Raw genomic sequence first — 118,711 nt, 5'->3', positions numbered from 1 at the left:
CTTAGGAGAGCTCTTAAGCCTCCTCCAACAGGGTGTAGGGTGAGAGCGGAATGTCAGAGCAGAGTGGGCCTTTGGCTTCAAGGATGCCAGGGAAAAGATTCTTGTCAGCATATGGTTGTCTCTAAACACATCGATAAACCATTGACCAATGAGAGTCATTTGGCCTCACTGATGCTGCTGTTAATTGCTAAAAGCTGCTAATGACCCACTCCTCCAGTGGTACCTTCCACTTGTCAGCATCGACCTGATCTCTCCCAGAGAGGGTTCCAGCCATGGCTTTCAGCTGTAAGCAGAAAGGGGGGGGGGGGTCTTTCCCAGCCTCGTGCATTTTTCTGATTTTTGTTCCCCTTGCCCCACAGCTTCCCTGAGTAAAGGCTTGAATCACCTCACTCTGCTCCCACAACCAAAGGGGTCCTGAAAAACACACAGCTGGGTGGTCAGGAAGGGGTTGCCTTGTTCCCAAAGGGCTACTGGGGAGAGAAAGCAACTTTGCTCTTCAGAGATGCCATTTAGCATCAAATTCATCCCTCCTGGGCCTCAGAAAGACAATGCTGAGACTGGGGAGCAATGGGATGGGCTGGAGATGACACTGCAGCCAACAGGGCAGCTCGGAGCTGGAAACTGCTCCAGCACAGCTTGGTTGGATTCAAGGGCTCTGGCCTGCACTTGTTAGCACACTCACTTCTCCTACGCTTTTATGAGAAGACATATCCTGAAATGACGTCCTGCATTGTACAGAAGGGCTTGTGGGATTGAGGCTTTGAAAAAGCGTGAGAATGATGCGTTCTTCAGACAAATAGCTCTTGTTATTCCAGCTGCCTTCATCCCCATCCCTCAGTGGGATGAATAAACCAGCAACTGTTGTAGAAATGGTTGTATCTGTTTTAAAGACATTTTCGACCCTATCAACAAGGAGTATAAGAACCTCTAAAGCCTGCCTTCATATCTATAACTGCAGTGCTCTTTTGTTTGATAGGGTCTACCTGTGATGACCCAAAGAGCCACAAAGGGATAGAACAAGGACACAAGCTCTGCCTGAGCTTCCCCAGAAGGACCTGTCCATGCTCAGATGCCCTCACAGCATCCTGCCCACTGCAGGTTAACACCAGCACATCCTTATTGAAACCAGGATGTGCCAGAACATTTCCTTGCCTCTTCCTTACTCACAAGTCCCAAAGTCCACCTACACTGAGCATGAGGCAATGGTTGAATGGTTGTGACTCAAACAAGGGCTAACCTGGCCTTAGCACTGCAGGAAATTGTTTTGGTTTTGATAAGCCAAGTCCCAGATCAAGCTCCTCAGGTTTTGCCATTTGTTAGAGGACTCCCACTCAGGCTCCAACATTTAATAATCCAGCCTAACCATGCTGAGGCTGTTTAGCAATTAAATAACATAAATCCAGAAGCTAGATTAATAAACAGTCTGGTCTGTCTAGAGCAGTCTACAGGGTGGAGAGATAAAACTATAAAATATTTATTACCAGCTTGGGGATGAAGTCATTAATTTAATAACTACCCATTGCTTTGCTTCTTACAGTTGTTAGGAGTCTGAAGGTTGCAGAAGATTAGGTGGGAAACTTACTGCTTCCCTGCTGAGTGGAGCCTTTCCCATGAAAGCCAGGGCCCAGCTCCCATCTGTCACCCCATTACATTCGGAGGTGGTGAATCTATTACTGTGCTGCTTCCCAAAATAAAACAAAACAAAATTTCTGCTGGCCACATGGCAACCCTCCGCAGGATTTAATGAGGACACTGCCCTTTGTGCACGAGGCCACTTCCAACAGCTGTAGAGATGAAGGCAGGGGGATCTCTGACCATGCTCATGACGTGGCTCCCATGGTGAGCACGGCCCTGGCAGCACTGCCAGTGCAGGAGCCTTTGGGGACAAAAGCTTTGGCTGCCTCTTGTCCTGACAGGTCAGGAGCACTGTCTGAGCCTCCCTCATCAAGGATTTCTCAGTGGGTCTTCACGTTTTCAGGAGAGGGAACAAGGGTATTAGTTGTGTCCCTGCTGTGATTTGATATTGGGGAGCATCCAGGACTTAGATCCACGCATCAGCTTTGCAGTGATTATGGCTGGAGTCCCCTGATGAGTGTGCTCCCCTGCTGACAGCTACAATTTACAGTGATGCTGTAGCAAAAGTCGTGGGGGGAGAGGGAGGGAGGGTGGCCGTGTGCCCTCGGCATGTTTTGTCATTGGTTTCATCCAGGGACAGCGAAGGGGTGCAGCTGAGGAGTGGGGTCTGAGCAGGAGCAGTGTGTGATGTGGGACATCACTGCTGATGAGGGGCTGAAACACTGCTGATCCTCCCCATGACTGCACTGACAGCAAAAGCAACCAAATTCCCCAAATAATTAAGTTGAATCGTTAGCCTGTTTGTAAAATAAATAAACTAAAAAATAAAGGCTCAGCCTGTGAACACCAACCACAGCATGGATGAACAGGGGGGTGCAGCCACCCTGCCCTGCCTGGCCTGTGGCTGCTGACTTGCCAGCAGCACTTAGTGTCCACCCCTGCTCCTGGGAAGGGCAGGGAAAACAGCTCAGGGAGTCCTGAAGGGTGCTGGGGGCTCCTGTTGGGACAGAGCTCAGCCACCAGCCCCGTTGTCCATGGGCATCCATCCCAATCCTCCTCCAGTCCTGGCGAGCTGCAGAGCCACAGGACTGGTCCCAGGCAAAGCAGCAATGAGTGGGAATCCTAAGAGGGTGCCTTGAGGAAGTAGGAAAGTTCAACAGGAGAGATGGTGGCCAGGGATGGAGAAATGCCTCTGTGCTGTTCAGGTGAGAAAGGAAAACAACAGCTGTAAAATAATGCTCTGGCTTCTGAGGGTCCCACAAAAGAGATTATGGTATGAAGTTTGTGGGCAGCTCAAAACAGACAAGTCCAAACCTGGGTGTCCAGGTTCTGGAGATGAGAAGCTCTGGGTGAATGGAGCAACTGCAATATCTTGGCCAGGACTTTGTACCACAAACAGAGTGAGATTTTAGCGGTACTTTTAGCAGGGTAGGGAGGAGAGGGAAAGAGAGAGAGAAAATTCTTGTGAATCACAACAGACCTGAAAGATTCCATTGTCACCCCAAAAGTAACAGGAAGGTTTCTGCAGAGCATTCACCTCAATTTTTTCTGTCACAACAGACTAATTTGAAACTGTCAGCACAAGCATCTTTGTCCTGACCATCCTGCACTGCAGTGCACATCCAGCACAGGCAGGGCTAACTGCAGAGGCCCCACTCCTGTATCATGTCATCGCATTACCCTTTCATTTCTCTTATCAATCCTGCCATTCAGTTCCACTCCTTATTCCCAGCCCTTATCACAACGAGCCAAAAAAGTACAGAACATCAGTCAGGAGGGAAAAAAAAATAGAACAGGTGAAATTCTGATTTTGTCAGCTAAACTAGATGAGCTCTGCCCACCAAAAAGCTGAATCTTGGTGATTTTGTTCCCAAATTTTATGTATGCTTCCTCTCCCCATCTCTCCTCTCAGCTCTTAGCTCAAAGTGGAGTCCTGACATTGCAAAGTGTTAATAGAATTAGTCTCCTGCTATAAACTGTTCACTGGGGCTTGTTAGCTCAATTGTTGATGCTAAATTCTTATCAGCAGAGCCACCTAAAAGAGCATTAATCAAGAAAGGCTGAACTCCCTGCCTGGGTCACAGAAATTTAATTAAACCCTGAGTAAAACTGGAAAATCATTTTGAAAAGAGAAGAGACGAATGCAAAAGGTTTTTCATCATTTGACTTTGCATCTCTGCAGTCAGCCGTGATTTCAAAGGGTGTTTTGCCACAGCAAAGGCTGAGGGAAACACAGAAAAGACTTTCCTCGGTGCCTCCTTTTATACAAGGTCCTGGTGCTTATCCAGGCTAAATGAAATATGGAAACTCACTGGCTGAGGCCTGTAAAGGACCTGCACCCACAAATGCAAAGGAGCAGAATGCAAGTCCAAGTAACACAGCGATCTCCTTGAGCAAGGTTCTGTTATGTTTAAGGTTGTGTTGTGGTTATTAATTTATGGATTTGCATCTATTTTCCATTTGTTCTGCAGAAAGTCTCATGCAACAAACCATTTATTTGGCAGACACAGAGAAATATCAGTAATGCTACGACCTCGTGTGGGATATTGTGTGTAGTTCTGGGATCTCTTTGGAAAAAGAAAAGATTAATTTATCCTTGAACAGGTGCAGAGAAGGACTGGCAGAGTGATTAGCAGAACTGAGATCCTATCTTAGGAGAGGAGATTAAAAGAGCTTGGCTTGTTTAGCCTAGAAAAACAAAGGTTAAGAGAGGATATGATTACTTTTCATAAATACATTCAGGTTGGGAGGAAGGGGAATGATTTATGTTAGAAGATAATACAGGTGGGAGATCAAATAAGGCACATCTTGGCCAGGAATAAATTTCCACAGGAAATTTGAAGATGTTTTCCTGTTGCTGGAGGAGGGAGGTTTTGGAAGGGCTTTCTGAGCAGGATGGATGAGCCCTTGTGGTCTTTGAGGGGACAAATGTGGCTGGCTCAGCCCCACCAGTGAGTCTGCAGGTGGGACATGAAGGACTGCCAAAGGCAAAGGAGGGAAGGGTGATATGGCTGCCATCTGATGGCATTTTTATTATTTATAAATCCATAAAACCATTGATTTTATTTAATCCATTAATCACTTGAAAGATCCAGGAATGGTTTTCTTCCTCCATCAATATGAAAAGCATGATTTCTGAGATTTTTATTTGGGAGCTGCCTCCTAAATCATGGCAGAAGGGCCACAACAAGGCAGCAGAGGGACAGGACAGAGAGCTGGGCTCGCTGGTGCTCCTGGCAGTACCAAGAAGAGATGAAACACCTCTCTGCTCCATGTCCCCACTGTCAGGGATGTCTGGTGACACCTCCTCCCACTCTCAGCCAGGCTGCAGCATCTCCTGGCTGCCTTCCTTCGATAACACACTTAAGTGAGATGAATCCAGGGCTTTAGGAGTCCTCTTTCCATGTGGCACTGGTTACGTGCGGTGCAATCCAGTGGAAATCAAGACATATGTTCTTCCTCTTGCTTCAGCAATTACTCACAGAGCCCTGAGATGAAGTGAAGCAAGAGGAAACACACACACACACACATATATATATATGTAAATATAGAAATCCTCTGCATGGGCAAGAGGATCTCAAGCGATTTGCTGTCAGTGTGTTAATATTAATTCTAGTGTAAATGCATATGTCTGCATGTATTTGCATATATGCATGTGTGTGCATATGCATATATAGAATATTTGCATATGAAAGTGGTATAGAGCCAAACTGACCACAGAAAAGGCAACACAGCATATTTTACAAAATGAAAAAAAAAATATGGTGAAAATATACCCCTATGATTTAATGCTCCCCCAGCTCTTAATTTATGTGAGTCCTCCTGTCACTCACTAATTACCCTGCTGACTTAACCAGCCATCTGTATCGCCAGGCTGCAGGTCAGCTCAGTCTGCTGGGCCCTGCTTTGGGGGCTAAAATGCATTTCTGCTGTTTGATCTTCCGAATAAATGAAAACATCTCATTTTAACTCAGCATCACTAAGAGATCAGAAGTTAATTCATGCTGACTGTTGTTTTGAAAATATTTATTAAAGAAATTGGTTTTAAAAAAATGGAGTTGGAAACTGTAAAACAGGGGGAAATAAAGACAGGGAAAATCTTGGCTTCAGCTTGGCCTTGTGAAAATTGCTTGCTCCAGCAATTATCCATTATTTGAAGGATGGAGACTGATTCTCCCTGGTGAGACTGTGGTTGCTGAGATCAGGGGCTTGTGCCTGTGAGGGACCCTGCCCCAGCCCGGGAGATGCTGAGGTGCCACCTCCGAACCCCGAGGCGATGCCTGTACTGCTGGGGACACCTTGTGGTGCAGGGCTGGGACAGAAACGCTGCCACTGAAGTGCCACCAGGCCCTGCTTTCCTCATCCTGCTCTGCTTTAACACTCCCAGGGTGCTGGGGCTCTCCAGGCCAGGGGCAGCTGCCCACAGGCGTCTGTAGGCAGGGGAGAGTCACTGATTATTGCTGAATGTAATTCCTGGCTCACAAAGCCCCAGCAAGGAGGAAAGGAAGGACTTTGTAAAGAGCAGGGGAAGAAGAAACACAGAGAATCAGCAGCTGGAGACCCGTGGAATGATGAAACGCCCAACTGTTCTTTTTTTCCTAAATGTGGGGATTTTTGCAATATGATCAGGCAATTTTTGGTATCCCTCAGAGCTGGAGCCCCAGAGCTCTGACACCCATGGAGGTGTTTTTAGTCACAGCAACATTCTCAAAGAAAAGAGATGCGAAAAAGCTGCCGGGGAGGAGAACCAGTGGGCAGCTGGGGGTGAGCCCATGGAGCAGTGACAGTGGGGCTGTCTGGGCACAGTGTGACACCAGAGATTTGGGCCACGTGCAGCAGAGATGGGCAGGAGTCAGAGGTGCAGAAAACAGCCTGTCCCTTGGGGAAGATGTGTCCTGCCAGCTGCTCCCTCCCCATGGCTGTGCTCCTGACAGGTTTGGGGTGCAGAAATGAGGTGGGGACCTGCAGTGGGTAAATATCCTCCTTGTGTGTGTTTCTCCTGGCTAATCCCTGTAATTCTCTGGCTGGAAACAGAAGCTGCAAGCCTCACTGATTTTGGCAGTTTAAGGTTGCTAGGAGTTGTGGATACACCTGGGAGGGGACAGTGGATTTGGAAATCCCTAAAACACCCCTCAGGTTCTTACTGGGCTTCTGAGGACTCATTGCTGCCAGAAAGAAGCACAAGCACTGCTCTCCTCTGCCCCTGTGAGCTCTCTGCTGGCAGCACAGCTGCTTTAGCAACAACTGCAATTTTTTTAATAACCCAGCTTTTATTTTAACAACTTTTGAACTTAAAAAAAACCCAAAAAACCCAAACCCAACTGCTATTTTTCAAGTGATTCCAGCAGCAAAGGGAGCAGATGCTGAATGGAATCACACGTGCAAGGAGTTTGTGTGTCCTGCGTTTGCAGTTTCCAGCGTGCTGCCATTATCCCTGAGCATTCTCCGTGTGAAAGACGAGGAGAGTGCAATCACCACGGCCTGTTTCGCTTGAATCAGCAAGGAGGAGTTTCAGAGCTGGCTCTCCACGAATAATCCCATTCTCCCAGGCAGCTGTCTTCTGCAAAATGAAAGTGCAGACATCTACAGTATTACCCTGCGCCTGTTTGCAGAGTCTGCTGTTATCACGTTAATGAAGGGAGCTGAGATAATCACCTTAAAGCATAAATAAATCTCGGATGCTGATTCACTTTCTCCTATTTGAGTCTCATTTACCAGGGTAATTCTTTTTTTTTTTTGCCGCTGCAGGCTTGTTGTGTCTGCCAAGACAGCTTTTTTTTTCACAATTCATCTCCAGAGGACTTGAATTAAGAGGCCTCTTGTCTTGTTGCAGTTATTCCTTCTCATTTTGCAGCCATATGAAGTCCTAGATCCAAGGCCAGGCCAGACAATTTTATTAAATCTGCAGCATCAGCCAATGCTGGGTGGGTCACTAATGCATAAAAACAAACACACACTTTTAAAGGATAATTTCTCTCGGTCTTAGACAGGTGACAGGAGACACCATTTCCCCAGGTCACTGAAGGAGCTCGCACAGGTGTGGAAAATTTAAATTCATGGCCTAACACGCAGTTATGGGACAGAGATCCCACACGAAATGAATGGCATGGCAGATGTTGTGAAGTTTCACAATATTCCGTGTTTCCTTCAAGCCCCTGGAATCAGGTGACTCTGCATCTCATTTATCCCTCAGTAAATTCTCATCTGGCATTTATGCTTGCAGGGAAAAAAAAAATAATCTCACATGTGACTAAATTTGGATGTTCATCAGTTCAAAATCAAGAATATCAACCAGTTCCCACCACAATTTTTTTCCCCCTAAGTTCCCATGATTTTTTCCCAAGCCTGACTAATGATACCAGAACATCTGGTGCTGGCCAGGCTTCACTGAGGAGCTTTGGCTCCTGTGTGTGTGCCAGCAGCTCACTGGCATCCCCACTCCTGCATCCCTCCTGCATCCCGGGATGCCTTGGGAAGGCTGATGAGAGCAGAGGCTGGATGGAGGTAAAGAATAAAGCAGGGATTTATTAGCAGGCGTCAATGGATGCACCTTGGGCAGCACAAGAGCCCAGCCAGGGCTGCACTCAAGATGAACCAAAATGGTCCCAAAATGCACAACCACACACAGGGCCTCTCACTTTTATAAGTTCTGCTCCATTTGCATCTTGGAGTTAATTGTCCTTAGGTTATGAAGTCCCATCCTGCTTGTTATTTTATCTTCCTTCCACGGTGTTTGTGCTCTCAGGCCTGAGATTTGGATCATTTGTCCTTGGTCCTCAGCTGGAGAAGGAATTGTTTTGTCTCCCTAATCTGTGAAGAGAGCTTACTACTCCTAATATGAAGCTCAGACCTACCCACTAAAGGTAGGAATTTTCAGATTCAGTAAGGAATCTGAAAACATCTGCTTGTTATTTTATCTTCCTTCCACGGTGTTTGTGCTCTCAGGCCTGAGATTTGGATCATTTGTCCTTGGTCCTCAGCTGGAGAAGGAATTGTTTTGTCTCCCTAATCTGTGAAGAGAGCTTACTACTCCTAATATGAAGCTCAGACCCACCCACTAAAGCAGTAAGGAATCTGAAAACACAAACGCTAAATCCTGAGGCACCACAGGGATGCCCCGGTGCCACGAGGTGCTGCCACAGCGCCATGGCAGGCCACCAGGACTGGCACAGCTGGGAGATGTGCTGGGAGAAGGTGTGGAGATGAAGCCTCGTGCTGGGAACAAGAACTTTGGGAAGGGCAGAGGGTCCGGGAATGGGAAAAGGCATCCACACTGCGATGGGGAGATGAGCCCAGGAGCTTTGCGATGGGAAAAACCAGAGTCACAGCCTGTGTCTGGTCCTGGCACGTTACCCTGAGTGTGCATGGCAAGGTTTGGCAGTGGGGTGGCTTTTGGGAGAAGCTGCTGGAAGTTTTCTGGGATCTAATGGAGCCAATTCCAGCCGGCCCCATCCCCGGGACTCCCCTCACGGAGCCAGCCGTGGTACAGTCCTGCACCCCCCGCGCCGGCTCTGCATGGTACGGCCCAGATTGCGCCCCCCACCGGCAAGCAGTGGTGTGCTCCCTTCCCCCCTCGCCCGCGGCTGTGGTGCGCTCCGCGCATGCGCAGTGTCGCGAACGGAGCTCAGCTGGGCAGTGTTTACAGCCCGAGCGCTGGCCTGGGCTGAGCCGAGCGGAGCCGAGAGGAGCCGAATCGAGCCGAGGCCAGCCGAACCGAACCGAACGGAGCCGAGGCGAACCGAAACGGGACGAACCTGTCGGAGCCGAGCCGAACGGAGCCGAACCATCCGTTGAGGTACCGCTTTTGTGTGAAATCACCGAATAACCTCCCCTTTCCCACTCCCGTGCCGGGGCAGGGACTGCCCTGCAGACCTGCCGGGGGTGAGCAGCCGCGTTTGGTGCCTCGAGCACTGTTTGGAGCCCTGCCCGAGCGGTGCTGCTGTGCCTGGGCAGGAGCCGCGGCTGCCCGTGCTGGGCTCAGGCGCCGGGCCGGGCGCTGCCTTCGCCTTCGGTTTGCTTTCCTGAGGGGAACATGGCAGCGAGGGGGTGTTTCAACACAGAGACACCTTCTCTGGCTCTGTTTTGCCTCCTTTGCCGGCCCTGTTTTGCCTCCTTCGCTGCCTGTGTTTTGGGCAGCGGTCCGGATTTCTGCCTGTGGACTTTGTCCCTGCTCAGATCTGGGGAAATCTCTGCTTTGCCTCAGAAGCGTGGAAAAGGGGTGTGCTGCGGAGGGAGGGGGTTTTGTTTTGAAGAGTTGAATAAAAATCAGCCCTACTGGGTTCCCATTTCCCTACTGGGTTCCCATTTCCCACCAAGTGAGGCGAAGGTGTGGAATCACATGAGGAGAGGAGTTTGAATGTCAGAGTTTGAAGTTGTGCCTATCAAACATGCATTCTGCTGGAAGTGTGTTCATGTCCAGGGAAAGTGATGATCTCAGAGGTGACTGACACCTGTCACAGGGCGGATATTCCCTGCTCCAGTGATGAAAATGTCTCAGCCAGCTGTGTCTGTTGTTGTTTTCCACGGTGTAGAACATGGAAGAACATTGTTGTCCATGGAGCTGAGCTGAAACCAGGTCAGACCAGTTGTCCCAGTGGGGCTTGCGTACATCAGCAGGAATTTGTTTGGGATCCAAAGTGGAGCGCTGTTAAAGGCACAACTTCGTGCTTTAAATCTAAAAATGTAGATTTTTATTTATTTATTTTTCAATAGCAAACAGAGTGGAAGAATGAAGGAAGCCTAAGAACAAAAATATATAAAAGAAAGTCAAGGGAATCAAGACCCTTGGTGAAGAGAGTATTTTAATGTGGAATGTTAAATAAAAGACTAAAGATACAGGCAGCCTTGTGTTGCAAATGCAGTGAGGTTTTGTGGATGTTAGAGGAGGGGGAAAAAATAATTGGTACATTAATCCACCTGGACCTTTGACTTGATGCGTTCCCACTGTGAAATAATAAAACAGAGTCATTTTTTGTAGAGAAAATGAAGGAGTAACTGTGGAAAGGGGAGGGGTGATGTTTTATTTCAAGTGTTATTAATGGTCTTGAACTGGATTGATGTGTTTGAGGCATGAATGGATTAAGAACTGGCTCGAGTTCCCTGCCTAAGTATATCCTGTTTTGTGTGCCTCTACAGGTGATCAGAATGCTGTGTTATTTGAACAACTGTGAAATCTCCTTGGAGCCCTGTAGCTTTGCTTTGTTTCCTCAGAAAATGAAAGTTTGTAATTTGCTCTGGCTGAACGTAACAAACAAACCCCAACAATTTCGCTGTAGGCAGATCTTCTGATCCCAGGAATGAACTCCAAAGCTGCTGCTTCATGGTTATTACTGTGAGCAGGGAAAGGCATTGTAAACAAACACATCTTAAATCATGTTGTGCTTTCTGGAAAGGTTTTTTTTTCCCCCTTAATATATGAGAAGGGGAGAAGAAGCCAGGTTAATTTTGAGTGGTTTTGTTCCCCTGTACGTTTTCCTTAAAAACCTGTAGGCTGCAGTGGGAATTCTCTCTGGAGCTGCTGTCTGTGTCATTAAGTGCTTTACTAATGGTGGTGGCTCAGGCTCTGGAGATGAGCTGTGTGGAAGTGCATTTGCTGAAGTGCATTTACCAAAGCAAGCAAGGCTGACAGGTCAGAGTTCTGTTGGGTTTCTTGAACCTCTGTGCAGTCAACATCCTGATGCACGTTCAAAGGAAATACAATTTGAGATTTTTGTGGATTTTCTGCCTGTGTCTTGGTCCCGTCAGGTGCTGTTAGAGGTGGACAGTCTGTGTGTGACAGGAGCTCTGACAGGCAGCCCAGACTTGCCCTGTTGTTTGGGCTTGCAGTGAAAAATGACCCCTAAGCGCCGGAGCTGGAATAATCCTTTCTATAAAAGGGTTCAGTGGAAAAGCTGATGTGCTGGTAAAACGGTGGGAGGGTTTGAAGACAGGCCTTGCACATTGAAATTGCCTATTGTGATTTTATTTTTCCCCACTGGTGTCAGGCACTGGATGCCAGATCTGCTGCATTTTGTTTTCCATTGTTGGGATGGAGATGAGAGTGCTGGGGTGAGGTTTTTCTGGCCCTTGGAGTAGGTAAAGATCTCTCTCAAAGCACTCCATGTACAGCAGCATAATTTAGTGTTGGCAGTGTGTGTTCTGTACCTCACCTTTGTTGTTATTTCCCTTTCAGTGTTTATAGGAGGCTGCTGAAGATGGGAGGCGCCGTGAGCGCGGGCGAAGACAACGATGAATTAATTGATAACCTGAAGGAGGCCCAGTACATCAGGACAGAGCTGGTGGAGCAGGCATTCCGAGCCATTGATCGGGCAGATTACTACCTGGAAGAGTTCAAAGACAATGCCTACAAGGATTTGGCTTGGAAGCATGGAAATATTCATCTCTCAGCACCGTGCATTTACTCAGAGGTGATGGAAGCTTTGGACCTGCAACCTGGGCTGTCATTTCTGAACCTTGGCAGTGGCACTGGTTATCTGAGTTCCATGGTTGGACTCATCCTGGGTAAATATCTCTTCAGTCACATTAACTGATTGTGTTAGAGCTTTAAAACCAGGTTTTGAAATCGGGGATGAGGTATTCCTCCACTAATGGAGCTAAAAAGGTAGCTGGGAAAGTAAAGAATGCATTAATGCAGCTCGTCAATTTATCAGGATTCTCACAGCCTTCTCTGGAACTGGATGGGATCCAGATTTCTGTGGCAGATCAGAACAGGCAGCAATGTAGTTCCAAAGGTGGATGTAGTGGATTCCTGCAGGTCTGGACACAAACCTGGGTTTGTTTCCCCTTAAGCAAGACCCCAGGTCAGGATCAGGAGTACAGAGTTGAAACTGGGACTGAGCAAGTCCAGAAAAAGCTGTGACTGTATCTTCTCCATGCCTGGTTTGTGTTCACAGCCCTGTCTGAGACAGGTTTGAGATCCACTTTTGACTCTTAACTCCACAACATGGGAATATTCTCTGGAAAACACTTTAATGCAGCAGAACTGATTTTGTGACCACATCTATAGTGGCACAAAGCAAATTATCCAAGTGGAATTGGACATTTAAATTCTCCCTGCAGTGTGTTTTAGTCAGAGTTGTGCTGCCAGGATAGATAGCAAGTGGCTATAGGGTAAAATTTGAGAGAGTGTCCAGAATTTTAACTGCTGGGATGTTTATTCTCAGGGTAAAGTCTCATTTCCCATTTCTGATTTTCTCCTGGCTTTGTTGACATTACTTAGAATACCAATACGTAACTCCAGGGCTTTTATTTTCTCTTTGCAAAAGTAACCCTGTCAGTTCTGAACAAAAAGCATGAGTGCTGAACAACTTTTGTTTTTTCCTGTTTGTTTTTGCTGTTAATTGAGCTACAGTGTATGATGACTGTTCCTGATTAATTGCAGAGACTTTTAGCATAAAAATAAGATGTATGTGCTAAAACATGCAGGACATTGGGATTTTTTTCCAGGTGGTCACTTTCACAGCAATGGCATCAGTGTTTCCCTCCTATAGAGAAGTTTCCTGCATAGTTAATAGCAAATGATTCAGAATGAGCTGTGCACAAGAGGCTCAGTTGCTGCCAGAAATTGCAGGTATAGGGTTGCAAATCCCATTGTGGCAGTGAGAGAGCTGACCCCACACAAACACCGACTGTGACACTCGTGGAACAATCTGCTGGAGGAAGGAACCCAAAGTGTGTTAATCCTGCAGGATTTGGTGTTGTTGCTGTTGCCATTCCCTGGTGTTCTGCACTTGCAGGTCCTTTTGGGGTGAACCACGGTGTGGAGCTTCACTCCGACGTCATCGAGTACGCGAAGCAGAAATTGGACTTTTTCATTAAAACAAGCGACAGCTTTGACAAGTAAGAATTCAAAATGCCTGTTGGGATTAATTTTGTGCTTTTGGCTTTGCTCAGGGCAGTTCTTGCTCCCATGTGGCCCCTCTGGATTCAGGGTAATCTGAGGATTCAGGCTCCTTAGGCTCGCTGAGCTGCAGTGTGTGACCTTCGAAGCCTGAGCGTGTCGTGGGGGTTTCAGAAATGTTTGCAGAGTTTTTAATAGCAGTGCTGATGCTGCAGGGTGTAGAGGGAGCTAGGGAAGTTTGTTTATTTTTAAATGCACTTGCAGTAACACCTCAAAACTTGCAAGTAGCAACACTTGGTTGTACCTGTGATCTGAGAGCCTGCATAGTGATGAGATTATGAACTGGTTTTTGTAGTGGCCTAATATGTTTTATCTGAGAAGAAGGAAAATGGCATTTTAAAATATGAAGGTAGTTTTATGATGATTAAGTTGGTACTAAAACTGCCTGGGATTTGATTTATGTTCTTCCTTAGACCCTCTATTCTGGTGCTGTCACAAGTAATAACTTCCCAGCTAGATAACCATTGCCGATAGTAACCTCAGCAATAAAAGTTCTGGCTGTCACATTTTTGGATCTGTTTCATAGTTTGTTCAAACAGAGAAGCAAAGCATCTCTGAATACCTGATATCCTCCTCTCCTGGGGGAAGAAAATAAAAATCATGGCATGCAGAATTTTAGGCTACTCAGTCTTTTGCTGTTCCTGCTGCCCTGGGAAGCTGCTGAGGAGGGGGTTGTATTTTCTGCATGTTGGCAGAAGACTGAAAGTTTCTGGTGCTCAATGGGGTTTTTTTCAGTCATGTTGCTGTTGTTTGAGGAGATGTTTTAAGGAAGACTTTCTTCTCTCTCCAAATACAGCTATGGAGCAAAGGCAAGCTGAATTCAGAAATTAACATGCCTGGAAAATTGGCTTTGCTGAGTGATGTCTGCTGGGTTGTGCTCCTGGAACAGCGTGTGCAGGAACTGTTCTCTGGCTGCTCTGAATGTCCAGCCTTCATTGCAAACCCAGAAAGCTCCAGGAAGCATTAGGAATAAATAGGTGCTATGTTGAGCTGCCACTCAAGATAGCAGTAAAAGAATGGATGTGTTGAACAACTTCTACCAAAGTCAGCCCTTAAACATAGGGCTTAAAACTTAGGGAGTTTTGGAGCTTGTAAGAAAACCAGAGGCATCAGAGAATCATTCATTTTTCTTTCAAACCAAGTCAGAAATACTGTAGGCAAAAAGTCTTTTTTATGAAGGGTGAAATCACAGTTCTTTTGAAGCTGATGGCAAAACTTCCATTGGCTTCAGCACAGCTTACTTCTGTATCATCAGGTGGTAATTCCCCACATCTGAAAACCAGTTAAAAGCTTTTGAAAATGCAAAAATAAACCCAGGTGCAGTCCTTAAAAGACTTTGACATTTAGAATCTCAGGTCTAGTATTTGTATTTTATAACTGAGTCAGCATCAGGTGACTAAAAATAGCTTGTTCTGAAGAGTTACCTGCAGCTCAAGTATGAAATTATGCATCCTTATGCTCTGGAGATTTTAATCCATGAATTCTGACCTTGTTTTTCTGTGGTTTTGAGACTTCTAGCTGTAGTCTGTTACAATAATGTCTAGAATACATGGGTTTTGGAGGAGAAATCCTGTAAAACTGGGGGTGTTTTTCAGGTGTTTTCCAATTTTTCCAGAATTATGAAAATAATTTATTTTGCTAAATCATTGCATTCTTGTCTAACACAAGTCTTTTTCACTTTCAGGTTTGAGTTTTGTGAGCCATCCTTTGTCATTGGCAATTGTTTAGAGATTTCTCCAGACTGCACTCAGTATGACCGTGTTTACTGTGGTGCTGGAGTCCAGAAGGAGCACGAGGACTACATGAAGAACCTGTTGAAAGTTGGGGGAATTCTTGTCATGCCTCTAGAAGAAAAGGTTGAGTGCCTTTTTACTCATATTTCAGTTATTCTTAATTCTGATCATGGTTTAGTCAGTAGCTGTTCTTTTGTCTGGTTTTCGTGATGACTGAAAGCTGAACTCTGCACATTCCTAATATTTAAGAGATTTGTAGTTTTGCAGTCTTCCATATATTACAATCAGTTGTTAATTGCAATTTTTCTTCCTCACTGCAGAAAATGTGAGCAAAGCTTTGTTTAATGATATAATTTAGTGTTGTGCTTAGTGGCAAAACACAACTTTTTGCTCCCTGACTGGCTCTTGAGAGAGTGTGCAGGATGTCTCTATTTACAAGTGTCAGTGGATTCTTTTAGTAAAAAGTGGGTCAAGTGCCTGACCTTTTCCCACTGTCAGGGAATGTGAGAGGAGCAGGTGCAGGGTTTCTTCCCAGTAAGAGGCTGTGCAGTGGGTTGGGGTAGGAGATTTGATCTGTGACCTTTTCAGGAGCAAGTGCTCGTGGTGACTCAGGAATTTTCCCAGAGGTCAGACACAGCTGCTCTGTCCAGTCTGCAGGAAGGTCTGGGCATGCAGAGTGACCCAAATTACCAGTGCCCATGCTCTGTTGCAGTAGATGAAGTTACTTGGGGCTAGTCCTGCAAGGAGTTCCCAATTTTTTTTCAAAAAACCAATGTTGTTTCTCACACCTTTTACTGTTGCAGCTTCCAGTACTTCAACTTGTCCAGGCAGAAAAGTCATTTGTTCATTTTTTTGTTCCAAAATCTCACTGTAGTTCCCACAATGGACAGTAATCTTCTTGTTTTGCTTCAGTTGACTAAGATAACTCGGACTGGTCCTTCTGCCTGGGAGACCAAGAAGATTCTTGCTGTTTCCTTTGCTCCTTTGATTCAACCAAACCACACAGATTCAGGAAAATCAAGGCTCGTTCACTTGCGTGAGTACAGACATTCCTGAGCTTGGGGAAATTCCTTCTGCTGCTTGGCTGTGAGCTGTAACATCCCTGGGAATCCTTTCCAGGAAAATTACTCCAAATCCTTCCTTTTTTTGAACAGCTGTCTGTCTTGTGCAAGCATTGGAGTTGAATGAAATAGATTCTAAATCACAGACTCACAGAATGGCCTGGATTGGAAGGGACCTTAAAGATCACCTAATTCCAGTATCCCTGCTGTGGGCTGGACCCCTTCCACTGGGCCATCATTCTAAACACAAATGATTTCTTGTGATGTTGCACCTGAACTTTGCAGGGTGTTTCATCCTAGTTTTTGCACATTCTGTTCCAGTCCTGAATGACTGAATCCTGTCATGGTTCTGAGGCACTGTGCCACAAGGAGAGGGGAATAAACAAGCATTCCCTGTGAACAAATGTTGTATCTACTCAAAGAGTCTCACCCCCAGCAATCCAGAATTATCCTGAACCTGGAATGCTTGAGGGATACAAGTTGTGCAGTTCTTGGTTAGCTGTTTGAAATGCAGGTCATATCAGTGGCCCCAATCTTTAGATTAAGACTTCAGTGTCAAGAGGCCTCTTAAGAACACATGAAGACAGAGGTACTTTCATAAAGAGATTAGTCAGGCTTTGGTCTTAACCTGGAAAGGTGTCTGCATGACAGAAAGGAGCTCAGGAAACAATCCACAGCATGACAGAAAGTCCAATAAAAGTGCCTGTTTCAGCATGTTCTCACTTTGTGGTGAGACCTGCCCATAAATTCTATGTAGTTATTTTCTCCTTTTTTCATTCAGCTCCCAGGAGAGCTCACTTGTTGGCAGAGGACAGGGACTTTTTGTGTCAGTTTTAGTTCATTTTAGTTCGTGGATCTGTGTGCATTTATACATTTTTAAATTTTTTTCTGCATTTCTAAACTGGCAGCAAAGAAGACAGAATAGCCTTCCAAGCCTTTAATGTGGGAGGCATTTTAATACAGTAACTTAGTGTGATGTTGCTATAATTACTTCCACAAAATGGTTTTCAGCCTGTCTTCACCCACTAAGTCTGAAGCAGTTTTTGAAGAGCATAAATAGTACTTGTGTTTTATAAGTGCAGAACTTGGCAAAGCTGAAGGAACTGTACAATAGAAAAATCATTTTGTGGAAGAATTAAACAGACTTCAGGTCTAGTTATCTACCACAGGAAAATACCTGATTCTAAGCCAATGAAACAATCACAGCTTCCCTCACTAAGTCTGCATTCACACAATCTTTAAGATGTGCGTCTTAGAATAACTGAGAACTTGAAATCAAGGCAGGACATTTTTTAATGAGAGAAACGCACAATTAAATTTCATTTGGAAACTTGCAACACAGTTTATCCGAGTTGACAGGAGCTGAATAGAGCTGTTTGTGTAATCCCAGCAGGGAATTCGAATGGCCTGATTTAATCTGAGCAAACAGAACTTTTCCTGGGAGTACCTCTGGGGGAAGTTTGTCCCTCTGTGCTCACAGGTTTGGTTGGCTTGCAGCGCCCGTGGCCGTTCGCAGCCTGCAGGACCTGGCTCGCATCGCCATCCGAGGCACCCTGAAGAAGCTCATCCACGAGGAGGCCCTGAGTGGAGCTGGGAATGGCCTGAGGAGCCCGCCCAGGTTCAAGCGGCGGCGGCTGCGGCGCCGGCGCATGGAGACCATCGTGTTCCTGGACAAGGAGGTGTTCGCCAGCCGCATCTCCAGCCCCTCGGACGACAACAACAACAGCGAGGACATGGAGGAGGACAGGCTGGAGGAGGAGGAATCCAAACCCTCTGAACTAAAGCCAGACCCTCCTGTAAACTTTTTGAGAGAAAAGGTCTTGAGCCTGCCGTTGCCCGATCCCTTGAAGTATTACTTGCTTTATTACAGGGAAAAGTAGTTTTTCTTCTTTTAGAAAGTGGGAAGTAGGCAGAGAATAAAGTATTCCTTAGGGCTTGACAAATGTGTCCCACTTGCTTGCCTGCCAACGTGACACCCGAGGCAGTAGGCTGGCTGGGGAATGTGGCTGCTGTAAACTTTGACATTATAGCTTTTTTGAGTTTTTTCTTTCTTCTCAGTTGTGTGCTATAGTTTAATTCTACAGCAGGGATTCCTTAGGAAGCAAGTTGGTGAAGTGCTCAGCTGCTTATGGAAAGGAGGATTTAATTCCCTCAAAACTAACTGCAGGAGATATTTCTAAAAATCTCATGGCTGCTCTACCGAATATCAGTTGGGGAAAAAACTCCTGAGCAGATCCCCAAAGACCCTTCCTGTCTGTGCTGTGTCCCACTAAACCTGCCATGTATTTGCCATGGTGTATGTTTAATGGAGGATGAAGATAATTAGTTAAAACCTGACCTGGCAAATCATGTTTCTTCCAGTAATCTGAAAAGCACAACTTTCACAGAAAGGAATTTTTGGCACTACCCTTGTGGCATCCAGGTTTTGAATGAGAAGGAAAGCATCAGCTCCCCTTTGGTTGGTCTGCTTTGCTTGTAAATTATATATAATTTTTCACTAAAAATGTTTTTACAAAACACTGGGGTTTTTTAATGGAAAACCCCTGTTCTAGAGAACGAGTTGTTAGGTTTCTGTGGTTCTTTCAAAGCTATGGAGGCAAGTGAGGAATTGCAAAGCTGTTTAACTTTGACAGGATGCAAGGTAGTCAGGGTTGGGACTGCTGTCTCTGAAAATGTTTACAGAGTAATTCTGAGTGGGAAAAAGGGTAGAGAAAAGCTGCAGAGCAGTGAGTTTGTGCAAGCTGAAAGCAGTGTCAGTGGGTTTTGCTGTCATGTGAGATAGCTCAGATCACCTGGGCTGAGCAGAGTGAGGTGCAGAGCGCCAGCCTGAGCAGTAAATCAGCCAAACAGAGTTTTGTGGGGGGTCTGCAGAACCTGAGAGCAGCCTAGAGAGCCAAACTGATGCAGTTCTCAGGTGTTCCTGAGTGTGCCCCTGCTGTGGCAAGGTGGCCAGAATACACCTTGCTCGCAAGTGTTCCACAGTGGACTGGAGCTGCTCAGCTGGGTAGGTGATTTTATTCCTGCAGCAACAAAGCAGAAATTTTAACAGCTTCATGTGGAAAGCTTTGTCACTCTGCAGTTCTGTGGATGTGAGCTGTAAATTTTATTTCTAAAGCACTCTGTCATGGTGATGGAAGGGGATGCCATGGAGTCATAGGATCACAGAATGGTTGGGTTGGAAGGGACCCTAAAGACCATCTTGTTCCAACCCCCTGCCATGTAGAGGGGCACCTTCCACCAGGCCAGGCTGCTCCCAGCCCCATCCAGCCTGGCCTTGGGCAGTTTCAGGAATGGGGAGTCCACAATGTCTGTGGATGATAAAATACTGTGTTTAGAACAGGTTTACTTGGTTCAGCCTGTTTGGGAAATGTACCTGAACTGATAAAGGCTGGAAAAAAAAGCCTGGAGTTTGTGTTGATGTGAAATAGTCCTAAAGCTGGGGGGAATGAAAAGCTCTCTTTCAGCAGGTAATGAATTTGTGTTAAGGCATTGCCCCATCAGAAGCACTTGAGTTGGTATCATTTTGATATCTTTTGTTTTTTTTTAAATTTGTACTGTCTCCTCATTTTTTGAGGAGGAATGAGTGAAGACTGTATTGCCAAATGGTCCCGAGTTGCACAACTTGCTTCATGAAAAATGGTTTCAAAGTTCTGTGTGGCTTTGAAAATAAATGAATAACATGTATGTCTAAGCCTGAAGTGGAGAACTTTTCCTTGCTTAAGAGGATTTTTGTGTCTCTTTGGGAATATCATCTGATAATCCTATATAATGTGGCTGCTGGCATGTAACACAGTCATAGGCTGGGTTTTGCCTCTGGTTTCCTGTTTCCACTTCTGGTCTCAATGGTACCCCAAGCTGTCTTGCTCCCTTGGATTTTGATTTCTTTATTTGCAGTGGGGCAGTTCTGTGGCCACTGAGCTGATGTTTCCTGTAAAGGTGCACGTCCCATCACTGGGTTCTGGCAACTCCCATGCATTTCTTTCTACAAATGCAAGTCCTGAATGTGGTGGTAAATAGAGGGTTAATAGAAACTGTGTGTAATTATTCTCACTGCTTCCCAACATGCTGTGGCCTGTTATTTGTTGGAATAGTCTGTTTAATGGGTGTCATGCCAGGTATGTGCCTTTCTGGATTGTGGCACAATTTCCACACCCCTCCATAGTCCAGGGTGCCTCCTGCTTTTGGCTGCCAGGTCATCCTTCAGTTTAATCACAACACTTTTAAAGAAATCCCTCTAAAAATGACATTAAACTTCATGTTCCTGTTAGTAAGCCTTGCAGAGATTCTGTTAAAGCTGACTAGTTGAGGGAGGATTATCTTTCATTTATCCCTTGTTTGGTTATTATCCCCATCTCAGCCCCAGTTGTAAAAGGTATTTTATCAGATTTTTCACCAGATTTGCCTTTTTTATTACACTTGCTAGATTTTTGTAGCTTTCTATAAGATGCATAAATATTGCTATTTTTTCCTGGATAAGGTTGAATAAATAAATAAATATATATACAGGAAATTTATGTTCTAGGTTGTCAAATTGTCCTCTTGTCCAAAAAACCCCCACAGATCTAAACAGAAAGTAGAAATTCTTTGTATAATATAACTGTGAAATAGTATTGCTTATAGCCTGTAAATCAAGGGGAGTTGTAAATACATTTTCCCCGTGCACAAGCACTTGCACTGTAGTTTTTTAGGCATTTCTAGCAGAGGGATGGAGGCAGAGCTGGGTTTGTTTGGATCTGTGAGCTGTCCAGGAATTGTACCTGCTTTGTTTCCTTCTGTGTTCTCAGTAGTTGTCACATTTTTTTGTATGTGACTCCTTTCAGGTTTCAATCCTGCAGCAAATTTGCAAAGAGAGCTGAACTTCAAGCTGCTTTAGTCATGAGTGTGTAAGCTGAAAAATCTGTATAGAAACTAGAGTTCAGTTGGCCTGAGGCATGCAGAAGTGTTATGCAATTTCAACTTCATTAATAAGTGCTTATCAATAAATTTAGTAAAGACTTTTTAGCCTTCTTAACATGGCTTTGTTGTGGTTGGAATACTTTGTAGGTGAGTGCTTATTTCCATAATGGGAGCTCAAGACACAAACAGCAGAAAAATGCTTAACAATATGGTGCAGGTGCATAGTTTTAGATGAACTCCTCAGAATGTGTTCTCTCAAACCTGCCCAGATGTTGAGTTGCAAGCCTTGAGGTAATGCAGCTGTGCAGATGAATTTTGGGATCAGCAGACACAGCACTGATGTAGATTTAATGTGGCAGAGTGGTTAAAGAGTGGGCTTTGTTCCCTGGCTGTTTGACCTGTAAATAACAGATATCAAAAGATGTTTCATCCATTTCTGTGCTTCACGGATTGCCTGAACCAGCGTGTCAGGAGTTTGTTCTGTGCATTCTGAACTGCAGCTCCCCTCTTGTCCCCTGGGCTCTGAGTGTTTAATCAACGTGGATTTTTAAGAGCGAATGTTCAAGGCTTTCATTTCTCCAGTATTGAGAACAATATTTTGGTTTCAGCTGTGCTAGGAGTCTGATCATAATAGCAAATACAGCTGCTGCTAATTAAATGAATCTGTTAACCTTTATTCCATAGGATAATTGCCTGTCTGTGTGTTTCTTCCTGTCAACTGTGTGTATGATAAATGTCCTTTTCCCAGCTATAACAGGAGATTAGTTCAACGTTAATGTTTTCCTTCACGTGATATGTGCTGAAAGAAAATCCTTTTCTGCTTTGGAAAGCCGTGGGTGTGTCATACAAATGGCATTGAGGAAATTAAACTTGTCAGATGATGTTTATGTTCACTTCATTGTAAAACATAGAACATCACAGTTCCCTGGGGTATAGAGGGGGCTGGTCCCCTGAGGGAAATCTTTCTGCTGAAGAAAAAGGGACAGAAGGGAGAGTTAAAAATAAAAAAACCAAAGGGTGAAGGGGGAAAAAAATATCTGAGCGAACCCACCCCAACTTGCTTACTACAGGTGTGAAAAGCCTGTGTAGCAGAGGCTGGAAATGCTGGAGCATGGGACGCAAGGGTTGACATCATTCCTGGTGTTCAGGAGACAAGTTTTGGTTCTTGCTCACAGATGCACACTCCTTTTTAAAGAATTTGTCATGTTGATGGAAAATAAGACAAATTAATATGAGAGTAAGGGGCCTGGGATTGCTGGTGTTCCTTAACCCTCACCAACATCCTATTTATCATGAGGGGAGATGAGCAAGGCAGGAGAGAAGTGGTGAAGAACTGCTGCCCAGAAAATGTGTGGGTTGCAGAACTTGCCTTGCACTGAAACGATTCCCCATGCTCTGTTAACTCTGCTGGCTTGGCTCAAGATCCCATTCCTACAGAGCAGTGGGCAAATGCCCCTCAATCCATCCCAAAGCTGCTCCCCACAGCACAGCTGGACTTGAAATGCAATTCCACAGACAGGACTCATCCCACAGAAATGGGACTGAGCCCTGGCCCAGCTCTCCTCTTTGCAATACAAATAAAAAGGGATTTCTGTTGTTGTTGTTGCAGAGGGTTGGTTTCCAACTCAGTTTATGCAGCACAGAGGCAGAAAGCAAAAGCCTTCTATTTGCAGAGTGGCCAGGTGTGCCAGGGGAAGGGATGGCTCCAGAATAACTGACACATCGTTTGGAGAGAGGGATTTTTATTTCCCAGCTTTGCAGAACAGCTCCTAGCAGCCATGCTATGCTGTCCTAGCTTTGGAAGGCTAGTGGGCTTTGGAAGGAGCTGATGTGGGAGCAGTGAGGCTGGAAGAACACAGAACTTCAGTCAGGAAGATTTTCACATAACATGCATTGCCTGATGCACATGGAGGATGTGCTTCTAAAGCACGCAACGCCTCAGGAATTAAAAGGTGTCCTATTCACCAGAGCAGTCTGGTTTCAGCTGCCAGTTGTTGTATGAAGGCTGAAGATGATAATTTGGCTTTTTACAACCCGTTTTTGTGAGCAGGGTTGGCCTGGGTTGGGTTGGGTGGCCACTAGAGGACACTCTGCCCAAAACCATGAGTTCAGTGAACTTGCTGGGATTTCCAAGTGATGCCAGGGCAAACAAACAGCCGACTGCCTGAGGGCTAACTGCAGAAAGCCTGCAGGATAATTCTCTTTTATAGCTGGACAAACGAGTTCATGTTTTACCTTCCATAGCATGAAATTTTAGGTGAAACCCCAAACCCAAGGCTCTCCCCAAATGCTCAAGTGACAGAGAATCTGAACCAGGAAGGTTTAAGTGTCACTCTTGTCTCCTTTGCCACATTAATTATTTTGTAATGTACAGGACAAAGCAGATGTGCAGGTTGGTGGGAAGCTTTCATTTGACCTGCCAGGTTATGTGGGATGGTGCTGTATTAGGAACTCCTCAATATAAATCCTAATGTGTGTTAATGCCTCCCTTGTGCTCAACCCATACATTTAGGATATTGTGTAGTAATAGACTGAAACCTAAAGATAAGCTGTTTTTACTGTTGCTTCTTCATAAAGATAATTTATTCAACTGGAAACAAATCCTGCCTTTTGCATCTCAAATTTATCTTCCAGTGGGGGGAAACAAATGGAGGATTGCATTCCCTACAATTCTAGCTCAGCTGATTTAATATTTTTTACCCCTCTTCACCCCTCAGTTGCCTTGAATTTCTCAAAAACATTTTTCTAATTGACGTCCCTGTTGAAAGAAATTGCACTTGGTCAAAGACCTTTGAAATGAATCAGCTTTTACTCTGCCTGAGAAACTTTACAGACTCCAGGGTGGGGTTTTGTCTTTATTTGCAGGTTATTTATCTCTGTTAGTGATCTCCCTTTTAAAATCCCTTATCTGTTACATCCCATGCCCACTCAATGGTTGGAGGCATATTTTTGCTTGATGTTGTAACTACATGTAATAGGAGACAGCCTCTATCCTGAAAGTCTTACAGCACCATGCATTTGACAGGCTGTTAGATAAATCTCTCTCTTTAGTTTGCAGACTGTGCTAGGGGAAAAAAAAAAAAAAAAAAAAATTGACATAAAAATGTTGGCCCTGCATCTTTTGCATCCCAGCTTAGCCCTGGACCACGAGGTCATTTTTTGGTTGCTGTCCATGGAGGTGCACTGTGCTTTCAGACAGATGCCTGAGGAGAAGGTGAGGAGTTAACTTGCTGTTTAAAAGAAGCAACAAGGCGAAAATAGATCCAAAGGAAGAGTTTGTATTTCAGCGCCACAATTAGAGAGGGGTGGGGACAGTGTGATCTCCAGTGATGTGCAGAATGGCAGAGAGGGTGGGCGGTTGGACTGTCAAACTGCCTTAATTTAATTGCAAACACATGCTGATGAGTCCCCTCCTCCTGGACCTCAGGGCTGGGAAACTTTTTTTGTCAGCTCCCTGCAGCTCAGAATTGAGGCAAATACGCTCCAGCAAACACCATGCTGATCAAACCTTCAGTTCTTGGAGGCTTTTTGTATTTTCTCCTCCTGCCCGGTTTCTCCTGCTCCTGCCCCAGCCGCTGCCTGTGCTTCAGGACTACAGTGAGATGCATGCATCTGATGTTGGAAACCATCCCCGAGATCCCGCCCCAGACAAACATTCTGTGAGTAACCACTTCATTTTCCTGCCTTTCTTACCTGCGTGGTCTTTAAAAAGAAGGAAAAAAAAGGCAAAAAGGCCAAAGGCATACTTTATATCCTCTTTGCCCCCCACAGAATTATCAGCCTCAAGCCCAGACAAACATTCTGTGAGTAACCACTTCATTTTCCTGCCTTTCTTACCTGCGTGGTCTTTAGAAAGAAGGGAAAAAAAAAGGCCAAAGGCGTATTTTATATCCTTTTTGACCCCCACAGAATTAACAGCCACAACTGTTTTGTGCTTTTAAAACATGAAACAGAAACTGCTGCTTCTGGCATCAGTTAATTGCTGATGGGACAATCAAGGGAATTGAAAAATTTAATGAGAGTAATTCCAAGCAAGCACTGGAAGACAGTTTTGGGGAATCAAAGGTCAGAAATGTTAAACTGAGCTTATGGAAAGGAACACAGTTTGCATTTTAGTAGGCTTTGTGTATGGGTGTAGGGGAGAGAGGAAATAGAGCAGCTCAGGCTTTTGTCTCCAGTGACACGAACACTTTCCTTATATATACAACACCATTTCAGTACTGAATTTCTAAGTACTGTTTTTCCACTTTCTACTTGAACTGTTCAAACCAAAGCTGAGGCTTATTTGGAAAGTAACAGCTGTGGTAACTCACAGACTACTTGAGAAATAAGAAAGTGAGGGAGCTGGTGGCTGAATCCATTCAAACAGAAGAGGGGAGGAAAAGGACATTGAATTTTTGGAGACTCCTGAAGAGCTCTTACTGATAGGTGCAGAAGAGCACTTCCCTGTGGTTCTAGACTAATCCTAAATTTAAAGGTGGCTTTAAGATGCAATGACACTTGACAAAATCCTTCCCTTCGTGCTACTCTTATCTGATCCCTTGTCTTGGATGACCATTTTTTGTTAGTAGTTGGAAAGACTTGTCAAAAATGAATCTTCATGCTCATCCTCCCTAAACTGCTGCCTGTTGCAAAACCTTTCCAACTCGAGTTTGAGCAGCTTTTTGCTTATAACAAGCTGACTTTTATCTCAGCTGGCACATCCATACCAGCATTCTCCCATGAACATCTCACTGATATTGCTAATGCACTTTCTCTGCTGGCAGCCAGAGGAACATGCTGTGGCCAGGATGCTGGCATTCCACTGCTGCCATCCAGGTCTGCTTTGGTGGGTGGAGACCACAGAGGTTCTTGCATTGGTGGCCCACAGGATGAGCTCTACGCTTGCTGCAGCTGCCAAAGCTTTCTCACTGCCTGGGCTGGTGCTGGAGTGATTATTTGCAGTGTGACCCTGCTCAGTACTCGCTCACTGGGCAGTGCTTATGTGCCCTTACCCTGACTTGCAGCATCTGATTCTTCACACTCTTACCAACCTTTATCTCCCCCTTATTCCCCTGCATCTTGAAATATTAAAATATTTAAAGTACCCTGACACTGATTTTAGCAAAGTGTCTTGTTCCTCCTAGTTTAAACCCAGATTTTATTCAGGGAAAGGTTTGTTCCATTGGCTGAACTGAGGTATTTCTGAGATCATTGAAGCTCAATTCCTGTTCTCTGTTTGAATGAGGCAACATTTGCTGTCACAGTGAAGCCTGAGTGAGTTTCTGCTAGAGATCCTTTGAGTGCAGAGGGAGGGAAGTTTACTGAGTCACCAACTCTTTCCCAGTTCTGCAATGGTGTGTTCCCTCTGGCAGCAGCACACTTCATTTTCTGCACCACCTTGAATGGAAAACTGGCTTTTAAAACATTAAAGTAGTATAGGTGGGAGATATAAAACCTGCAATATTGCAGAGGATGACGACTCTTCATGAACCAGTACTTTTTAAGGTGATTTAACCATTTTATCCTCTTTTACTACTGTCTGCATAATTATAAGCAAACTACATATTGTTGATCATAGACATAAAGACAGATGAGCCTGGTGAGTGCTCTCTGTTGGCAGATCATGAGCCTTTGTGTGGCAAGGAAAAATCCTGACTGTCTGGCTATCTTGAAGATCTAATATATGCAAATGCATTTCCCAGCCAGCATCCCATTTGTATCTGTTATAAATAGCATTTCAGTAATTAGACTTTTCTTGAATTGTGGAAGATCAAGGAATGCTTCTTAACCAAGCCCTGACTCCTCCAGCTTTCTGGTATGTTAGTGTTTCTCCTGGGAGAACCCTTGTGTCAGACTGCACAGTTGGAATTATAGCAAGAATAGTCTTGATCACGGAGTTATTCTGAGCAGAAAATGTGGGATTGGGATATTTTCCACAGTTAATCTTTGGTGTGAACAGGGCTGAGTCTGTGACTGCAGCTCCAAACACCGATCCCAGGCTCCAGCTTGGTTCCCTCGAAGAACAGCTGCAGCTTCCAGATGGAGTTTGCTTTGAAGTTGGGAGTTTGGGACTTTCTGACCTCCATGACTCCATGCCATCCTCTCTAAGAATCCTGGAAGAGTGGGGAGGTCTCCTAGCTGGCACAGGCTGTGCTTCACCATTGGCAGATGGCCCCTGGGGCTGCAGCCAGCTGGCGGCACTCGGAGCCGCCCATCGCCCTCTCTGAGCGATGCTGGGATTGGCATGGGACCAGCTCCAGGATTGATGAGCTGTTACTGGCTCCTCTTGGGTCGCCATTTCCCTCCTCCCTTCCCAATCCCAGCTGGGTACAGCTGAGGATCTGGCCCCAAGTCTGGTTTTAGCAGTAGACTATTTATCTTTGGTAATGGAGGCTGCTTGCTTTATCCCGAGCAGAGAATGGGATGGCAGGAATGACTACACGTGTACAGATAAGCCATAAAAATTCATGGTGTAGAACTGCAAACGTATTTTGGCTGGTGTCTGTTCAATTGGAACATGATTATCCAGATGTGATCTGCTGGTTACTGCTGGGATTCAGGCAGTTCTTCCAGCCAGCAGCCAAGGAAGGGAACAGCTGTGGAACATACACTCTGAAAATTTCAATAGGTCTTTAACCTTAGCAGCCATTTGTTCTGCAGTGTGACATTTAAAACAATAAACTTTGAAACGTGTGGACATGAGTAGAAGAAATCCATGGAAAGAAGTTCCCCTCTGGCTGGCAGCTAATGGATTGCAATCCAATTATCCATGGGTTATTCTTCTTTCTGCATTATGCAGGGCACATAATGAATGAGTACTGCTGGAGAAACATAGCTGAGGGCACAGGGCAGGATCTGGGATCTGAGCACATGGCTGGCTTGAACTGAAGGTGACCCAGTTGTTCACAGACCTGGTTGCTAATTGGGCAGTGTAAGCATGGCCAGCTGGACAAGTTTTCTTTCCCTTCCTCGTTGTGCTGCTTTTGGTGCCTGCTCAGCTCCTTTCTTCCTCCTGCAGGAGGAAGGCTGGAGTAGGACAGGGTGTAGCTCTCTTAGTCTATTAATAAGCACATTTTGAGAAAGAATTTTATACATTTGTTGGGGAAAGGTTTACTGAGCAAATGAGTTCTTGGAAATGCTGCTCTGTTTGTGGTCTCTGTCGTGTGTTTTGGGTTGAAGAAGGGATTACTCATTTCCTCTGTGTGTGATAATCTTATATACAGCCATTAAATGCACACCCACACATTCTGCATGTGCCAGGTAGAATCTCTTTCTGACTTCTTTCACTGCAGTATTTAATCCTTTTTAAATCTTCTAGAGGTGACCAAGAATATTATGTTCTGTTTTTAGAAGTCTCTTCATTGGCAGGAAAATGAGGAGGGAAGGTGTTTCAAATATATTTTCCTTCTAGAAACATTCCAGCATCTTTTGATGGAAGCATCCTAAGTCTTGTGATTGTAGCTACCTTAACTGTTTAAAAAAATCCTGTTTTCACTGAACTTCCCAGTGGTTCAGCATCTGGTTCCCACTTGAGTATTTGTATTTTTGTTGCCCTCACCACATCCCTCTCCCTGTAGGACACCAGGACTCTTTCCTGTTCTCTTTAAGGAGAAGTCAGTATTTTTTTTGGTGAAAGAATGTGTGTATTCTGGGTAAAAACTTTAATGATCATGCTCTTAAAAAAGTGGAAGACTGACACTTAAGCTACAGGAGATTCAGTATTAAAGTGTTTATTTTACTTTCTCTGAATCAGGGTCAGAACATACTTCAGGAGGAGGGAAAGTTTTCTTCCTTTGATGTGGCTTGGATAAATGGTGCAAAAGAATGATGCATTAGGTTGAGAGAGTCGTGCTGCCAGGAATGCCCAAGAATAGACTCAGCTGCTTTGGGTAGGATCAGACCCTACTCTTCATCCCACTGCTAATAAATAATAGCTCAAATTATCTAGCATCGATGAATTCAGCATCTTTTTATATAAACTTCCTACTTGAATATGTGTTCAGGACCAAAACTATGTTTTGGAGGCACTCTTGTCCCTACCCTTCCTGGAAAGAGCTAAAGGTATGCCAGGTGGTATTTGAAATGATCCCGCCAGGAATAAGGCACCAGCAGAGCCCTCCTGCCCTGGGACTGCCTTTCAGGCACAGCATTCCCAGCATGGGCAGAAAAAGTGACATCAAACCAGCTTGGTACACTGGCTGCAGGATTATGGTCCAGTTCCTGCCCCAGCTGATGCAGAGGGAGCCCTTTGGAAAACCTGGCTTCTGTTTGTGGGAGCTGGAATCTTAAAAAGCTGGGTTCAGGAATGCCTGTGGTAATTTTCTTAATTAAAATGTAGTGTTCCTGAATCTTTAAAATAAGTGATGTGGCAGTGCAGCAGGGAACCACAGCCTGTTCTGCAGAGTGAGGCTCCCTGCAGCTGCTCGCTCTCCACTGCTTCAGCCATGATCCCATCATTTCATTTCCTTGTATCTCCATGCTCAACATATTTTCTTTCCTCTTCACTCTTTGAACAGTCAAATCTTGATGTTTTAAGCTGGTAAGGCCCAAAATAGCCAGGACCTGGAAAATCCCCAGCCCTGAGCCTCCCCATGGTCTCCTCATCTGCCTCGCAGATCTGGCAGGGCTCAGCTGTCCATGTAAGGGGTTCTGGGATGAAGGCTGTCATTTATTAAAGCCATTTGGGGACTCGTGTGGGACAGGAACATTCCTGAGTTGGGGAGCTGATGACAGTGAGTCTGGAAGACTTCATTTCCATCTCAGCAAGGCGGTTTTCCCTTCCTGCCAGGACTGGAGTGGTTTGGCAGGACTGAGGAACCTGCAGAGCTGACTCTGATGTTGTGCAGATAAATGTGAGGAACGAGCATCTTTCTGATAAATGTCCTGGCTCTTCTTGTATGGTGGAAAATAGTCTTATAGGATATTTTTATAGGATATCTTTCACGCCCTCCCTTCCTCTGGAGACACTGGGAGGAACTTCAACATCTTATCTCTGTAAAAGCACCTTTGCTCTCTGTGTCATTGTTGGTGGTGATTATGTGGCTGCCACTTTCCAACCAGTTCTGGGCAGAGCCCTCAGCTTCACTGCTGTGCACAGCATTGGGAGCACAAAGGATTCTTCAATGACACAAACCCAGTAATTTCCACAGAACTGCAGTAAAATGCCTCTTGTAGCTAATTATCTGCTTAGTTAACATAGTAATACATGAGTCTGTGAAAGCCTAAATAGATTAAACAGAAGTGGAAGTTTCTTGTAAAAGCCATTGATTGCTTTATGTGCTAATCACTGATAATTATTTAACAGAAGGCTTGCAGGGATGATTGTTCTGATAGCAGCTGAGAGGCTCAGACAGTGTAATTCTGTAAAGATCCATTTCCCCATCCATGTGCAAATTCTGGCATTCTTTGTAGTCTCTGTCAATAATCCCCAAATTCAGAAAAGGTGACTGATTTCTACAGCACATCCTGGATTATCCACATATTCCAGGTCATTTTCCTGTCAAAGCATGAGGGCTTGGTGAGATTTTAAACTGAGACAGTCAAACTGGTGTTGTCCAGAGGGATCTGTGTTGGGTGATGCTGCTGTCCCAGGCCTCCACTCTGTGTGAAGGCAGAAGGGGATCCAGAATCCTTTAGCAGCAGCTGTTCCTTGTGGGAAGGTCATTTGTAATCCCAGACTGCCACCCTTGAGATCGTGGGGGAGAGTTAAATCACGAGGGATTATTTTTCCCCCCATTTTTCAAATTCCCAGGTGGAAAGAAGTGGGCAGGAGGGAGGGAGCCCAGCTGCTGTGGCGTGGGGCAGCTGGGGGCAGCTGCCCTGGGAGAGGCTCCGTGGTGAGTTCCTGTAAAAACCACTTTTGTTCCTGAACAGGAACGTGAATTTCCAGAGTGAGTGCCCTGGGAATAGAGAGGAACAAGTGTTTCAGTGTGAGAGGAGACAAACTCTGTGGGGAATGTTCTCAATCAAACACTTGCAAGCCAGGGATTCCCAGTGCAGCCCTTCCCTGCCGGCGATGCTTCGGGCTAAGGCAAGATCTGCAGTGAAAAAGCCAAGGATGAGCCAAAGTATTGGGGTTTATATGGTAAAGAGGAATATGTTGGTTCCCCTGCATGCCCAGGGACATTCTTTGCTGTGCAGGGACATCAGCACTGGTACCTTTTATTGCTGCCTGGTCCATGCTCCAGGGCAGGATCCATCTACCTAAACCATGTGTGGATAATGCCTGTCTCACCTGAAGTGCACTGGGTGTTTCATGAGCCTTGCTAATTGAGATATTTAAAAAAACCTCTGAATCTGCAGTTTCAGTCAGTGGCTATTTGCCCTTTCTATTTGTAGCAATTTCCTGCCATAGTTATTTTATCTATGGTTAAATAAGCAATTTCAGTTCTTTTCATTGTCATGTTTTCTAGACTTCATATCATTCCCATTGCTTTATTTTGGATTCTCTCCAGTTATTTCACATCATTCCTTGAAATGAAGTGCTCAGAGAAGGGATGCAGTGTTTCTGTTCCATTTTTGTCTGTGGGGAAAGCTGTTGCCCTTGTGATGGAGAGCAAACCAAAAAGAACTTTCCAAAGGACTGAAAGATAGCGGGGGTCCAGAGAATGATCTAAAGGCCTTACCTGGAATAGAACACAGAAGAAAAATTAAAATATTTCATTAAAATAATGAGCTAAGCTTTATTACCTGCTCCTTGGGGGTGGTGTAGTTTAAAAAGAACTCTAGTTCTGTGTAGTTTAAAGGGCTGCAGTTGTCTTCATTCATTAAAACACTCAGAGCTTCTTGTCCCTACCTGCAGCCTGTGACCTGAAGTTGGATTTTACATTTCACTCCCTGCCCCTGGTGCCTTCCCTGAGCACGGCCAGCCCCAGCCCTGACCCCTGTGTGCTCCTCCCATGTATTTGTAATGTTCCCCATTACCTGCAGCCAGCTGCCTGCACTAATTACAGGGCCCTGTACAACCCCCCAGGGCAGCAGGGCTGGTGTTTGTGCACTGCAGGCCATAAATCAAGTTTTAATTTCTTCACCTTTTTTCCTGGTCTGGCCTTTCCTGGTTTCCTTTTAACTGTGCTGTCACTGCTGCCAGGGTTTGATTGTGTTTGGCTTTATAGTGGCAGCCATTGCCTGGAAAAATCCATAAAGATGTCCTCAAATTCACATTGCCAGGGAAGAAAGATACAGAAGTCCCTCCGAGAAGAAGGGCAAGAAATGCACATTTGAAGCAATGCAAGTTAAACCAAAAAAAAAAACCTGAAAATGTCAGAGGTGATCCTTTGGGATCTGCAGCTTGCAATGGACAAACAGAGAAGGTGAATTGCAATTAGAAATATTGGGGGTTTTAAATATTCTGAAGCTGTATTTGTTTCTGCTCTCTAATTCTTCTCTGTGCAATATTTACCACTAAGAGAGGTGGAAGATTTCTTTCTACATTAGACTTTTGAATCCTTTGGTCGAAGTGGAAAAGTTAAAGGAAAAAAACACAACAGAAAAACAACTTCTGCTGACCTACGTGCTATTGCATCCAGTGATAATAAAGGGGTAACAAGGCAGAGATTTGATATTTCAGTATAATTTAATTAAAACTGCCTTGCATTTTCTGCCTAAAAAGTAAGAAAATTTATGATGAAATTTTTAGCATAGAATGCCTACATTTTGCAAACTGTTAAAGAAATGTTACATGTTGGGGTAATGGTTTTAAACTGAAATAAATCAGGTTTACATTAGATATTAGGCAGAAAGTTTTTACTCAGAGGGTGTTGAGGCCCTGGCACAGGGTGCCCAGAGCAGCTGTGGCTGCCCCATCCCTGGAAGTGTCCAAGGCCTGGTTGTATGGGGCTCTGAGCAACCTGGTACAGTGGAAGGTGTCCCTGCCCATGGCAGGGGGGGCAGAATGAGATGAACTTTAAAGTCCCTTCCAACCCAAACCAATCTGTGATTCTATGATTCCATGATCTTAAAATAAAATCAGCTTTACCCATTGTAAAGTACATTTTACATTTACGTTTACTGAGTACTTGCTCCAAGCTGTTTCATCCCCCTTGGGTCCTCCCTGTCAGTTTGGGGCTACCTACAATGACAGCACCTCTTTCTAATTTGAATTTTATAAATGCCACAATTCTTCTTGATGCCTCTCTCAAAACAAGTTGAATTTGCAACTATTTGTAGAATCCTTGTTTTAAACTCTGCCTCCAAGTGGGACTTCACCACCAGAACGGGCAACTCGTGCTTTTTCCCTCTTAAAGAAAATGCCCTTAAAAGGCTGCCTTAGCATGAATAAATAGCTGTGTATTCCCCAAATGTGATACATCAAGCAGTGCAGGAGAAAAAAATCCACTTCAGTGTGTGCTTTGGACAGAAACTTGCAGCAATCCCAATTTGTCAGCTTTTGTGATTTGTTATAATACACTGGGCCACGCAAGGTGCCAAACCAATGCACATTCCCTATAGATGTGTTTATCCTTGGTTAACCAGGTTAAACCACTTAGCTCTTATTTCATTATCCCATTAGCAATCCAAACCCCATGGTTTTGGGTTCCAAGCTGATGTAGTTCCATGGGCAGCCCTTGAAATTTGCCAGAATCCCCTGGACTCCAGTAATTCTAATTGCAGTTGGCACACATCTGAAATGCAGGCAGAGATAAGCTGTTGTAAGTCTTGGAGCATTGCAGAGCAAAATGGGAAATTCTTATTGTGTGAGGTTATTTGAGCAGATTTAACCATTGTAGGGCAAACATAGTTTTAGTAGGGAGCTAAATTATGGGTCCACGTGATGATGTGTGTTCCTCTACAAATCAGGATGGGATGCAAGAGTAATTTGATGTGAACTTGGGGTGTTTTGCTGCAGACTCTTTTCTGGTGCTCATGGGAACAATCCCTTGAGTCCTTTTAGTGTCTGGTTTTCTGTGGAATTAGAATAAAGAATTTTATAACTATGGCTTGTCCCAGATTTTGCCTGACTTTGCAGACAAGAGCAGACCCCAGCCATTGTCCCCACTCCTTCTCCACTCCCTTTCCTGGTCTAATGACTTGTTTATACCCTCTGCTTGTAGAGATTTACGCTTCAACCACATCAAGGAGATACGACCTGGAGCCTTCAGAAGACTCAAGAACCTCAACACACTGTAAGTTGCACTCCAAGGATATCCATTTATTGCTAGTACTTTCCCCTAAAATGGCTTAAAGTTGGCCTTGGGCTTTTATTTATTTCAGTCAAGTTGTGCATATCCAGACAAAGTTTTATAATTTCCTCTGTTCCACCCTGTGTCATGTTTCTTTTTTTAAAAAATGTGGTGTTTAATAATTTTCATTTTTCACAATTAAACTCTCTGTTTAACAATAAAATATGATGAGCTCTAGCACTGAGGATGTTTGTGCACGTGTGCTTTTACAGTAGCCCATAAAAGAAGTTCTCACTGGGATCAAGACAGTGGAGGGGTGGGTTAAAATCATCTTCCTTTCCATGGTCTCCTCTAACTCATGAACCACATCAGTTGCCCTGTGTGAGTTCCACTGAGCATCCTTCAAATGCCATCTTTCCCCGTGCCTTGCCCTAGAAGAGGTGCCTACACCTACCCTACTCCAGGTAGGAATGGGGGTAGAAGGTTGCCCCTCCCTCCTTGTATCACACTCCCATCACTGCACACACTGCTGCACTAACCAGCTTCTCACCCTTCCCCAAGGAAATCCTGGGAGCTCTGCTGCTGCTGGCTGCTGCAGGGCTGAGGGCTTGGAGACAGATCTGAGTGCATCTGCACCCCACAGGCAAGGAGCTGCAAGCACAGCAGCTCCCAAATCACAACCAGGAGCTGTGTCAGCACAGCTCTGTGCTGGATGCACTTGGGCTGTTGAGACTCAGATGTAATTACTTGAGCTGTGACATGGTGCTAACAGCCATAGGATTTCCAGGTCCAAGCTGAAATTCCTCAGTGAGGCAAAGCAGCTCCTTTGGGAACCTGGCAGATGTTCATACAGTCATGATCCCAAATGGTAACAGAAATTCAGGTTGTTTTTTTTCCTCTGGCCTTGAGCGATCTGAAGTCCCTGATCCTGTGGAGGAAGAGCTGAAGGAAGGCAAACCTGGGCAGTAAGGCATTCAGTCAGCACTAAGCAGTTGTAGGAAAAGTGGATTTACAGCAGGACTCTATTATTGAGACCTGCTGAAGCGTTATCTTGGAAAAATCAGCGTTTGCCAAAGATCCTTCCACTCTGTGTGTGGGGCTGAGTGGCCAAGCCATGAGTGCAGGATGCTCCAGAGCACCCTGGCTGTGGCCCAGGACAGGTGGCCATCAAATGGACCGGTCAAAAACTTTACTGCCACTGATCTGTTCATCCAGAACAGCCCAGGTTAGTCTCTCAAACAGCACTGTGTGCTACTTAGTTGCCAAAAATAATAGGGGAAAAAGGTTGCTTTGGATGGATTTCTGTCATTTGAGATAGGGTCAGATACAGTGGGAAATGAGAAAAAAAAACTATCTAGAGAGATAACAGAGTCCAAATCTGTAGGGTTTTGTCTTATCACAAAGCTCTGCTGAGTTCTCTTGATCTCCAGCCCTGCTCCTGCACCCCTGGAGCTCTCCTGAGTGAGGAAACAAAGGGTTCCAGATGATGTCATCTCAGAGTGCTGCAGGCAGATGTTTGGCAGCAGCTCCCAGGACCACCAGGAGAGCTCCAGCAGAGCCCTGGGGAAAACGAGGATGCTGGCAGGGCTTCACTGGGACAGAGGCTCCACCCAGCCTGCTGAGCTTTGTGAGGGGTCCCAATTCCTGCCCTGCCAGCTCCTTGGACCAGGCAAGTCTCTGACCCCTGCAGGACTTTTTCTTCTGACTCCTCCACTCTGTGCAGAGTAGGTTCAGATAGAGCCTGGCTGAGGGAGAAAGAAGGACCTGTCTCTCTCCAACACCTGTTTGTGCTCCACAAAATTCTCCAGCTCTTTTTCCTTTCTGTCTCCACACTCTCCTGGGCAGAGACCTCAAGGCCAGCAAGTCCATGAGCAGATATTAGAGGGAATAGGCAGGAAGGCAGTCCTGGCACCCCTGAGCTCATGATTTGGGATGCCAGGGCAGGAAGGGCAGTGTGTTTTCACAGATGGTGGGGAGACACTCCTGCTTTCCCTAAAGAGTGTCCCATGGCCATTGTCAGAGCTGGAATGCTGGACCAGGTGAAACACTGCTCTAACAAAATACTGCATTTTTATATTTGGATTCTGAAAATCAACCTGATTTGCCACGGAAACCTTTCCATTTAGATAGATACTTTTAATACTCAGTTGTATTTCCTGGTCTGGCCAGCAGACTGGAACATTCAGTTTTTCTCACTCTTGCAGTAGTTAACTCCCACGGCTCAAGAGTTTGATAACTGACTGAGAGAACATTGGACCACACACTCCTGAAGGAAATTTCTCTCCAGGAACTTTGGTTTGTCCAATTCCCACATCAAAACTGACAAGAGCTGAAGAATTTTCTGGTGTTTCTTAGATGGTAAATTTTGCCTGAGGACTTAGATAGCTTTTCAAGTGATAAAGAGAATAAATCCTTTAAAATGCTTGACAGATTTCCCGGGAAAATTTGTACAGAAAATTTGAAGTGAGAGGTTTGGAGGATAGAATAGCTCAGGTTCCATGTGCAAAGCTCTGAGCTTGCAGCTTTCTGCTATTGAATTTAAATAAATCTTCCATAAGCAAATAAATGTTTTTAAAAGAGCTTTTCCCACTAATGGCAGAGGAAAGTGACAGATTCTGGTGAAGCTTCTGTTCTCTATCTCCTTTAGGGCAGGATAGCTGTTCTGTGTCCAAGTTTGACAGTTTATAAACCACCCTGAAAAGGAAACCTTTGTAGCCTGTGTTGGATGCAGGGAAATGGGTTGAGAGCCTGTCAGGAGCCTGATCACAGTGTGGATGTCCAGTGGGGCTGTTCAGCAGTTCAAACCCTCACTGGCTCCTCTCTGCTTTCCCCTGGTGAGGGAGATTTGATAAATCACAGAGCACTACTTCAGCATTAAAAACAGGAGCTTTGTTTGTGGAAGAGACACAGTCACTGTTTGCTTCCAGCTGGGCACTCCTGGTGCAGCACCACAGGTAATGAGCAGTAATCCTAAATCCTGCACCACTGGGACCTTCCTGGGGCTGTGTGCAGGTGGAGAAGCTCTCTTGGGCTGAACATCTCAGAGAGTTGTAAGATTTCCTTGTCCCCTCCTATTGGCTCTGCCCCGTTCCCATCTGTGCAGATGGTGCTGAGTATTTTTAAACTCTTAATATTGCCCCTTGGTACCAAAAAAAAAAAAAATAAAAGAAAAGTAGAAGGCAAAACCCCTCTTGTATGCCATCCACAGCTCCCCCAGCTCCAGGACAGCTGTTATGCTGCAGTTTGCCATCACTTGCTGCATGGCTGAAGCCAACATTAGCTCAGAGCAGGTGCTGGGCTGTGGGAGAGAGAGGAAACGCTGGGAGCCCGTGGTGAGGCTCAGCCTCTCCCTGCTTCCCAGTTTTTGCTCCTTTAGGTCATTTCTGGGAGGGGATGGATGATGACACCCCTGTGATTCCCACAGGAGTCACTGCCCTGTCAATCCCTTTGGTTTTTCAAACCACAGCCAAGGGTTGCTGCTCCCTGGATCTCTCCAGCACCATCCATAGAAATGTCCAAGCCAGGGACCAAAGTTCCTTTACATCCCCAGTGTGTATTTTGGGATTCCTGAGGCAAGAGCACCCGAGAGAACAGGGGCTCAGTGGAGGCCACAGTGCTTGTGCCTCTGCCTGGCCTTCTGCCCTGTCACTGCTCACATCTTATTTCTCTTTCTGCTCAGGTTTCTCTCTTTCTGAGAGCAAAACACTTCTGGTGAGCCCTGCAGCTCTGCTTTAGGTGCTGCTGGTGAAGAGTCTCAGAGTGAACAGAGCAGCAGTGTGGAGTTTCTGTCTTTTACTCTCTGGTAACTCCTGAGAGAATGTGTTCCTGCCAGCAAGGAGGGGATGTCAGAGCCTGCTTGGATCTCAGAATAAAAGTTTCTCCCTTAAATATGGGAAATAACTATTCCAGATCATTCTGTCAACAAGGGGGAATGTGTGGTTGAACATAAAATCCATTTTTTCTCCCCCTCTAAGTACACTACGTGATGATTTCTATTAATGGTGTGAGGAAAAAAGTTGCTGTTTTGTCACAATGACTGTAGCATGTGGATTGTCAAATGAAAAGAGGAAAGAGAACGTGGTTTGAGTCTGAATTCTGTCCTGTCACATCATTTAATACATTCTTCGATACAGAAAACCACTCATTTAATGGAACATAAGCCTGTGCCTGGCAACCTAGAGAGAGGGTGGGGAAGGGGAAAGGAGAGGCAGTCAGCACATAAAACCTAGAGGAAACTGAATGTAAAATGTTCTCTTGGTGAATCTGGGCCAGATCTCATGCTGCTTGTATATCTCAAACATCCCAGAAGAGTTTGGCAGGAATAAAGGAATAAAACCTGTGTGATTGAGTTCTCTTACTCATGTGGAGTCCAGTTCATGGGGCATGAAGGGCAATGCCCCATCCTACTGTGCTTCTGATACTTTTAATTTAGCCAGTTTTGCTACAGGGTGTGGTTAAGATAATGAGAGAGATAATGATCTTCCCAACCTCTGTCTGCCAGAGCATTTATTCCCAGCACATCTGGGCTCCCAGCTTTCAGCCCTCTAAGGGTAGCAGGAATTTGGGCATTTTTGCTGTGGATGGCAGCTGGGACCAATAGCCGGGCCATGCCAGGATTTTGCACACTTTTGGGTGTTTTGCACACTTTTCTGCCTGGGTGAATTGCACAGGAGCAAAGGAGCAGACAGCTGTGCAGGAGCCACCCAAACTCTTTCTAGGAGCCAGCTGTGCTGCCTTGTCCGTGGTTTTCTCTGAAAGCAGCATTTTGGAATAAGTGGGCTATTATGGACTCCATCATTATCTCACTTTCGAGTGTCTTCCAGGGCTTATCCTTCCATTACAATGGGGAATCCTGAGACAGGAAGCAGAGATGGCTTCTTCCATGCACTTTTTATTCTTAAATCAGGCAATGAACAAATTTTTAAGTATCAGACGATGAGATAAGAGCCCTGTGTGCTGCTTGCCATCTCAACTTCCAGGATTCATCTTATTTGGCTGGGTCAGTGATTACACTCCCTTGAACTGTACAAAATAGCCAAGACAACAAAACAGACTGGGATAATGCTTTTAAATAGCCCCAAAACACAGCCAGACAACATAATGGAATTTGAAATCCCGGTGGAGATCAGTCCTGGTCTGAACTCTGAGCATTAAAGATAATAATCAGCAAAAGGCTCCAGACCCTGCTGCTGCATGGGGCTGCTCAGGCTGTTGGTGTGACCCTGCTCACCAGGTCATTGTCACTGTCCCCTGGGAAGCAAATGGCCAATGCCAGGTGTGTGCCAGGTGCTCACATCCATGGGAATGACAGAGGGGTGCTGGCATCCCTCTGTCAGCCCACTGTGTGCTCAGAAGTGGGGCCAGGGCCCAGATAACAGAGAAGGAGCTGCCTTGTCCTGCTGGGGCCAGAGATGAAAGCTGATGGGGCAGGGAGGGAAGCACGGCTGGTGCCTGGGCTGTCTCTGTCCTGTGGGCAAACAGACAAAAGCCCTCTCCCACACTGCCCTCAGGCAGTCATTTCCAGCCCTGGGGTGTTCAGTCATCAAATAAACTTTTGGGTTGGTGCTCAGGGACTGTATTTCCACTCAGCATAGCTGGCTGTCAAAGCGGGATCGTGTGTTCCAAGGACTTGACATCATTTTTGCATCCTTAAGAGTGAGCCTGGGCTGTTTGACCTCAGCTGTGTGTGTGGTGCCATTGCTGCCAGCTGGGCAGGAGCTTTCCAGCCTTCTCTGCCTTAACCTCTTCAGGCTGCCTGTGCCCAGCCCTGGCATGTGCAGCCTGGCAGTGGCACCCACACCTGTGGTGCCAGGGCAGCTAGTCCAGGGAGGATGGTCAAATCCAGGGTAATGAGGTTTTCTCAACCCCTCATTGCCTGACTTACAAATCTGTTTGCTCTTGAGTTTCTCACATGCTTTTTCTGACTCTGAATGTAATTCTCCACCTGAAAAACAGCTGGTGGAAAGCTGGTGTGGCTCAGCTGCCTGGAGAGAACTTGTGAAGCTGCCATCACACGTGTGTGTGCTTCTGACATATTTTATCTCTTCTGTCATCCATGAGGTGTTTGATTTCACCTTCATCTTCTTTTCCCACAAGTTTTTTTACCCTTTCTCCCCATCTCTTTGTCTTTGCTCTCCATCCTTTACCTGCACAAACTGGTTTTGGCCAGGAAAGACCTTGGCTTGTAATGACAGAGGCTGGATGCTCTTTTTTGTCCAGAAAAGTGGGGCAGAAAATTGGGTTTTGCTGCAGGGAAAGTGCTGAACTATCTGCTCACCTGTGGCAGATCCTTCCTGAGGAGCAGAGCTATGGCAAAAATCAACTTGTAAAATGCACATGCAGTACATGTATTTAATGTGACCCAACATAGTAAGGTTTGGCTGCTTGCAGAGGGAATTGCTGTTTTTCCTACAACACCTGAAAAAGAAATCTTTGCAGTACAGAGCCACAGATTCCTTCTCTGCCCAGAGCTCCATTTAGGAATTTTAAAAATTAGTGGTGGCTGGTGAAATCCTTGCTCTGGGCTGTTCAGCTCCACCAGCTGTGAGCTTTGCCAGACCTGAGCATCAGTGGGACCCACAGCCACGAGGAACAGCTCAGCTTTGTGTATCAGGGAGCAATTTATAAGTGATTTATTGGGTTTTCTCCGTGTTGGGCTTGGCAGGGGCTGCAGCAGAGCCCTGCAGGGCTCAGCTCTGTGGTTACACTGCTGCACAGCGTGGCTCTTGCAGAGCTGGGCTGTTTCTGGTCACTGGCACTGGCCATCAATTGCACACACAGCCATGGCAACTGCACACACAAGTGTCACACGGCTTTGCAGTGCCACGTGGCCCAGAGGTTTTGGATTAAAATCTGGCACAAAGCTCCTGAGGTTGAAAGAGGTTGTCTCTGAGCAGCCTCAGGAGTCAAAGTTGAATTTATTTCTTTCTCATTTGCGGGTATCGGTTACAAAGTGATTAGAGCAAAGCTATTAGCATTTCGTGGCTCCTATAACTCCACTGGGAACTGTTTTAGGCTGCATTTGTACTTCTGAAAACTGGATCTGCACTCCTCTGCTCACTTGTTGAACACAACCAGGCACCTCCAAAACCCATCATGGTTGTACAAGAGTGGCAGCAATGATGTAATATCTTACTCCCCACTGCTTCTTTCTGCCTGTCTCCCATCCCCTCATCCCTTTTCTGGACAAAATCGTCACTTTGGGATGAAAACTGTGGCAAAAGATAAGGAAAATACTTTGAACACTGCAATATGGAAAGTACTTGGCCCCTCTGGGTGAGAAACCTTCTCACTGCCTTGGCTGGTGTGAGGACTCAAACTTTGACTTTCTAACCCCATTAAGTCTTAAATTCTGTGACACCTTGACCCACAATTTTTCAGTGGGCACCCAAGAACAGAAATGCCACAAATCTCACATGTGCTGACTTCACCAGCTGTGTTTTTCTTTCTTGATTTGAACAGGCTGCTGAACAATAACCAGATAAAACAAATCGTGAGAAGATCCTTTGAAGATCTGGAGAACCTGAAATACCTGTGAGTTTGTAGCTCAGTAATTTCTTGACCTCTTCAAAATCTAACAACCCGCTTTTAATATTTGCCAGTCAAGGATGCACTGTGTGTGTTTGGAGCTGAATGTCAGAGGTATAAAACTTTGCCCTTGAATCCAGGCAGCAAGTTCTGCTTGGGTTGAGGCTCATTGCTGTTTCCTGTGACTTTTTAGAACACAACTGCTGATCAGTTCCCCTAATGCTGTTTCCTTTCTCTCCTTTTGAAAGCTACCTTTACAAAAATGAAATCCAGAGCATCCAGCAGCATGCCTTCCACGGGCTCCGCTCCCTGGAGCAGCTGTAAGTACAGATGAGCCTTGTTTGCATGCTGTGCTGCCAGGCCTGGGGAGCAGCAGGCACTTAGCGAGGGCGAGGATGAAGCTTCTGCTCTTTTCTCATCCAGATTTGCCAGACTACACTGGGTTCATTTGGAAACAGCTGTTCTGAGTATTGGTTTTGGTTAGTTAGTGCTGAGGTCTCTTCCTGCTGGTGCTCCATGTGTTTTCTCCTGCCCCCAAACCTCTGGAGCATTGGAAGAACCCAGCTGTGCTTCCCAAGGCCTTTATTTCCAAGGACCTTATGAGGGAGGAGAGAGGGGTCTGCAGGAGGGCTGGGAGCAGAAGGCTCTGCTGGGTTTGTGTCTGGGGATTCCTCGAGCAGAGAGTCAGATCTGGTCCTTTACTTAAATTGAGCATGCTGGTTGAGTTTCTCATCCTAAGCTCTGCTGGGAATGAAAGGATGAAGTGCAAGCTGGGAGCTGGGGCAGCCAAGTTTTCCTGGGAGCTACCAGGGTGGTGGTGCTCCCGTGCTGCAAAGCATCTGGAAATTGCAGTGGGGGAAGATGATGGATCCAAACAAACACAGTCATGAACTTCCCTCGAGCTGCGTGGCACTCTGTGCTGAATCTGGGCTGGAGGGAGCCTTGTGTGTTTTCCTGGCAGCTGGAGTCCATCACTCCAACAGTCCCCATTTGCTCCCCTTCTGTGCAGGGCAAAACTCTGCTGTTTATTCAAAGTTTTGGTTTTTGACTCTTAGTGCACTGCTCTTGAGGTGAGATGGGCAGACTGAGGTCTGACTCCTCTGAAGTGCCTTCCTAAACTGGGACTGGATTTTTCTTATTGGGACTGGTGGAGAGAGTGTGAGCTTGGATATTTGAATCACAGACACATGGAATGATTTGGTTTGGAAGGGATCTTAGAGCTCATTTCATCTCACCCCCTGCCATGGGCAGGGACACCTTCCACTGTCCCAGGTTGTTCCCAGTCCCATCCAATCCCTTGGAAACATCCAGGGCTGGGGCAGCCACAGCTTCTCTGGGCACCCTGTGCCAGGGCCCCTCCACCCTCACAGGGAACAATTCCTTCCTAATGATTTATGCTTCCTAAATAATTGAAGTACAAGAATTACTTGTGTCATTGGAGAGCAGGGACCAAAGGTGAAACTGGTCTAATTCCTGAATTGTTCCCAGCTGCAGCATTTATAGGGCTGGAATGAAACCAAGGACTTTGCTGTAAAAGGAATAGGATCCAGCTTGTTCTCCAGGTTGACAGCACAAGAGGACAGAGCATAATTGGAAATTTCAGGCAATCCTAACAATAGGTGTGCCACCAAGCTTGTGTACAATGTGGTTTTTCATCAGCCAACTCAGCAAGGATGCCTGGGAGAAAATTTAGGAAGCTGAAACTGGCTCTAAGCTGAGCTCAGAGAGCTGATGCTGCCCACAGGGATATTTCAGCAGTGAGCCTTCCAGACTTGATGTCACGAATAAAAGAAAAAAACAAAACCAACAAACCCACAAAACCAACAAACAACCCGCTGAAAGTCCCATCTGTTTTCAATCCCAGGCAGGCTTAACTCCAGAAGAAATAGCTTTGCTCAAATCCTACCCCGTTTTCCTGTCCCCACCAGCCAGCTTTTCAAGAAAAAGAATAACCCAAGTGATGGACAGGATCAGATGCTTTCCTCAAGGTCCAAAGCAATCTCAGCAGGCATCTGAGAGTGATTAGAGCACATCCCTGTCTTCCCCACTGTGACCCTCCAGTGCAGAATCTGAGTCACCCTCTCTGATACTGGACCATTTATCATGAATCCTTCCATTACAAATCAAGCAGCCATGTGGAGGCTTAGGCAGTTATTTCTCAATGCAGTCAGCTACAATAGCAGAATGAGTATTTGTAGATCTGTGATTAATCTGTGTCTGCTCTGAAATTTATGCCTGTGTAAAATAAAGGGGAACGGTTTAGGCAATTTGGGGACTGTAAAAAATCCATCTGAAGGTCAGGAATGTGTCAGTTGTGCTGGTGAATGTCACAGCTCTTGGCAACAGGGAGGCTCAGGTATTGTGGTGAGTTGCTCTGCAGGCACATTTCTTTTCTTGATGGCAAGGGGTGACCTGGGGCAGGCAGGAGGTTCCCTTGGCCTCTGGAGTGGCAGGCCACACTTTGGATTTTAGTGGAAATAAAAATATTAGTCTGTATTAGCAGAAAAGCCATGTTGGCTACTGTGTTTGCATGTGGTAACTGGGGACACTAACATGGATTCTGGCTTCTCCACACCTGCCCTGAGATGGTGACCAGCTGGGGGGCACTGGTGGGTTGATCTGGGAACATTTTCTGTCTCTTAAATTCAATCTGTGTGTGATTTCTGTCATAGGTACCTGCATTTCAACAACCTGGAAAGTCTGGAGCTGGAGACTTTTAGTGACCTTCCTAAACTTGAAAGGCTGTGAGTAAAGATGGGATATTTCTTGGGACTAAGAGGGTGAGGAGAATGGGGAAAAGCCCTTTATTTAGTGTAGCAGTTTTGGTAGCATGGAGTGTGGTCTCCAAAATGCAAAAAGAAACTTCTTTAAAGAAAGAAATTTTACATAATTGCCGAGGGGGAGGGTGACTGGGGATGTGAAGGGAATTTCCCATTTTATGTTATGTTCAGGTTTCCATCTAAATAGGAGTAAATCTGCAGAAAGTCCTACAGCTGGTCAAGCCAAGTGAAATTTTACTCTGAGTATAAGGTCAGCAACATTAGTCACTGTTGGGCAGAGCGAGCTAAAAAAAGGGGGTGGAAAAGGGATAAAGTCAGAAGAAAGTCTAACAAGAAAAACACACATCCTTCTTGAAAGCAGTGAGGAAATGGAGTCTCCTGCTCCCCAGGATTGCTTCTAGCAGTAATGGAGCCACCAGCACAACAGCCCATGTGTGGTTCCCACTCCATGGAGAAACCAGCAGACTTTCCTGGGCTGTGTGGAAATGTGCCTTATATCCATACATGCCAAAGAAATAAAATTGTGGGATCCCACACCCTTAGGAAAATTCAGACCTGGATCAGTACATGGCTGATCTCAGTCACTGTATTGGATCCAACAAAAATTCTGGATTTAAATTTTAAAGGAAGGTTTTTCAGCCTCCAAGCTGGGCAACCAGGCTGGACTCTGGTGCACATGTGTGTGTGCAGACATTTGCACTCGAGCTGTGCTGCTTTTGTGTTCTCTCCTGTTCCACCAGGTACTAAAATTGCTTCATCTCTTTCATCAATGGTCTCTTATGAGTTTTAGATGTAACCAACACAAGTGAATTCCCCCATCATTATGGGAATGGGGAGTTAATTATCCCCTCTTAGTCCCCACTAATATTGTGCATTTTAGTGCAGTCAGGATTTCTCCTTAAGAACTGGAGAGTTTTATGTGTGTGCTAAGACTCTGGAAGTGAGAATTTGCCTCAGTTTTCTTCAGAGATGAGCCCAGTTGAGGTGGCTGTTTTCTGAATTGGATTTGCTCATGGATTTGGGTTAATAACTACACGGAGTCTAAGGCAGGGGTTGTCTAACACCAATGGCTGCCCTTGTAGAATTGTCACGTCATCTGCACCGGGGAAGGAAAAGGTCCCTTCTAAACTGGAGCTGACCCAGGCCCAGAAAACAGAAGGTGGGTCCAATCTGAGGGGATTTTGTGCCCTTTCTCCTCCCTGTGCAGAGAGACTGAAGGGGTCCAGTTCAAACCTGTTCCATCCCATCCTGAGTCACCATTTCCAGCCCACACCCGCTCTCGGCTCTGGCAAATTACGTCACACCCACCAAGGGATGAAATCCCTCCAGCTCATGGAAACAAACATGGAATTTAAACACTGAGCTCCATTTTGATGCGTGGCCTTTGCATTTAAACTGAGTTGTGACCTGAGGTGTCATCATCCTCACAGTGCAAATACTGAATAATGTTTTGGCATGGTTTCTCCCACTGCAGATTCTTGCACAACAACAAGATTTCCAGGATTCATCCAGGGACATTCTCTCAACTGGAATCCCTCAAACGCCTGTAAGTAAAAAATATTGCCTACAAAGAGGACTTGTTTATCTTCAATCAGATGGGCAGGACCTGAGGAAGAATGTGCCTGGTTGGCAAAGCTTTTAGTTGTTGCACTTCTAAGGCCACTGCTAAGTTTATAAAACAGTTTTGATTGGACCTGAAAGCTTATTTAAGCAGTTAGAAGTTTCTTTATACTAGTGTCTAATTATAATCAGCTTACAGCTTAATAATGTCACAGGAATGAACGTTCCTGGAAAGTCTTCACAAGGGTTTGAACCCATAAAACATCCTTGAAAAATGTAGAAAGTCCAGGTCACGGATACGACCTTGAACATGTCTGTAGATCAGTATCTACCATGGTTAGAAAAATCATAGTCATAAAAGAAAAGGCTTGTTTTCTAGATTGAAATTAGTCAGAGGAGTGCCAAGGGGCATGATTCCCTTTCCATGCAGGAATTCCCCAGGGTGCCATTCCCACATAACCTGTCTGTCTCTTAAGCTCACTTCTTTCTTGCTTTGGTTTTATGATCTCTGGAAATGAGTTCTATGATGTGTTTGGGAGGAAAAAAAAATGCAAAAGGTAAAGAATTTTGGTATTCTGCCATGATTTTCAAGTGCAATAAAATAATGTATTTCTCACTGCTGCCCTCAGTGATTTCTGCAAGCAGGTAAAATGCTTCTCTTCTCTTTAGCAGGGAATATCTTGTGAAATGCTGTCTGTAGGTGCCAGAGAAAAAGATGGGATGTCTATAAAATATTCGGTCATGGCCCTGTATGAAATCTCACATTCTCAATTATGTGACCCTGAAAGTGTTAGATTTGTCTTCCTTTTTTGCTTGTTTGTTTGTTTAGGGTTTTTTTTTTTGTTTTGTTTTGTTTTGTTTTGGTTTTTTTTTGGATGGCTGTGCTGGTTTTGAAAACCATGACAATGGCCCAGACCCACCGACTGTAAAACTTTCAGTGGGGAAGGAGGCACAAACTAATCCCCTGTAGTCGTCCTTTATCCTCATGGATAGCACTGCTTGTAGGAATGAGGTCAGTGCAGGGAAGAGGCTGAGGGCGCTGGGAGGTCACTGCAGCTCCATTTGCTGTGGTTCAGGCTTGTGTTGCTGTAGTAAAAGTTCTTCCAGTTGTGTAGAAATGCTGCAACCTCTCACAGCTGGTTATAGGAAGGGTCTGATCCCACCCGCATAAATAAAGGGGAGGGTTTTTTGGAGCTAAAGGAGAAAAGCTAAAAGAGAATTACAGAATTCAGTAAAGGTTGAAACCTCCATCCCAGGGTAAAACACAACATTTCAGTGTCTCAAGTAGCCCAAAACTGCATAATCCAGTTTAACTGAATTATTTCTATTTGAAACTGGAATGGTTGATATTAGTTTTTTGATTAAATCTTTCTAATTGGTCAGGCATCCTAGCTAACCATCGTGGCAATGAAACACCTCAGATTTTCACCTGGGATATAATCAAATGCAGGGCAAACCACCCGGGTGACCCTGGGAAGGAGGCAGTGCTGCAGCCTGGGCGCTCAGCTGCCTTCTGCTGGCTGTTGCAGGCGGCTGGACTCCAACTCGCTGCTGTGTGACTGCGACCTGCTGTGGCTGGCAGAGCTGCTGAAGCAGCACGCGGAGCAGGGCAGCATCCAGAGCGCTGCCACCTGCGAGGCTCCGCGGGACCTGCACGGCCGCTCCATCGCCTCCCTGACCGCCCGCGAGCTCAACTGCGGTGAGCCAGCTCACAGCCCTCCCCGGGCCACCCTCAGCCCCTGGGCTGCCCTTTGGGCTGGGAACTGCTTCCTCCGGCCCTTTTCCTCCCTCTTCCCTCTGCTGGCGTCCTGATTTCTCCCCCCTTCACTGCTGAAATGGGAAAATCCCAATGGGGCTGCAGGAGGAAGCTGATATTCCCAGAGGGGTTGGAGGCAGCGCTGTTTTGGCATGTAGGTGTTGGCTTCTTGCACAGAGTAGGGATGGTAGAGGATCTGCTGCACCAGTGGCTAAACCAGGAACTAGAGGAAATACCCCACATCAGGCTGAGCAGAAGGGGAATACTGGGAGAGCTGCAGTGGCAGAAAACACAACTGGAAACCGGAGGGAGAGCATCATAGATATGGAGCTGTGTTTGACTGTGGCATAACTGATGGCTTTTGTTAGGCTGTTACTCTTTAAACTTAGAGTTTTAAATTAGGTTTTATTCTTAAAAATTCATTATTTCATATAGAAAAACACAGATCTCTGATTTTTAAGTGGAGGTAAGACAAAACTCTGGTTTTTAAATGGAGGTTGGCACAAACATTAGCTGTAGTTCCATGGTGCTTTGCTGCTGGTAGAGTCAGTTTGAGAAATTCCCACCCACATGGGCTGGCTGTTAGCATCCCCCCTGGATATGCCAGTCCAGCTGTGCACGGCCCTGCTCTGAGCCAAATCTGTGAGCTCAGCTGGATTTTGAAGAGCTCTCCATTGAATTCAGCTTTTCTCTTATGATTCCATTATTTTGTTAAAAAAAAATTTGACCATTTCACAGATTAATTTGGGGCACAGCCATGGAAAGAGTTGAGTTGGCACAAACAGGTCTGTGACCTCCAGGGAGGGGGGATAGGAAGGGTCTAGGGAAAGCAGCTGGGGACACATGGAGTGGCTGTGCCACACAGCAAGCTGTCCCCAACACACTCCCAGTGCCACAGTACAGCTGTTAGTGCAAATTTGTTCTGGTTTAGGCATGGAAACACAGTGGGGTGTCTGTCAAATTACCAGAGCACCTGGTGGGAAGATTTTGCTGGCATTTAGCTTTCACCCTGGTGGTGTGCCAGCTGGGAAGACAAATGATACAGAGTTCAGCAGAGAGCTCTGCCCATGCAGGTGGCTGATATCTGAGTCAGTCTGAAAGCTGCTGGTACCATTAACCCATGGCTTTGAGCAGCTGTGAGCCACAGGGGCAAATCTGCCCTGGGTCAGTGTTTTGTACTGTGGGGCTGTGCTGGGCTTGGGCTGTACTGGGTTTGGGCTGTACTGGGTTTGTCTTTGGGGATTTTTTCTGAGTCATTAATTTGTGGTCTGAGGAGTGAAGGCGCTGACCTTCCCTTGGAGGAGGTGACAGGCTCTCAATTTTAGGAATAACCCAGCTGGTTTTACTGGATTGCTGATGAACATGCAGATTGTGAAATGGGTAAGCTTTTTGAATCAAGCTCAAGCACTCCAGGGCTTGTTCATAAATTCCTCCCTATTTTAGCACATCCTTTCAATGTTTAACTTGCTTGGTGCTTGAGTACATTCAAAGTGAAGAACACAGTGAAAGGCTTGGCTGGATAGGGATAGGATGATGAATTAGGCCATAATGAATGAAATCCTGTTGGGAAGGAAGTGGTGTGGTTTGCAGGGAGCTGGCTCTGTGTTCAGGTGGAGCAGAAAGCTGCAGGCTGCCAAGGGAAGAAAAACAACCCAAGTGAGGATGCTACTGACTTATTTGCTTCTTTGGGGAGCTCTTTAATGAACCCCTGTACAGTCAGGTCTGTGGGACCTGATCCACTGCCCAACTACTGGGAATAGGAGCAGCAGCAATTCCCCAAGGCCTTTACAGGTGGATGATGCTATTCCTTCATGATGTTTGCAGGTGTTAGTGAGTTTTGGGGTGGCTCTGAGTGGGTGCTGCTGTGCCTGGGGCTGTGCCTGTTTCCTGGGGCATTGCAGGATGGGTGTTGTGTGCCCCACCATACCCCAGCTGGGCTGCAGGTGGTTTTGTGCTGCTTTGGACTGGGTTGTGTTCAAATGGTGTTTTGCAGAGAGGCCTCGAATAACCTCAGAACCCCACGACGTCGATGTGCTCCTGGGAAACACAGTTTATTTCACCTGCAGGGCAGAAGGAAACCCAAAGCCTGCCATCATTTGGCTGCACAACAAGTAAGTCACATGCAAGGAGCCCTGGGGTGGCAAAGGTTTTCAGGCACTGAGCTCTTCAGTGCCTGCCTGTAATTACAAAAGTTGTTTCACACAACATTAAAAAAAATTAAAAATAAGAAAAAAGAGATGGTTATTTCATGGGTTATATTTACCTTCCTTTTAACAGCATTCTCTGGTGACCATGTAATCCAAATGGTGTTTTCATCTGCATTTGAAATATTTCATCTGTGTTTGTAATGGATTCCAAGAGCTTATAACTTTCCTATAAACATACTCTGCAGGCTGAAAGCAGTTGTCTTTTGATCAGGAAAAAAATAAAATTAGAGTTTCATGTTGCTCTCAGCCACCATGCTTGCCATTTGTTAACTGCTGAAATGCTTCTCACTAAAGGCTGATCGTGCTAGGTATGAGGTTTCTTTCCAAAGGGAAAAATTGCTGTGCTCCACTGAAGGACAGAATTTGCAAATTTGCATATAGGTTATGTGCTAGATGCCAAAGTGTTCTGGGAAATTCTGCACAATAAAATATTCTGTGCCCACTGTGGAAGTGAAGCTGCCTTGCTGCTTTATGAGCTTCTTGTCTGGTGAAGCCTGAGCAGGGCTCGGTTATTAATAAAAAATGATCAATGTGTGCTTCTTCAGCAATCCCCCCACCAGGCAGAGTTTCAGCCCAGAGCAAAAGTTTATGGCTGAGTTAAGTCCCTTTGGAAGGAAGGTTTTGTTAGGGAAATGCTGGCAGGCTCCCAAAGACAGCATTGTAAGAAGGATAATGATAATAAATGCTCAACAAACGAGATATGGCTGGAGAGAGGAGACACCAGGGGAATTAAATAAATGCCCAGCAAGCAGATTAGATTGCATAGTGGGTTCAGCCTTTGTCCTGGGGGGAGAGAGGTCCCTTCTTCCCTTTCCATCATCTGCAACCATCCAAGATTCCTTCGTGCTGGGACAAATGGGCTGCAGCACTGGGACCTTCTGCCACGGGCTGGGATCCAGGAGTCGCAGGTCATTGCAGAAAGAAGGAAGATGTTTCACAGCTCTCGGGCTGGGTTGGACTCCAAGCTGTGTTGGGGTCCCATGGTGACTTCTCAGAGCTTTTTGCTCCTCTCAGGCCTTTGAGTCTGGAGTTTGAATAGCACTGGCTGCACACAAGAGCAATATTAATTCATTGTTAAATTTGCACTTAGTGAGTAAGGAGAACAGGCTTTCCGGGCCAGGGCGCCCTGACAATGCAGCAATGCTGTGACATGGGAACAGAGTGCTCTCCTGATGGGCTGTAAATGTCCTGTGTAATCAGTGGGGAGAGAAAAAGCAGCTCACCCAGGGAGTAAATCAGAACTGGAGCTGCACTTCAGTGCTGTGAATCAGAACTCTTGCTGCACATTTCATGAAATCTCAGAATAGCTCCAAGAAACACCAACTTACAGCCATGCAAAGCCCCCACATCCCCCCGGGGGGGACCACCAGTCTTTATTCCTTTCAGATTTTGCCTGTTTGTGGCTGTTTTTTCAGTAATAAGATTGACATGAAAGATGACAACCGCCTGAACCTGTTGCAAGATGGTACCTTGATGATCCAGAACACCAAGGAGTCGGACAAAGGCGTCTACCAGTGCATGGCCAAGAACATTGCTGGGGAGGTCAAGACACAGGAAGTCGTGCTGCGCTATTTTGGCACCCCATGTAATTGAGCTTTGTGCACCCCTTTATGACCCAGGGGGTTGGGGATGGGAATGGAGCTAAATCAGAGTCAGTCCCAGCTTTGTATGTGCCAAGAAGTTCTTGGTGTGCTGGGGGAGAGAGTGAAGGCAGCCAAGCAAGACCTGAGCTTCAGGGGCTCCTACTGGAATGGGAAAAGGGGTATTTAGGGATTGAAGGTAATTTGGGACTGGGGAGGGAGTTTGAAGTCTGGGATGAATTCTGCAGCACAAGGGTGAAGGGGACATGGGAGTGGGGATGCTCCAGCACTGCGTGAGTGGGTGTGAGGAGGTGGTAGGAAGATGCTGGGGACATTGCTCACAGTGAGGGTTTGGATGTCAGGGAAGAACCAGGGTGGGTTGCTGGGTTGCAGAGGAATCTGAGCAACTTCTGCCCATCAGTGAGCAGGCAGCAGAGCTGGTTCCCAAAGCTCTCCTTTCCTTGCAGCCAAGCCCACTTTTGTGATCCAGCCACAGAACACTGAAGTACTGGTTGGGGAAAGTGTCACCCTGGAGTGTGGGGTCTCTGGGCACCCCCACCCTCGCATCAGCTGGACCCTTGGCACGGGCTCTCCTCTGCCACAGGATTCCCGTTTCACCATCACCAGCTCTGGAGGGCTCTTCATCCAGAATGTCACCTTCTCGGACCAGGGGCAGTACAACTGCAATGCCAGCAACTCCGAGGGATCCATCCAGGCCACAGCAAGGATCATCGTGCAAGGTGAGGGCTCCCACGCTGATCCTCTGAGGGTTCTGGGACATTTCTGGGACACGGTCTTTGGTCAGTGGGGTGTATTTGAGTCTTGTGACTGGTTCTACTCCCATGAACTCCCGGAGTTTGCTGCCTGAGTGTTTCCTGCTGCTCAGTCATTGCTCTCCCTTCCAGATTCTCCCAGGTTTCTCGTCATTCCCACGGATCAGACAGTAACTGAGGGACAAAGTGTGGATTTCCCCTGCTCTGCTGAGGGTCACCCTCCCCCAGTGATTACCTGGACAAGGGCAGGTACTGCCTCACTTGACTTGTGGCTTCTCTCTCCATGCCATCATCCACAGGGTGTAGGTGGGAACAGCTGAGCAGCTGGCCCAGGGTGGTGGCTTGCAGTGGTGGCACAGGACAAGTTGTGACCAGAACAGACCAGTCCCACGAGGAGATGTGATGTAGATCACCAAGGGTGGTGTTAAGCACTGAGGAAAGAGCATCTTGGGTCTCTGTCACAAGGAAGGAGTGTGATGGTTTTCATCAGCATGAAACCCATGGAAAGCATCAGACTTCTTCCTGCAGTGGCTTCCCACCTCCTCCGAAAAGGCAAGCTCTGGAACCTCCAAATCAGTGGATATCAATCACAGAATTGTTTGAGTGGGAAAAGACCTCTAAGATCACGAATTCCAGTCCTTAACCCAACACTGCCATGTTCACTACTAAACCGTGTCCCTAAATGCCAAATCTACACTTTTTTTTAACATTTCTGGGGATGATGATTCCACCACTTCCTTCTGCAGTACCACCATGTGCCAGGTCTGTGTCATTGTCCTTGATTTGCTGCCCTTGTGCAGCACGTTGCAGAAGGACACCTTTCACTGGCACACCTCAGAGTTTTCTCATAGCTTAAGAAAGAAGATTTTGGGACAACAGGTGGTGGTGAACTTTTAAAGTCTCAAATAATTGTTAATGCTGGCTCCACTGAGCTGATCTCATCCAACACTTTCTGGGACAGAAGCCAATAATGCTTGGCCCAGAGGTCCTCCAACTTTTCCTTATGCTTCACAAGCCATAATTAATGGTTTAGGGCTGTGGAGATTTTGTGGGTATTGTGTTCCAGCTTCCACAGCAAAGGCCCTGACGCGGAGTTAAGAAGGACCAGCTGAAATTCTGCTCTGCCAGCATGTTCTCCATCTCCTTTACCCTGTTTTCCTCCAATTCTCAGAAAATATATCTTAGGCACATGGAAAGAAGCACGGTGACAAGAAGTGAGGTTCATAACTGCTTTGTAACCAGGTTTGCACTCAGCACTCCATAAATAAAAAACCAATGAAGATTTACAGTGCTTTCACATGCTGAAGGCAAGACAAGAGGAGGGGAGCATTGAGATGAGCTTTGAGAGTATGGAGCGTTTTGGTATTTGGGATGAATATGGAGAGGATGAATAAATGGAAAATTGAGTATATTAAAAAAAAAATTGCTAGCCTGAAAAATTTGGATAATTTTATTTAGATTTGTTAAAGCAGTTTAGTTTTCAGCTTTTCTTCTGAAATAGGGAAGATATTGAAACAACTGTTTCCAAACTAAAAAAATCAGACCAACAAATTTAGAATGATAATGCCAAATGTTCCCATTGATTTGATGAAACAGAGACTTTTGATAATTGAAGAGTGATTTACTATCCATCAAGGGTCAAAAAAAATCTGCAGGTTGCACTAAGAAAATACTTAGGAGGAAAGAAAAAGGGTTCCAGCTCTTCTCAGCTGATCAGACAAGACAACTCAGTGTGTAAAGGTGGTATTTCAGGGTGATTGATGCTGGGAAGGAAATTAAATGTGTGACTATCACACAGACCCCTCCAGTGGTGGTGATGCCTTCAAAATCTAGTAACAGCACAAAACACTTTTGTGACAATAGGAAATAATATAAAGGCAGGTCTTTAATTGGACGTGTCCAGGTGCAAATATGGCAAATTACATGCTGAAAATGTGCTGAAAATGCACACATGTCAAAGCACATGTGACACAGGGCAAGTACAGTTATATAAATTCAGCAAATTTGCATAATTGACAAGAATGCCCAGTTAGAAACACAGGCAATGAAGTCATTCTCCCTCTTGGTTCAACCCCTTGTGAAGCCTCCCTCCCTGCTAGTTGTCCATGTCTAATACACGAGAAAGTGTCTTGGGAAGGTGTCTTGTCCTTGATTCCCGTAAAAAGCAAGATCAGAAACAGCCTTCAGGAACTTGTTTGTCTGACAGGAAAAGCTCTGGAGTTAGGAAACTTTATAACTATCCAACAACAGCCCAGAGCCACAGATACGAAGAACACACAAAAACCGCAAGATACGAAGAACACGCAAAAACCCTTTTGGCATCAATGGGATGAGGGAATTAACGAGCTGCTTGATCACCCAGGTGGGCCCTTGCCGAGTGACCGGAGGCACAGCGTGCTGGCCACGGGCACCCTGCGGGTGGGACGGGTGGCCCTGCACGACCACGGGCAGTACGAGTGCCACGCCATCAGCGCCATCGGCGTCAGGACGCTCCCGGTGCAGCTCTCCGTGACCCCGCGAGGTGAGCTGGGCTGGCAGAGGCGTGGTGTTGGTTTGGTTTTGTGGGAAATTGTTGGAGCCCTGAGAATTTTAAACTTTCTGTGGTTAAAGGCACAGACCCGCAAGAGAACACTGCATTTGGCCTGAGGCAGTGGAGAAGGCTTCCAAAATTGATTGATAGCACTGGGTTATGGTTGTGGAGTTGGTTAGAAGTGTGTAATATCACAGGGTGGAAAACTCAGAGTTTGGAGTTGTAGAAATAAATATGAAGCAAGATGGAGGTTTTAAGGCAGAGACAGGCTGTTCTTCTTCACCTTCGTCTTCCTTCTTCTTCGTGGCTTTGGGTGATGTTTTGTAATTGGACAGAAAAGTCCGCATTGCAGGCTTGGAGGGATCAGTTATTGGGTTAAAAGGGAAAATAATCTAGGTGTCACTTCTTAATTGGATAGTTTAATCTTAAAAGACCTTGTAACAAGGCATAGTTAGCCATTCTGTGCCTTCTAATGAAGGGCTGCAGAACTCATGGTTGTGAGGCTGTTTCACTGGTAAGAAATAATAAACACCTGAGTCTGAACATGAAATACTGTCTCACGTGCCTTCAATCCCAACCTCAAGAAACAGATAGTAAATAACCATCTGAGCAGGCAGGGAGCTGCCCCCTTTCCATTAGGGTGGGATTTTGCTCTTCCCTGGGAGCAGACATCCGAACACAAGGGCTCCATCAGCTGGTGGGAAATGTGGGAGAGGTTTCCCGAGTGCTGAGGTTTGTAAATTGGAATAAACTGCTGCAGTCTGGGAGTTGTCATCAAGAAAATCACTTTGGTAAAGGAAAAACTGGATAATTAGCAAAAAAAGTGTATGAATTAAATTCTTACTAATATATATATATTTTACAATTTTAAAATTTTGTGTTTCCTATAGAATTAATTCCAAAATTATTTTTCTAACAAAACATTCTGTAAAACATAATGCTTCCTTCTAGCAAACATTAAACTCCGGCTCTTGATACATTTGTCTTAAACATTCCCTACCAGGTCATAGGTTCAATCTAAATTTAGGTTTTCTAAAATCAAGACTCTGTAAAACACAAGTCACACATGGATGCTTTTGCTTAATTTCTTTTTTCTTTTTTTTTCAATCCCAACCTCAAGAAACAGATAGTAAATAACCATCTGAGCAGGCAGGGAGCTGCCCCCTTTCCATTAGGGTGGGATTTTGCTCTTCCCTGGGAGCAGACATCCGAACACAAGGGCTCCATCAGCTGGTGGGAAATGTGGGAGAGGTTTCCCGAGTGCTGAGGTTTGTAAATTGGAATAAACTGCTGCAGTCTGGGAGTTGTCATCAAGAAAATCACTTTGGTAAAGGAAAAACTGGATAATTAGCAAAAAAAGTGTATGAATTAAATTCTTACTAATATATATATATTTTACAATTTTAAAATTTTGTGTTTCCTATAGAATTAATTCCAAAATTATTTTTCTAACAAAACATTCTGTAAAACATAATGCTTCCTTCTAGCAAACATTAAACTCCGGCTCTTGATACATTTGTCTTAAACATTCCCTACCAGGTCATAGGTTCAATCTAAATTTAGGTTTTCTAAAATCAAGACTCTGTAAAACACAAGTCATACAGGGATGCTTTTGCTTAATTTCTTTTTTTCTTTTTTTTTTTAAAGCTTTTGCTTAATTTTCTGATTTTTTTTTCCTTATAAATTATTCTTCTAAATAAGCAAACTTCCCTTCTTGTTCACGAACAGGGCAGTGTTTTACTAATGGCAGACTGGAGGGAAGGAAACTCTCTAGAAGCATGAAATTAGTGAAGCTTCAAGCAGAGAACACACAATTATATTGGTTTTAAGACCAGCAAGATCAATATAATTAACTAATCTGGCCTGACTAACTCTTCGAGAGACCCTCATCTGATAATTCCTGAAGCAAGTCATGATCCCTGTTTCAGCTGGAGCATCTTTTCAAGAAAGCCTTTGAATTAAGGATTTTTAATGGTGCAGCACATTCCTGTGTAATTGCCCCAAGTAGAGATGCAGAGGAGCAGAAAATAATGAACATAAATTACATAAATTTATGAACAGAGAGCTTGGTAGCGAGACAGAGAGCACAGGGTGAGCTGCTGCTACCCATGTGCTGAGCCCTTGCAAGAACAGCAGCTCTGCATTCCCCATGCTGAGATGTTTATTTACACACAGATTTCTCTATTTTCCTTGGTGCATTTTTCACCCCAGTGACTTTTTTTCCCTGTGTTGCACAGTGATCCCCGTGTTCCTCCATCCCCCCCAAGACCTGGTGGCAGAGACAGGCCAGGACGTTTCCATTTCCTGCACTGCCCAGGGAGACCCTCGGCCCACCATCACCTGGGTCAAGGTACGTGGTGATTTCACATCACTGGAGAGAGGGACAGCTCCTCTGGGGGAGAATCAAATAATTTACTCCTTCAACACCTCTTCCAGTTTCATTAGTTTTGCAATACAGATGGATAAAAACCAATGTATCCACTGATTTGGGGTTTTTAAGAGAGCATTGCAGTTTCTCAGGCTCAAAGCCTTGCAGCAAATATTCTCCTGTTCTTCCTTCCAAAAGAGTTACTTGAAGCCAGTGACATTCCAAGATGTTATAAATACTTGATTGACCATCCCTGGAAGAAAAAAAAAAAAAACCAACCCTGAAAACTGATTTTTTTCCTAAGTAGTTTTTCCTTATATCCAGGATTCCTGCTGATGGTATTGGATGATCCTTGTTGGCTCCAGTTGAGGGATTATGGAGCAAAGCCTTGATCCCTCAAAACCACACAGCAGCCTGGTGGCTCTTTCCAAAAATTTATTAGCTTAAGTTCTTCTCACTTTTTTCCTGCTATTTTGTAGTACAACACATGGGACTTTCCTTGTTACCTGCCCTGCCTTTGAGCACAGTCAGGCACAGAAAATGCTTGAGCCACACTTACCCCACAAAATTCCGGTGGGAGGTGAACCAGCTTTCTTTCTTTGCAGCTTTCTGTGGGCTCAACCAGCAGTGGGAGCAGAAGGAAAGGCCCTGAGAGGGCAGCAGAGCAAGCTTTAGGTTGTGGCAGGGCAGTAGAAAGATGTTAAGAAGAAGGAGAACAAAAAAACTAAAACCTAAAGTTACATCTGCCATCAGCCAGGCTGAGAGTTTGGGTTTGAGTGATGCTGTTAGAGCCAGCAAAAACTGGGATTTGCAGGTCGAGGCCAGCAAAAATCCATCAGTTTCAGGCTGGCAAAAAAACCCAAAAAAAAAAAAAAAAAACAAAAAAAAAAACCCCAAAAAAAAAAAAAAAAAAAAAAAAACCCAAAAAAAAAAAAAAAAAACAAAAAAAAAAACCCCAAAAAAAAAAAAAAAAAAAAAAAAACCCAAAAAAAAAAAAAAAAAACAAAAAAAAAAACCCCAAAAAAAAAAAAAAAAAAAAAAAAACCCAAAAAAAAAAAAAAAAAACAAAAAAAAAAACCCCAAAAAAAAAAAAAAAAAAAAAAAAAACACAACCAAAAAAACAAAAAAAACCAACTGAAAACATTTCAGCTTAATTCTGTGCCATGAAACTTCTGTGGGAACATCAGGGCCTGGGAATAGTTCCAGCCAGCCTGTCTTTGTGGGGTGTCCTGTGGGGTATCCTGTGGGGATGACCTGGGCCAGGCCAGGGGACGGAGCTCAGCAGGGACCCATCAGGAACAGGTGTCTTTGGACTCCTCTCTGGTTTCTCTGGAAGAGCAATGCTAACATCTGGTGGCCACATTTGTTCATCACATCCATCCCTGGGTTTGCTGAGCAGGCTGAGGGCTGGGCTGGTGGGAAGCTCTCCGTGCTCTGACACAGCTTCTGTCTTTTGATGGTGCAACAGGAGGGCATCCAGATCACAGAGAGTGGCAAGTTCCACATCAGCCAGGATGGGACCCTCTCCATTCAGGACCTGGGTGTGGCAGACCAGGGCAGATACGAGTGCATAGCAAGGAACCCCTTTGGCTTCACCTCGAGCGCCATGCAGCTCACCATCACCGGTACCGTATCTCCCCCCCAGGCCTTCTCTGGCCCCCTTGCAAGGACCTGCTGAGCTCTGTTGACAGCTACGCTTTGAGCAGATGATTATGTAAGAAATTGTTTCTTCAGCTTCTTTGCAGACAGGTCCTTTAGATCAGAGTCACCTTTTTGTGAAAGCCCACGCACCTCCCAGCTGCCCCTCGCTGTTTGCTCAGCTGAGCTGAAGTTGCTCCCTGCAAAGCTAAAGGTGTTGTTTTAAACCTCCTCCTGCAAGCCCAGCTGTCAGTGTCCGTGTAGTTATTGCCTCTGCTGGGAGGGAGAAACTTATTAAGATGTGCCAATGTGCTCACAAATCATTATCTGACCAAAACCTCGCACGCAGGGGAAGGGAGGAGCAGAACAACATTGTCACTGCAAATACAGGGCTGTAAATGTCTGCTCACACACAGAATCATATGCTCATCACAGAATCAGTAAGGCTGGAAAAGACCTTCGGGATCATCAAGTCCAACCTTAGACTGTGCACCACTCTTGGGAATGGGAACTAGGTCTGGTTTTCAATCTCCTGCTCTGTGCCTTAGGGAAGCTGTAATGAACAAGGAGGAGTAGCTCTCCTCTGCTGGTCAAACCAGAGGTCAGGAGTGGAAATTGTACCTCTTAGAGGGTAAGAAAACTGGCGAAGGAGAAAAGAAATCAAAGGCAAACAAAAAATTTTAAAATATAAGTAAAGAGCTGTTCCAGCAATAACCACAGTAGATAGTGAGTCGCTTATTAGATGAATTTAGTAACATTTTCCATACAGGGGCTGTAAGCAAGGAGCTGAAAATGGTCAGAAATGTCTTTGTTGTTTCAAATAATTCCTGAGATAATTTCTGTGGTTTTCTTGATTGATGCCTCATTCACCAGCTGGCTGTAGCATACACCAGTAGCCAACTGGGAACTGGTTTGTTCAGCTGTGACAAAGGCCCTGGCTTAAAAATGCATCCTGGAGTAAGTTTAAAGAAGTGATGTCTTTGCTTCTGAAGGTAGTCCAACAACGGTATTTTTATCTAAAATGATGTAGCAAATGTGTTAACACTAAGTTTGAACTATTATTACAATAAATAATCTATTAAATACTAACAATAATTAATAAAGTCTTCCACAAACAGAAAATTAATATAAGAGCAATATATTTAAATTCATTTCATTAATTTGAGAAGTACCTATGTGGGAAGCAAATATATTATTTTGGATTAACCCACTGTGATTTTTACTTTTTCTTTTTGCAGTTTAGCTACTAACCAAAACAGGCCTTATTTTTTCCAAAACTGTATGTGAGAAAGCTCTGAATGTGTGCCCACAGATATCTCCTGAAAATGTCACCTCCTTTTGCAGGCAGTTCGCATTCTTCAGAATATCTCTCTTATAAAAAAAAAAATTCAGGGTGTTTATATTAGAAACGGAAACGCGGTTTGTTCTGCAGTGAGGTGACTGGAGCTGGAGCTGGTGCTGCTGTGCAGATTTTCATGAGTGGGAGGGCTAATTAATATTGAAGCATTTATTAAGCTATTAATATTGAGGGTGTTTTGCTGTTTGTTTGTGCTTTGGGCAGCCACGGACGTGGGTCGGAGCGGGGACACGTTTGTGGCCACGTCGCTGCGCGAGGCCATCAGCAGCGTGGACCACGCCATCAACTCCACACGTACCGAGCTCTTCAGCAAGTAAGTGTGAAGGGAAGGGCCTGGAGCTGAGGCCTGAGGCAGAAAAGTGATAAAATCCCTCAAAAAATGAAGCTTTCTCAAAGCTCATTTTAGCACTGGCAGTCCGCAGAGGAAAGCTGCAGGATTGTTCGAGTGCTGGAGGTTGAAGCTGCACCATGTAGGATGTGACAGAGCTTCCCAACAGATTTGGGATTCTGGAAAAGTGAGATACATGAGCATCATCTCTTATGTCACTTATATCTGCGTTTTGTCAGCTGGAGTTGGTTGTGGAGATAGTGAATCAAAAGGAAAATAATCAAAGTAGTAATTTTATGGATGCAACTGACTTTGTGGAGGGTGTACAGAAACAATAATATAAAAATTCCAACCATTTCCTCAATAAAAAATAAATTCTTGAGTGAATATGATTCAGTCCTTTTCTACCCCAATATATGTTTTTATTGGAAGGATGGATAGTTTGTATTAAGCCAGAAACCCTCTGGGTTTCAGCTGTTGAAAAGTGAAAAAATAAATTGCTATAGCAGAAAAAAGCCCAGAGAAACTGAGGGAATTAAATATGTGCATTTTCCTGGGGAAAAATATCCTTTCTTTAATCATCTGCAATGTGCGGGCATGCCACGTTGGTCTTATGCACTAATTTGGGGGCCAAGCACTAGACCAGCTTAGAGCCTGACTCTTGCTGCTTGTAGGGTCTCACTGCCCTGGGCAGAGTTGGTTAATTTTAATGATCCTGCATCACTTTTAATTCCTGGAAATAGGCGCCCCAAGACTCCCAATGACCTCCTGGCTCTGTTCCGCTACCCGAGGGACCCCTACACCATCGAGACAGCCAGGGCAGGGGAGATCTTTGAAAGGACCCTGCAGCTGATTCAGGAGCACGTGCAGCAAGGGCTGATTGTGGACATGAATGTCACAGGTAGGAGAGATTTCATTTCCCTTCTTAATTTTGTGCACAGCATGAAATGAAAACAATGATGTGTATACATCCAGGAAGTTTAAACTGTGCAGTGGTATATCAAAAATCCAGATAAATGTTGGACATGTCAAGAAATGTGTTGTCTGGGTAGCAATTCTTTATCTCATGTTTCTTTAAAGAGCTGAAGGACTGGTCTTACATTCAGTGAACCAATTTGATACGCAGGAAAATATTTTAATTCCCTATTTTGGTAAAGGTTTCTTAGAGGGTTATAAAAGCCCTATTCCTTACAAATATATTAGCCATCTAACTGATAAAGGAGTATCCTTGTGGATCTGAAGTTCAGACCCTCAACAGCGTGGTCTGAGATGTTTCCTGCCCTCCAGACAGCAATGAGAACAGTGCTGTGAACTCTGAGGTATTTGGGTGCTGTTACAGAGGAAGTGGGATATCCCTTTTCTGTGTCTGCTACTTTGACCTCTTAGCTACAAACTCGGTAAGTCCCAGCAACTCAGGTTCCTTCTGTTGGGGGAAGATAGCAAACAACAAAGCAGTGTAACACTAAAAATACCTAATGAGATTGAGTCATGCAGCAGCTGGACCCCAAAACTTCCTACCCAGCACTTCCTTGATATACAATAAACATTCCTGTACACTGTGTGCTTCTACCTATATGTGTGATTCATCATATAGCAGGCATGTGTGTTTGGAGCCTGTAAATATTTTTTCCTGCCTGGATGTATTCCAGGTTGCGAGGAGTCTCTCTCCAGGCGGCAGGTCTGGTCTGGGCTGGTTGGACTGCCAGCCTTTCCTCCTCATTGCCCTGTCAGCATCCACACAATGCAGCATCATTCAGCGCTTTCACACGGCCCAGCAGTGCCCTGGCAGTCACCCACGGCTTCCTGCTGCTCGTCACGTAGAGCTTGGGTGGGTGATGGAGCTCGTGGTGGCAGCAATAACCCAGGGAGCCATAAAATAAACCTAGAATAGGGACCAAGACCACCCCCACAGTTTGCTCTGCCAGTCACAACATTTCTGGTCTCCAGCTCTGTGCAGTTAAACTCTTTTCCCTTTCTTTTTTGCTTTGTGGGGCTGATGTGATCCTGTGCTTCCTTTGCTTCCCATAAATTCCACAGCAACACCACGCTCAGAGACGCGGCCGTCCCATGCCCATCCCGACAGGGGTTCTCACACAGAGCTGTTCCATGGGACAGTGGGAATCAGGAGGCTGCAGGTGGTGCCTGACCTGGTGCTGTGCCCTTCCCTCTGCAGGCTATCGCTACAATGACCTGGTGTCCCCTCACTACCTGACCATGATTGCCAACCTGTCGGGCTGCTCCGCGCACCGCCGCACGCCCAACTGCTCCGACATCTGCTTCCACAAGAAGTACAGAACCCACGACGGCTCTTGTAACAACCTCCAGCACCCCATGTGGGGTGCATCCCTCACAGCCTTCCAGAGGCTCCTCAAACCTGCCTACCAGAATGGATTTAACCTGCCCCGAGGGTTTTCCTTGGCGGAAGATGCCAGGGATCTGCCCCTTCCTCTACCTCGCCTTGTGTCCACTGCCATGATCGGGACCGAGACCATCACCCCCGATGACCAGTTCACACACATGCTCATGCAGTGGGGCCAGTTCCTGGACCACGACATGGACCAGACGGTGGCAGCCATCAGCATGTCCCGTTTCTCAGACGGAGCCCCTTGCAGCGAGGTGTGCACCAACGACCCTCCCTGCTTCTCCATCACTGTCCCTGCCAACGACCCCCGCGTGCGGAACGGGCGCTGCATGTTCTTTGTGCGCTCCAGCCCCGTGTGTGGCAGCGGGATGACCTCCCTGCTGATGAACTCTGTCTATGCCAGGGAGCAGATCAACCACCTGACATCCTACATCGACGCCTCCAACGTTTACGGCAGCACGGAGCAGGAATCGCGGGAGCTGCGGGATCTGAGCGGCCAGAAAGGGCTGCTGAAGCGAGGGCAAGTTGTGCCCAGCTCGGGGAAGCACCTCCTTCCCTTTGCCGTGGGGCCACCCACGGAGTGCATGAGGGATGAGAATGAGAGCCCCGTGCCCTGCTTCCTGGCAGGAGACCACCGTGCCAACGAGCAGCTGGGGCTCACGGCCATGCACACGCTGTGGTTCAGGGAGCACAACCGCGTTGCCACCGAGCTGGCCGCCCTCAACCCGCACTGGGACGGGGACCTCCTGTACCACGAGGCACGGAAGATTGTGGGTGCCCAGATGCAGCACATCACCTACGCCCAGTGGCTGCCCAAGGTCCTCGGGGAGGCGGGGATGAAGATGCTGGGTGAGTACAAAGGCTACAACCCCAACGTCAACGCGGGGATTCTCAACGCCTTTGCCACGGCCGCTTTCCGCTTTGGGCACACCTTGATCAACCCCATCCTGTACCGGCTGAACGAGACCTTCCAGCCCATCCGACAAGGCCACGTCCCCCTGCACAAGGCCTTCTTCTCCCCTTTCAGGATCATGCAGGAAGGGGGAATTGACCCTCTCCTCCGTGGGCTGTTTGGGGTTCCTGGGAAAATGCGGGTGCCCTCTGAACTCCTCAACATGGAGCTGACAGAGAAGCTGTTCTCCATGGCACACTCTGTGTCACTGGACTTGGCTGCTATCAACATCCAGAGAGGGCGAGACCATGGCATCCCACCCTACAACGACTTCAGGGTCTTCTGCAACCTCTCCTCAGCACAGGAGTTTGAGGACCTCCGAAATGAGATAAAGAACTTGGAGATCAGAGAAAAGCTCAGGAGGTATTGTAGCCTGGATGTGGAAGGATCAAAATTACTGGAGACAAGTCAGTGAAAAGTTCCTGCTTCTTCCAGTACACCCATGGAATAACCTTCCCAGATACTGCCCCCCCCAGATGTTAAGATAGGGTAATTACTATGGTTTAACAATGAGGTTAGACAAATGAAGTTTCTCCAAGTGATCAGTCTGGTTTTGGGTGGAATGTTGTCAGGCACTGCTGTGGTGTAGTTTGGGAGCAGATTGAGCCTTGGAGCTATTTTCCAGTCAGATTAAACTGCGTCCTATCTGCCCTGTCTGCCTCTTCCAAGGCAGGTCTTTATCCTATTGTCTTTTAGATAAAACCATTAAAAACATTGTCCAGATGAGTTCCTGACATACAAATTTCTATGTTGGTATCAGATTTATATTACCACCACTCTTTGAGAGCCTCTTAATTATTTTTTTTTTAATATCTGTTATCCTGCAGTTTATATGGAACTACCAAAAATATTGACCTGTTTCCAGCACTTATGGTGGAGGATCTTGTCCCTGGGACCAGAGTGGGACCAACACTGATGTGCCTGTTAACAACTCAGTTCAGAAGGCTGAGGGATGGAGACAGGTATTGCCATCAGAATCATCCCAAATGCTTTGGTATTCTCTTTGGGAGGTTTTTGCCTTACAGGAAGAAGCAGAATCTGTAATTTTTTCTTATTTATTGTCTTATGATATGAGGAACAGTGTTCTCTGTCCAGTGTATTTGCAAGAACACCTATCACAGTTACTGTCAAGGTGTCCTTTCTTGATTTAATGATTCTCATTTCACTGCAGAGCACTGGGAATCATTGAGGATGTTCCCAATATCTCATGAAAATCCTAGAAAATGTCCACAGGAACTTATTTCTAATCCCTGTTTGCTGCTTGTGTGAACAAGACTCTTTTGCCTGGTGATGCACTTAGGGCAGGAGCGCGGGGATTTGTGGGTTCAGAAAAAGCCATCTGTGTTTGCAGCCACCTGACACCAGAGCAGACGCTCATTTTGAGGGGTGTGGGTGCTGCCACACAGATGTCAGAGAGCTCATCTTCCTCTCCCAGCCTCACTCACTCACTCACTCACTCACTCACTCACTCCCTCCCTCCCTCCCTCCTCTCCCACTCCTGAGTCATGCTGTGATTACACCCCACTGCAGATTTTGGTATGAGAACCCCGGAGTGTTCACGCCGGCGCAGCTGACTCAGATCAGACAGGCGTCCCTGGCTCGTGTCATCTGTGACAACAGTGACCACATCCAGCAGCTGCAGAGAGATGTGTTCCAGGTGGCATCATACCTGCAGGGCATGGTCAGCTGTGAGGAGATTCCTGCCGTGGACCTCCGCCTGTGGCAGGACTGTTGTGAGGGTAAGGAGAGGGATGCTCTGGCTCTGACTGGTGTTGGTGCCCTCTGGGTGGTATTTGTCACATGCCACAGCAGCTTTTATGGAACTATAGCTGATTTCTGGCTGTACCATGAGACCCCTGTGTCAGCAAATGGGTGCAAAGAGAACTGAAAATAGAATAGAATAGAATAGAATAGAATAGAATAGAATAGAATAGAATAGAATATTTCAGCTCTAAAGGACCTGCAGCAATCATCCTGTCCAATCTCCTGACCAATTCAGGATTTTGTTAAAGCAAATTATTAATTCTGTCCTAATTATCTTATATCCAAATGCTTCTTAAACCCTGAGAGGTTTGGGACATTGGCCATCTCTCTAGGAAGCCTGTTAACTCCGATAGAATAGAATAGAATAGAATAGAATAGAATAGAATAGAATAGAATAGAATAGAATAGAATAGAATAGAATATTTCAGCTCTAAAGGACCTGCAGCAATCATCCTGTCCAATCTCCTGACCAATTCAGGATTTTGTTAAAGCAAATTATTAATTCTGTCCTAATTATCATTATATCCAAATGCTTCTTAAACCTTGAGAGGTTTGGGACATTGGGCACCTCTCTAGGAAGCCTGTTAACTCCATTAGCTTCATTTAATCTGTCTGAAAACCCACCTCACTGAGGGCTTTGGTCTCTGGCTGAGGAAGAGACTGAAACAGGACATGATCCCCACCACGTGTCACTTCACAGATTCCTTTGAGAGCCTAAATCTCTGCCATTAAACCTCAGATCCTGCCATGGTCCCCTTGGGCTGCATTCTGGTTCAGATGTCCATTTGAGGCATGGTAATCCACGAGTGATGCACATCCTTTTCCACACCTTGGTTGCCTCCTTCCCTCTGGCTCAAGAGATGTGTCCAGGGTGGATGGTGCAGGAGGGCAGCGCTGCCTTGTGCTGCTGCAGTTCACACAGTCCTGTTTCAAGCAGCAGTGCTCACTGCAGACTTTCCCTTCCTTCCCAAGACTGCCGGACACGAGGGCAATTCAGGGCTCTTTCGCAGCGGTTCCGAAGCAAGAGGTCTCCTGGCTTCAGCTACCCAGAGGAAAACCCTGCAAAGCACAAGCCTGCCTTGCCCAGGTGCAGTATCACCCCTTCTACCTCCAGTTTATCAAACAGCAGTTTTAATAACTCAGTCCATTCAGGCCTCTGAGTCTGGTGCTTTGCAGAGATCTGGGGTCAGGGGTGGATGAGTAGAGAGGTGCTGAGCTCAGCCAGTCCTCCACACTTCAGTGCAGAGCCCAGCTCTGATGTATAAATACCTGGGCTGAGGGGCTCTTTGGCTGGCACCCCTTGGCTGGTGAATCTGGCAGTTGGGCCCTTCCCTTTGATGCTCACTTGGAGGCTGATATTGGAGAAAGCAAAATGATTCCCTCGCCTAGGAAACTGCTGTTTGCATAACCCCTTTCACTTTTTATCCCTGACCCCAGAGATGAGACACCCTCTCCAAGCTCTTCCTCCAGAGAGAACCTTGAGTCCCTTGTGGCAGAACTGGAGAAGACAGTCACTTCCCTACGGAAACAGGTACAACTTGGTGCCCCAATGTTTGTCTTTCATGGAGTCATGAACCTCAGCAATGAAAACTTGAGCCAGCATTTTCTTCTTGTATTTGGGACAGGTTAAAGATCATCTGTGCAGTGGTGCAGACTCCCTGCATTTTTGACACGTTAAACATTATGTGTGCAGTGGTGCAGACTCCTTGCATTTTTGACACATTAAACATTATCTGTGCAGTGGTGCAGACTGCCCACATTTAGGACAGGTTAAATTTTATCTGTGCAGTGGTGCAGACTCCTCACAGAGCTGCTGCTTTCTCCTCCCCAGGTGAATGCACTAGAGAGCCAGCTGAGGTGGCACCACAGGAACACCAGCACACGTGGACAGGGCAAGAAGACTGGGGACAAATGGAGAAAAAGATGACCACGTTGCCTCCTTGTATAAGGTCAGTGTGTTTGTTCTGGGCTGGGGCCCCACAGGTCAGTGTGGGGGGACACCTCAGCAGTGTTCCCATGCAGGGAGGATGGAGCAATGAGGTGATGAATGGGACATGAGGTAATAGACTTAAATGCAGCAGGTTAGACACTCATTTCTGCTGGCAGTGATTAGTGACTCACTGGAATGGGCTGTCTGGGGACGTGGTGGCATATCCATTCCTGGAGGTCCTTTAAGAACTGGTTTGGCAAAGATGGGGAAAGACATAAGTATAGGATGGACCAGGTGGTTTGGGTGAGGTCTCCTGGGCCTATTCTCCTGGGACTCTGGGTAGGTTTATTCTAACAACATTTAATGTCATAACCCCAAATCCAAGAGCCTCGGAAGGACCTTTGTGGGGAGGGATATCACAAAGCTCACTGATGGAGCGGATGGACTGGTTCCTCCCCAGGGGAACAAGGACATCTGGGCAGATGGAGCAATCCATCATTTGCTTACAAACTGGCAGAGATTTCCCCCTGCCCATCTGAGTCACCCTGCTCCTCACTCCTGAAGGCACCAGTCCTCTGTTTGCTCAGCCCCAACCAGGGCAGCACAGCTGTGAGGTGCCTGTGTGAAGTCCCTGTCAGCCCCTGCCAGCCAGGGGACTCCCACTGCTTCTCAACAGTGACAGTCCTGGCCAGAACTGCAGTGCAGGTGTTCATGGGCACAGGGAACACAGCCTGAGCTCCCTTCTCCTGCTTCCCATGGAGATCCCTGCAGCCTTGACAGAGAGGCTGAACAGCTCCCTGGCACCTGCCAATCTGAACAAGATGGTGAATGGGTTTTATGTGTTGGAAGTGATTACTTCAGGGACAGGAGCAGAGGAGTTCTGAGAAATGCAGTTCTTCCAGGCAGCCAGTACTAGGAGGGGCATTCATTCCCTGGAAGTTAGATTGAAGGATGGGACAAGTGAAGGCTGGTCTGGGCTGATAAACACAGAAAAAAAGCAGAAAGGGAAAGCCTGAAAGCTGGCCAGGCTGTTTATCAGCATGATTTACTGTTTTGGTCTTTACAGATCTTCCACTCAAACAGGGGCTCTGCTTCACAAATGTGACAGACTGCACTGTGATATATGAATTGGTTTTCCTTGCCATTGTTTCAGATCCTTGATGGGGCCTGGCTTTACAGGGTCCCTGAAAAGTATTACTGTGGGTTTAAAGGTTTTCCTGTTCCAGACCTGCCAGGCACTCTACAAACTCTCTGCCTCTTACAGAGCTTTTCTGCTTTCTTGTGCCATTTCAGGTGCCCTGTGACCTGCACTCCTGCTCTCCAGCCAGTCCAACCCTCCCCTATAGGGCTCAGAGAGCCACCGTGGGACCCCCTGGTGCTGTGCCTGCTCTCACACCTCCTGTACCACTCCCTGTCCCAGGACCACTGTACTTTTGCTGTATTGAACCCTCTGCACTGACTGTCTACGAGCCCCTCAGCCCCTGGACCCTTCCTGCCCTTGTCAGCCTCCCAGGGATGGGCTCTGCTCTCGATGGTGACAGCCCAGAGTCTGCCAAGGTGCCTCCTCCACAGCCCCCAGGAAATAGAGACAATTTGAAGCTGCTTTAATGCACTGTTCTACTCTGCTCCTCTTCCCATGCACTGCTGTCATCCATCACCCACCAGCCCTCGTGTGAACTGTCCCCTGGACACCCATCCACAACAATTCATTAAGAGGCTAAACCTTCCTCAAATGCACTGTGGGGCCAGGAAACATCTGGAGAAATCAGTTTTAAAAAAAGACAAAGAAACACGAAGCCCAGAAGAAACCCCAGCCATCTTCTGATGCCATCAGAAGACCAAGAGGAACCTCAGGGTTGGGTGTTTCAGGATAGGGTGCCAGGTACAGTGTGGCCACCCTGGATCTCCAGCTGGGCTTTGCCAGTTGTTGGTGGCAAGTGGCACATGCCATAGCCCCAGAGTCACCTTGCATTCCTCAAAGCCATCTTCCTCAGCATGACCTGCATTCTCCAACTTTCTTCCCATTTAGAGGTTTAATTGGAATTATGCTCTTCCTTTTTTTCCCTCCAAGAAGGCTCTTTTTTGGAAGATGTATTTTGAGTGTAAACGTAACAGGACCTGCAAGAGAACCTCAGCTAATTAGGTGTAATGGGTGCTCTCATTAGTGGAGGGGAGCTGCTGGTTTCTGTCAATTAGGCTGGGAGGCCACGCTGTGGTGTTTGACACGCGGGTGGATGCAAAATGCTGTTTGTGTTTATGGCTCCCTGGTGCTCTGCAGCCAAACCAGGGCTGTGCAGGCAGCTCTGCTGGTTTTGGTGCTCTTTGGAGGTGCTCCTTAGTGGTGCTAGAACTGAAGTCCCTGTGTACCCACCACAACCCCAAATCTGTGGACAGATTGGTTTTTAATACATCTTTGTGAGCTGGTCATGGGGACTGAAGAGGAAATACTTGATCCATCAGATATCTGTGCTATTCTTATCTTTATCACTTTTACTGCATCCTCCCACTTTCTTTCCCACAGCACAAGGACCAGAATCTTCTATGAACATGCTTTTCTTCTTCTTTTTTTTTTTTTTTTAAGGTGTTTGATAGTACTAAAAGGGATTCAAAGCAGCAGGGATGCTTCTGGAACTGAATAGGAAAATAATAATAAAAAAAGATACTAGAAAAAGACTGATTTATCGTCTCTTTCCTGGAATAGGGCTGAGCTGTGCATGTGTGTCCTCTGCAGACAGAGGTTTGCAGGGATGAGTGTGTGCTCTGCATGTCTGGTAGGCTCAGCTCAGAGGCAGTATTTAGTCCTCAGGGATGTTTGTCATTTGAAAGTACTCTTTCATTTAGGTGCAAATCAAGATCCAAAGACTTGCGTGTTAGAAATCAGCTCTTGTCTATCGCTGGTACCACTGGAGGATCTAACCTGGCAAAGGTCAGTAAAGGTAAATCAGTTCACAGTCTCCTTTTGCACACCAGCAGTTCAGTGAGACCTCATTCAAAACCGTGAGGCACAAGCTCTCTGTGCTGCATCTGATCAGATTTTTTTCAGGCCATAAGCAGTCAGCCCCTTTTGCTCCTGATGGAGTGTGACGTGAGGAGCACACTTGTCACCCGGGCTGCAGAAGGACAGCACAGGGAGTGTCCCTTCCCTTTGGTCTGCAAACCCTTCTGTGCTCCATCCTGAGCTCCCCTCCTCATGCTGAAGTGAGAAAATGCATGGAAACATTACACAGTGGGGAAAATGCACAGAGACATTACATAGTGGGGAAAATTCAGAGGCTTTACACAGTGGGGAAAATGCACAGAGGCTTTGCATATCCCTGTCTGGCACTGGCATGAGGCTGTGAGCTGGGCAGGGGGCAGCTGTTTAGGTGCTGCTTGGGTAAGGAGGGAGCAGAATATTTTATTAAAGACTCCCTTTCTTCCCAGTTCTCATCAGTTCAGGAATGCAGAGGCCACGCTGAGGAGCACTCTGTACTCCTGCCCTCTGCCCTGGGCATCTCTGGGAGAGGGTGAGGAAATTGCTGAGTCCAAAACTCAGACAAGGAAATCCTTTTGCAATTTCTTTGGCCATCATGGGACACCCAGGATGCAGGACACAGCATGTTTAGAGCTGTTGACCCAAGGGTGAGTCCAGCTTGTTCCTCATACCCCACATGGTTGCAGTTGGCAGCCCAGACTCCTACAATTAATTTTTTAATATTTCCTTTTAAGTAGCCTCTTTCAAATCTCTGCTGCACACCCAAAATGAACTACACAGACCAACTGCAAGCAGAGGAGAATCAAAATAATGGGCTTAAGGCCAGGAGTGGGGTTGCCAGGCACAAAACTCCCACTAATTAGATGGAACAGTTAAATGACAAAGTCCAGGTGGGGGCTGGGGGATTGGAGTTGGGATTTCTCACCAGAGCAATCTTCAGGCGGCCTAAAGTGCACATGGAAGGTGTGAGGGGGTATCCCTGGTGGTTTGAGTGGTATTTGGGAGGGGGTTTGGAGCATGTCAGTGTCCAAGAGTGACCAGGGCTGGGGAAGTGTGGCTGTGCTGACACTGTGAGAGCTGGGGTTGCATTCCAGGGCTTGGCTGTGGATGCCATGCAAGCACCTGAGGCTGGTTCAGACCCTGATCAGGCAAAGATCTCCTGATTCTGAGGGGGACCCATCTCTGGTGGAAGCTGTGTGAGCACTAGATCCTGGTGGAGCTGGCATGCAAATTCCCTAGCAATCCTCTGCAACAGGGAATTAGCGTCAGGAGGCAAATCCTTGAGTGGGGTAACTCTGGGAGGTCATTGTAGAGTGAAGGAAGAAAGGATCTTGTGTTATAAGCCCCCCAATATCCAGCCAGGAAATATCCAAACACTTCATATCTCATCTAAGGTTATTTCCTTAATTCTGTTTTAACTCTCCCACATTTGTGGATGCAATTACTGTCCTATGGAAGAAAAAATATCCTCCCACACAAGTGAGATGAGGACTATTAACTGGAGTCAGCCACTTGTGACAAGAGCTGCTCGAAGAACAGAGAGCTGTGTTTACGGTGCTCTGGTAAGAAGCAAAGAGCACACTTTAAAATAATGATTAAATAAAACAACAGCCGTTCTCCTTCTTCTTCGAGAGCAGCAAGCCCGGCTCCAGCTGTGCCTGTCTCCCAGATGTGCCCGTGGGTCTGAGCGTGGGACTCCTGCCTGCAGACTCGTCCCGCCGGCAGACTCGTCCCACCAGACGAACCAGTTTCACTTTCAGAAATAGGAAGTTCTCCGGGAAGGGCCGGCGAGCGCCCAGACGCGTGCGGGTAACGCGGGCCGGCAGGATGAGCTCCCCGGCCGGCGGCAGGAGCCGCGCATCCCCCCTTCCCCCGGCCTCCCGGAGCGCGCTGGCATAGCCCAGCGCACCCAGAGCATCGCCGGGCATGGAGCAGTTCGTCAGGAAGCGCCTGACCTTCCTGACCTCCTTCTGGAACAAGCTCCGTCCCCGCTCCGTGACGGAGAGCTGCTCGCTGGGGTATCTTGGCTCTGATTCCGTTTCGCTGAACTCGGAGGCGACTTCCATTTCCTTCATCCCCAAGTCCTCTCTCTGTATCGCTTTGTACGCTTTCACAGCCCGCAGCGCCGAGGAGCTGAGCGTAAGCGCAGGGGACAAGCTGCGTGTCCTCAGAGAGGAGGGCGAGTATGTGCTGGCCCGGCGGCTGCTGGGGGAGCCGGCCACGGGCTACCTCCCTGCTGCCTACGTGGCCAACCTCAGCCAGGGCACCTCCGCTCACCGCCCGTAAGTATCCCCCCACAGCGGGACGGAGGCTGGGCTCGGGCAGCGCATCCCGCAGGGAAAGGCAGGGCTGGCCCTCCGCAGCGGCGGCGAGCGCCTGATCCGCATCCCCTGCTCTGGCCAGCAGCGGCAAGGGGACCGAGCGGGGACCTGCCCTCCCCTGGGCACCCCTGCATCCCCTGGGCACTCCTGCATCCCCTCCAGCCCTGCAGCCCCTGCAGCTCCTGCAGCTCCTGCAGCTCGTGGCAGCGGGGTGGAGGTGTTGGGCAGAGGAAGCGAGATTTGGGGGATGCGCCACAGATGCCGGTGTCCCTTCCTGGCCGCATCACCCTCGCACGGGGTGGGCTGGCTCTGGGGTGCGGGGTGATGCTGGGCAGGGCTGCAAAGGCTCCTGCTTGCTCCCGCTGCTTTTCCCCTTGTTAAAGGGGAGCCAGAAAGAAGAGAGCGAGCTGGGGAGCTTGTACCTGAGCTCTGCCAGCTCCAAAGGGCTTGGGAGCACGGGAAGAAGCATTTTGGGTTGGTACCTGCCAGGGAGCCCGGAGCTCTGCAGGGCCAGCTGTTGCTGCCATCCTGCTTGTCCAGGGCTGGGGTTTCCTCCCGGTCGGTGCCTCTCTGAGCCGGGGGCATGTCTCAGCCCTCTGGCAGCCGGGGAAAGCCCAGGCTCCCCGTTGCATAAGGCAGCCCGGTCCCGACACGTCGGGCAAGCGCCCCGAGACACGGCTGTTCCCTCCGTGCCCTGAGTCACCGAGCGCGGGGCTGCGGCGGGCGTGGCGCCCTGGGGACCCTCCGCGCTCGCCCTGGGCTGAGGGGGTGACGGAGAGGAGCGGAGAAACCCGGGGAGGGTCCCCGATGTGCAGGTGGGATGGGAGAGACCCTCCCTGCGTGTGCTTTGAGCAAGGCAAACCCAGCGCGGCTGGGCTGTGCTGGGACCACAGCGGTGCGGACCGTGGGGCGGCTCCCGGCCTTATTCCCATGGCTTGGGACAGTGGACAGGCTACAGGGGAGCGGGGAGCACACACAGACATGTGTGTACATGTGTGTGTGTACACGTGTGTGTACATGTGTATACCTGTGTGTATACATGTGTGTACATGTAGGTGTGTACGTGTATATGTGTACCTGTGTATGTGTGTACATGTGTGTGTGTAAGTGTGTACATGTGTGTGTACGTGTGTGTGTACCTCTGTGTGTGTGCCTGTGTGTGTACATGTGTCTACGTGTAGGTGTGTACCTGTATATGTGTAGCTGTGTATGTGTGTACATGTGTATACATGAGTGTGTGTACATGTGTGTGTGCATGTATGTGGTACGTCTGTGTTTGCATGTGTGTACCTGTGTGTACATGTATGTGCATGTGTGTGCACATGTGTGTACATCTGTGTGTGTGTACCTGTGTGTGTGTGTACCTATGTGTGTGTACCTGTGTGTACCTGTGTACATGTGTGTGTGTGTGTGTACCTATGTGTGTGTACCTGTGTGTACCTGTGTACATGTGTGTGTGTGTGTACCTCTGTGTGTGTGTGTGTGTGCACACCTGTGTGAGCAGCTGCTGCCCAGCCTCATCCCGCGGTCAGGCCCCGGGCACTGCCAGGGCAGAGGGCAGCGCCGTGCGCGCTTCCAGCCGGAGCGAGCCGCGAGCACGCAGACTCGGCGGAGCCGCAGGTCGGAGCTGGGTGGTAATTTGTTCACCCCATCACATATAATTTCCTGCGCGGCTTCTCAGACGCTGGCGATCCCAGCTAATGAAACTGTTGGCTTAAGTCCTGGCTGCCTCAGGCTGGATGGAGCTGCGTCTTCCCGTGCATCCCGCTGTGTCGGGACCCAGCCAGCCACCGTGCCTTTCCTGATGGGAATTCAGTGATGAACGCCAGTGATGTGGCACAGAAAAGGGTTTGGCTGGGTCCTCCCCCAGCTTGGTGCTGTGAAGTCCCCAGCCATCACTGCCACAGTTGGAGCAGCAAAGGCAAATGCCAGAGATGTTTTCATTGATGCCATTTGCTCATGGGCTCAGAGCTGGTTCTGCCCATGAGCTGTGGGTCAAGAGTGCAAAGGGATCCTGTGCCTGCATGTCCATGCTGTCATGGTAGGACACAGGAACAACCTTTCCAGAGCATCTTCCTCACAGTGCCAGGTGGTTGGTGCTTTATTTACCACAGGCTATCAGCCCAAGAGTGTAAATCTCACATCAGGGTTTGGGATGGAGCTGAGACTTGGACAGCAGTGTCCAGACACTGGTGGAGGAAATGTCCCATCCCTGGCAGTTCAATATTCAATACCAGCCTGGATGGGGCTTTGAGCAGCCTGGGCTAGTGGAAGGTGTCCCTGCCCATGGCAGGAGGGGGTGAATGAGATGAGTTTTAGGGTCTCTCCCAACCCAAACCATTCTGTCAAATGGTCTGCAGGCAGTGAGCTGCAATAAACTGCAGCAAGTGCCTGTAAAGCCCACCCAATGGAACAGCCCTGGTGCACGCAGGCAGCCACATCTACAGGTTTTGAGACATGTTCTAGCCACAGTGCCACTTGGTGGCTGCAGGAATGAGCAAACTGGGATCCCAGCTGCTGCTCCCCCTCTCAAGCTCAGAGGATACAGAATCCCCTGAAATGGATGCTGACCCATCTGTGCAGCATCCCCTTGCCCTGCTCTGACCCCTCTGCTCTGCTCCCCAGTTGGTATTTCAGCAAGATCAGCCGAAATGAAGCGGAACAGCTCCTCCTCTCGCCTCCCAACCAGCATGGCTCCTTCCTCGTCCGGGACAGCGAGAGCAGCAAGGGCGAATACTCTCTCTCAGGTGACCTTGTGGCAATTATCCAGATAAAATTAGCACAGGGAAAGGAAGCAGGCTGTTCCTTAGGAACAGCTCCTGGCTTGTTTAGCATGGGGTGAAAACAGGGATAAGTTTAAAGCACTTTTCAGCACCTTGTTGAAGGGAATGGGTGGCTTTCTAAGGGTGAGGGGAAAGTTTACAGAGCAGGGATGGATTGTTGAATCACTGTGGCAAAGGAAAGTGCGTGGCTTCTGTCTGGGATATGAAAGCCATAAACATTTCACTTCAGTTTAATGATGGTTTCGTGGCACTAACTCCCAGGATTTCATTCCAGCAGCTTTTGTCATCCGAGGGTTGTTTAAAAATATGCTGCCACTCCAGATTACCAGGGCCTGGGTTGCTCCCACATACTGAAATCTGAATTCAGGAGGTTTTGGACCAGGCAGTGCCATTATGATCTGTTTTAATCCCCATAAAAGTAATCCCAGGAAAATTCATGGCAAACTCTACATCCCACCATCAGTCCCTGAGCTGTGGGAGTCACAGCCACTCCTGGTTTATCCTCTTTGGGCAGCTCTGATGTTGTCTGAGCAGTCCATGCTGGAATTATGCCTGGGAATAAAGCTTATTAATTATCCCTGAAAATAAAGCATCACCTCTGTGGTCCAAAGGAGCCTGGCTCACAATGGCCAGGAGTCCTCTGGGCCAGAAGGTGGGAGCAGAAGGGAGGTGGGGAGTGGGATGAAGCAGTCCAGAGGAGAGTTGTGCTGCTTTAACTTTATTAGAAGACTCAGAATCTTTAAAGGAGAGACGGTGGAGCCAGCATGGAGGTGGGGAGGGACTGATCTTTGCATGAGTCGAGTTTTCCCCAACCTGGGCTTCCCCACAGTGCGTAACCACACCAAGGTCAGCCACTTCCGAATCTGCAAGAGCCCCAGGGGCAGCCTCTACATCCAGAAGGGACACCCCTTTCCCAACATGGAGGAGCTCCTCGCCTTCTACACGGAGCACTGGAAGGTCATCCAGAGCCCCCTGCTGCAGCCCTGCAGCCCTGCGGTGCGTACGGGCACAGCTCAGCGTGGGAAAAGGGAGAGGGAAAAGAGGGAAACTACAAATAATTAGTCTGCGCGTTTGGGTTTCGAGCTTTATTAAACTAAATTTAAAGCCCACCATTAGTATAGCTGCCAGCATCGCCTTTGATCACCACGTTAAGGCTGGGCGTGGTATTTATATGTATTTTTCACCAAGCCAAAATGCACAGAATTTTCTGAAATGTGTTGTCCATCTCAAAGACTGGAAACTAAGCTGTTACAATCCCATTCAGTATGGATTCTGGAAATGCGCTTCCAATTTTTTCCTGAGAATGTAAGACAAAACACATGGCTTTTATAAAGTTTTCATACCAATTAGTGCAGTGCTCATAAGTCTAATTACAGTATTAATCCCAAATTGCCAGCTCATTTCCTGATTAGGGTTCCATCCACTGATTATGACTTGGAAATAGCAATTAACCATGTGAATAATCCAAGAGTGAAATTGAAAGGTGTAGGATAAAAGAAATGCTAAATGAACCGAAGTCTAAATCAGCTATAATATTCAGTAATATTAATTCATGCATTTTTATTTATTGGTGGAGATGGAGAAAAGCCACTTTTGAGGTCTGATGAGGAGTGAATTATGACTTGAATTCCTGGTATTTGTTTCCAAAGTCACCCCCTTGCACACCTGGGGTCCCAGCAGGGCTCAGGCAGAGGATGCCCCAGGTGTTCAGTGCCTGCAGGGAAGGGCAGTGCTCAGGCTCAGCCCCTGGCTGGTGGAGCACCATGTCCTGCTCCTCTGTGGGCACCACGGGCTGCTGCAGGCTCCAGCAGCAGGTCCTGGCTGGCTGGCTGGTCCGAGAGTGCCATCCCATGTCCATTGCAGACTCCCCCCGAGAGGGACGGCTGGGAGCGCCCGCGCTGGGAGTTCACCCTGCGGAGGAAACTGGGAGAGGGCTACTTTGGAGAGGTGTGGGAAGGGCTGTGGAGGAACACGGTGCCGGTGGCCATCAAGATCATTAAAGGTACGTGGATAATCAGATGTTAACAGCAGCCAACTCGTTCACTGCCATTATCATTGACCCTCCTTTATTTCCTCGTCCTCTTGGCCACTGTGGCTGTTTTATCATGCAAATGGCAGTAGGACCTGGTGAGGAGCCACTGGAATATTTCTGTGCACAAACCTAAGTTTGGGCTGCATCCGTATAAAATGGCTCCAGCCAGTGGGTGTGTGACAAGTGACATCACATCAAATAAAACAGGTTTCTGATACATCAAGTCCTGATGGGACTGTAATCCTGAAAATGAGACCCAAACCCCCATGGAAAACACCTCTTTGGCTCTGAAACACAGGTTGTGCAGACCTGAGCTTTGAGAACAGGGGTGGCTGTGAGGAGGTAAAAAAGGCCCTCATCCCATTTGGAATCACTGAGGTCCCAATGTCTACATGAGAAGGTGGCTCACAAGGGCTGTGTTGGCTTTCTCCCACAGCTGACATGAAAGCAGAAGACTTCACCAAGGAGATTCAGAACCTGAAGCGCCTGAGGCACGAGAAGCTGATCCAGCTGCACGCCGTGTGCTCCCTGGAGGAGCCCGTGTACATCATCACCGAGCTCATGCGCAAAGGCAACCTCCACAGCTACCTCAACAGTGAGTGCTGTGCTGGGGGATCCTGGGGCACTGCTTCCTGTGCCTCAGACTGGCTCTATGAATCTGCATGGGGACCCTAAGGGACTGCCAGCCTGGTTTCTGCCCTGTTTGATCAGTGGTAACACAGAGCAACCCATGGGCAGTTGGTGGAGATGGTCTTGGGATCACAAAGTCTGCCATGATCCTTTGGGTGTCCATGTGGGCTGGGTCTGTACCAACACCTGGGAGCACAAGCTCGTTGGCAGGGACCTTCATCCCTCCCCCACCAACCCATGGTCTGCCAGCTCCCACCAGAGCACAGAATCTCACTGCTGTGTTTGGGCAACTCCACCTTCTTTAGGAATGAAACAGCTAAACTTCCCCGTGGGTTTATTAATGTGCAGAGCTCATAACATGCTGTGGACCACTCATCACCCAGTTTAATTTCTTTGGCCCTTCTTTTCCTGACCCAGCACAATCAAACAAACTGCTCCCACCAAGATCTGTTTTTCTACAGAACGCTCTCCCTCCCACCCACACTGACCTTGTTTCTGACTGGGACTCCAGCAGCAGAGCTGGAGCTCACAGGTACAACACGCTGAGAGGCCTGCAGGGAGACTTGCATGGCAGAAGATCACCTTTGGCTTTGGACAAGCCATAGATATCTGTGACCTTGGTGCTCCTCAGAACACCAGGCTGAGAATGTAAATTTGCGGTTTTGCATATTCCCCATGTCCCACACTGCCAGCACGGGGTCTCCTTCCAAACCAAAACACCAAAAAAGTTGTTGGTAGATTGCCCCCAATGCTTGGATTGTCTGCATTAACAGGTCCCGAAGGGAAGTCCCTGGGCACCTCCCACCTGCTCAACATCGCCTGCCAAGTGGCAGATGGGATGAGGTACCTGGAGGAGAAGCACATTGTCCACCGGGATCTGGCAGCCAGGAACATCCTGGTTGGAGAGGAACTCACCTGCAAAATCGCTGATTTCGGGCTTGCCCGGCTCCTCAAGGTCTGTTCAGGGGAAGCTGTGGTCCCTCCTTCCCACCACCTGAGCTCACAGAGCTGTCCCATGATGGAGACAATCCCTGCCATTCCCAAAACCCGTGTCTGTGTTGTTCACCCCACCCCTCATGTCCTGTCTGCGATTGCTTTTCAGGATGACATCTATTCCACCAGCAGCAGCACTAAAATCCCAGTGAAGTGGACAGCCCCAGAGGCAGCCAACTACCGCACCTACTCCCTCAAATCCGACGTCTGGTCCTATGGGATTCTGCTCTACGAGGTCTTCACCTATGGACAGATCCCATATGAAGGTAGGGCTGCTGCCCTCTCCATCCACCTGCTGGGCAGCTTGCCCATGGCCCCCAAAAGCCAGAGGGTTGTGAAATGTTATATTGTCCCTTCCCTAAGGGATATGGAAGCAGCCCCTGGAACATGAGCAGGTTATTGTCCATTTAGGGATGGCTTAGAGGGATATTCAGGTGTTGCAGAGTGGGTGCGGGAGCTGGGGGAAGGAAGTTGGTCTGGATCTCCCAGATCCTCTTTTCTACCACCCCTCTGATGGAGAGACACCGTTTCACAGCATCACCAGTGACATCTTGGCCACCACAGGTGTACCTTCAGGGCATCTTTGGGGACATCAGATTCATCTTCTCCTTCCTTGCAGGAATGACAAACCAAGAAACCGTACGGCAAATCACCAGGGGCTACCGCCTCCCCCGGCCCAGCCCCTGCCCTCCCGAGATCTACAGCATCATGCTGGAGTGCTGGAGTGGCAACACGGAGGAGCGTCCCACCTTCCTGGCCCTGAGGGAGAAGCTGGGCTTCATCTACAGGCGGCTGCTCAGCTCCCTCTCCTGAGGGACCCCTTCCCACCATCCTTCCTGCACAAGCCCCTCCAGGCCAGCTCTTGCCTAGAAGTTCCTTCCTTCTGGTTTGCCCTCTGACAGGGCTACAAGGAAAGCACATCCCCCCAGAAAACAGCCTGTGGTCCCTCTCAGCCAGGTTGCAGGGAGGTGGCCAAGGGAGAAAGCAACAAGTTGTGCAGAACTCGTTGCCAGCGCTTGGCTGTGTAACAGTTTGGAGAAGCCCCATGGAGGCATCACTCAAAGTTTACATCTTCCTTCACTCAGCAGGGTGGGAGGCCCCTGCTGCTCCCCACACAAACGTGAAGGTTTGCAGTTCGTGTTCAGTTGTGGCTCTGCTTGATTTATCTTGTAGTGTGTGTTCGGTGTATTTATCAATAAATGTGTGTGCATCCACCCACCCACAGGAGTCCTTGCAGGGCGTTGCTGGATGCTCCTCCCTCAGCACACTGCTCCACTCTCTCACAGGAATCATGGAATGGCCCTAAAGCTCATCTTATTCCAACCCCCCCTGACATGGACCCCCCTTCCACTAGAGCAGGTTGCTCCAAGGCCTGTCCATCCTGGGTGTGAGCACTTCCAGGGATGGTTTCAAGGAGCCCACCATGGACAGGTTCAAGGAAGCACTGATTTGCAACCAGCCCCACTCTTGCAACCACAGATAAAACCATTCTCGTGTCTCTTTGGACTCTCTTCACCCAAGTAGCCCTGTGTGCCTCTGCCACCCCTCTCCCAGGCAGCAGCCCCACATGCCCTGAGGACTCTGCACAGTCAGCTCCTGACTGGGCTGCTCCGCTCTGGATCCTTGTCTCATTCACCATCGTGTGGTTATTCCAACAAAAAATTAATGTCTGGGTTCTAATATTGAATGCCTCCTTATCCCAGGTGCAGGAAGCAAAGGTGAAACCCTGCATCAGTCTACTCTGCTCTTTATTCCACCCCTATGGAAAGCCAAGAGATGCTCCCAGCACCTTCAGCTCCTCTCTATGCAGGAAGCAAAGGTGAAACCCTGCATCAGTCTACTCTGCTCTTTATTCCACCCCGGGGAAAGCCAAGAGATGCTCCCAGCACCCTCAGTTCCTCCCTTATCCCAGAATATGGCATTACAGGGGGACCTTGAGCCTCTGGTCCCTCCCTAGCCATGGCAGAGTTTGCTGCACCAAGTCCCTGTTGCCCCCTGCCCATGCACACTCCCAGAGGCAGGACCGTCCTTGGCAGCAGTGGAAAAACACATGGAAAAGCAGGAATTGGAGCAAAGTCAAGGCTCCAGCATGGTGCAGGCAGGGGCAGCCTGAGTGGGGCTGTTAGAGCCCTAACACAGTTGTGGCACTGGTGGCAGGAGCAGACAGGCTGTGGGTGAAAGGCAGCTGGCAGAGGTTTAGAATTCCTCCTGACAAGCCCATCTTGCCCCTTTGCAGGTGACCAGTGGGACTGAGCCAAGAGCAACGCTGGAATTTATAAAGTTAATAAAGTTTATGTAACATTCCCCACGCCTGGGCAGTGTCCATGCTGTGCAGAACAGCAGAAACAAGTCTGGCTCTTGGCTGAGCAAGTCTCCAAGCACGAGGGGCCTGGAAAGGGGAGGCAGGAATGTGGTTTAGGGTGGGATGAAGCCTGCTCTGCTCCTGTAGAGCTGCAGCCCTGTCCTGGGAAGGCAGCAGCTCCTGGTTAGTGTTCCCAGATGGAAAAAGCAACAGGTTGGGTTTGGACATGGTTGCAAGAGGAAATCCTCTCCTTGCACAAACATTCTGCAGCTTGATCAAACACCTGAGCAGCGAGCACAGCTATGCCCAGCCCAGGTCCTCTCCTGCAGGAAAGTAAAGACTGAAGGCACACCCAGCAGGTGAAGGGTTGTGGCACACTAAGGAAGGGCAGGGACACGGTGGGGGGAGGCTGCAGCACCTCAGAATCACAGAATGGTTTGGGTTGGAAGGGACCTTCAAGATCACCTTGTTTCAACCCCCTGCCACGGGCAGGGACACTTTCCATTAGACCAGGCTGCTCAAATAGCAATAAAGACTAAATTTGCAGGTCTGGCTGCCACCAGATGGAGCTCAAAAGTAAGCAGGAGGAGAAGGGTGTGCGTGGGGTGACGGGGCTGGTGTGGGGCACAGCCATCCATGGTGGGGTACCCAGAGATGCCAGGGGGGCTGGCAGGGCACCAGCCCATCACACACATGGCCCAAAACCAGCTCACTCAGCAGTCACAGGGAGCTCTTGGGGATGTGGAGGGTTTGAAGGAAAACCACAGCAGTTTTCCTTCCTCCTCCTCTTCCTCTGCTGCATGAAAAGCCAATGCACAGCCTGGGTTTGCCCTCCAGCACGGTCTGCTGGGTTTTGGCATTTCTCAGAGTCATTACTTGTTTTGTAAAAGTAGATAAAGTTGGAGGGGTGGGGGGGGGAAGTGGGTGGGGAACCCAAATTTTCCTATCTGCTCCTTTCCAGGATCTCAGCCTGAGCTGGGCACTGCAGCCCTCCCCCAAAAACTGGACCAGGCTTTTTCTTAATCCACTCCACAAAGGCAGGAATGCTGGGGTCCCAGTCCCTCCAGCACTGCTCTGGAGTGGGCACTGCAAATCCTGCTGTTACAGGTATCTCCTGCTCCATTTGCAGCCTGGCATGTGCCCGTTTCAGGATTCAAGGATGGGAGCCTTGACCCAGTGGCATTTGGAAGCAGCCTCAGGCTAATGTGATGTATTTCAGCTGCACAGCTCATTTCTATTTTTAAGGTTCCACATCAGCGTTTGAAGGGTGAGGGGGAAGCAAAGCTGCTGGAGGGAAATAAACCAAACCAAAACAAGCCCCAGCAGCAAGAGGCAGGGAATGGAAAGAAATACTTCTTGCTGGAGGCGGCGGGGTGGCACGAGGGCTGCTGCAAAGGACGAGTGAGCAGAAAACACCAGCGAGCTTTTAGCAAATATGTGCATTAATCAACAGTTAAAACACCATCAAGGGAGCAGAGGGGGGACACCAGTCCCTGTGGAGTTGATGCCATGGGGGTGCGTGCTTGCCCCTCCCTGCAGGAAGAAGGGGATTGATTAGGGAGGTGTGCAGTGTATGGGGAACCCCTTTCATTATCTTGCTCCTACTGCACAGTGTTCCCCTTGCTATCCCACCACAGCAGCAACATGAGGACACAGGAAAGCAGCTGGAATCATAGAATCACTTAGGTTGGAAAAGCCCTCTAAGATCATTGAGTTCAACCATTCCCCAGCACTGCCAAGCCCATCACTAATCCATGTCCCCAGGTGCCACATCCACAGAGCTTTTAAACCCCTCCAGGGATGGGGAATCCCATGCTTGGGAGCTTTCTCAGTGTGGAGATTTGTCCTGATAGCCAACCTAAACCTCTCCTGCCACAATCTGAGGCTGTTCCATAGAATTGTGAAATGAGAGTTTTCTCTCATCACTTGTTACTGAAGATAGACACCCACTGCAGTGGAGACAGAAACAGAACAAAAATAAATGTGCTTGGCTGTCAGATGCTTTTCCAAAATGTCTGCAGGCTGTGAAAGGGCAAGAAAAGCCCTAAAATCCTTTCAATCCCAAGCAAAAAAAGGCAATGCCAAGGGCTTTGCTCTCAGAAATGCCATGAAGCTGCCCAGGAGCACATCTGGGGGGATCTGGACTCTGTCTGTATCTCCACTCCCAGCAGAGAAGGAGTCTGAGTCTGTGACACTTCACAGACATTCAGAAAAACAGCCTTTAACTCATCAGGGGTTTTCCAGGCAGTTTTGCTTCACTGGACAGGGAACCATGGGCAGAAGGGCAGCCTCTGACAGGTGTTGCAGTCCCTGCTGTAAATCCAACCCACCTTGGAGCAGTGTGGGAATGAACTTTACCTTCATGCAGCATCCAAAACCTGGATAGGGGAGCATCCATGTGCTCATGGCCTCACAGAGCAGCTCACTTAGAGCTGGATCAGGCTGGGGAACATGCCCAGATGAAAGCCAGGGATGTGGGATTGGAGCCTTTGCTCTGTCACTGCCTCCCCTGGGTGCCTGAGGACAGTTGCTGGGTTTGTCCCTCCATGATCACAAGACCAACAAGCAAATACAGAGATATTGACTTTACCTTTGTGTGTCCACACTGATTTCCAGACTTGGAAAAAAAAATATTTGTCTGTCCAAAATATGTGGCTTTTGCTGTCAGTCAGCAGCAGGGTAGATCCCTGAGGCACCCTGGGGTTGAGCAGCACCCAAAGGGGGTGGGAAGACCCTGGGGCAGTGCCACAACCACATGTCCCAGCCAGCCAGCCCTCCTTGCCTTGTCTTACTCAGAAAGGGTTTATTTTATCTTGATTTTCCTGTGTTTCATGAAGTTTGAAGGCTGCCATGTGCAGCCCCACAACACCAGTTTGCTGCCTGACTGGAAGTCACATCAGAGCAGTTGCTGCCATGGACATGGGGGTCACCTTCAGGGTGCTGGCAGTGCCCAGACTGCTGGAACACCCCTGGAGCCATCCCCTCGGATGCACACACTGGCACAGGGGGAGCAGAGGTGCCAGTGCTGCCCTGGCCCCTCGGAGGGACAGGGGACACAGACTGTCTGCCCCCACGACAAGGACCAGTGCCTGGGGAAGCAGAGCTCAGTGAAAAGCTTACTCAACACTATCCACTGTAAAAACAACAGAACTGGAAGTGGCCCTGGATACCCCTGCAAGCAGCCACAAAGCAGAGCAGCCACTTGCCCCCAGCTGCTCCCTGCCCTTTGCTCTGCCAGCATGGGACACCAGGAGGCAAAGTCACAGCTCAGGGGTCCCATGGCCCCAGCTGCCACCAGGGCTGCAGCACCTGGTGCCCACAGGCACAGCCCCACACCTCATGTTGTGGCTGGGAGTAGAGCAGGAAGATTTGGCACCTTTAAATTAACATCTCCAAGTTGGTTTTTTTTGGTTTTTTTTTGCCTCCAGCAGGAACAAAGGCACTCCCTTCATGCAGGCTCTTGTTTTCACAGCTAATGGGCTGGTCATGGAAGGATCAAACAGCCAAACTGAATCATTGTAGGCAAAAATCAGGTAAAACAGCACTTGGGGCAGTTGGGATCCAGGGCTGAAAACCCACTGCAGCCTGTGAGCTGCCATCCACACCATCACCTCCAGCCTGATGGCCAGGTCCATAAATGCATGTCTTGAGCAAATTTAATCTCTCTTCTCATTATGGAGGGGTCACTGTGCACCCAAATCCTTCCCCCAGCCCCAGCCACACCTGCTCAGGCCCTGGCACTCGCTCCTAGCCCTCGAGCTACCAAAGCAGTGCAGAGCAGCCGTATGTTCAGGGAACAAAACAAGTTCAGTGCCAGCAGGGACAGGCTGTGTAGCCAAGTAAGGAGAGAAGAGGGCGAGGGAAGGCGTTTGCAAAACCACCAGAGCCCAGCCAGATCCTGCTCATGTGCAAACCACACATGGCCCGGTGAGTCAGGCTGGCACGTGGTACCTGGCACCACCACATCCTGCTGTGCTGTGTCCTGGTCCAGCCCCACCAACACCCCAGCACCGCCCTGCTGTCCCCCTCCACAGACAGAAACAACCCACAACGTTTTAAAAGGCTGCTCAAGTTTATTCATTGCCATGGTGCGAGTTGAAGGTAATAAAAACGTGTTACCACATCAGCTTCGAGAGGGCTTAGTTACACCGGGAGAGAGTAAAAAAGGCTGGAGTGGAATCTTCGGGGTTGCTGCGCTGTTCCATCAGAAAGCGGCGCATTTTTGCTTGGAGCAGCCGGCTATTCTACAGGGGAGGGGCTGTGCCCGCCGGGGTGGGAGGGAGCATTCCCGAGGCGGGATGCTCGCCCGGGATGCTCGCCCGCATCACACCGCGGGGCCCGCGCTGGACTCGCTGGCGTGGCGCCTCCGCCCTGCGCCCGGGGCTGCCACCAGCCCGCAGGCCATGGCTCCTGTGGCCGCCCGCAGAGCTCCCAGGCTGTAACACACAGCAGAGAGACAGTCAGCCATGGTGCCAGCCCCCAGACGTGGCACTGCTGCTCTGCGTTTATTCCTGCAGCGAAGGCACGGGAGCCCTGGGCAGGACGTGGTCCTTTGGGTCAGGATGAGCCCGGGGGATGCAGCAGGGACAGCCCCACGCGGCCTGGGGGCTGCACTGGTGCTCCCCAGTGTCACCTCAAAGCACTCACCTCTGCTGGGACTCTGACACCGTCGTCATGGCCGGGTGAGCTGTCTTCCCAAAGAAGAAGCTGGCCCACCACTGGCCGGGGTCAGACTTGGGCAGGTCTGAGGAATGGTGCGTGACAGGGAGAGTCCAGGTCAGTGCCACCTGGGCACCCCAGCCTCACCCCACAGGAGAGGCTGGACCGCCTCCAGGAAGAGCTCCCAAGGAGGGACTGGGAGCAGAGTGAGCCAGGACAGGTGACACTTACCCGGGCCATGGGGGATGACCTCCCCAGAGTACTCTGAGCTGCAGGAGCTGGTGCTGGATGTGGAGCTCAGGCGCCCTGTGGAAAAATCATGGCCATCAGAACCATTGCTGACCCATGGCTGTGCCATGAGAAGGACAGCACAGCCTTGGTGAGGCTGTGCCTGGTGATATGGCTCAGCCTCATCACCGACTCACTCCACTACTTGCCCAGTTTAGTGCCAGGCCAGTAAAAACCACTAGGAAGAGAACACTGGGGAGATTCCAATCACAGGGAGCAGAAACACACCTGGACACCTCTGCAGGAAAAAACCTGCAACCCCAAGGACAAAATTTAGTGGCTTTGAGAAGCCTCTGCAGACGACTTGAGGCCAAGAGGATGCAAATAAATTCCTGTGTATAATCCATGTGCTTTTAGTAAACAGCTACAAGCCTGCTGCTTGTTTCATCTCAGGGGAATCCTTTAATTCCCTCTGGTTTAAGCAATCCATTAAACCAGAAACTCTCTCCTGGGTGAGGTACCAGGAGCAACCATTGCCCAGACTGGTTTTGGAGCTCACTTCTGAAGCAACAGTGCAGAAACCATCCACCCCATCCCCTACAACCTTAGCCACAAGTGGAGAGATTTGAGCCCCCTCACCAGCTGGTACAGACGGGCTGGGGAGCCGCAAGGAGGGTCTGGGCAGCAGCAGGGACACTGCTGGCTGTGCCCTTTTCTCACCAAACACTCACATGGGGCTGCAGCTGAAAGCACAGACCTGAGCTCAGCTCCATCTTTGCTGGAGCCACAGCCCCCCACAGCTGGCAGAGACCCCCATGTGCTCCCCCACCACCTCAAGCCCCCCCAGCCCCCAGGCTGCCCTTACTTCTGCGATAGTTGTGCGTGGCCATGAGCGAGCCGCTGGATGGGATGGATGCCATGGTTCCTGATCTTGGTTCTTGTGCAGATCTAAACCTGGGAGCACAGAGGCAGCTGTCAGCACCCACCCTGACCCACCCCTGCACCCCCAAAAGCTGCAGGGGTGTAAATGGAACCAGTGTGGGTACTGGGCGTGCAGCCCTGCACTGGGAACGGCGGCTGGTGCTCACAGCACACGGATTAAATCCACAGAGCTCCAAGAGCTACGTGCAAATTCAAAATAATTCCGTCATACACAACTGCCTGCACAGAGCACAGCCTGGCACAGCTCCTTCCCGACCCCCCAGCCCCACCCCGAGTGTTTTTCTTGCAGGAACCCAGCTCCCCACCTTGGATCAACATCTGGAGTTACAAAATCCCGGGCGGATGTTGCATAAGAAGCAAAGAAATGTTGAGCTGGGACACACACCGAGGGTGTTCCTGCAAGAAGTTCCAGCCCCAGCCTGTCCTCAGCAGCCTCCCCACCAGCCACAGCCGGGACAAACCTGCCCTCCCTTCACCTTTGATGTGGTCCAGCTCCAGTTCTGAGCTGGAGAAGTTCCTTCCCTCTTCCGGGTACAAAACACCTTCCTGCCAGCAGCTAACTTCCCCCAGTCCGACCCAAGAAAGCTCTAAGAACTCTCCAAAAAAAGCTCTAAAAACCCCTCAGGGGGGTCAAACGCGCCAGCTGCCAACAGCTGGCGGACACCGCGAACCAACCCTTCCTTAGCGGGTAAACTGAGGCACGGGGCAGTCCCTCCCGAGAGCCACCCAGCGCAGCCCCCCGGCCAAGCAAAGGCTCGGGGCCGCCCCTCTCCCCCCCGGCAGCGCACCTGGGCCGTGTGCGGGCTCCGGCGGGGCCGGGCGGGGCCGGGCAGGGCAGGGGGGTCCGGCGCGGGGCCGCGGATCGCTCGCACCGCACGGCCTGAGCCGCGGCGCTGCCGAGCCGCCCCCGCAGCGCCGCTTTATCCGCCCCGGCCCCGCCAATGGCAGCGGGGGCCGGCCCCGACACGCCCCTGCCTCGGTCGCGATTGTCGCGGCGGGGAGAGGGGACACCCGCCGGGGGATGGCGGGGTGGCACAACAGCGCCCCGAGCGCGGGGAGAGGGGGGTCCTCCCAAAAATCCTCGTCCCGGAGGTGGTTCGGCTCCAGTTCCGAACCGGAGGAGTTTCTTTCTCCTTTCAAGCACCTCCCCACCAGCCACAGCCGGGACAAACCTGCCCTCCCTTCACCTTTGATGTGGTCCAGCTCCAGTTCTGAACTGGAGAAGTTCCTTCCCTCTTCCGGGTACAAAACACCTTCCTGCCAGCAGCTAACTTCCCCCAGTCCGACCCAAGAAAGCTCTAAGAACTCTCCAAAAAAAGCTCTAAAAACCCCTCAGGGGGGTCAAACGCGCCAGCTGCCAACAGCTGGCGGACACCGCGAACCAACCCTTCCTTAGCGGGTAAACTGAGGCACGGGGCAGTCCCTCCCGAGAGCCACCCAGCGCAGCCCCCCGGCCAAGCAAAGGCTCGGGGCCGCCCTCTCCCCCCCGGCAGCGCACCTGGGCCGTGTGCGGGCTCCGGCGGGGCCGGGCGGGGCCGGGCAGGGCAGGGGGGTCCGGCGCGGGGCCGCGGATCGCTCGCACCGCACGGCCTGAGCCGCGGCGCTGCCGAGCCGCCCCCGCAGCGCCGCTTTATCCGCCCCGGCCCCGCCAATGGCAGCGGGGGCCGGCCCCGACACGCCCCTGCCTCGGTCGCGATTGTCGCGGCGGGGAGAGGGGACACCCGCCGGGGGATGGCACAACAGCGCCCCGAGCGCGGGGAGAGGGGGGTCCTCCCAAAAATCCTCGTCCCGGAGGTGGTTCGGCTCCAGTTCCGAACCGGAGGAGTTTCTTTCTCCTTTCAAGCAATGGTGCGTTTAAAATGAGGGTAAACATGAAAAATAAATAGATGCGGATTCGAGGGATTCTGAGCTGGCTGGGCTTTATCAGTTTTGGAAAAGAACCCTTTATTTCAGAGGAAAAGCTTGCAGCAAGGCCAAAGTGCAGCCCACAGCACAGAGCAGCTCCTCTGTGTTTGGGTACCAGGGTACAGGTGCTGCTCCATAAGTCACTGGTTTTGTGGGATGTCAGGCTGGGAGAGCCAAGGCAATGGATGTGCGTATGAGGGAGCAGATCTGTTGAAGAGGAACAGAAACTTCACAGAAAAATTCTTTCTGTTTGGAATGGAAATGGGGTTGAGAAGGTTGAGAACAAAACACTCTAAGAGAAGCCAGAGACTTAAGGTGACTTAAGGTATCTCCACAAAGGCAGTTTGGTACTTGTTATACCTAAAATGTTGTTCATTTTCTCTCCCCTAAAATTCAGTAATGCTCCAGAGCACAGCTTTGCAGCCCAGCACCCTGAGGGCTGCAGTAAAACCTTGCAGTTTGGGTGCAGCTGTGTGAAAGAACATTTTTGGGGAGTGATGCTTTAACCATTTCAGTGATTGAAGGCAGAAAGGAGCCCACATCCCAACCTGGGGTGGTTCTGTCACAAACTCCTCCAGCAACGAGCTTCATTCCTCCCCATTTGTTTTTTTCCTTATTAACCTGGAGTCATTCTTTAATCATCAGGATGAGGAAGCAGCGCCAGGGGAGGCTGCCCTGGGTTCTCCAGGACATCGATCTCCCTGCACAGCTCGTGGGGCAGTAAAAGGGCCGAGCTGCCCTCAGGGGTGTGTGTCTCAGTGGGGTGTGACCCCCTCAGCATGGGGACACTCCGTGTGAGCCACGTCCCCAGCTGACCCAAGAAGAAGGCCACACTGCCCACTGCCATGGCTGCTGGCATGGACACTGCATGCACCCTCTGAGGACAGCAGCCAGCACAGATTTCAGGGAAAAAGCACCACAAGTCTGTAAATAAATAGATTCTTTCCAAAATTTACCCCAGAGGTTAAAGCACAACACAAGCACGTGTGTGGTCCAGCTGGGGACTGAGTTCCTCCAGCCGTGCCTCAGTTTCCCCACTGATAATACTGACTCAGCGCTTTCCAGGGAAGGGATTGGCTAAAGGTTGAGATGGACTTTGAATACACAAATTCCAACAGGCAGTTTAAACAGCCACGTGGTTGTTTTCATGCCCAGCACAAGGCTTTGCTTTTGTGCTGCGTGACTGGGTTGGATCGTTGGTTGCATTTCAGGGTCCTGACACTCCCAGCCCATTTGCTCCCAGCCCTGCCTGGCTACACAGCAAGGAGAGTTCCAGGGCACAGGCTGGGGAGATTTTCCTGGCCTGGAAGGGAATGATAGAAGGCTAAAAATTCAGTGCTTCAGACATGAAAATCACTTTTGTTTTAATGTAGCCTGTGCCATCTCTCCCTCCTCAGCTCCCTAGAGATGTATTCCTGCATCCTCCATCCCCTAATAATGCACAGAGCAATTAGAGTGTATTGATAGAAAGATTATATTCTACAAAGGATTATATTCTCCCCAGCAGGTACAGGATGGCTGTGCACCCCACCGAGCCTGAGCAGGCTAATTGCTTTAATTAATGATAGAGCAGAAATGAACAAACCTGCCCCAGTCCCTCTGTGCAATTACACCTCTTACACCCACATTGGGGCTGCTTTTAAAGGATCAGCTCATTAAGCAGGTAACACTGGGGGTGTGATGCTGCCCCCACAGCCATGAGGGGTGAACTGGGGCTTCGCTACTTCAGGGGGATTCATCTCCAGCAAATCGTGCCTTGTTCTGCTTTGCCTCTCAAAATCAATTCCATTTTGCCTTAATGATGCAGCAGGAGCAGCATGGGTAGGACAGAGCAGCCAGGGGAGACTGAGCAGCCAGTCTGGTTTCCCAGGACAAAGCCTGCTCATATCAGGTGTGTTGAAAAGAGGAAGATACATTTCATTTCTATTGATCAAGAAATTGTACTTTTAAAGTGAGCAGATGACAAGATTTGGATAGATTTTTCTCTTTGGTTTTCCTCTCATTAGAGCCTCTAGGCTAGAATCCAGGACTACAAGTCTCTCCAGTTTGCTTTTTAGCAAGGTTTCTGTGTTTTCTTTTTTTTTTTTTTTTTAACTGGCTTTTAGCTTCTGGCAACTGGCTTTTGTTATCTGCCATTTGTGTGGGCCATTGAGGAAGAGGCTTTTGTGTCATTTTGAACTTGGCAGAAATTTCTGGAAGCTGGCAAAAGCTGCAGAGCTGAAGGAGCTGCTGGCTCTGGACTCCACCAGCACTTGTGGGCCAGCATCAGTGGGTGTTTGGGATACCCCAGTGGCTTCATGCTGCCACCACAATCTTCCTAGGGGTGTGACATCCCAGGGGCTTCAGGAATTTGGTCAAGAAAAGGTTGCCCAGCAGCCCCTTCCCCACCAGAGCATGCAGCAATTTTCTTCCTGGGTAAGAAGGCAGCACTTAGTCCTGGCACAGCAGCAGAACCACAGACTGGTTTGGGTTGGAAGGGACCTTAAAGCTCATCTCATTCCAGCTCCCTGCCATGGGCAGGGACACCTTGCACTAACCCAGAGGTCTCCAAGCCCTGTCCAGCCTGCCCTTGAACACTTCAGGGATGGGGCAGCCACAGCTTCTCGGGCAGTCTGATCCGTAACACAGACCTGAGCTCTCCCCAGCGCTTTGCAGCCCGATCCTGCCCCACGGAGCCGTTCCCCTGATTCTCCCTCTGCTGAGGACCTCTTGCTGCAGAGGAGGGAGCAGGCAGGACCTGTGTTCAGGCTTGTCCTCCTTTTCCCCTCCTCCCTCTCTCGCTCCTCCTCCCCTGCCTGTTCCCGGCTCTGTTTCTCGCTGCAGGTTTGGGATTAGGGCAGCGTCCGCCCGGCACAGGCAGCTGCTGCCACCTATGGATAACAAATACCCAAAATGTTCATCCCAGATGCCACCCTGGGGCCATCTCTGGTCAGAGCCAGAGCAGCTGTGACACCAAGCCCATGCTCAGGTTGTGGCCCGACAGAAATCCTGGACATCTTCCCCTGCCTATATGGGTTTAAATAGGGAAAGGGAATGCACTGGAAATGCAGGGAAAGACTTTCCTGAAGCACAGTGCTTGAGCAGCATATTTTACCTGAAATCATGCTCTGCCTTTCTGGGACATGTGCAGCAGTGACCCAAGTGCCTCCTTGGCAGGAGAATAAACCAAAGTCAGATCAGGACATGGATCACTGTCCCCATGGTGATGGGAGCAGCGCTGCTGCCCTCACCTGCAGTCTGATTTCCCAAAGGGCACAGGGAATTGGCATCAGGACCCTCAGAATTGTGAGTCTGATCTGAAAATACATTGTGGAGTTAGACAGAGAGTCACAACGTGTCTGATTTATCTGTGCAAACGGGATGTCTCCAATTTGAAAAAGCCAGTGACGAGAGATGACTGCTGCTTGCTGTAATCCAGAGGCTTGTGGTGAACTTCCTTCCACAAGTTCCTGACTTATGGTTCATCTGTTCCTCTCTAAAAACTGGACAATCACCTTGCAGAAACCAGCAGCAGCACTGAGCAGGATCCATGTCTGCAGAAAACTCCTAGACCAGCAGCTCCTTTGTGGGATCAGGGGAGATGCCACTACCAGTCACTACCACCACAAAAACAAATTATTCACCAATATAAACCCTAGGGCTTTGATGGGGGTTGGTTCTCACTAAATTGTCTGATCCTCTTTTCACCCTTTGGATGCACCCATAGCTTATGCTGCAATCCAGGTATTTCCTTTAATATTTCCACTAAAGCCATCAAAAGATGTGGGCAGCCAGGGCTCTTTTCACTCAGTGGCTGTGGTTTGATAGGAAAAGCCATCCCTGGGATTAATCAGGCTTTTCCTAACTGAGAGATGTGCACAGCTGCCAAAACAAACACATCAATCTGCTGTAGCTTGACACAGCACCAGACATCTTTGCTGAAAACCCAGCATGGTCCAGGGGCCAGGCAGCATCCTGCAAACAGCACTAAACCACAGGGCAGAGGTGCCTTATCTCATTTGGGCTTGACCTAGATTGGGCTCTGCCCCATGCTCAGCTCACGAGGAGATTTAAGGGATCAGAGTCTCGCAGCCCCCACAGATGTTGCATCCAGGCACCAGAAATGTCACAGTGTCCCTGATGAGATGTGGATGAAATGGTGTTTGTCTCCTTCCCTGGTGCTAAAAGATATTTCAGGGCATGGAAACGTTCATCCTGGCTGCTTCCCAGATGGACAGCAGCTCAGGCTGAGCAGTTTTATCCTCCACAGCCTCAACCCCATAACTCAGATATTTGGTGGAAAAGGGGTTCCTGGAAGAGCATCCCCTGGAGCTGAGTGCTACCAGTAACACCCAGGATGAATGGGGACAGTTTTCAAGGCCTTTAAGCATTGTCCCTCCATCCTTGCTACCTCAGACCACCTTGGGCCCCCAATGGCTGTGACTAAACCCCTCTGGGCAGGTCCCAGTGGTGTGAGCACCGTGGTGGGTCCTGAGGAGCAGCCCACCCTGCACTAGGTACTCTGCTGTCCCATCAGGGATGACACCAGACTCCCTCCCCAGCTGGCCAAGTGGCTGGAGGACTTGGATGTCTTGTTATCACTTCCAAAGTTTATTTTTAAATCTCTGGCTCCAATTTAAAGGTATCAGCAGCATGAGCTGAGTGCAGGACCTCAAAATACTCCCTTTCTCCTCTTTCCCCTGCCTTCCTGTCCCATAAATCCTGTCTTTATCTCTGCTCTCCAGGTCTACAACACGAGCATGAGCTGAAAAACCTGCTCATGTTAAAAGTCCATGAAGTCTACTCCATCCCTGGAAGTGTTCAAGCCCAGTTTGATGAGGCTTTGAACAAACTGGTCTAGTGGAAAGTGTGCCTGCCTATGGCAGTGGGGTTGGAATGAGATGATGTTTAAGGTCCCTTCCAACCCAAACCAGTCTGGGATTTATAATCCTATGATCTCTTCCCATGTGGTGCCTTGGGCCGGGAGTGCTGCCAGGCAAACACACTGGGAGGGTCATGGCATGTAAACACAGGGACCTGGAAAGTTTGACCCCAAAGCCAGCCCCAGGTAAACATGCTCCAGAAACCCCTGGGATGTACAGCAGGGAATGCCACCGTGTTTTAACACCAGCTGATCTGGGGTTTAGCTGCAATGGGAATGCCTGGTTTGTGTGCACCAGCAGTCAGGATTGCCATGGGATGCACGATGAGTACACGAGCAGAGGAGAGTCAGTGCCTCAGTGTTTTGAGCTTGTCCACCCCCAGCAGATGGTAAATGCTGAAATATCAGGGTGCAAAACCTCAGCAAAACCTCCACAGCTGGTGTGGAAGGAGCTGAAAGCCTGAACGTGGGAAGAAGGAAACCTAACAGACTCCACTCTGTCCACAAACTGCTTTTTAGAGGACAACCACTGCCCTACCCGCCTTGGATCTGCTTTTCTGATGGCTCTTGCATGAGGCCAGGCTGCACTTCTTCCTGTTGAGGACTCTATTTCTTTGCACAGAAAGAAAACAGCAATTTACAGCCATCCCTCTGTCCAGCCCCAACTTCTCCTTTATGAGAGCAGAGCTTCTGGAGTGACATCCGGGCTGGCATTCCTCATGGCTGCCATCTGCCCTGCCCAAACCCCCTCCTTCAGAGACCTGCTGCATTTTATAACCACAAACACACAATAGCACAGTGAGCTGAACACTCATGGGCAAAAACACCCCCAGAGCCAGGCAAATCCAGGCAGGCAGCCTGGAGTGCTCACATCCCAGATCCATACAAATTACCAGCACTGCGGATTATTCCCTCTCCCAGTCACACTGTGAGGGCCTCTTGGGGGAAAAAAAAAAATAAATTCCAGTTGTTATGTCTGGGCAAATGGAAGTTTTAGCCTAGTTTAAAGCACCAAATCTCAACCCTGGGGCTGTGGGGCTGGGTGGGGTGGAGGTGAGGATGATGAAAGGAGTAGGAGGTCCCTGCCATGTTTGTGTGCAGCCTGCCCATCCCTTCTGAGGAAGGGGATTTCTGTTTTCTTGAGTCATCCTGAGTCATTTGGTGGTGGCTTGCAGGGAGGGTGAATCAAGTTCCAATATGATGGAGGGGAATTGTTTCAGGGGGCTGTGGGTCTGACACAGATGGAGGGAGATGAGGTGCTAAACTTCAGCCGCCCTCAGATTTCACTTCCTCGGGTCTCTTATTTTACATGGCTGAACATTTAAGGGAAAATTTACACCATTTTTTTGTGAGGGAAAATTATTCCACTCAGGCATGGCAGTTGAGCTTGATGGTCCCTGGGACCACATGTGCTCAGTGAAGTCCTTTGCCCCGGGTGCCAGCCAAACCTGGGCACACAGCTGTGCCTTTAAGCCTCTCCAGGCTGGGGTAAAGTGGCTTAAGGGAGCCGGGATTAGCCAGGTCTGACAGCCCTCTCTCCTGCTCAGGTCCTGGGCTATTTATAGGCTGATGGGCTGTCAGGCTCTATTTCAGTGCAGAACAGGGCACTGCCCAGTTCTCTTCTTCCTGCCTGGGAAAAGGGGTGGAAACAAAAATTCTTTTTACTGGAGAAGGAAAGGAGACAAGAGAGGTCCATCCCATGCTCACCTGGCAGAGGTGACCAGGATTCACTCCATGCCCATTTTCATTATTAAACTCAGCCACTGCCCTGCTGAGGGCAGTTCCCAGGCTGCCTCAGCCCTTGTGTAAAAAAAAGGGCAAAGCACTAAAATATGGATAGGAAGAATAAGAGATTTATAAACCTCTCCCTCCTCCACGTTATCACACTTGCTGTCCATCTCCAGCCCATCCAGACCTGTGGTAAAGCTTCTACCCCTGTCCCAAAACAGGGCTGGGGTAATCTCTTTAAATCCTCTTAGAGCCTTCTCCTTGGAAATGTATTTTTTATTTTTCCTGGCACTCAGTGCATTTTATGTTGTGCAAGGAATGCTTCATAAAAACAAAAGATAGCTTGACTATCATATTTCTAAGAAAATACCAGAGAGCTATAATATTCATTGAAAAAGGCCTCCCTTTAAGCACTAATGAGAAGTTAGGAACATTTTTATCCACATGATGAGTAAGTTTTTAACCATTAGTCTAGGAAGGTAAGAGTATTTTCATTAGGATATCTAAATTAGCTGTTAAATTCACTGGAAGGATGGTCTGGGCCATAAAATTGTTCTGGGTTATTTCATAGCTTTAGTCAAAATTAGCTTTCTTTTGACCTATATTTGGCTTTGGGACACAGAAAATTTTGGTTTGGCCTTGGAAATGAACAGTTGACACAGACAGAAATATTCTGACCACTATATATTATTTTTTTTATGCCAAAAAGTGTCATTATATTACTGAAGGTTTATGGTTTCCTTGTTCTCCTAGGACTCAAACCACAATTCCCATTAAAAATGAGATGATGTTGTTAAATCACAAATCCTTGATCAGCCCTCACACATGTTGTAGGTGTAGAAATCTGTTTTGCTGTGTTTGTCCCTTGCTTTGTCACTTGCTCCTGGACTGATTTGTTCCCAGCGAGGCAGAGATGTGGGGCAATGCCCCCAGGGTCTGCCCAGGGTTGTGTTTGTGCCCTGCAGGGACCCCTCTCCTCCCAGCCCGTGGGAGCACAGCCCTTCTGCACCACTGGGGGCAGAGCAAGGGATGTGGGATTTGGTGGCCCCCTCCAAAGCCAGGCCTGTCCCTTCACTCCCAGGCTGCCACAGGGAGTCCAAGTCCCCCTGGGCAGCACTTCCATCATTTCCCCTGTCTTCCAAGCAGCCCTTCCCTCCATCTACTTCTCTTCCTCCCATCTCTGTGTCTGTAGTCTCTCCATCTCCTCCATCCCTTCATCTCCCTCTCCTGACTTCATCATCCCTGTCTCCTGTTTCTCCATCTTTTATCCTCCCATCTTTCCCCCATCCCTCTATCTTCCATCCTGCTGTTTCCCTCTGATTTCAATCTTTCATCTCTCCATCTTCCCATCTCTCCATTTTCCACCCCTCTGCCTCTCCATTTCTCCTCCATTTTCCCCATCCTCCCATCCTTCAACCTCCAGTCTCTCCACCTCCCTCTCATGCCTTCATCTTCCATCTCTCCTCTCTCTCCATCTTTTCTCCTTCCACCTTCCTCCCAGCTCTCCATCTTCCATCTTGCTGTCTCCCTCTGACTTCAGCCTTCCCCCCTTTCACCTTCACATCCCTCTATCTCCCACCTCTCCATTTTCCCCATCCCTCCATCCTCCTCCATCCCTTTATCCTTCCACCTCCTTCCCATCCCTACACATTCCCTCCCAGGGGGGAGTCTCTCCCGCCTCTCCCTCCTCTCCCTCCTCCTCCTCCTCGTCGTCCTCCTCCTCCCCTCGTCCCCCCCGCGCCTCCTCCTCCTCCTCCTCCTCCTCCCCCGCCCGGTACCGCATTGCCGTAGTGCGGGGGGGCCGCTGCATTGCGCTGCCGCCGTCGATAGGTGGGCCCCTCCCGCGGAGATAAAGCCGGCGGAGCCCAAGCCGGCAGCCTCTGGCCGCCCCGACCGCCGCCCCGGTAAGAGCTGCGGGACCCCGGCGGGATGGGGGGGACAGCGGGGATGCGGGGGGGGTCTCCTGCCCCAGGGGCTGCGGGGCATCGGTGCCCCCCTCCCGTGTGTGGGTGCTGCCAGCCCCTGGGGCTGCGGAGGGAAGGGATGGGGCTGGACCATTCCTTCGTCCCGCAGGTGCGTCTTCCCGCAGGTGGGAAGTAGCACGCCAGCCGTGGTGCTTCAGGACGTGAAAATCCTTCTAAATGTCGTGCATGAGGAGGAAAAACCTGATAATCCCCCCCAATTCCCCCCTTCCCTCCCCCCACCCTGCCTTTAGAATCATAAAATCCTGGAAAGATTTGGGGTGGAAGGACCTTAAAAATCATCTCGTTCCAATCCCCCGGCCATGGGCAGGGATGTCATTTGCTCCTTAAAAAAAAAAATAAATTCCCAATTCCCAAAGCCATCCTGCATCTCCCCCCGTGTGCCAGGGGTCTGCAGGGGGGAGAGAGGGACCCGCACCCAGGAGTGGGAGCTCCAGGACCGAGCATCTCCGTGGAGCCGCAAAATGGCCAGATCCGGGCTGGCTGGGTTCAAGGGCAGGAGGGACGGGACAGCCGCCGCTGCTGCTGCCCAGGGAACCTTCTCGCTGGGAATGTTCCCACCCGCATGACTGAATCGCTATTAGAGCGGCAAACTCCTCCTGACCTCCTTTACTTCTACGGGCACATTCGTGAAATTGGATTTTATTAGACGTCAGATTAAAGCTCCTAATTGTGCCCGGTTTGTGTGCAGCTGCAGAGCCATGGCAACGCCGGGAGATGCCAGGACAGCTCCCCGGATATATCCGTTTGCGTTTTTAGCCTCCTCCCTCGGTTCCATCCAGTTTCACGGCAGCAAAATATAATAAACCCCCCAAGTGCGGGCTCAGAGGAGCCCCGGGCAGCCCCGCTGTTCCAGCCCTGCTTGGGGGAGCAGGCGAGGGCTATTTTTGTCCGCCCCGTTTCGCAGACACCCTGTTGTCACCTGAACTGTGCCCAGCTGGGGAGCGGTGGGGGCAGCCCGGGGGGACGGGCACCCTCGGCTCCTCCCAGGGCATGGAGGAGATGCCCTCGGGTTTGGAAAGAGCGAGAAGGCAGCGGGAGCAGCCCTGAGTGTCGGGAAGGTTTTCCAGGGAGGAAGGGCACCTTCCGAGCATCGATGACGTAGCCCTGGGAGGAACTGGGGGTCTCCGCGGTGGAGGGCAAGATGCCGAAAAACAACGGCGTCTTGCCGAGACTTGGAGGCTGGACGTGGCAGCCCGAAATAGCCCGGCTGGGCTCCTCCGGGGCCACGCTGGCTCTGACCCAGAGCTGCCAGACGAGGCCGGGCACCCCCGGGCGCATGGTCCAGCGGGAAGGTGGGGCGAGGGGAGGACAGCCTTTCCCCAAGGGCTGGGAGGGGGCTGGCACAAGGGGGGCTCTTTTGACGCTCCCGGCTCTTCCCCCGCAGCCTCCCCCCAAAAGGCAGCTGCGTTCCCACCGCCCTCCCCAGCGCCGCCCGCCCCGGCCAGCCCCGCGTAGCCCAGCAGCATGGGGAAGGAGAAGACGCACATCAACATCGTCGTCATCGGGCATGTGGACTCTGGGAAATCCACCACCACCGGGCACCTCATCTACAAATGCGGGGGCATCGACAAACGGACCATTGAGAAATTTGAGAAGGAGGCTGCCGAGGTGAGGAGCCCGCCCCTCAGCCTGCTCCCACCCCGCATTCCCACCCGCGGGGATGCTCCAGGCTGATCCCCGCGAGTATCCCGCAGGCGATATTCCCCTTCTGCTGGTGCTGCCCTTCTCTTATATTCCATTTCTCCCTTTGTTCCCACCTATTTTTCTCCCCCTGCACCCCTGGGTTTTCCCGACTTCTCTGGCCTTGGGAAAATAGGCCATTTGGGCGCTTGCCACCCTCTTTTCCGGAGCTGGGGACTCCCTGCTGCCGGCTCTTAATGAGGGCAGGGGCACGGCGAGGTCTGCAAGATGGGGCAGGGAACCAGCAGTAATCACTGGGATTCTGGAAAAGCCACAAACCGTGGTGCTTCAAGGCATGAAATTCCTTCTAAATATGGTGCATGAGGGGGAAAACCTGATAATGCCTCACTGCATGGGTCAGGGCTGCCTGAATTTCAGTCTGAAGCATCAGTTTCCAGTGCCTGCTGGGGACAAGGTGCAGCATCAGCTGGACCCCTCATTTGATCCAGTTGAAAAACCTCATTCCCATTTTCCTCAGGCAGGTGGTCTGGTGTGTAGTGTGATTGGCAGCCTATGATACAGAAAACTGGCTGGAGATCCGAACATTGGCGTTAAATTCTTTTGTTTGACCCTTGCAATGGTGGCATTTTATAACAATTTTATCGTGCATGCATTTAGAAACTGTCACACAGCAAAGCATCACCCGATACCACCACCCTATAATGTGGCAAACCCCAAGATTAAAGAGGAAGAAACAGTCTTGGGAAGAAAAATGTCAATTGGGAGCACTGAGAAATGAATGATGGTAAATTCTAGAGAGGTGGGTGAGCCAGGAACAGCCTGGCTGTGTTATCCATAGGGCAGCTCCTGTCACTCAGAAGATGGCTTGTCGTCATCGCTCTGGGAATGCAGATATCCCGCCTTTTTTTTTTTTTTTTTTTTTTTTCCTGGGGAAAATCCCCCCTTTTATTAAAAAAAAAAAAAAAAAAAAAAGAAAAAAAGAGAGATTTACAGAGTTTTTTTTTTTTTTTTCTGGTGAAAATCTCACATTTCATTGCCAAAAAAAAGAAAAAAAGAAAAAAAAGAGAGATTTACAGAGCTGCCACTTTTGATTTCACATTTTGCTATCTGTCTTAACCTCTTTCATTTGCCGATAGCATCTGAGCTAAATCCCTTATTTTCCTGCCTCACTTTCAGCCTTTTTTTTGCATCCTTAAGCCAAAGAGCCTCTCCCTTCATACAAAATGATCCCTCTCCCCTGGTTTAAAATGCTTGTTGATATCCTTCCACAAATTCCCCCCCTTTGCCTATAAGATCAGATAAGGCATGGTAAGGTTGTCGTCGATGTGATTGCAGTGATTTTAATTGAACAGGCACTTTCACTGACTTGCCAGGATCCGCGGGCACCGGAGGCTGCTATTAATAGCCTATTGACTGAGCTTACAGACTCCATTTTCTGATGCAGGGCTGGGGAAGGGTTTGCTTCCATTAGGTGGCATTCACAGGAAATGGAGGCCTGCGTGCACCCAAAAGGCCAACCAAAAAAAAAACAACCCAGGGTCTGTAATTTTATTTAAGATAAAAGAGAGAGGATTTCTCTCCTTTTTTCCTTTAGATTCAAGGGCAGAGGTAACAGTATCTCTGAAAGAAGAGTTGTTCTGTTTAAAAAAAAATTAAATAATCAGTATTTTTGGTCTTCAAATAGAAAGCTGTCCCTCCACTGGGGTTCGATGAGGGAAATTCAGGCTATTTCTGGCACTGAACAGGGAAGGTATTGTGCAGAGCTAGATAATACCCTGGGTTTTTCAACACCAGCCCTGGGTAACTGAATACACCCCGTGAAAGGAGGAAAACTGTTTGCTCAATAAAGGATCTCATTTGTCTTCACGTTACGTGTGATGCCGAGCTCTGGGGGGGTCTCACACGTGATGCGCAGCTGGTTGTGTGTGTGGACATGGCTGGTGGCAAGAAGGTGCTGATTCCCACTCAGCTGCCCTGGGAGAGCCAGGGGTCTGCTCTGTGCCTCAGTTTCCCCATCCAGAAGGGAGGCAGCTGATGGGGGAGAGGCTGTGGGATGTGCTGATTGACCTCCTGCCCGAGAAGAGCCCATTATTAATGCAATGCACAAATGCACCATTCCCTGCTGTGTCTCCATTTCCAGCAGTAAATGAGTGCACTCTGATGACTCCTCCCTGTTCCCTGGGAAGGGGGAGTTTGATGTGCATGCTGGAAAGGGTTAAACTGGTTCCATCCCTGGACTTGTTCAAGGCCAAGCTGGATGGAATTTGGAGCAACCTGGTCTAGTAGAAGGTGCCCCTGTCCATGGCAGGGGGGTTGGAATGAGACAATCTTTGAGGTCTTTTCCAACCCAAACCATTTTGTGAATCTAAAAACCTCCAAGCTCCTCCTCTACCCCCTTGCTAAATCCAGGGTCAGGAAGATGCTCAGGAGCAGAGACTTGATTCTGGATTTTTCCATGCCAGTGAGAGCTCCCAGCTTCCCAGCAGAGATGGGGCATCACCTCCTTGACCTGGCGTCCCCTCTGAGGAGGGGAAATCTTGCCCCTGGCTTTAGGATTTTGCCCTTAATCCTCCGGAGCAAGCTGCAAAGTCATCGCAGCACTCAGCTGTTATGAAACAGGCTGTCACCATTAATTCCTTGTGCTGGCTGGGAACAGGGCTGGAGTGTGGGAGATGGAGCAGACCAGCCCCCAGGCATGGTGTGGGCAGGGCAGGTTTGGATGAGATGCTGTGTTCTCTTTCCTGGGGGGGCTCATCACTGGAGTGTTCAGTACCTGCAACTGGGAAGTGCTTCCCTCTGACTGGTGATTGACAGTGGGCCAGAAGAAACTGGGATTGCAGGGGATGGATGGATGGATGGATGGATGGATGGATGGATGGATGGATGGATGGATGGATGGATTAATGGAAGGAGGGTATCACAGCTCTGACCTTGCATAACAATAGGAGACCATTAAATCATCTGCAAATGACCTAAATTTCTTTCTCTGCCTGAAAACCTCCTTCTATCTGAGGCCAAGAGCTGATGGCTGCAGCCCATTTTAACCCCTTGCTTTGGCCAAGCTCCCCTGACTGCCCAGCTCACAGCATGGTCAGCAAGGGTGGGTTTGTCCTGCCCCATCTCCACCTTGGCAGGATCCCAGCTCAGGCTGGGACCACGATCTCCATGCTGGAGGGAAATCCAGCTCTCCCTGGTGCAGTGACGTCAAAGGGCTCCAGCCCAAAGGAGAAGGCCTCCCAGAAGTGCCACTGTGGTTTTACCAGGGAATGTGCTTTATCACAGGGCAGAAGGATTTACTGGAGCTAATCTCCCCCAGCATGATTTCCTGCATTACAATGTTGGCTGAGATTTTGGCCATTTGGCAACGACAGTTGGTCTGGCTGCAGCTCACAGTAGCTTTTCCTGTGAATTTGCACACTCTGTGGCAAAAATCAATCACGTTTCTATTCTGCTCGTAGCAACCATCTCTCATTTCATTTTCTTTTAACCCATTCCACCCCTGCCAGTTTTGGGCTCACTCATGTAGCAATGCCCTTTCCCACTAACCAGCTGCCTCACAGGTTTGAGTCGTGGATTAAAATCACAGAATCAGGGAATCAGTGATGTTGGAAAAGCCCTCCAAGATCATCGAGTCCAACCTGCACTAGACCACGTCCCTGTGTGTGCATCTCTGTGAAACCATGAAATAAAATAAATCTCATAAACAGACATTTTTCAATAACTCCATTAGCATTAGGAAATGGGATAAGTATATAAATGTCCTCTCAGAGACATTTAGTGTTACAAGAAGCAGCTTTCCACGTTTCTGTACAGGATTTCCCATCAGCAGTGCAGAACCATGGTGTTTCATTTAGGAGACCTCATGGGTTGCTGCGTCCAGGTCCTGCCCACCCAGCCCCACTCACAAATTCACTTCATGGCTCTTCTTCCAGCCTCTCCTGCATCCTGTTGAGGAACATGTTGAGAACAGTATCTCCTTTCACCTGTATTTTTTAATAAATAGACCACCAACCAATCCTGAATTTAGGGAATTTTATTTTTAAGTGTTTGCAGCGTGACCCTGTGTGAGCTTGGGAAGTGCCCTGGAGGGTGGGAGGCCCTCACCAGTGCTGTGGGCTCGGGTTTCTCACTAGTTCTTGCCTCTGTGTTGGTCAGATGGGGAAGGGGTCCTTCAAATATGCCTGGGTGCTGGACAAGCTGAAGGCCGAGCGCGAGCGTGGCATCACCATCGACATCTCGCTGTGGAAGTTTGAGACCACCAAGTACTACATCACCATCATTGACGCCCCTGGCCACAGGGACTTCATCAAGAACATGATCACCGGGACCTCCCAGGTGAGAGATGGGGCCCGGGCCATGGGGGCTGCTGGAGGGGGGAGGCTGAGGGGCGTTCACAAGCTCAGGGTCGTGCAGGTGCTGTTGGAGTCCTTTTGGAGGTGGGGAGCTGAGAGAGCAGACATGGAGGAGTGTTCAGCAGGGTCCAGCCAAGGGACTGGGTGGCACAAGGGGACCCAGCACACCATGGTCCCTGCATGTCTGGGAGAAAGGGTGTCTTTGGGCACAAAGAGGTGGTTTCTCCCCCCCCATTTCCACCCACATGAGAAGGAGGGATGATGTGGCCTGCCTGGGAGATGGGATGTTGTGAGCTACAGGCCTTTGTGTGAGGGCATCTCCACACTCAGCCAAATGAGATATACAAGAAACTTACAACAATCCACCAGGTTTTATTGGACAAAGGAGGCTCCACAGATCTTTTCTCCTTTTCCTCAAAACAGCTGTCTTAGTGGGAGGCCCTCACCAGTGCTGTGGGCTCGGGTTTCTCACTAGTTCTTGCCTCTGTGTTGGTCAGATGGGGAAGGGGTCCTTCAAATATGCCTGGGTGCTGGACAAGCTGAAGGCCGAGCGCGAGCGTGGCATCACCATCGACATCTCGCTGTGGAAGTTTGAGACCACCAAGTACTACATCACCATCATTGACGCCCCTGGCCACAGGGACTTCATCAAGAACATGATCACCGGGACCTCCCAGGTGAGAGATAGGGCCCAGGGCATGGGGGCTGCTGGAGGGGGGAGGCTGAGGGGCGTTCACAAGCTCAGGGTCGTGCAGGTGCTGTTGGAGGCCTTTTGGAGGTGGGAGTTGAGAGAGCAGACATGGAGGAGTGTTCAGCAGGGTCCAGCCAAGGGACTGGGTGGCACAAGGGGACCCAGCACACCATGGTCCCTGCATGTCTGGGAGAAAGGGTGTCTTTGGGCACAAAGAGGTGGTTTCTCCCCCCCCATTTCCACCCACATGAGAAGGAGGGATGATGTGGCCTGCCTGGGAGATGGGATGTTGTGAGCTACAGGCCTTTGTGTGAGGGCATCTCCACACTCAGCCAAATGAGATATACAAGAAACTTACAACAATCCACCAGGTTTTATTGGACAAAGGAGGCTCCACAGATCTTTTCTCCTTCCTTTTCCTCAAAACAGCTGTCTTTGTCCCACATTATATTGCCAAACCCAATGGCCTAACTTTCCTGAGTAGGGTGGTTTCCCCTCATTGCATAGTAGGATATTCCTGCATCTCCCTGTGACTGGTGGGTGCTGGGTGAACCCCAATACATGCCCAGTGAGATTTCCATTGAAGTGCCAGTTGGGCTGGGCATGGCTTTCTGCCAAACCCAGGCAGCTTCCGCTGTGTGTTTTGGTACAAAAGTAATCTGGGGAACACTTTCTATTCCTGGAGTCACACCCATCACCCAGGGAGGTTTTTTGCAAGGCTTCAGTAGGGTTTTAGGTAAAACCTTGTCTGTAGATGATCAAGATGAGGTCCTGGTCAGAGTCCTGCATCCAGGAGGGATCCACACTGGTTTCCCACCCACAATGCAGAACCATGTGGGGTTGGCAAGTCTGAAATAGCACAGCTGGGTCACTTTTAAGGCAGATCAGCAGCTAGCAGGGGGTCATCAGTGACTCCCCCAAAGCCCTTGGGGTGTCACCAGGGCTGTGCAGCAATTCCCTTGCTCTCTCCCCCCAGGCTGACTGTGCTGTCCTGATTGTCGCTGCCGGTGTGGGTGAATTTGAAGCTGGCATCTCCAAGAACGGGCAGACCCGCGAGCACGCCCTGCTGGCTTACACCCTGGGGGTGAAGCAGCTCATCGTGGGCATCAACAAGATGGATTCCACAGAGCCCCCCTACAGCGAGAAACGCTACGACGAGATCGTCAAGGAGGTCAGCGCCTACATCAAGAAGATCGGCTACAACCCAGCCACAGTTCCCTTCGTGCCCATCTCGGGCTGGCATGGAGACAACATGCTGGAGCCCTCTCCCAATGTAAGTGTGCCTTGTGTTACACTTCTCTCCCCACCCTGAGGATCCTGACCCGGGCTGAAGATGAACTCCGTGCTCTGCAAGCATTTCATGCACACATTGTGCACACCATGCTGGCAGCAGATGATGTGTCATGGAGCTCTGCTTGGCCCTGGGCAGGCTGGATGGGCTCACTGTTCATGGGTGCTGTGCCCAGCCCAGGCACCCCAGCAGCTAAACATGAGCATCCTCAGGAGATGATCTGTCTGGCTTTGATTCTGGGCCGGGATTTGAAGTTTGGCCTTGTCAGAACTCGTGGTGACATTAGAGCAGCAATTGTCACTCTCAGCAGGAGCAGCGGGTGTGTTTTCAGGGCATTGTTTTTGAGGGGAGTAACACAATCTTGGAGCAGCTCCCACAGTACAGCTGAGCTCCCTCATGCTGGGTCTCAGCTCCCCTTTCCCATTACTGCTTTGTGTCACTGCGGTGGCCAAACCTCCTCTTCCAGTGCTGGGATCTCACTCCCACAGGTGGTGTTTTCTCCAGGAAATAACAGGTTTCTTGTGCCAAAACCACAGTTCCCTAGAGCATCCATTTGAGGCTGCTCCTTTTCCAGTTGGTTTTTACTCTCTGTGATGGGGATGGTTGGGGGGCAAAGGCAGGGTGCTCTGGGTGGGCCCGTGCCATCATTTCATACACCAGAAGGAAGTGATTAAGAAGGATGGAGTTTTTGGCAGACAGGCTGCCCATAACTATTCTGACACTGGTTTTGTTGGAGAAGAAGCTACCTCAGGGTTAGTCTTTTAAAGAAATGAGGGGCTGGAAAGTTCTGGCCAGAGGAAGGTCCCTGCTCTCCTGGTGACTTCTGTGTGACCTTGAGCAAGTTGCTCAGATCAGACACCCCAGGAATCTCTTGTGAAACCAATGGGAAATTTGATGCTTAGGGGGACTTCAGGACATCACCTGTGGATTAGGGCAGGGCTCTGTGATGAGTGAGGCAATCCATGAGTCCAGCAGCAGCTGAGGGAGGTCAGGGATCACAGCCTGAGGAAGGGGAGTGCTGCAATGCAAACTCACACAGTCATGAAACACAGCTCCTGCCCTGCACAGGAAAGGCAGCTCACTTGGGATGGCTTGGGAGGAAGGAATTGTTGGGGTGCTTGGGAGATTCCTGTTCCCTGAGGAGCAGAGCTGGGATAAAGGTCAGCCACGGCCATGCCAAACCCAGCCCCGTGGATCCTGAGTGCCTTAAATCAGGCAGGCTCCAAATGTCAGCAGCTGCTGGGCTGGGAAGATGATCCTGAACAATTCTCCTATAAATAGGCAGCAGAGGGGAGGCACGGAGCAGGAGGGGCTCTGTGGCCCCCTTCCTCCAGAGGGGTCTTGGGGCAGGTTCCCAGTGTGATGTGCTGCCTGAGAGAAGGCGGGGAATGAAACAACTCTCTCCTTTGTCCTAAGGAACCAGCTGGCTCCTAGGGAATTGGGAAGAAAACCTGGCCTGGTCTGGAAGAGCATGAGCTCTTCTGGAGGAGGGTTGAGGGACAGACTCCTCCTCCTCATATTGCACCATCTCTGGGAAAGCTGAAGCAGGAACCTGGTGTAGATGTCTCTTCTCTCTTTCCTCTCCTGAAAAAGCTCTGATTATTTTCACTTGTAATTTCTGGACATGTTTCACTTGAAGCACAAGGCAGTCAAGTGACTTGTCTGTGTGTCAGGGGACTTATCAGAAAGTGGGGATTAGAGCCATGATGTCCCTGCAGCTCCTGTTGCCTCTGAGCAAGGGGGGTGTGGTGGTACGTCAGGCTGGAACTGGCTCTGTGTGGGAGACTCCAGCCCACAGCCCTGTTGCACAGAATCCCAAGGCCAACTGAAAAGATGACAGCTGGGCTGTGCTTCCATCAAAGTTTGGAACTGGAGAGCTTTTTGGGAAGTGGGGTGTTCTGTGAAGCAGCTTTGTGATGCTCCAGCTGGCAGAACGGGGCCATTCCTTGTGGTATGGGAGATTTTCACCCCATGGGATGCTGCAACCCAAACACTCCCAGTCTCTGGTGTGGTTGCCTGGGGCTGCAGCCTCAACACTGGGGTGTGTGTGGGGGGGTGTTGAGGTGCTAATGGGCTGAGCAAAAGCAGGGAAAGGTGGCTGCTCTGTAAAATAAACTGAGCTGGAGCTCAGCTGTTATTTTGGGAGCTGGAGCCTATCTCCCTGCAGGATTTGGTCAGATTCTGCTTTTGCCATAGGAGTGGTGGAGTAGGAATTATTGTTTGGGGGCAGATTTGGGGAATACCTGACAGAGGTTTTATTTGGGTAGCATTAGGAGGCAGCACAAGCCACGCTTTGCAGATGCTTTTCACCCTGAGGCCATGCTGAGGTTTTGCAGAGATTTGTTCCCAGAAGGTGTCCACGTTCATCTTTGCCTGATTCTTGGCATGTCAGAAATCCCCTGGAGAGGGAGACAGCTCTGACAGCCAGGTGTCATGGGCAGAGGTTGTTATTTTCCTGTGTGCAGAGCTGTGTGGGACACAAGGACAGGAGCTGTGGGCACTTGGTGGCCATCATCCTCGAGAGCAGAGCCTGTGGCCAGGTGGCCACCAGGCAGCTGCTGGCACAGGTCCCTGCCTGGCGTTTGGGCCATGCAACAGCAGAATGGGGAAGGTCTGAGTCATCCTGCACAACATGAGGCTCCCTCACTGCCTGGATGGAGTCTTCATTTTGCCAAGCTGTGCCTGGCTCTGGGTCTGGCTGCACGGCAGGAGCTGCAGTGCCCTGGGAAGAACCCACTGCAAAAGTGTCCCCAGGCTCCTCCTGCCACTGCCACCAAGAAAGACAAGTGGTGTCAGACGTGACCCTCTGAGGGGGCTGACTTGGATGCTTTGGATGCAAGCTGAGTTCCCTGGCTGCATCCTGTCTTTCCCTCTCCTTCCCAAAGCTGGTGCAGATTGCAGGATAGGAAACCAGACTTGGCATAGCCACATCCTGCAGGGATGGCTGTGAAGCTGGGGGCACTTTGGGGGTCTTGCTTCACCCCAGCCCCCCATGCCCACTGCACTGTGACACTGGTGCTGGTGCTAAGGGAAAAAAGCCACATCCACAGAATATGTGATGGATTTGGGACACGCAGGAAGCATTTGACATTAGAATGGGAAAATACTGTCTAACCCTCTCTGTGCAGAGGCAGGGGAATGGCCTTGCAGACTCTGACCTCTGCTTGTTGTGTTGGGGTTTTCTCAGACCCTGGACTAAATTTTTCTTTCCGGCAAGCTACAGGTGTTGCTACAGTTTCCAGATGTGCGCTATCACCCCAATAAAGCACTGCAGTTCCCTGCATTTAACCATGGTACCTGAGCACATTTCCACCCCTCTCTGCCTCTTTTCTGGGCAATTTTTAGTTTCAAAAGCCACTTTAGGGCAAGAGAAGGGAACATCTGTGAAAAGCAATCCTGTCTCTTGGCAGCTGGGTTTGCAGCATCCTCCCAAGCCAGGGTTTAGAATCCAGACCCTGGCGGGGTGATAGCAGGAGTGAGTGGGGAGAAGCATCTCTGGGACTTGTCTTGGAGAAGCTTGGACCCCAGGACTGAAGGTTGAGCACTTTGTAGCTGGTACTTGGCTGCAGACCCTGTGGTCCCTGTGCTGGAGGCAGCATTCCTGGAGGGTGGGATCCAGGCAGCTGAGCTGGTGCAGTGCCCAGGGGTTGGTGTTGAAAGTGGGGGATGTGAGTTTGCCGGCTTTAACCACTTCCATCCTTTTTCTCCTGTTAATGGATGTTCTGCTCATTTCTAGAAGAGACAGAGGGAGGTTGAGCAAAGGGGAGCAGATAAACCTGCAGGGATGGTGGAGTGGAAGGAGCTCCCCAGTGCCCTGGTAAAGCCAGGACGTGGCAGGATTGACATTATGGATGTTGTCCTGGTGTTTACCTCTGGGTGCTGAGGACAGGCACACTCAGGGCGTGTTGGAAGTGTTGAAGGCCAGGTTGGATGGGCCTTGGAGCAATCTGGTCTCGTGGAAGGTGTTCCTGCTCGTGGCAGAGGGATGGAACACGATGGTCATTAAGGTCCCATCCAATCCAAGCTATCCTGATTCTATGGCTCTCTGTTGCTGCTCTCTTCCCAGATGCCTTGGTTCAAAGGCTGGAAGGTGGAGCGCAAAGAAGGCAACGCCAGTGGGGTGTCCCTGTTGGAGGCCCTGGACACCATCCTGCCCCCGACCCGCCCCACAGACAAACCCCTGCGCCTGCCCCTCCAGGATGTCTACAAGATTGGAGGTGAGCCTTGCCACTCCTCTGCCTTAACTGGAGTCTTCATTCCACAGAAATTTGGGAATGACATTTCCAGGTGTTGGGAAACTGGGGGGATTTGACTCTTCAAACCAGAGATAAAGTTGGAGAAAAGGGTGGTAGCTCCAGGACAAAAACCCCATTTGAGCTTCATCTGCCTTAACTGGAGTCTTCATTCCACAGAAATTTGGGAATGACATTTCCAGGTATTGGGAAGCTGGGGGGATTTGACTCTTCAGAGATAACGATGGAGAAAAGGGTGGTAGCTCCAGGGCAAAATCCCCATTTGAGCTTGGGCTGTCTGGGATTGAGGTGAACATGCCCAAAGGTGCCCAGGGACCAGAGAGGAGCAGCAGGTTTGTGAGCTCTCCCCCAGGGAACACCTGATGCCAAAATGGCTGCAAATTTGTGTGTCCTGGAGGTCATGGCTGGCCAGGAAACATTCTGTGACCCAGGTGAGAGACAAGACCAGCAGGGAGGGCCACTGCAGCTGGTGCATGGCAGCTTGGCTGTGACCTGCCCGAGCTTCCCAAATGCTGGTGTCCATCACTGGCACCTCCTCCTGCTGAGCTGTGCCAGCCATGCAGGGAGCACCATGGCTGACGCGTGTCCCCTTCCCTCTGGAGAGGTGATGGGGACACTTTGCTCAGCTATAAATACCCCGTGAGCTCTCTGACCTGATGGCATAAGTGGACAGCACTACTGACTCCCTGGCTGCTGGATAAGACGGGCACAGACTTTTCCAGCTCTTTCCCACTCTTTTCCAAGGACACATGCACTGCAGGGGTTGAATGTGGGATTTTAGCTGGGTTTTTGATGCAGGCTGCTGTTGTTTGCAGTGGACATGAAAGGTGGTGAGCAGGTCTGTGTTCTCCCCTAGCTTAGCTGGGGCAAAGGGATCTGGTTTTACTGGGAGGCAAGTCCTTGTGGAGGAGAGACACTGGGAAGAGGGGAGGTGGAGGCAGCAGGGTGGATGTGGAGGTGCAGATGGGTCCAGCCAACCTCTTCAGTCTCTTTTCAATGTTGTTTCTCTCAATCATTCTTCACCTGGCTCCAAAGGGGAATTTTCCAAACATCTCCTGGTGACACACGGTGAAAAGATCCCAGCACTTAATGAGCCACCCTCATTCTCTGTCACAGCTGGTGGAGTGGCCATCAGGGGTGTGGACAGTGTTGTTGCACAGATGCTGGGATGTCCAGTTCTCCGTGTAGGAGATGCCACAGCCGCTCCAGGAGAACTTTTGGGACATGCAGATTGCTCAGGACTTTCTGACTATGGGTTACTTCTTTTTTTAAAAAAGCTTTGAGTAGGAAGGGTGGACTTAGTGATTTTCAAGATCCCAGTGCTGATCTGCTGAAAACTTGGGGGTTTGGGTAAGGAGCAAACATGTCCTTTGGTGACAAGCAGTGGAGAAATTTTGCTTTTGCTAGTCCAGGTTCCAGCCCAGGGATATACCAAGCAGATGCCACCCTCATTCTCTGTCACAGCTGGTGGAGTGGCCATCAGGGATGTGGACAGTGTTGTTGCACAGATGCTGGGATGTCCAGTTCTCCATGTAGGAGATGCCACAGCCACTCCAGGAGAACTTTTGGGACATGCAGATTGCTCAGGACTTTCTGACTATGGGTTACTTCTTTTTTTAAAAAAGCTTTGAGTAGGAAGGGTGGACTTAGTGATTTTCAAGATCCCAGTGCTGATCTGCTGAAAACTTGGGGGTTTGGGTAACGAGCAAACATGTCCTTTGGTGACAAGCAGTGGAGAAATCTTGCTTTTGCTCAATCCAGGTTCTGGCCCAGGGATATACCAAGCAGATTGAGTTTTGTTGCACTCTGTCCTTGTCTCTGCAGGGATTGGCACAGTTCCCGTGGGCCGAGTGGAGACCGGAATCCTGCGGCCCGGCATGGTGGTCACCTTTGCCCCTGTGAACATCACCACTGAGGTGAAATCCGTGGAGATGCACCACGAGGCCCTGAGCGAGGCTCTGCCCGGCGACAACGTCGGCTTCAACGTGAAGAACGTCTCGGTGAAGGACATCCGCCGCGGCAACGTCTGCGGGGACAGCAAGTCGGACCCGCCGCAGGAGGCGGCGCAGTTCACGTCTCAGGTGAGCGGGGCTTCTCGGTGCCACCACGCCTGCCTTGCCACCATCCCCCAGCTCCCAGCCCTGCCGTGACGCTGCTCTGTCCCCCAGGTGATCATCCTGAACCACCCTGGCCAGATCAGTGCTGGCTACTCGCCCGTCATCGACTGCCACACCGCACATATCGCCTGCAAGTTCGCCGAGCTGAAGGAGAAGATCGACCGGCGCTCCGGCAAGAAGCTGGAGGACAACCCCAAGTCCCTGAAGTCGGGTGATGCAGCCATCGTGGAGATGATCCCTGGCAAGCCCATGTGTGTGGAGAGCTTCTCCCAGTACCCACCCCTTGGTAAGGGAATGGCTCTTTGGAGGTCTCCTGTGGAGGAGCATGAGGGCTCTGTGGGTGCAGAGCTCACCCCAGACATGCTGAGCTTCTCCCAGCTAGATGGGGAGGGAGCTGAGGGTGGTTTTTTGCTCCCTCATGTGCTGCTGAGCTGGGTTTGCAAATGCTGGGTTTTCCCTCTGGGAACAACAAGACCTTTCCTTTATGGTTTCTAAACTGTGATAGTTTGTGAACACAGAAAAATTTCCTCCTCTCTGCTCTAAAACAACTGGTCAGGAGAAGAAAGAAGTTTACTCAGTGGAGGCCACCTTTTATTGCAGGGAAGTGACATGCTTGAGTTCTAGGACAGTTTGGATTGGAAGTGACATTAAAGTCCATCTTGTTCCACTCCGCTGCCATGGGCAGATACACCTTCAACTAGAGCTGGGTTTGCAAATGCTGGGTTTTCCCTCTGGGAACAACAAGACCTTTCCTTTATGGTTTCTAAACTGTGATAGTTTGTGAACACAGAAAAATTTCCTCCTCTCTGCTCTAAAACAACTGGTCAGGAGAAGAAAGAAGTTTGCTCAGTGGAGGCCACCTTTTAATGCAGGGAAGTGACATGCTTGAGTTCTAGGACAGTTTGGATTGGAAGTGGCATTAAAGTCCATCTTGTTCCACCCCCCTGCCATGGGCAGATACACCTTCAGCTAAACCAGGCTGATGTTGCACATCTGGAAGCTTTAGCAGTGCTGAGAGCTTGCAGAAAGAAATGGGGTTAAGTTTAAAATACAGTATTTTAAATAGAGGGGAGCATCAGGACTAGCCAGGGTTGACAGCTCAGGGCTTGTCCCTGCAGGAACCTGCTCCAAGGGCAGGGATAACACACAACACCATGAATAGGGGTGTGTAGATCCCACCACCACCATCCCAGAGAGCTCAGCCTCGGTGTCTCATTGGCATTCCTCCTCTGTCTGTCCCTCAGGCCGCTTCGCTGTCCGTGACATGCGGCAGACCGTGGCCGTGGGCGTCATCAAGAACGTGGAGAAGAAGAGTGGTGGGGCTGGGAAAGTCACCAAGTCTGCCCAGAAGGCCCAGAAGGCTGGCAAATGAATCGTGGGCTCCCAGTGCATCGCGCAGAAACCATCCCTGACACCAGGACGCTGCCACCGACTCCCCCGGGCGCACGTGTGCACATCAGCTTGTAAGAGTTTATATGTCAACGACTGGATGCTCACCATTAAGGTCCAGTGGAAATTCTTTAAAAGGAAAAGCATGTTCCAGCGTTTGTGAGGCTTCATGTTAATTTTACCAATAAAACTGGTACAACATCCACAGTGGAAAAAAAAAAACAGAAACAAAAAAAAACCAAACCAAAACCAGACAAATCCCCCCTCCCCTAAAAAAAACCAAACCAACCAACCCAAAAAGTGTGGAGCTGTGTGTGTGTGCATCTGTTACTGAAAGGGGCTGGTTTGCCTGGGCGTTGTGTAGTCTCACTTAGAGTAGGTGGTGGGGATGGGCACAGGAGGGGCTGGAATGGAAATAAGGAGGAAGGAGGATGTTGGGAGCCCACATTCAGGGTGTCAGCCAGCACTCAGCCCTTCCCCAGCTTGCATCCCTTCACCTGGGTGATTCCCCCAGCCTGAAGCAGCAGCAGCTCTCACAGCAGTTTTGAGGCTCCACTCTCACAGCAGTTTTGAGGCTCTACTCAAGATTCTAAAATAATTGTTCAGGGTATTTATTATATTTTTTCATGCAAAACAGGCTTAAATTGAGCTCCCAGAGTTATGCCACTAAAAGAAAGGAAAATAGGTCACCCCATGTCTCTGTAAGGGTGAGCAGCACCACTTTGGGTCTTTGTCATTCCCCATCATTTTGGGAGCTGTGACTGAGACTGCCTTCCCTCCCCACATGCTGCTCTGCCTCACGCATGGTGGATCCCCAGCCCTTTCCAAACAACACAACAGAAACATTTCTTCCTGACTGAAGCCCAGACATGACTCAGGTCTCACAAGAAGCCCCAAAACTCATGGTCTTCAGCCAGGGCAGTGTCTTGACTCCCATCACAATCTTGCAGTCCCAGGCAAGGTGTGCAGCTCTCCCAGCTCCACCCAGTGCAGCTGCCCCAGTCCAAAGGGTTGTGGTTGCTGAGTGGTTGGGATTGACCAGAAAGCCCCAGCCAGGAGCTGTGAGGGGTCTGAGTGGGAGCACTGAGTGTGAGGAGGAGCTGTGGGTGATACAATGGGGCAGAGAGAAGGAGGGAGGTGGTGTGAGAGTTGTGCTTCCACTACATCATTCCAGGGATGTTTCCAAGGGATATTTCCTCCCTGAAGGAGGCATTAGCAGCGTGCTGGGGCATCCTGAGCTTGTCTGTGCCCATGACTCGGCGTCCAGGAGGAGCCAGTGCTGGGAACAGATGGCCCTACACGTCTCTGTGAAGGGCAGCATCATGCTAGGCCCTTCCCAGGAGAGCTCCAGAGGCACCAGCATCATCATTACTGTTTGTGTCACAAAGCCCTTAATGATCCTAATTAGCATCTGATGCTCTGCAGTGCTGAGTGTCCCCAGGCAGAGCCTCGAGGAGCTGACATGCAGCTGAATTACAGAGGGCTCTGCATGATCTCACCCTGCCTGCTCCCCCACAACTCTCCCCATCCCACGTCTGCACCTGGCAGCCCACGGACACAGACTGGCTCCCTGGGCCAAGATCCCCAAAACTTTGCACAGACCACCAAGGCTCCTCACCCCTCTCCACACACCCCACCTCCACCAGCTTCATCCACAGAAATCAGTTTGATTCCCAAGGTCTTTGCAGTATCTGAGCTCTCTGAAGTGCCGTGTCCTTGGCGTGCCACAAATTGGAAGGGGATCCGGGGATCCCTGCAGGCACAGCACAGCCACAGGAGAAGGCTGTTTTCCCACTGATAGTTTAATCTCATCTTCCAGCTCCTCCTGCATTTCCCAGCTCCCAAGGCATGTTTTTCCTGAGACAGCTTGTTCCTCTTCCTGGGTATCTCCAAGCATGAGAGCATCCTCATGTTCATGGTCTCCCTGCATCCTTAGAAGCAGCAGCAACAGGAATTCCTGTGGGAATATCCCTTCCACGCTGTTCAGGAGCCTCCAGCTCCCTGTGCCCCATGGAAGCCAGCCCCTGGCACAGCAGGAGTGGGGACAACTGCGGGGTCAGGTGGGGGACAGAGAAGAGCAGGCACAAAGCCTGCACCTCTCTCGCTGTTTTAAAAGCAACAACAGGCCTGACAAAACCACGGCTTCGTTTCCATAGAAATATGCCAGGGGAGCTGTGAAAGAGAGTCTGGTAGCACTGCACAAGTGGTGAGGTAATTAATGATGGAACTGCAGAACAGCAAAAATATAAACCCCAGAGGATTTAACTCAGACTTGCTCATGGCTCAGAGCAGGGCCAAGTTTTCAGCCTCATTTCAATATGGGTTGGCACCCCAGGGGATCTGCAGTGAGATCTCAGCAGCAGCAGCACCCCCCTTTTTGGTAGGTTTGGGTCAGGATCTTTAGTGAGACAGAATTAACATAAATATTGTTATTTAAACCCACTTCAAAACATGAGGTTCCCAAAAGAAAAAATATTATGAATTTCTGGGCATCTCAACAGTATCAGTGAAGCCACAACCTGTCTCCAGCCAAACCTTGGGTTTGATTCCATTGTGAATCTGTATTTTGGGATGGGATCAACAACCCACCAAGTGCAAACCACTGCCTGGCCCCACAGGGCTTGCAGGCACACAAGCAATGATGCCCTTAATTTGACATGATCTGCTTTGGGGTCCTACCAAAATGATAAACAACCCAACAGCACCCTGAACTGGACCACAGGTGGATTTTGGCAAACCTTCCAGTGAGCTCAAGCTAATTTTGAACCATCAGCACCGTGTTGGAGCAGCTGGGTGTGTATGACCCATGGCAGGTGACAGAGCTGTGGTGGTGAGATGGATTTTAAAATACCAAATTCTCCTCCAATTCCTCCCTGCCATGGCCAGGTGTGCTAGGGTGCCACAAGCCAGAGTTTAGAGGCATTTTTTCACAGCAACTTTTATTATTTTGGAGTTGTTTTCCATTCCGGTCCTCCCTGAAGGCGTCGCGGTGGCTGCTTCCCGTGGCAGCCTCATCGGTGCCACCTCGTGGAAACAGGGACAAAGTCCTCCAGGAACAGCTGCCAAGCCCAGGAAATCCAGCCCCACGTCCCTGATCCTGGCAGGCAGGCAGCACGTCCAAAGCAAAAGGAATAGATGCAAAGTGCTTATTGCCATTTCTTTGGGGACCAGAGTTTGCAAATGTGGCTTTATTTCCTGAAATTTCAAGCTGATGGAGGGAAAATTAATTGAGGTTGTAAGAAAGTCAAAAAACATCAGGGCTGGTTCTGCTGTAGAGCTGGGGATCAGCTCTTCAAGAGGAGAGAACCCAAAGGGTCCAGAAGAGGGGGGAAGGAGAGGGAGGTGTGTAGGGGCTGGATGTGAACCAGCACCCAGTTTCCAAAAGGAACATCATCTCCATGATGCTGCACACCCTGTGCACAGCATGGCACTGATGCCTTGGTGGGGGCTCCTGATGGAGAAGGGAGGATCCCATGGATGGGACCATCCTTTAGGTGTCAATGGACACCTCTGCCACACCCAGCCTGGTGCTGACTGCTCCTGTGGAATGAGGAATGAGTACTTCTCCTTTCCCACCTCTACCCTTGTGTCTGGCTGTGTGCTGTTAATAATTTAAAGTAAGTTTTCTTAATCCACTGGAGCTGATTGGCCAACTCAGCAGGCGTTTGGGGCTGCTCTAAAAAATTTATAAGGCTTTTTCAAGATTGCAAGTGGAATCTAGGCTGCAGATGCTGAGCTAGGGGAATTTGACCTGCCTGCTGCCCTTCTGCACTTGGAGGGGAGTTAAAGCATCAGCCACAGCCCCTTGTCAGCCTGGCAGGTCCCTGCAGAGACGTCACTGGCATGCAGAAAACTTCTCCAGTCAGGGCAGCTCCTCTCCCATGGCTCCATCATCTGTCAGCAGACTTTGCTGGACCTTAACCCCACGCAGGCAGTGAGGTCCTGCCTGTGTCACGCTGACTCAAAAGTCTTGGTTACATCTGAAGCATTCACACAGCATTTGAAAATACATCCCACTGGGGGAAAAAAAGCAAACAAAGATCTCCTGACCTCCTGTTCTGGTTTTGCTGCCTTGGAAGCCAATGCCACTGACTGCCAAGGTGCTGTTCAGCCCAGAACTCCCAGAGGACATCACCCAAGGGAGTCCTGCCATCGCTGCTGGTGATGGAGATGCTGAATCATCTGTGGCAGTGGTGGGAATGATGCACATGCAGCACAAAGTGACTGTGTGACCTCAGACAGTGACTTCACCCCTGAACAATATCTTCCCTTGAGTCCCAGCAGCTTCTCTTCTCCTTGGGAGTTGCACAGCACATTTCCCCTTGCAGAGCTGCACTGCTCTGGGCAGCTCTGCATCCAGCATTGGTGTAAATCACCTCTGCTCTGTTCCCCAGCCCAGGTGTCTGGGGTTGGCCTCTTTGTTGAGCAGATCTGCACAATGTTGGGCACCCAGGTCAGAGCAGATGGGGCTGAGGCCATCCCGACAGCCTGGGCAGTGCCTGGCCCAGTGGGGAGGAGGAGTTCTCCCTGGGTTTTGTGTCCTTGGGGCTGGTCACACACCCCTCGGACTAAACCTTCTTGGGAAGTAGAGGATGGGGGAAAAAGGAAAAAGCTGATCAGGGCAGAGAACATCCATGCCTGGGTGGGTCTCATGTCTCCATCCTGCTTCCATCACACCCCCTTCACAAGGTCCATCAGCCACCCTTGGCCCCAGAGGTACAAATTCAGACAGGAGGGTGGGAAGCCAGGCTCTCCCCCAGCATTCTGTAACATGCCAAGGGCCAAACCTGGGAGGTTTTGACTGATTTCCTTTAACCACCTCCCTCTGCATTTCCCAGTTTGAGATCCAGGTGCACCTTTAGCCAAGGGAGCACAAAGCAGCAGCTCTGGCCAGGGCAATGCACCACGTCCCATCCTCCTCTTGGCCTGGGCTTTACCCTGTGCAGAAATATTGC

At 49.0% G+C, this 118,711-nt stretch overlaps 5 protein-coding genes across 10 annotated transcripts; 4 read left to right on the top strand and 1 right to left on the bottom strand.

The window, feature by feature from the left end:
- Nucleotides 1-9,176: 9,176 nt before the first annotated feature.
- On the top strand, nucleotides 9,177-19,966 carry PCMTD2 (protein-L-isoaspartate (D-aspartate) O-methyltransferase domain containing 2). 3 transcript variants are annotated; one of them, XM_039719130.1, is made up of 6 exons: nucleotides 9,177-9,370; nucleotides 11,747-12,075; nucleotides 13,311-13,413; nucleotides 15,159-15,330; nucleotides 16,120-16,243; nucleotides 17,766-19,966. In XM_039719130.1, the coding sequence occupies exons 2-6, from the start codon at nucleotides 11,769-11,771 to the stop codon at nucleotides 18,146-18,148; spliced, it is 1,089 nt and encodes a 362-aa protein (XP_039575064.1). In that variant the 5' UTR covers nucleotides 9,177-9,370; nucleotides 11,747-11,768; the 3' UTR covers nucleotides 18,149-19,966. The 3 variants fall into 3 exon arrangements, with proteins under 3 accessions (XP_039575064.1, XP_039575067.1, XP_039575065.1); XM_039719133.1 differs by lacking the exon at nucleotides 9,177-9,370 and adding an exon at nucleotides 10,015-10,150; XM_039719131.1 differs by lacking the exon at nucleotides 9,177-9,370 and adding an exon at nucleotides 11,503-11,649.
- A 2,234-nt stretch (nucleotides 19,967-22,200) lies between these two features.
- On the top strand, nucleotides 22,201-70,332 carry LOC120506988 (peroxidasin homolog). Its single transcript, XM_039719129.1, has 24 exons — nucleotides 22,201-24,378; nucleotides 24,592-24,823; nucleotides 34,199-34,270; nucleotides 41,729-41,800; nucleotides 42,043-42,114; nucleotides 44,467-44,538; nucleotides 46,049-46,120; nucleotides 47,664-47,833; nucleotides 49,884-50,001; nucleotides 51,513-51,682; nucleotides 52,145-52,417; nucleotides 52,583-52,699; nucleotides 54,813-54,971; nucleotides 57,218-57,330; nucleotides 58,817-58,973; nucleotides 60,548-60,656; nucleotides 61,415-61,572; nucleotides 62,845-64,348; nucleotides 64,813-64,947; nucleotides 65,516-65,724; nucleotides 66,722-66,836; nucleotides 67,187-67,280; nucleotides 67,581-67,698; nucleotides 68,973-70,332. The coding sequence occupies exons 2-23, from the start codon at nucleotides 24,660-24,662 to the stop codon at nucleotides 67,674-67,676; spliced, it is 4,221 nt and encodes a 1,406-aa protein (XP_039575063.1). The 5' UTR covers nucleotides 22,201-24,378; nucleotides 24,592-24,659; the 3' UTR covers nucleotides 67,677-67,698; nucleotides 68,973-70,332.
- A 950-nt stretch (nucleotides 70,333-71,282) lies between these two features.
- SRMS (src-related kinase lacking C-terminal regulatory tyrosine and N-terminal myristylation sites) lies at nucleotides 71,283-80,623 on the top strand. 3 transcript variants are annotated; one of them, XM_039719460.1, is made up of 9 exons: nucleotides 71,283-71,300; nucleotides 72,291-72,935; nucleotides 75,600-75,721; nucleotides 76,587-76,753; nucleotides 77,621-77,759; nucleotides 78,226-78,384; nucleotides 79,193-79,374; nucleotides 79,522-79,678; nucleotides 80,032-80,623. In XM_039719460.1, the coding sequence occupies exons 2-9, from the start codon at nucleotides 72,580-72,582 to the stop codon at nucleotides 80,223-80,225; spliced, it is 1,476 nt and encodes a 491-aa protein (XP_039575394.1). In that variant the 5' UTR covers nucleotides 71,283-71,300; nucleotides 72,291-72,579; the 3' UTR covers nucleotides 80,226-80,623. The 3 variants fall into 3 exon arrangements, with proteins under 3 accessions (XP_039575394.1, XP_039575395.1, XP_039575393.1); XM_039719461.1 differs by lacking the exon at nucleotides 71,283-71,300 and having other exon boundaries at nucleotides 72,223-72,671; XM_039719459.1 differs by lacking the exon at nucleotides 71,283-71,300 and having other exon boundaries at nucleotides 72,223-72,935.
- Nucleotides 80,624-85,767: 5,144 nt separating this feature from the next.
- On the bottom strand, nucleotides 85,768-89,116 carry PPDPF (pancreatic progenitor cell differentiation and proliferation factor). 2 transcript variants are annotated; one of them, XM_039719418.1, is made up of 5 exons: nucleotides 89,042-89,116; nucleotides 87,467-87,555; nucleotides 86,605-86,679; nucleotides 86,362-86,458; nucleotides 85,768-86,150 (listed from the first exon to the last, which is right to left on the bottom strand). In XM_039719418.1, the coding sequence occupies exons 2-5, from the start codon at nucleotides 87,519-87,521 to the stop codon at nucleotides 86,039-86,041; spliced, it is 339 nt and encodes a 112-aa protein (XP_039575352.1). In that variant the 5' UTR covers nucleotides 87,522-87,555; nucleotides 89,042-89,116; the 3' UTR covers nucleotides 85,768-86,038. The 2 variants fall into 2 exon arrangements, with proteins under 2 accessions (XP_039575352.1, XP_039575353.1); XM_039719419.1 differs by lacking the exon at nucleotides 89,042-89,116 and adding an exon at nucleotides 88,332-88,479.
- An 8,484-nt stretch (nucleotides 89,117-97,600) lies between these two features.
- EEF1A2 (eukaryotic translation elongation factor 1 alpha 2) lies at nucleotides 97,601-113,966 on the top strand. Its single transcript, XM_039719162.1, has 8 exons — nucleotides 97,601-97,941; nucleotides 99,407-99,630; nucleotides 103,819-103,998; nucleotides 105,683-105,979; nucleotides 110,064-110,214; nucleotides 112,075-112,331; nucleotides 112,419-112,653; nucleotides 113,612-113,966. Exons 2-8 carry the CDS (start codon nucleotides 99,487-99,489, stop codon nucleotides 113,737-113,739), a joined length of 1,392 nt encoding a protein of 463 aa, XP_039575096.1. The 5' UTR covers nucleotides 97,601-97,941; nucleotides 99,407-99,486; the 3' UTR covers nucleotides 113,740-113,966.
- Nucleotides 113,967-118,711: the final 4,745 nt, after the last annotated feature.

The sequence above is a fragment of the Passer montanus genome, unplaced genomic scaffold (assembly GCF_014805655.1).
Source record: "Passer montanus isolate IOZ18808 unplaced genomic scaffold, ASM1480565v1 scaffold41, whole genome shotgun sequence".
Classification (NCBI taxonomy): domain Eukaryota; kingdom Metazoa; phylum Chordata; class Aves; order Passeriformes; family Passeridae; genus Passer; species Passer montanus.
This window is presented reverse-complemented; position numbering and strand designations above follow the sequence as displayed.

Coding starts and splice junctions, on each gene's coding strand:
- PCMTD2 (XM_039719130.1), top strand. CDS start 11,769: ATGGGAGGCGCCGTGAGCGCGGGCGAAGACAACGATGAATTAATTGAT. Junction 12,076..13,310: donor CATGGTTGGACTCATCCTGG/GTAAATATCTCT, acceptor CTGCACTTGCAG/GTCCTTTTGGGGTGAACCAC. Junction 16,244..17,765: donor ATCAAGGCTCGTTCACTTGC/GTGAGTACAGAC, acceptor GTTGGCTTGCAG/CGCCCGTGGCCGTTCGCAGC.
- LOC120506988 (XM_039719129.1), top strand. CDS start 24,660: ATGCTGATCAAACCTTCAGTTCTTGGAGGCTTTTTGTATTTTCTCCTC. Junction 64,349..64,812: donor ATCAGAGAAAAGCTCAGGAG/GTATTGTAGCCT, acceptor GTTATCCTGCAG/TTTATATGGAACTACCAAAA. Junction 64,948..65,515: donor AGGCTGAGGGATGGAGACAG/GTATTGCCATCA, acceptor ACCCCACTGCAG/ATTTTGGTATGAGAACCCCG.
- EEF1A2 (XM_039719162.1), top strand. CDS start 99,487: ATGGGGAAGGAGAAGACGCACATCAACATCGTCGTCATCGGGCATGTG. Junction 99,631..103,818: donor TTGAGAAGGAGGCTGCCGAG/GTGAGGAGCCCG, acceptor TGTGTTGGTCAG/ATGGGGAAGGGGTCCTTCAA. Junction 105,980..110,063: donor TGCTGGAGCCCTCTCCCAAT/GTAAGTGTGCCT, acceptor CTCTCTTCCCAG/ATGCCTTGGTTCAAAGGCTG.
- PPDPF (XM_039719418.1), bottom strand. CDS start 87,521: ATGGCATCCATCCCATCCAGCGGCTCGCTCATGGCCACGCACAACTAT. Junction 86,680..87,466: donor CACGCACAACTATCGCAGAA/GTAAGGGCAGCC, acceptor ATTTTTCCACAG/GGCGCCTGAGCTCCACATCC. Junction 86,151..86,361: donor GTGTCAGAGTCCCAGCAGAG/GTGAGTGCTTTG, acceptor TGTGTGTTACAG/CCTGGGAGCTCTGCGGGCGG.
- SRMS (XM_039719460.1), top strand. CDS start 72,580: ATGGAGCAGTTCGTCAGGAAGCGCCTGACCTTCCTGACCTCCTTCTGG. Junction 75,722..76,586: donor GGGCGAATACTCTCTCTCAG/GTGACCTTGTGG, acceptor GCTTCCCCACAG/TGCGTAACCACACCAAGGTC. Junction 79,679..80,031: donor TGGACAGATCCCATATGAAG/GTAGGGCTGCTG, acceptor CCTTCCTTGCAG/GAATGACAAACCAAGAAACC.